This window comes from Carettochelys insculpta, chromosome 1, assembly GCF_033958435.1.
Source record: "Carettochelys insculpta isolate YL-2023 chromosome 1, ASM3395843v1, whole genome shotgun sequence".
In the NCBI taxonomy this organism is placed as follows: Eukaryota; Metazoa; Chordata; order Testudines; family Carettochelyidae; genus Carettochelys; species Carettochelys insculpta.
In genome coordinates, this window is record NC_134137.1 from 173828953 (window position 1) to 173952839 (window position 123887).

Consider the following 123887-nt stretch of genomic DNA (forward strand, 5'->3'; position numbering starts at 1 on the left):
ACAGATGGGCGCCTCCGTCCCCCTCAGAAGAGAGTCTCCAACCACCACTACTCTACGTTTCCTTCTTGCAGGGGTGGCAGTAGACTTCCCAGCCTTGGGGGTACGAGGCTTCTCCTCTTCTGTACGGGGTAATTCTTGGGCTCCTGTATCGAGTACAGCATTACGGTTTTCCAGTACCACGGTGGGAGGGTTCTGAGCAGGGGTGGAACACAGCCTGCTGCGAGAAGTAACCAGCTGCCAGTGTCCACCCTGGTCCACCTCCTCCAGTGGTTTATCAGCCGTCCTGTGCACTGGGACAGTTACCTCCGCAGTCTCACCTGAATACTATCCAGGAACTGCTCATGGACTCGGATACTCCTCAACCTGGCCACCTCCTCCTGTAGCTCCCCCACCTGCCGCCTGAGAGATTCCACCAGCAGGCACCTTTCACACTGAATATTCCCTTCAGCCTGGGTGTCAGTAAGTGGGAAGGGCAAGCCACAGTCCTTGCAGAACCACACCAGGATCTGGGTAGAAACATCCATGGTCAGGCAGTCTGTCTGGCTACAGGCACAAGTGGAGGAGACAGCAGTAGTGCTGGCACAGGTGTTGCGGGTCTTCCTAACCATTATAGTCCTCTCTGTCACACTCCCTCTGTCAAACTCCCTCTTTAAACTCCCCTGTCTGCAGCTCCCTGTCCGCTTCTCTTGCAATTCTTCAAATACAAAGCCCAATTAAATGCCCCTTCCTTGTATCCTTAAGGAGAGGTTAATATAGTGTGTCTAAGCAGACATGATAAATGGACCACCAATGGATCAACCAAGCCCTGAGTCATTCCAGCTGAGCATCTAGTGCATTCCTCGTTCATTCACAAAGCAACACAGACACCAGTTACAATGTTTAAAGCTGTCCTATCAAAATGGGTTGTTCCTGGGCAGGTCAGACAACACACGACATTCTTGCTTTTATGCTGCCCCTTCACCTGTTTGTTCTGCCGCTTAAGATGCTTGTACTCCCTTGGAAACGTCTGTATAGATGTACAATATCTATTTACACACGTATCAGACATAAGGGCTGTGTCTATACTACAAAATAACTTTGAAGTTGCATTCTTCGAAATTATACTTCAAAGTAAGCAACTTCAAAGTAGAGTGTCCACACACAAAATGCACCCTCCCTTAGTTCAAAGTAGACTTCCTGCTACTTTAAAGTTAAGCGTCTACACAAAAGTTTCCCCTACTTTGAAGTAAGGGGCCAGGAAATGATGCAGGCATGGGGTCGCATGGCTGACAAGCCCTTCCGTGCTTATAGCCAGCCAACCCCTTAAAGGGCCCTTCCCAACACCCCCATCCTGCATGTGCTCAAGGCTGCCAGGCTGTGGGCAGCAACAGAGAACGTGCTGGGGAGAACAGCTGGAGACCATGCCTACTCACACCCTGCTGGCCATGCTGGTCGCCCGCATCTTCTAGTGACGCGGCCAGGTTGCCCACATAGGACCCAGCCTGCAGGCCCTGGACACAGCATTGCTGCCGCTCCCCCATGCCCCCAGTGGGCTTTCACCACCAGCACCGAGTGGTGGGGCTGGCTGGGGCTGGAGGACTGGGATGATGAGCAGTGGCTGGGGAACTTCAGAATGACCCGCCAGACATTCGAAGACCTCTGCCACTGGCTCACCCCAGTCCCCCAGCACTGGGACACACAGATGCAGCCAGCGCTCTCGGTGTGGAAGAGGATTGCCTTAGCCCTGTGGAAGCTGGCCACACCCAACAGCCTCCAGTCTGTTGGACACCAATTCGGTGTCAGCAAGGCCACCGTTGGAGCAGTGATGACTGAGGTAAGTCTGGCCCCCACCATGAACTCACTCTGGGAAGAGGACTACTGGGCAGGGGGCACCTAGTGGGCAGGCGGGCTTCCTGTTCTGGCATTCATGCACGTGTTTTCCTTCCCCCCTGCAGGTTGCCCAAGCCATCAATACTGTGCTCCTGCCATGAGTCATGACCCTGGGGGACCTGGACACTGCCCTCACCGGCTTTGCAGATCTGGGCTTCTCCAATTGTTCTGGAGCTCTGGATGGGACATATGTGGCAATCCAAGCTCTGGACCATAGTAGGGGTGCCTACATTAACAGTACCACTTGGTGTTACTCCAAGCCTTGGGAGGCTGAAAGGGAGGTTTCGCAGCCTCCTCACCAGGCTGGTTGTCAGCCTCCCAAACAGCCCCATGGTCATCGCCACCTGCTGTGCCCTCCACAGCCTTGTGGAAGGCCAGTGGGAACCCTTCATCCAGGGCTGGGCCGTGGACCTGGGAGCTGGGTATGAGCAGCCACCTGTCCACGAGGCACAGAGGGATGGGCTCAGGGTCCAGGAGGCCTTGTGCAAAGCCTTCACCCAGGGCCTGCCCTGACCCTCCCAGCCACACTCTGCAATACCAGTCCACCCCCCCCAACACCCCCACATCTCATGCTTCCGCGGCACCACTCTCCCACCAAGCACCCGGGACACGGGGTTAGGGTGGGAAAATCACATTATAGTATTGGGGGAATAAACTTGTTTTGCAAAACCAAACAGAACAACATGTGAAACTATTTAAAGTGCACGGGGAGAATCTTCCACAGGAGGGAGGCGGGGGGAGGGCTAGGTGAGGCAACTGAACTGGGAGGTGGGCTAGGTGGGGGAAGGCTCAGTCGCCCAGGGGTGTGGGGGGTTTGGAGCTGCGTTGGTCGTGGCTGGCCTACCGCCCCGGGTCCAGGTCCTCCTGCGGAACTGCAATGGGGCTGGAACCACAAGGAGGTAGGGCTGGCGGGTGGTGCCGCAGGCTTGGCCTCTTCAGGGTGGATGTGGGGGGATACTGGGGCCAGGCCAGGTATGTCCACCTTAGCCAGCAGACACTGAGACAGCTCCAGGTGGATGGATGGTGACAGGTCTGCTGGGAGGCAGGTGGCTGCAGTGGGGGCGCGGCTGCAGGCCAGGCTGGCGAGGGAGCAGGCAGTTAGGCGAGGCAGGTGTCCCAAGCCTGGGCCACGGCATCCAGGCTGCTGGCCAGATGCACCCACACGTCCCACTCCATTGCCAGCCAATCCGAGAGCACCCTGATCATCTGCTGTATGACTGCCCAGTTGGTGGCCACCTCCTTATCCCTCCAGGGCTACGTCTACACTAGCCCCAAACTTCGAAATGGCCACGCAAATGGCCATTTCGAAGTTTACTAATGAAGCGCTGAAATGTATATTCAGCGCTTCATTAGCATGCGGGCGGCTGCGGCACTTCGAAATTGACGTGCCTCGCCGCCGCGCGGCTCATCCCGACGGGGCTCCTTTTCGAAAGGACCCCACCTACTTTGAAGTCCCCTTATTCCCATGAGCTGATGGGAATAAGGGGACTTCAAAGTAGGTGGGGTCCTTTCAAAAAGGAGCCCCATTGGGACGAGCTGCGCGGCAGCGAGGCGCGTCAATTTCGAAGTGCCGCGGCCGCCCACATGCTAATGAAGCGCTGAATATGCATTTCAGTGCTTCTTTAGTAAACTTCAAAATGGCCATTTGTGTGGCCATTTCGAAGTTTGGGGCTAGTGTATACACAGCCCAGGAGTCTGCGGGAGGCCCTGCCATGGCCATGGGGGCGATGCAGGCTGGGGCAATGGGGCAGCATCCCAGCCCCCTGTGTCTGCGGCCTGCGGCGCCTTCCTGACGATGGGCCTGTGGACACAGAAGGGGACGGGGATGGCCTGTAAGTGCTGGATCTGAACCCTGTGGGGGCAAGGGCCTGTGCTCCGCTAGCCCCCACCCCGCTCCCCTGCCGCCTGATGTCCCATGAGCCCCATGGGATCCCAGGTGCCCAGAGGTTCCCACCTTTTGGGGGTCACCGTGTGTTCCCACCCCTGCCTCCATCCCCAGGTGTGTGGGCTGAGGGGCTGTTCCAGGTGGGTCCTGTCCCTGTCCCTGGCGACATCCCACTCATCCCATTTTCACTGGCTGAGACATCCTGGGGCTTGGGCAAGGCTCGGCTGGGGGAGGCTCGGATTGGTGTCCCAGAGGGGAGGGCGATGACAAGGGTCCCATCACTGAAGCCCTTGTCATTGCCCTTGGTCGGCCGATCCCCGTGCAGGGGACTTGTGGTGCAGAGGGGCCTGCCTCATCCATGCTGGCCGCAGGGGGGGAGCGGCAGTGTCCACTATGTACTCTGGGGTGGCCACCTCCCTCAGCCCCAGGAACCTGTGCAGCTCTTGGTGGTGGGGGGCAATGGACAGGCCGTGCCCCCAGCCAGCTGGCAGCATCGCAGGCCTTGATGTAGGTCTGGCAGAGTTCCCTAACTTACCCACATGCTCCTGCCAGTGCAGTTGGGGTGGTCTCAGGCGATGAGGCCACTGGCCAGACAGTCAAAGGCTTCTGTGTTACTCTGCTGGGCACCGGTTTGGCAAAGGACCTCCTCCTGCCCCTGCAGAGCAAGGAGGTCCTTCAGCTCATCCTCAGTCCACAAGGGTCCCCTCCTGGCATGGCCCTTGCCTGGGTGCTGTGACCCCTCAGACTCCTCACCTGGGACTCCCGGGGGCGGGGGGGGGCACGGAGGTCCTGATGTGCTGCCATGGTGGCAGGAGGTGCATTGGCATGCTGGTGCTTCAAGCAGGGTCAGTCCGATTGTGCTGCCCCTGCTTGTGGCACGGTCTCAGTTTCCTGCCTGGGGTTGCCAGAGAGCTGCTTTCTTTAAGGCGGCTGGCAGGGACTATAGAGCTCTGCCTGGGTTGGCCAGAGTGTCTACATCCTCTGGGGGGTGGGGGGGCTGCCTCCTTGGAAGACTCCTTACTTCGAAGTAAGGAGAGCAGAGTGTCTATGCACACTTAACTTTGAAGTTAAATGTTGAAGTAAGCCGCTACTCCTTTCCTGGGAACGGAGTAGTATCTTCAAAGTTAGTCTCCCTTACTTCAAAGTTAACTTCAAAGTAAGGAAAAGTGTGTGTAGACACTCTGCAGGCTACTTTGAAGTAGCAGCTTGCTTCAAAGTTAACTCCAAAGTACGTTTGTAGTGTAGACACAGCCAAGGGTACTTTATGCCACCAACTACTACAACATAGATTTTCCAGGTAAACTGTAATGCCAAGCCCAGACTCCTTGCTAGCACCAGTTTTTATGCTTAAAATTCTCTCAGGTACAGTTATTAGAATACATCAACCCATTTCCAAATTTTCTGTTGGATAATTACTAGCATAAACCTGGTGATTTTCAAAATTTCTCTTCTTAAAGTAATGTGATCACACTTATAATGGATCACAATGTCACCTGTATGTTGTCACAATGTCAAGGGTATGTTGTCCCATAAAGTTGCAAAGAAAAGCAGGGTAAACAAGAACTGAGTTTCTAAAAGTAGGAAAAAAAACCCCAAGTTTCTTGAAGCCCCAAAGGACAATGCCGCATTTTCCATGTCACTTTGAACATGTGTCAGTTTGCTTTGCAATCTCCTTGGGGTTGGAAAGGAAACAAGATTATGGAAATATGCATGAAGCCATCAAGAGCAGCCACCCCATACCAAATTCTCAGGCTGCCTGCACACAGATATCCACAGTGTGGGGAAAGGGCACAGGACACAGAACTAGGATGCCAGAGGAACTAGAAAAGATGACGGAGAGACATTTTGGCTGCAGCTGTAGACTGACGGTATCTGTTTTTTAAAAGGTAAAATTTAAGGCCCAAATCCTCTAACTGAATCCACATTGGCAACCATCTGTGTGTATCCATATGGTCCCTATGAGGGCTGGATGACAGAAATCCCCTTGGGGTTGTTTGCCAGCATACTGATCAAACCACTGATGCTCATCTTCCTGCCCTCTGGGGCTGCCCACCTCCCCGTCCTACTGGATCAGAAGTGCTAGTGTCCACCAGCCAAGGCAGAGGTGGGGTAACCAGCCTCCCTATAGAGAAAAACAGACCCTGAACCAGTTCAGCTACAGGAGAACTCAACTATAAGGGCTCTGCACCCAGGAAACCAACCCCCCAAATTAACCCATCTCCCTTTGTGTAAAAGCTTAACACAGAAAAAGCTCATCTGGTCAGTACCCTTTATGAATGAGAGATATGCACCGTGGTTGCTCCCCCAGGGAACAGCTATTTACACTGGGTTTGGTAATAAAAAAACATGTTTTTTATTCAGTATAAAAAGTAGGATTTAAGTGATTGCATGTGAAAACACACAGATCAAAATTAGCTACTAAGTTAAACAGAAGACACCAGTTAGTTTTAATCCACTATGAAATTTTTACATGCAAATTGTTACCCTAAACAGCTGTTATCTCAGGTAACAAGTATCAGAGGGGTAGCCGTGTTAGTCTGTATCTTCAAAAACAACAAGAAGTCCTGTGGCAACTTATAGACTAACAGAAGTTTTGGAGCATAAGCTTTCATGGGCAAAAACCCGCTTCACCAGATGTTTTCCATTCCTTAAATTGGCTTTCCCCCAGGATAGGAACCCTTTGTTTAGTCTCACCACCCCCATGGAAAAATAGTAGATTCAAGGTGGAGTTCTGTACTGGTGCAGGGAGCGGGGAGCATAGTTTAGGCTTACAGGAGAAACAAGATCATTCACAGGTTGTTGATTTGAGTACTGACTCACTAACTTCCTAAAGCAGGGGTGGGCAATCATTTTTGATGGGAGGCCACTCCAAGAAGTTGGTAAGTGGTCAAGGGTGGCCCTCTTCCATGCTATCAGCGGAGGAGGTGTGGGGTCTGGGTGGGAGTTTGGGTGAAGGAAGGGGTTGTGGCTGTGGAGCAGGAAATTGGGGTCTGTGGGAGAGCATGAGCGCAGGAGAGGATTGTGATCTAGAGGAGAGGTGCAGGAGCAACTGCAGGGATTTGGGTTGCGACCTGGGGCAGGGGATTGTGGTGGAGGGTCTGGGAGGGTTATGGGTGTAGGATCGAGGGTTAGGGTTGTGACCTGGGGCAGTGGTACAAGATGGGGGGCTGAGAGATGGGGGAGAGGCTGTGCAGGCTCTGACTGGGAGGCACTTACCGAGGCGGCTCCTGGTCAGCAGCCCAGCAGGTTCCTTGAGCCAGGCTTCCTGCCTTCCATGCCCTGCCCACCTCTCACAGTGGCCACCTGTGGGAGCCATGTACAGCTCTGAGCACTCTGAACCTGGGGGACATGGGGGGGCAGGGCTGCACTTTGTGCACTGCAAGCTCTGTAAAACGGCAGCTCCTATTGTGTTGGGGGTGGGAGCAGCACACAAAACCTTCCTCTTTCCCCCCACCCCTTGACAGTGCCCAGAGAGGCACATGACCCCACATGTGGGCTGGATGCAGGCTGCATTCCGTATTTTGTCCACCCTGTCCTACAGTATCACGAATGGCCCTCATCAGCACATTTAAAGCTAAAACCAGAGTCACAGTTCATATTTCTAACTTCATATCCAAGAAGATACGTGCCTAAAAATAAGATACAAACATTCAGCAGATTGTAATTTTAAAATTGATACGTTTGCATACAGCACCTGTTATGCATATTGATAAGCTAATTTTCATAAAGCATGGGGGTGGAGACAGCCTCTGTTTGGGCTTTCTGTGCATGCGAGAATTATACTGGAACTAAGATTTCAGGACACACACTTTTCACTTTCAGGCATGTTTTATACTATTGTGGGAAAAATATTCCTCTGTAAATAAACAGGTGCTATGAGACATAATTTTGTGGTCCATCTTGCATTTTTTATGCATCCAAAACATCCAGCCACTTCAAGGAAAGTGGGAAATGTCCTTTTTCATTCTTTTGTTTGACAGTGCATGATCGTTTCTATATGCTGTAACACAAACAGAAAACAGACTTTTCAACATGGAGGTCACTGGGTATAAGGGTTTGCTATTTTTGAAAATGACTTCAGAGCAAGAATATGTTCAGACTTAAAAAAAAAAACCCATACACCTCAAACAACAAAAAGCAAAGCACTTAAATGTCTAATTAGTAATACCATGCAAAGTGTATTCTTGATAATTTAACTTATTTTTGGAAGGCCATTTAAAGCATAGTTTTCAAGACCAATAAAACCGTAATTATATAGGACAATTGTTCTGACTTAAAAGGGGTTTCAAAGTTGCCAGCTGATCTGTTGGCAAGAAGTCCTGTAGCACCTCAGAACAGGGGTGAGCAAAGTGGTGGGTGGGCCCCTTTGCGGGGGTGTGAAATTTCATAAGTGGGGGGCACAACATGATCAGCTGCTGGTCTCAGGCTCTTTCATCTCATTAAAAATGTTGAAATCTGTAACTGGCTTTATGTCTGTGTAGTCACATTTATATACCGATTAATAAAGTTTTTGCACACTACAGACATTTTCTTTTCTTAAGAACAAAACAGAAATTTCAGCCAGTGTGGGTTACATTAGACAGTGGGTTACATTAACAGAGAGAAAGCCGTGCTAGTCTATATACTATCAAAACAAAAAGCAGTAAAGTAGCACTTTAAAGACTAACAAAATAATTTGTTAGGTGAGGTTTCATGGGACAGACCCACTTCTTCAGACCATAGCCAGACCAGAACAGACTCAATATGTAAGGTATAGAGAACCAAAAACAGTAATCAAGGTTGACAAATCAGAAAAAAAATTATCAAGGTGAGCAAATCAGAAAGCAGAGGGGCAGTGGGGAGTCAAGAATTAGATTAAGCCAAGTATGCAAAAGAGCCCCTATAATGACCCAGAAAATTCACATCCCAGTTCAAACCACGTGTTAATGTGTCGAATTTGAATATGAAAGAAAGTTCAGCAGCCTCTCCTTCCAAAGTAGTGTGAAAATTCTTCTTCAGTAAGACGCAAAGTCTTACGTCATTAACAGAATGGCCCACTCCATTAAATTGTCGGCTGACCGGTTTGTGGATCAGGAGTTTTTATGTCTGTTTTGTGCCCGTTAATTCTTCATCTAAAAGAGTTTGAAGTCTGTCCAATATACAAAGCATCTGGGCATTGTTGGCACATGATGGCATATATGATGTTAGTTGAAGAACATGAGAATGTGCCTGTGATTCTGTGACTAACCTGGTTAGGTCTAGTGATGGTATCCCCAGAATAGATATTTGGAGAGAGCTGGCAGCGGGCTTTGTTGCAAGGAAAAGTCCCAGGACTGATGTTCCTGTGGTATAGACTGGGGCTGTTGGTGAGAATCCTCAAATTACAACTACTACTTAAGGAACTCCCTGCTGCTACTCGGTACCTTATTCACTCAGAAACACCATCTGAGCCCCATCTTAGATTATTCTATTTACTTCCCAAAATCCACAAACCTGGGAACACCAGACGACCTATCATTTCGGGTATTGGCACCCTTACCATCAGACTATCCAGTTATGTGGACTCTCTCCTCAAACCCTATGCCACCAACACTCCCAGCTATCTCCGAGATACCATTGAGTTCCTGAGGAAATTACAAAACATCGGAAAGGTTCCTGACAACACCGTCCTTGCCACCATGGATGTAGAGGCTCTGTACACTAATATTCCACATGAAGACAGCTTACAAGTGATCAGGAATACCATCCCTGATGTCACCACAACCAATCTGGTGTCTGACCTCTGTAACTTTGTTCACACCCACAATTATTTCTGATTTGGGGACAATTTATTCCTCCAAATTAGTGGAACTGCTATGGGCACCTGCATGGCCCCACAATATGCAAATATATTTCTGGCTGACCTGGAACAACAATTCCTCAGCTCTCGTCCCCTATTACCCCTCCTCTACTTAAGATACATTGATGACATCTTTATGATTTGGACCCACGGTATAGAGACTCTAGAATAATTCCACAGAGACTTTAACAATCTGCACCCCACCATCAACTTATGCCGCGATTACTCCACGCAAGAGATACATTTCCTGGACACTACAGTACAAATCAAGGATGGCCTGACCGGTACCACACTCTACCGGAAACCCACTGATCACTATACTTACCTACACACTTCTAGCTTCCATCCTGCACACATAACTAGATCCATTGTTTACAGTCAAGCCCTTAGGTACAATCGCATTTGCTCTGATCCTACTGACAGAGACCAAAAATTACGAGATCTTTACCAAATAGTCACAAACCTGAATTACCCACCAGGAGAAATAAAAAAAACCAAACAAATCAACAGGGCCAGACCAATACCCAGAGACCAGCTGCTCCAAGATAGGTATCTATTCTGGGATACCATCACTGGACCTAACCGGGTTAGTCACAGAATCACGGGCACAGTCTCATGTTCCTCAACTAACATCATATATGCCATCATGTGCCAACAATGCCCAGAATTTTCACACTACTTTGGAAAGAAAGGCTGCTGAACTTTCTTTTATATTCAAATTCGATACATTAACACGTGGTTTGAACTGGGATGAGAATTTTCTGGGTCAGTATAGGGGCTCTTTTGCATACTTGGCTTAATCTAATTCTTGACTCCTCCCCCCGCCCCTCTACTCTCTCATTTGCTCACCTTGATAATTTTTTTTCTGATTTGTCCTCCTTGATTACTGTTTTTGGTTCTCTGTAACTTACATATTGAGTCTGTTCTGGTCTGGCTATGGTCCGAAGAAGTGGGTCTGTCCCACGAAAGCTCATCACCTAATACATTATTGTGTTAGTCTTTAAAGTGCTACTGGACTGCTTTTTTGTTTTGATTAGACAGTGTGTGGGGGAGTGCCTGTTAAATGCAGGGAGGAAATGTGGGGCCCCAAGTAAAAAGTTTGCTCACCCCTAGCTTAGAGACTAATGGATTTACTAGGGCATAAGCCTTCCTGGGTGCAGGCCATGAAGTCCTAGGAGGGCGGGGAAGGCAGCCTGAAGCCGTGGAGCGGCAGGGGTAGTGCCCTGGCCAGATGCTAACACAAACGGCAGAAGGAGGAACACAGAGGCGCTAGGGACATCCCCGTTTCCTGCAGCAGGCACATTGCTGCAGATGAGGCGGCAGACAGCTACAAAAAGCACAGCCTCGCCCCCTGCCCCCTCAGGTGCGAGCACATTAACCCTCTGTCCCTTCCGAACGGCGCCGCGAGCCCAGCGCAAGCCAAGGGGCGGGGTAAGCCAGGGCGCTGCTCTTTCCCGGGGGGCCGCGCCGGGGCCGGAAGAGACACGTGGGTTCTGGGGGGCAGAGGAGGACCAAGGCAAAGGGCTCCTCCTCTCAGGCGTCTAGAGCCCGCGGCCCCCGCTGGAGCCGATCCCAGCAGCTGCCCTACCTGCCCCTTGCCTGTAGCCCGGGCTCCCGCCCAGCTGCACCCAGCCGCCAGCCGGGATGTCGCTCCCCGGGGCGGGGCAGAGCGGGGCTGGGCCTCGGGCTCACGGACAAACCCCAGCCCGGGCCGGGCCGGGGGCGGCAGGCGGGAGATCGGCTTTCCCAGCCCGGGGAGAGCCGCCCGCAGCCCAGCCACGTTGCAGCTCCCTCCCGGCCGCCCGCCAGGGCAGGGACTCCGCCCCGAGCTGCCGGCGGCTCTTCTGCCCCGCCCCGCAGCCGCCCCGCTGCCTTTCCCGCCGGGCAGGGGGCGCAGTGCGGGACGGCGGCGGAGGCGGTGGCTGTGCTCGGACCCGGCCGGGGCTCGCCTGGGCTTCCCCTAGCGGCGGCGGCGGGTGAGTGGCGCGCGCTGCCGGGGTGGGCGTGCGCCGGGCGCAGGGACCTCGGGCTGCCCTGGGCAGGGGCTCGGCGGCGGGTTCCCACCGTGCAGGTGGCGGCGGCTTCTGCCAGCGCAGAGGTCCCAGCCCGGGCGCTCCCACCGGCCCTTTGGTAGCAATGGGAGCGGGCTGGTCCCTGGCGGTCACTGGGGCTGTGATCGTGGGACTCGGGAGGCCGGGGACCGTTTTCAGGGGGGTGCCGAGACCCACTGAACCGAGCTGTAAATCCTGCGTGTAATGGGAATCCTTTCAAGCCGCCCCCCGCCCCCTTAATTGCAACACCTCTGGTGGGACTTGCTTTGGGGGTGGGGAGATCAGCAGGGGATTTGCTTCGTTGGCAGCTGGCTTTGGCTGAGAAATGAGCCCTTCCCTGCAGGGGTGTTGGATAAACATTCAGCACCTCTGTCTCTCCCGGGAGACTGCAGAACCAAACAGGTTGCCTGTCCAAAGGGATCCGATGATGTCCCTTCTAGTTCCCCTGTATGACAGCTGGTGCTTCATAAATAACCCATCCTCATGCCAGGCAGGTGCCTCACAAAGAGGTGTAATTGGACGAGGAAGGGATGGCCTTTGTGCCTGGGATCATCTCCGTGCAAGGGGAACCACAAGTGCTGCCTGCCTTTTCGTAGTTGTTTGTTATTTGGCAGCTTTGGGCTCAACTTGATGTTCTCTGGGAAGAAAGATCAGATGTGAAGTAGGAGTTGGAGGTAAGAATTCCTGAGCTTTTCAACATGCGTGCTGCCTGGTGTCGGGTGATTTGGGTATGTTCTGGGCCTCGGTTTCCCCATCAGTAAAATGGGGAGAATAATGGATATTTTCCTAATGGGTGTTGTGAGGCTTTACTTATGTTTGCAAAATGTGTTTTGAAGTTCTTGGGTGGAAAGCATTATGTAGTACAAAGCAGTAACTTACACACACTGATTGCAGTGTTTAGTAACTATAGTAGTGTTGTTGATAGATATAGATTGCAAAGGCAGAATACGCTTCCTTATATAGGATGAACCTCTCTCTAGTCTGGCCCTTTCTTATCTGGCAACGTCCATAATCCGGCATGGTTTTAGTTAGCTGGATGACCACTTATCATGTGTATGATCAGGTTTCCTGTGGTCCCATAACGTTTGTTTACAGCCACCAGTCCTGGCTCTCAGTGTTCTGTGCTGTTATTCAGCCGTCATTTACCCCTAAATGTCTAAGAGCCAAATAAGCAGTGGAAGGGTTGGTAACTCTGCTAAACAATGTTGACCTCCCGTTGTCTGGTGAATTCTCTCATTTGGCACTGGTCGGGTCCCAAGGGTGCTGGACTAGAGAGGTTCAACCTGTATTGTTATCAGCAAAAGTTTTGATATTAAATTGTACAAATAGTCTTTACTCAGTTAAGAAAAGTAATTCCTGGGGTTTCAGTGAGGCCGCTAGCAAGTATGATATATGAAAGGATTGAGAGATTAGGGTTTATATTACTCAGCCACCCACCACCGTATGCCCTTGCTCACCACACACATCTCTTGGATTACAACAACTGTCAATGGGCACAACAGAAAACCCTGCATAAATGTAGTTGTCTATTTGCTGTACCACAGTAGGTTTGCAGAATGGGAAAGGGTGAGTGAATACTGTGGATGGAATAATGCAGGCTGAACCTCCCTAATCTATCACTCTCTCGTCCCACAAACTCCGTGATCCGGCATGATTTTAGTTAGCCAGATGACCATTTGTTGTGTGCGTGTGGTCAAGTTTCCTGCGGTCCCATAAAGTTAATTTACAACCACAAGTCCTGACTCAGTGTTCTGTGCTGTTATTTAGCTGTAATTTATCCCTAAATGTCTTTTCTGTGCCCAGTAAGCAGGAGAAATGTCGGTAATGCCGCTAGACAACATTAACCTCCAGTTGTCCAGCATATTCTCTCATCTGGCACTGATCAGGTCCCAAGGGTTCAACCTGTAGTTTGGTATCCCTGGAAGAAAGGCCATGAGTGCTCTTACAAACACTAAATTAAACCTTCTAATACTTCCCTTAGGTAACCATTATCCAGATTTCACAGTTTTGGGGGAGGGGAACCAAGTCACTCAGAGAGTGAGCAATTTGTCCAAGGGTACACTATTGTGAATGGCTGGCTGAGCTGAGAATAGCTCATTTAGAATTCTTTACGAGCCCTGTAGTCTTATAATTCTGTAGCCATATCGCCAGTTTTTATGTGCATTCCTACAAAACACATTCAATTTCTCTGTACAAATGTCATGCCTTTTGAACTAAATTTGTACCAAATATTTCTTCCCACCCCGAACCTATTCTCCCTCCCCCAAATAAAGATCAATTTAAAAAGATTCTAGGAGTGAAATTTTGACCTCTTTAAAATCAATAGAAATATTCTCATTGACCTTAGTAGGACCCTCCTTCACCCCAGGGCTTTTCAGTAGTAGACCAAAGAGGGACAAATATATTTTGACTTAATTCCTTTCCTTTAAATTCCTAGGTTTTAATCTCTGAGGGCTAATCAAGGGTTCTGAAAGAACTCAAATGTGAAATTGCGGAGTTATTAACAGTGGTTTGTAACCTATCCTTTAAATCCACTTTGGTACCAAATGACTGGAAGACGGCCAATGTAACACCAATATTTAAAAAAGGCTCTAGAGGAGATCCTGGCAATTATAGACCGATAAGTTTAACATCAGTACCAGGTAAATTAGTAGAAACACTAGTAAAGAGTAAAATTGCAAGGCACATAGAAGAGCACGAATTGTTGGGCAAAAGTCAGCATGGTTTCTGCAGAGGGAAGTCGTGTCTGTCTAATCTATTAGAATTCTTTGAAGGGGTTAATAAACATGCGGACAAGGGGCACCCAGTGGACATAATATACCTAGATTTCCAGAAAGCCTTTGACACGGTCCCACACCAAAGGCTTTTATGTAAATTAGGTGGTCATGGGATAGGAGGAAAGGTCCTTTCATGGATCGGAAATTGGTTAAAAGACAGAAAACAAAGGGTTGGAATAAATGGTAAATTTTCACAATGGAGGGGGGTAACTAGTGGTGTTCCCCAGGGCTCAGTCCTGGGACCGATCCTGTTCAACTTGTTCATCAATGATCTAGAAAATGAGGTAAGCAGTGAGGTGGCAAAGTTTGCAGATGACACCAAGTTGTTCAGGACAGTCAAAAGCAAAAGGGATTGTGAAGAACTACAAGGAGATCTCAGCAAACTGAGTGATTGGGCAGCAAAATGGCAAATGAAATTTAATGTGGGTAAGTGTAAGGTAATGCATGTTGGAAAAAATAACCCAAATTACACGTACTACATGATGGGGTCAAATTTAGCTACGACAGATCAGGAAAGGGATCTTGGAGTTATAGTGGATAGTTCTCTGAAGACATCCACGCAGTGTGCAGCGGCAGTTAGTAAGGCAAATAGGATGTTAGGAATTATTAAAAAAGGGATCGATAATAAGACAAAAGATATCATACTTCCCCTATATAAAACTATGGTACGCCCACATCTCGAGTACTGCGTGCAGATGTGGTCTCCTCACCTCAAAAAAGATATATTGGCATTAGAAAAGGTTCAGAAAAGGGCGACTAAGATGATTAGGGGCTTGGAAAGGGTCCCATATGGGGAGAGGCTAGAGAGACTGGGACTTTTCAGTTTGGAAAAGAGGCGATTGAGGGGCGATATGATAGAGGTATATAAAATCATGAATGGTGTGGAGAAAGTGAATATAGAAAAATTATTTACCTTTTCCCATAATACAAGAACTAGGGGACACCAAATGAAATTGATGGGTAGTAGGTTCAAAACTAATAAAAGGAAATTTTTCTTCACACAGCGCACAGTCAACCTGTGGAACTCCTTGCCCGAGGAGGCTGTGAAGGCCAGGACTCTATTAGGGTTTAAAAAAGAGCTTGATAAATTTTTGCAGGTCAGGTCCATAAATGGCTATTAGCCAGGGATAAAGTATGGTGCCCTAGCCTTCATAACAAGGGCAGGAGATGGATGGCAGGAGATAAATCACTTGTCTTCTGTTCTCCTTCTCTGGGGCACCTGGCATTGGCCACCGTCGGCAGATGGGATGCTGGGCTTGATGGACCTTTGGTCTGACCCAGTATGGCCATTCTTATGTTCTTATGTTCTTATCAATATTTACAAGAAGATCGACACGGGGAAGATTGATTTTGCTGCTCTTTTTAAGACGCAGCAAAATCGACTGCTCTGGGCTTGGCTTTCGACCCCTGTACTCCATGTTATCGCATGGAATAAGACGGTTCGTCATGAGACTTCCGACCCCAGACTACACTAGGGAATAAAGTGAATTCTGATACGCAGTTAGCATTAGAATTGACAGTCCACAGTCTTTAAAGACCTATTTGCATAGCTAGAATTGATGTACCTGAAACCGACTTTCTTCCCTAGTGTAGCTCTACCCTTATTTATTAAGTGCTAACAATGTCACTGGCTCTGCAGAAGGCATAAAATAACAATCCCTCCTTCGCAAGTTTATATTCTAAAAGACCTAGAAGAAACACAGAACACTGGGAAATTTAGAAGGGTATATATCTTTGAGTTTGATTTTAATGATTTCTTAACTTCTGATGAAATTCTCTCTCCCATTCTATAGAAGTAGATTAGTGAAGATAAGGAATTTGCTATAACCATTGCTGTTGTACAAATACATGTGGGACATATTCACAGGGAAAATATGTAAATTCAACTTAGGTTGGGATGAAACAAATAAAAGCTGAGAAATGCAAATTAGAGCTTGACTACTGTAAACACAGCCTGAGAAATATAATCTTCATTTTAATGCTTTCATTTTTCCTGTGTCCCAGTACAATTTTAAAAAACTATTAATATAGGTCAATTACAGTACAGTAGTGCTACCAGGAAAGCCCCCGCCTACTTTTAAAGAGCTGTTTAGAGTATTGACCAAGGTAACTTTTTTTTGAGAAGTCCATAGTCTTTCAAGTCCCTGTCCTTCAAGCTGCTGTTCGTGGATAAACTCATAGTCCCATGCACCATTCTAAGAAAGTCAGTGGGTGACCTATGTGTGCAGGGATCTGTACATGCAGAGCAAGTTGCAGAATCAAGGTAATAAATTGGATACCTGTTGTGGCATAAATAATTACTTCTATTGGGATTTAGCCTATTTTCTCTGCTCTAAAAATATGCATTGTAAATGACAATCAGTGACCACCTATTTATTGAATGTATTCACATTTTTTTGACTGCCTCTCATGCTCGTCATTTCTGGATTACTTGTGTGGAATATTTTGTTTCATGGTATTACTTTTGTTCCCTACCAGAATGAGCACACAAATAAATACCTCTGGAGTGAACAGGTGATGTGGGTGTGGTGGTTTGCTATTTCGCTTAAATTGGACTTTGCTATTACCACACGGCTCTCTAGTTCCTCCACCTGACGCTCAGCTGGAGGGGGCACTGGCGGTATGTGACCTTAGGAACACTGCTGTTCTGTGGACTGGTAATGTACACATACAATATAGGAAGAACCATTTATGGTTTTCTTTAAAACTTCTTTTAAATACTACGATGCAGAGGAGTTTAGCAGTTTAATGATGTCCCAGAAGATACTCTGGAACAATCAAGGAACACAGGAGCCTTGGTGTTGATTTAGCAACAGGTGAGTCTTCTATCCAGCTGCTAAAGCTGGATAGTAACAGAGAGAAAGCCGTGGTAGTCTATATACTATCAAAACAAAAAGCAGTAAAGTAGCACTTTAAAGACTAACAAAATAATTTATTAGGTGAGCTTTCGTGGGAAAGACCCACTTCTTCAGACCATAGCCATACCAGAACAGACTCAATCCCTGTGTCTACACAAGCCCCTTCCTTTCGAAAGGGGCATGTTAATGAGCGGATTCGAAAGATGCTAATGAGGCACTGCAATGAATACGCAGTGCCTCATTAGCATAATGGCGGCCGCGACGATTCGAAAGTGTGGCTTTTTGAATCGCACGCCGCCCGTGGAGACGGGACCTTCTGAAAGGACCCTCCCCCAGTTTTCGGAAACCCTTCTTCTGATCACCAGATAGGAAGAAGGGCTTTCAAAAACCGGGGGCGGGGGTCCTTGCGGAAGATCCTGTCTCCACGGACGGCACGCAATTTGAAAAGCCTCACTTTTGAATAACTGTGGCTGCCATTGTGCTAATGAGGCGCTGCATATTCATTGCAGTGCCTCATTAGCATCTTTCGAACCCGCTCATTAACATGCCCCTTTCGAAAGGAAGGAGCTCATGTAAACCCAGCCAATATTTAAGGCATAGTTTTCCCATCTTGCAAAAGTTGTTGAGATTACGAAAATCTTTGCTCTGAATCCAGACCAAGAGTTAACCTGACATTTTTTTTTTGGAACTTGAAAAATCCCCTTCCTCCCACATTGGTTTGTTGTCTATCAAATATTTCATTTTTACTTTTTTTTTCTTCTTTTTTTTTTTTTAAGTTTCAAAATGGAAGATTGGAATTCATTTTGAAACTGCCAGAGTGAACTGGTTCATCACCTTCCAGACCTTTGTGCAGTGGAACTATTTGTTGAAGTCAACTCTTTTCCTGCAAAGGTTTTTTGATTTTAACAAACCAGTACTTTCCAAGATGAAAAGTTTTATCAAAAATTCCCAGCTCTCCTTGTCACCTGAAGGATCTTCTTCACCGTATCTTGTTCATTGTGATTGAGGCTGAGTGCTCCAGTATATGCACATTGAGTGGAGTTCACTCTGGTGTGGAGGACCAGCTTAAGGTGTCTGTGTTAACAAAGGCCTATTTTTTGAGGGCTCAATGAGACACAGAGCTCCAGTTTTCCCTTTTGCAGCCTTCCACTCAGGATGAGGTAATATCTTGTATTGGATCAACTTCTGGTGGTGAGAGGGAGAAGTGGAATCCCACAGAGTTCTTGAGGCCTGCCATTCAAATTCAGAGTGTCACGGTTAAATAAATACAAGATGGAATAGATTGTTCAGCATAAGTGGTTGACGCATATTTCATGGGATCATTGAGATAAAGTGGCCCATTAGCACCTGGCCAGCCACAGGGAGGAAATGGGCTGGGAAATTAGTGGGTTACGGATTAACAAGGAGTTTTGTGGCACCTTATAGAGTAACAGATATTTTGGAGCATAAGCTTTCATGGGAAAAGACCTGCTTCATCAGATGCAAAATATCTAACAAAATATCTGTTAGTTTATAAGGTGCCACGAGACTTCTTGTTCTCGAAGCTACAGACTAACACGGCTACCTCTCTGATAGTGGGTTACGGATTGTTGTAATAACTCCTCCCAGACTCTTATTTGAAAGCATTGTGCAGGTTTCCTTTGAGGATGAGGACATTAGGTCAGATACAGAGGGATCGCTTTGTGAAAAGTATTCATTCACAGGTGATGGGGTGTTTTTGTGATGCATCATCGAGTGGGAACAAAGTGTTTTGTTTTGTTTTTTTTTCATCCACGCACATGGTGCTGGATGAGGTGTTGCCATAGGAATGTGTAGGCAGCTATGGATCTTGAATGACCTGGTGTGAGGGGAGTTAATTGTTGTAGCAGTAGAGACATGCCTGTGGACTTTTGCATTTGTCATTGTGGCTGGGTCTGATGTGGCTTTAAATTGGTGTGTGTGTGTGTGAGAGAGAGAGAGAGAGGAGTTTGCTTCTGAGGAGGGTAGAGAGGTTGGGAGGGTTGTTTGAAGACCTGAAGGGCGGGTTCAGGGAAGATTTGTTTGAGAATGTTTTCAGCCAGCGAACCAGCAGTGTTTCGTAATATTTCCCTGATAAAAATCAAAGATGTCAATATTTTGACAAACATACAGTCAGGAGCTCAAGTGAGCATGGAGGAACCAAATTAGTACCCTTTCTTTCAAAAGTAACTGGAATATTTCAACAATTTTTATGCCACTTGTGGGTAAATCATGACATTTATTCATTTGACTAAAGTGAAACGATACAGTAGACTCTGGAGTTACATGGGGTTTGCATTCCTCACAACCCTGCGTAACTAAAATTTTGCGCAAGTCAGGGGAGATGGGAAGCAGGCATCTCCCTGCTGCTGGTGGGACCTGGGAAACTGATCACACATGGCTGGTCAGTTACCTGAGTCCTGCCGGTACAGGGGTGCCAGGAACCAAGCGGGAGCTTCATCTGGGGCTGCCACTGCAGGCTGGTCTGGGAGCAAACCATGGAGTGGCGGGAGACCCTCAACTCCTGCAGCCGCAGTATCCCACCCTGCCCCCCAGCCAGGGATCCTGCAGCTGCCGGCTCTGCTCCATGCCCAGCCAGCTTCCAAACATGTGCCCCCTCCCTCCCACCCCCGCAGCTGGGGCTGGGGCTGCGCTGGTGGAGCTTTGCTCCACTAGCAGCAGCCCTTTTACAGGGTGGGGGCAGATCTCCCTGTGAAGGGGGAAGAGAGCTGCCGGAGCACTTGGATCCCCCAGCTTAGCCCCAACAGCTGCCCTGGGGGGGTGGGGCAGAGGATCCCCTTGAAAGAGGCATCTCCTCCCCTGCACTGCAGTGACAGCGGTGGCTGGGGCTGCACAGGGAGAGCCAAATACTCCGGCAGCTCTCGTCCCCCTTCACAGGGGGATCCCCTGCCCCAGGTGCCCAAATACAAGTTATGCGCGTATCGAATGGATGTATCTGGGGGGATTACTGTGTTGCTTGTTAAGTGGGGCTACAGCCCTTGCTCCATACACCTTTGCTCAGGCAGTAGGGACTGAAGGATTGGGCATTGTGTGAAAAGACCATGTGAAGAGACAATTCCTTTCCTATGCTGCTAAAATTCTTCAGTGATCTTGTTTACACGCATCTGATGAAGCGGGTCTTTTCCCGCGAAACGTTATGCTCCAAAGTGGGCTTGTCTGCACGACCACCTTCCTTCCAAGGAACGATGGTAATTAGGGTGTTGGGAGTTTACTAATGAAGTGCTGCTGTGCGTAGACAGCACTTCATTAAGCAAATTCCACCCCCCCCACCGCGGCAACTTCAAAGTTTTAAACTTCAAAGTACCGGCACGCGTCTAACTGCGGCTCACCCGGGGCAACTTCGAAGTCCCTTTACTCCCCAAAATTTAAAACAGCAGCACTTCGTTAGTAAACTCCCAACACCCTAATTACCATCCTTCCTTCAAAGAAAGGTGGTAGTGTAGACAAGCCCCGTATCTGTAAGTCTATAAGGTGCCACAGGACTTCTTGTTCTTGTTTATGTAGACACTCTTGAAAAGTTGGAGGAAACGGCATTTGAATGAGGGTACCTGACAAAAAGCTGGGAGGATTTGCGGTACCCATAACAAAAGGGCTGTGTGGCAGAGTACAGTATATCGTTTTGCAAAGGAATCGTACTACTGCTTTCTGTGTAAATTTGGGCCATCTCTTAATCTCTCTGTGCCTCTGTTTTCCATCTATGAAATGGGAATCATGTTTTTCGCTCATTAAAATTTAACTTTTCTGGGGCGGGGAAGAAGGCCCAGCTGTCTTTTAAGTATGTAGCCCACAATGGGCTCGGGATCTCAGCTTGGTCTGCTGGAACTACTGTACAACAAATAATAATGTGGAGGTTTTAATATACTGCAATGGAACTTGCTAGCTAAAGCCATATCTATGCTACTAGGTGTGTTCGCAAAACTTGTATATCTCAGGAGAATGAATGTTTCCCCCACCCCCAGCAATAGAAATTATGTTGGCATAAGGGGTAGTGTGGATTGTTCTTTGTCAGCGTGAGAGTGTATCTGACAAAGCTATCACAGCTCAGTGGCGGTCCTGCTGATTTCAGGGGGCAAAGGGGTAACTGCCTGAAATCACTGCTGGACTACAGCACAGTCCACCGAAGGTGGCTTTTAGAGCTGCCTGGGGAAGTGGAGTGGGGGGGCCACATGGCACACTCCAGGCAGCAACAGGAGGTGGGGGTCATGGTCCAGGAAGTGCTGAGGTCTGACAGCCCTCAGGTCCACCCCTTCTGTCCAAGGTCCTGCCCCTTTTGAGAGGGTGGCGACACCCACCCCCTAGTTTAGTGACCCAGCATGACTGTTGGCTCCCCTGATCGTTGTGGATGGTTTAATTATGCGTACATGAGAGCTCTCGCACAGTGGCAGAGAGTGGCTGCACAAGAGCAATGGAACAGCTGTGCTGTTGGAAGCTCTGTCATGTAGACGTGTCCCAAGTAACCATTCTTTGGTAACTTGGGAGTTTTTCTAGCTGTGATACAATGCTGTCTCTTCCTTGTGTATTTTGTTTAGGCATGACTATAGTTCAGGACCATGTTTTTGCATCATTTACAGTTTAGCTTATTTACTTTTATTTTATTTTATACTTTCTTCCTTGACTTTTATCCTTCCTTATCAAGGTGTTTGCTCTTACGTAGTTAGAACTATAAATAAGTACTCTGGATTACTGCTGATTCATGTGTCTGAAACTGGGCAAACCACCAATAAGATTAAAGTTTCAGGAACACAGATTGCTAAAAATATATAGTGGGTACAATGGTGGAGGACATTTACACTGTTGCCATGGAGCTGAAGACGTCTAGATTGAGGTGAGTGTTTTTTGCTTAAGTCAGGCCTCAGAAAGTTGTAGCCACTACATGGGTGTCTTGTATTGCTGTGAAAACTAAACCTGTCTTTCCTTCTATGTATACACGCTCACTGGTGTGAAAAAGCCACCCCCCAGAGTAACGTAAGATACATTGATATAAGCACTGGTGCGAACCATGCTAAGTCCATGGGAGAGCTTCCGATACAGACATCGCTGTTGCCACTCACGGGGTCTGGTGTACGTTGGCTTTAAGCAACTCTGTTACAGAGCTTATGGCTGCAATACTGTAAGCTCTTGAGTGTAGCCATAGACAATTACAAAGCCTAAGGGAGCTAGTGTAATTGATAATAGCAGATTTCATTTTCAAATCTCTGTACAACTATTAAGTAATACAGAAGGGTGTATGTGGCATGTAAGGGTTACAGCCATTTTTCAGATGGGGAAACAGAGACAGAAAGAAATTAAGTTATTGTCGAGATTTGAGAAAGTCATTGGCTGAGCTGAGACTAAAAGTCAGGAATTTGTGACCCTCAATTCCTCCTTCTTTAGAGCAGTAACAGAGAGAAAGCTGTGCTAGTCTATGTACTATCAAAACAAAAAAGCAGTTCAGTAGCACTTTAAAGACTAAGAAAATAATTTATTAGGTGAGCTTTCATGGGACAGACTGAAGTGGGTCTGTCCCACGAAAGCTCACCTAATAAATTATTTTCTTAGTCTTTAAAGTGCTACTGTACTGCTTTTTTCTGTTTAGAGAAGTGATACTCAGACTGTGGCTCATGAGTCACAAGTGGCTCTTTTAATGTGTCTCCTGTGGTTTTTGTTTTTTTTTATTTTTTGCAGCATGTTCTGTTAACCATTGTATGATTGGTTAATAATTAAATCAAGATACTTTCACTATGTTATTAATCATTATAGTTGACATAATACTTTCTCATTGCTGTGTGGATAACATGTATGCTAAATATTGCCCTTGTTCTGATCTTTAAAGGTGTATATATATTTCTAGTGTAAATGAAACAATGAATTAACACTACTATGGCTCTTTTGAGCAGTGCTGCTCACTGATTTGGCTTCTGAACTTCTGAGGTCCGAGTATCCCTGCAAGACTGTGTACTTGTTTTAGTAAGAGTGAATGCACCTAACTCAGGGTTTAGCAAACTTTTTACATTGGTTCCCACTTCTCAGTCCTGCAGTTAACACCCCCTCTTCCCAACCTGTTCAATGTAGTCCAAACCAATGGAAATTTCACGTATGTTCGTATGAGAAAAAAACCCTTTTGGCACGTGTAAGAAAATATGTAGAATGCAAAAACTTTATCAATTAGCATGTAAATGTGGATACACAGACATAAAACCAATAACGCATTTCACCATTTTTGATAAGACGGATGAGCCCGAGACCTAGCAGCCGACGGTGCTGCACCCCCCTTATACGCACCCCTGTCCTAACTGAGGGGGCTTTTGAGGACATACATGCTGCAAAAAAGATCTCTTACAACATACAACAAGCTCTCAAAAACAACAGCGAGTTTAAACATTTCAAGTAATTATTCAAATATAAAAAATCTACTAAATTTAGAACAAACTAGCAGTGAGCAATGACAGGTCTTTGTTAAAAGCTACAAGAAGACCTGTGACACCTTATAGACTAACAGATATTTTGGAGCATAAGCTTTCGTGGGCAAAGACCTGCTTCATCAGATGCATCTTTGCCCACGAAAGCTTATGCTCCAAAATATCTGTCAGTCTGTAAGGTGCCACAGGTGGTCTTATTGCTTTGGAAGGGACAGGCTAACTTTGCTACCCTCTGATACAGGTCTTTTGTTCTACTTTTAGTTAAAGCTACTGATGATATATGTTTCAACCATGATTGATGAGAACAAACAAACAGGGATTTGATGTCCTCTTTTCTCAACTCTTTGCTTGGCTCAATTTTCATACTGGGGAGACTGGGAAGAAGGAGCTGCTTTTGCTTATTGTGGCCTTTCTTTTTCTTTGAGGTGCAAAACTCACAACTGAATTAAGACTAGTAGCTACAGGTTCCCCATCACATGGCTAGCAATCTTTTGGAGGAATTTTCCCCAATTTCTTAAGAAATTTAGTGGGTAGTCAGTTTAAAACTAACAAAAGGGGAAAAAAAAGGCTGTCAAGTAGCGCTTTAAAGACTAACAAAATGATTTATTAGATGATGAGCTTTTGTGGGACAGACCCACTTCTTCAGACCGTAGCCATACCAGAACAAACTCAATATTTAAGGCACAGAGAACCAGAAATAGTAATCAAAGTTGACAAATCAGAAAAAAATTATAAAGGTGAGCAAATCAGAGAGTGGAGGGGCAGAGGGCGGGGCGGGGGAGTCAAGAACTAGATTAAGCCACGTATGCAGAAGAGCCCCTATAATGATCCAGAAAATTCACATCCCGGTTCAAACCACGTGTCAATGTACTGAATTTGACTATAAAAGAGTGTTCAGCAGCCTGTCTTTCAAGACTGTTGTGAAAATTCTTCTTCAGTAAGACGTAAACTTTTAAGTCATTAACAGAATGGCCCACTCCATTAAAATGCTGGATAACAGGTTTGTGGATCAGGAACGTTTTCATGTCTGTTTTGTGCCCATTAACTCTTTGTCTAAGAGAGTTTGAAGTCTGTCCAATATACAAGCATCTGGGCATTGGTGGCACATGATGTCATGTAAGATGTTAGTTGAGGAACATGAGAATGTGCCCGTGATTCTGTGACTAACCTGGTTAGGTCCAGTGATGGTATCTCCAGAATACACCTCCAGATTAGAGGTATGGAACTGCAATGGGCACCTGCATGGCCCCACAATATGCTAATATATTTCTGGCTGACCTGAAGCAATGATTCCTCAGCTCTTGTCCCCTATTACTTCTCCTCTACTTAAAATACATCAATGACATCTGTATGATTTGGAGCCATGGTATAGAGGCTCTGGAAGAATTCCACAGAGACTTTAACAAGCTGCACCCCACCATCAACTTATGACTCGATTACTCCAAGCAAGAGATACATTTCCTGGACACTACAGTAAAAATCAAGCATGGCCTGATCAGTACCACACTCTACCGGAAACCCACTGATCGCTAAACTTACCTACACGCTTCTAGTTTCCATCCTGCACACATAACTAGATCCATTGTTTACAGTCAAGCCCTTAGGTACAATCACATTTGCTCTGATCCAACTGACAGAGACCAAAAACTACAAGATCTTTACCAAATATTCATAAACCTGAATTAACCACCAGGAGAAATAAAAAAACAAATCAACAGGGGCAGACAAATATCCAGAGACCAGCTACTCCAAGATAGGCCCAAAAAAGCCAAGAACAGAACACCACTGGTCATTACCTACAGCCTCCAACTCAAACTACTGCAACGCATTATTAAAGACCTACAACCTATCCTTAATCAGGATGCCACACTCCAGAAGTCTCTTGGTGACAGGCCTGTTCTCTCCTACAGACAACCTTCCAACCTTATGAGGATTCTCACCCACAATCACTGTCTAAACCACAGGAACACCAGTCCTGGAACTTTTCCTTGTAACAAAGGCTGCTGCCAGCTTTGTGCACATATCTATTCTGGGGATACCATCACTGGACCTAACCAGGTTATTCACAGAATCATGGGTACATTCTCATGTTCCTCAACTAACATCTTACATGCCATCATGTGCCAACAATGCCCAGAAGCTTTATATATTGGACATACTTCAAACTTTCTTAGACGCAGAGTTAATGGGCACAAAACAGACATTAAAACACTCCTGAGCCACAAACCGGTCGGCCAGCATTTTAATGGAGTGGGCCATTTTGTTAATGACTTAAAAGTTTGCATCTTACTGAAGAGGAATTTTCACAACAGTCTTGAAAGAGAAGCTGCTGAACACTCTTTTTATAGTCAAATTCAACACAGCACATGGTTTGAACTGGGATGTGAATTTTCTGGGTTTATTATAGGGGCTCTTTTGCATACTTGGCTTAATCTAATTCTTGACCCCCACCACTGCCCCTGTACTCTGATTTGCTCACCTTGATAATTTTTTTCTGATTTGTCAACCTTTGCTTACTGTTTTTGGTTCTCTGTGCCTTAAATTTTGAGTCTGTTCTGGTATGGCTATGGTCTGAAGAAGTGGGTCTGTCGCGCAAAAGCTCACCTAATAAATTATTTTGTTAGTCTTTAAAGTGCTATTGGACTGCTTCTTTGTTTTGACAGTATATAGGCTAGCACGGCTTTCTCTCTGTTACTATTTAACAAAAGGAAGCTTTTCTTCACACAGCGCACAGTAGGCCTGTGCAACTCTGTGTCAGAGGATGTTGTGAAGACCAGGACTTTAACAGGATTTTAAGAAGAGCTAGATACATTCATGGAGGTTAGGTCCATCAATGGCTATTAGCCAGGATGGGTAGCAAAGGTGTCCGCAGCCTTGTTCTTGTTCTTGTTCTTCTGTTCATTTCCTACTTGTTCTTCTGTTCATTTCCTCTGGCACTCACCACTTTCGGAAGACAGGATACTGTGCTGGATGGACCTTTGTTCTAACCCATTATGGCTGTTATTACGTAAGAAATTATTATTAATTATTATTATTATTCCTACTCTGTGTCAAACATTAGAACCATTAAAACACCATATTAATAACTTTAGTAACTGTATAATAAAAAGGAAAATACAATAAGACTTGAGCTTCCCTTTCCCCAAAGCTGTAACTGGTTGGATATTGCCAGTGTCCATGCTGCTTGTTCAGAGCTATAAATACACCTTTGTTATTGCACAGTGGTTTGCCAAGTACCTGGGGCAGCAGGTTACAGCAATGACTAAAGGGGTGCTGGTGAGTTTCGTGGTTCAGGTTTAACAACAGTTTAGGGATAAGTCGAATACCCAATTTGTTTTGGAAATTTATCTACTGTAAAATGAACTTTGTGGCATCCTCTGCCTGGCAATCCTATGACACATGCAATTGTGCTTGTTATGTGACATTCTTTTACTCTGAAGGAAGTGCCTGGGGGGAGAAACTGTGGGAAACGGAGGCAAGAAAAGGGTGCAAAAAAAACCCCAAAACAAACAAACAAACAAAAAAAAACCCTCCAGGCTTTCAAAATTCTTTCTGGTGACTTCTTCTGCATTGATGATTCAAACATCTTTCATATATTGAGCTACAGTTTTCATTTTGGAGGGTTGTAAGGCCAGATGAGTAAAAAGTTCTGAATTTTGTGTCATGATTAAGTCTCTGCACAGCCAAGCAAATACCCCATAACAACTTTGGGCTTGTCTGCTCTAGCAAGTTACTGCCCTATAACTTTCTTGCTCAGGGGTGCAAGCCCTACCTCTGCCACCCCTTTCTCCTCCTCCTCCACCCGTCTTCAGCAAGTTCTCCCAGCACTCTTAGCTACTCCCCTTGTGGAGGGTTGTTTGCTTCTCTCACAGCGCTCCTTCAGTGACCACACTGCTGTGTTAAAATGCCGCCACAGCCCAACTTCGAATTTTAACATGCAGAGAAACTTTTTATAGGCTACGTCTTCAGGAGAAGCCTCTGTCGACGGGGGTGCCTGTCGGGAGGGATTTCCTGGCAAATCTTCGGTCGACAGATTGTGTCTACACGTAAATGCAGATCGAAAGAGCAATCCGCTCTATCGACAGAGAGCAGCCAGACTGCCCGATACCCTCTTGAAAGAACACCTGACCGGAAGCTTTACAAACAGGGCTGCCCAGTGAACCAGAAGCCTTGTCTGTCGACAAAAGGGACCTGGAGCATCTACATGGCCATTTTGCCAACAGAATATGGCTGAGAGAGGCGTTATACCTGAACGGGGAGAGGTATAACGCTGCTGGCAGATGTGCTGGGTTTTGTCGACAACCTGTCAACAAAGCGCACTTCGTGTGTAGACACTCCTCATTTTCTCCTGACAAAAGCCCAGTTTTGCCACAAAAAGCCTCTTGTGTGGATGTAGCCAAGAGAACGTTTTAGTATCTCCCTGCTAAACAGATACTTACTGTTTTGAAGAGCAAGGATCAGCTATGAGCCCTTTATTTCCTTTTTAATAAGCTATCTTTGGTATAAGCGCTGAAAATAAACAAAACCTGTACATTTGCATAAGGCTTTTAGAAAGTTTCTGGTTTAGTCAGAGCAATTTATATTTTTGTGTACCTTTTGTGATTCATGTTTTGAAATATTCTGTTACTGGTTTTCTTTACAATATGCACTGGCAGGCCTGAGAGCTGACAAAACAAATGTTTGATGCTGAAAAAACAACAGATTTTCTCCTTTGCTGTTCCTGAACTGGCCATGTATTCACCATATCATAATGAGCTTTGCTCAATAGCTCTAGTTAAAAATTTAATTGGCAGAAAATTATAAATGTGCCCAGAATAGAGGTAAAACCCTCTTTGGACTGCCCACCCTAAGGAAAGTCCAGTCTTTTACCTTGGATGTCTGATTTTGAAGATAAGACCTGTTTCCTTCAGGAAGTGTTGCTGGTGATCTCCCAAAAGGTTTCCTTCTTCCCTGTAACCAAGTTATTAGCTAATGCTATAGCCTTTTAAGGCCTGAACTCCAGGACACTGTTCGTGATCATGGGTGTAGGGCAGAAGAGTTCTGAGAAGGCACCTGTGAAGATACCCACTCCAACTTCCATAATATCAGTGGAAGTTTTCCTGTAACCTTTAACAATTATTGGGTTAGGCCCCAAGTGCATTACAGTTCTTCAGAAGGGTTCACTGGGTAGCTTAAAACTTCATAATTCCTTCAGCAAGCGAGTTGCCGTATGATAAGCAAACCTGGTGAGTTACATGGAAGATGAATTGGCATTTTTATCTACAGCCATTGGATGGGGGTGGGGAAAGGAAGCTCCCACTTATCTTATGAAGAAGGATACCATGAAAAGTTACTTCCCAGGTGAATACTGAGACATTTATCTCAGTTGTCAACATACAGAGATATAAAGGTTAAACTTTTCTTAAAATTCAGTCATCTTAAAATCTCCTCATCTGAAAGTATTTGGAGCATTTCTTTCACACTGTTAGAAGAAGATTGTATTTTGAGCATTAACAATACACGCTGGGAAGAACATGAGTTTTACAGGGTCTTGAAATCAGGTGTAGCTTTAATTACTAGAAAATGAATAGTCTCTCCATAATAGTAGCTAGCATGTTACTATCCTCAGGACATTGGTTTTCCATGAGGCAGCTTGGTATTTTTAATAGACATTAACTCGTTCACAATCTAACCTTCTTTAAAATCTATGAAAATAAGTGTGATTTTTTTTTTTTACATACTTTTGTATAAATGATGATAAATAGATGTTGTGTCGTTAGGACCTATATTCTGTGACTTGTTAACATGGAACAATTGTCAGCCAGTGAAGGGATGACACGTTAATAAAAGCTGTATTGGTGATTCTGGTGCAAAAGCCAGTGACTGATGAGGTAGTATCTCTTCATCACTTTCTGAAAACACGGGAGAGGGGAAATAGTTGGTGAAATAATGATGGATGATGTAGATATGAGAAACTTATAAACTTCTTAGCAGTATCGTATCTTACGGAAAGTAAAAATGCGTATGGTTCCTTCTTTGTAATGGCACCATGAAAGCATATGGCCTAATAAATGTTTAGGTCTGTAAGGTGCCCCAGGACTGCTTGTTTCTCAAGTTGCAGACTAACATGGCTACCCTTCTGAGCCATAAAAATGTGGATTGATGTAATTACAGCACTTGGGGTGTTAGAAATCCGCAATTCCAAGCACTGTGCAGACCTAAACCATGCTGCAGGTACTACTAGGATAACAGAAGTATGTTTCCATTGGCCTAGCAGTCATTGCTCAGGGAGTTCCTATAGCAATGAAAAATAAAAACAAAACAAAACATCTTTGGTTGCTGTAGTCTGTGTTGGTATTGTGGGTTACACAGGCCTAGCCATTGCTGCACTGCTGTAGTGTTTAGAATGCTTAAGCCCTAGTCTGTACAGCAGACCTGTAACTTACATGGAGGTTCTGCTCTTGGCAACCCTGTGTAAGTTGAATTTTCAGGTAACTCAGGGAGTTACCCTTGAGCAGTGGGGAGCCAGGTGGCAGCCTGGCTCCCAGCTCCCCTCAGCTGGCAGGACCTGGGAAACTGAGCAGCCATGTGCTGGTCAGTTTCCCAGGTCCTGCCAGCGGATGGGGGTAGGAGCCAGGAGCCAGATGTCAGGCTGTTCCCTGGTTCCCAGCTACTTGCCACTCCTTGGGGTGGGAAACTGCTCCTGTCAGTGGTGGCAGCCAAGTTTCCCCACTCCTGTCAGGGATGGCAGCCTGACTCTCAGCTGTTGCCACTGACAGGAGCTGCTGCTGCTCCTGACAGTTTTCCCCACTCCTGTCAGGGAAAACAGTCACGTTAACATGAGACACACACAACTCGGTTGCGTGTATCTCAGGGGTTTACTGTGCCTAAAACTTAGTTCATCGTAACTTTGTTGCATGGGGCATGAGAAATTGACAACCCTGAGAGAATAGTTAGGCCAACCTAAACTCCAGTTTAAATGCCATTGGATCAATGGAAGGATTTTTTCCTTCCAGGAGGATGGAATTTTTCAGTCACCTCTCAGGAGGTGGTGGTGCTGGATTATATACTGCAGTGGAAACCCATCTTCTGTTTGGATAGCAATTGTCCATACTACGGTACTATAGCAGCACAGCTGCAGCTTGATAGCTGGGCTGTAGTACCTTTTTGTAGTGTAGATATAACCTAAGTCTTTTATTTAAGAGGCTGACGAGGCAGTAGGTCTTTCGAGGTTGGGTTGATTTACTGTTCTGTTTCCGTGTCTCTCTTTTCAGAGACTAGAAAAAGCCCTTCTGCGAAGTGTTACTTAACCTCTGAGGCAGGGCAGAACTCAACGAGTAACAATGGATAAGACATAAAACAGAGGTTCTGACAACTCGTGTTCACCGTATTCATTGCCTTTCCTGTGAGTAAAAGTAAATGGAGTTTACCCCAATGTTCTCCCCAGATGAGATGAGTAGCATTCTGCTGAACTAAATTTCTCCTGTAGCTTTGACTGGTTCTGCCCCACAACCTCTCCGCCTCCCCCAGCCTTCCTATTCTAAATTATTGTGGAGTGTTGGTATGTTCTGTTCGTCACTTTTGCAGTCCACTAAAAAGGTGGCTGCAATTTAGTCCCATTTTCCTCATTACCAATCTTCTGTACTGTGGTCCATGTGCGCTCCTATCCTTTTCCTGCCCACTCAGGAGTAGCCTGGAGCTCTGCACTGCAGTTTTGATAGCCCCAGGATCCTAACACACACCCCTGGCAGGTATTTGATTGCAGCGTACCCTCAGGCAAAAAATTGCAGCTTTCTTCCATAAAGATAAAAACTGAGTGGATTAGCATTCTTCTGGTGAGAGCCAGCACAACACCCAGTTGACCTTGAGCTATGGGGCACTTTGGCAACTGGCTGTTTTTCTTGCAGCACAGTAGTTAAGACGGTGTGTTAAACTTCTTAAAGCACATTTATTTGCATTTACCTTGAATGTAAAGATGAACTTTGAGCTTATACTTGAACAGGAACATTCCTTTCTGCCTCTCCTTCGGTGCTCGCAACAGGCATTGATTTTGAATGTTTGGCTGCATAACAGACAGCAGTTACTTGGATTTTCTTTTCTGCATGCACGTGGTGGTCCAACTGAATTGTCTTTGAAAACCTGATTTTTTTTTTCCATTTTATTCTTAGTCCGTCCTAGAATCAGTGCTTAAATTTATGGTGAAGGGGAGAAGGATGATGGATTTTTTTAGTTCTAGCGCTTGTTAGTTAACAGTCACTGTCCACCCTCCTCATCAATATAGGTACATGTTTGAGAGCTGGAGCCTAACTGGCAAACTCCGGTATTAAATCTGCAATGTTGATAGTTTATTTCATGTTCTTATGTCTAATTAATGTTAGAAAGCTAAGAAACTAATTTTCTTTAATTGAGGCAGCATCTTTCTAGATAGAAGTGGATAATTTAAATGTCAATCACAACTAAGAATATCACTGTGCTTTTTGGGTTGCATCTTAACAAGAGATGGTTGAAAATCATCAGGAAATTCAGAGACTTTGGAAGTCCCAGAGTGGGATAGTTTTTCTTTTCTTCCTCAGTTTTTCTATTTTTCCCTTTCTTTTCAACTATTGCAATATTCTGAAATATTTAGTTTTAACCTTTATTGTGTTAACAGTATAAAAACATTGTTTTACATAATATACATGTTTCAGTACTTTCCTCTTGTGAAGTTTGAAATCTGATTTCTTGCAGAATGTTTTGATTTATGTAGAAATTGCATTTTCTTACTGAAATCTGCTGTCATAAGTTTTTCAGCCAGATCTAATTGTAATGCTACGAATGTTTATGGTTTTGCTTATTTACAGGTTATTCCAAGTTTTCCCAAACACTTGAGCTGTCTCAGCACTTTTGACAAAGCAAAGATGGATATAAACTCAGTAAGTCATTAAATACTCAACTTTGTTCTCTATAGGTAGCAGCTCATTGAATGATTAATTAATTAATAATCAGGTTCATTAAATGTGAACGCAGGTATACGTCTGTATTTTTAAAAAATGTTTTGTGACTTTAGTTTCCTAATTCATTAAATGGGAAGAATGCTTACCTGCCTCATAGGGAGTTGGATGAAGGAACTCATGTTTCAAGTGGCTGATATCACGGTGATGGATGTAGTTTATGAATCTAGTGCTCTGCCATTCTCCTAGGGTACTATGAGAATACAAAACTGCCCATTGTATAATTACACTAGAATCTTTTAAATGTGCATTAATCTTGAGTTACTAGTTGTTGATTAACCCTCTGCAGCCTTAATCCCCTCACCCTCCCATAGCCCCAACCTGGCGCCAGCCTTAACCCCCTCCCCACCCCGGTCACTCCTACAGCCAGCCTTTAGCTCCCTGTTGCCCCAACCTGCTGCCAGCCTTTAACCGCACCCCCATGGCCCTAAACTGCCCCCAGCCTTTAACACCTCCAACTAGTCTCCGACTTAGTACTTTCTAATCACAATGTGCTACTAAATCATTTTTCTTTAAAATGTTACCGCTTTCTTTCAGTTTCTGTATCTATCCCAGTTATACCTTTTCATTTCAATTTTTCTATGGCAAAAAATGTTGACATTGATTTGATTGTAAAATCCTTTGAATTCTGAAATATTTAAGAGCTGAAATTGGTACAAAAGAAAATAGAAAAAGAAAAGAATGTTTTTGAAAAATAAGCATGAGAATATCACCTAAGTTAGAAATGAAATTGTCATCTTGATTTTTTTTTTTTTTTTGTTAAATATTTGGAGCGATACATGCTGCTGCTCCTTCACCGGCTGCCATTTTCCCTTCCACGCGACTGCGTGGCTTCCCCAACCCTCCTGCTCCCCCTACAGTGCAGCAGGGGTAGCTCTCTGACATAGTGCTCTGCATGACAAGATGTATCTTGTTGATTGTGTTGGGTAATTTTTTATTATAATTCAGAATGTAGCATTATTTATTATGTGGTGTGTTTGGTAAAAGTAATGAAGGCTTTGCAGAGTGAAGTAGTGAGATCTGACAATTACCATTAAAGGAGCTTTGTCAACTGGAAAAACAAATGTATCCGTGAAAAATTTGAACCTAACTCAGTAACTACCCCCTAAATTATTACGGCTGAAATAAGTTATCAGAAAAAAAATGTGCTATTTTTCCAGTTTATTTTATTTTCATTGTTTTTCAGTAAAGGAAAAGCTAACCACAGAAGACACTCATAAATACAAGGAAGCGCAAACAAACAGACCAAATCAAACCAAACACCTTTCTGAAGGAATATAAAGTTCAAAATATAGTTAGAGGGTGATGTGATCTATTGGAAGTTAGTTGTCTTTTTTAAAATTATTCCCTATGTAGAATGTGTCCCCAGGGGTATGTCTACACTACAGAGGTGTTCCCAAATAGCTTATTACGGAGTTGTTATCCCAAAATAAACTATTCCAGAATAATGTGTCCACAATACAAGGAAGCCCCAGAATAAACAAAACTTAGTTTGAACTATTGTGTCTGCACACAACAGAGCCTATTTCAGATTAGCTTCTGTGGCTTTAATCTGAAATAGCTAATTTCCATGGCCAAAAATTTTCGAGAAGAAGGGGCGTCTGGAAGAAGGACTTCCTTCCGGAAGCTCCCCTGGGGCCGTACTTCTAAACAGTCTTCTGGCGTCCAAATCACGTGATCGTATGCTAATGAGGCACGGGGAATTTGCATCTGTGCCTTGTTAGCATATTTCGGGCCGTGTATTACCATGCCACTTTCGGAGAAAGTGGCCTGTGTAGAAATGGCCCATAGCAAAGTTACTGCGGAATAAGCTATTCTGGAATAGTTTATTTTGACGCAGCCCCTACTCCCTGTTTACACAGCCCCTATTCCAAAATACCTATTTTGGAATAAGCACTATTCCTCATAGAATGAGGTTTGCTAATTTTGAAATAGCAGATGGCTTATTTCAAATTTATTTAAAATAGCGGTTGAGTAGACTCTCGCAAAGTTATTTTGGAACAGCAGCCTTTATTCTGAAATGACTTTGCTGTGTAGACACACTGTAAATCTCTCCTTCTGCTTCCTAGCAGGGTTTGTCTATTTTTTGTGTGCGTGAGTGTAGTGAATTTCTGAAATAGTGGTATGAGTCTTAATGGGGTTTTACTGTATTTACATTTTAAGAAAATATTGTATTTGTTCTAACTTTGCAATAATATTTTTTTTTCATCTTTACCTCAATTTTGCTACTTAGGGGCAACCACCATACTATGAAAATCATGGCTATCAGCCAGAAAACTTCTATGTTACCAGACAGCCTGTGGATACTAACATGTATCCACAATATCCTCATCCATATTATCCTCCATCAGTACCACATTATGTCACGAGAGTTCCTACTCATCAGACAGCTCCCCCAGTAGTACAACCAAAGCCGCCCTCAGCGAAAGTGTGCACACCAAGTAAGATTTTTCTGGATTTCTTTTTATGTAGACTAATTATATTCATTTAACAGATGAGATTTGGTTTTGGGAAATGACATTGAGATGGAGGGGCTCTGAACATCTGAATTGCAGAGTCATGCCTGCTTAGTGTAGAAACTGAAAGCTGTCCATTGAAATTTACTTGCTGGGAGATAGGGTTGAAATCTAGTCCAATAAAATAATTTGTTTGAAAACCTGACACTTCTTCTTTTTCTTCCTTTTTCATTACAGAAATTAAGAAAATTCTATGCATCGTTTTATCTGTTGCAATACTACTCACTGTTGCCATAATTGCAGCTGTGCTTATCTGGTATTTTGGTAAGGGTGTTTTTGTTGTTTGTGATGCTAGAAATTGTCTGTTCAAAGCTAAAATGTCTTGAGACTTCCCATTTCCAAACCTAAGTGCGTCATCTTCTAGTGGTTGGCAAGTTAGAACAGGATACCCTTTTTAGTAGTGCATCTTACTTTAATAGCTAAAGGCTTCATTATTTGTCATAATCCATGACCTCAGCTGGTTCCCTGGAAATGGTTCCCAGTGCCTGCTGTTCCTGATGGAGGGATCGCTAGGCAACTCCATGCACTGTTCCCACCCCTCCCTGAGTTCTGATAGCAGGGGTCAGGGAACAGGCGTCATGCAGAGCTGCGAGACACCTCTCTACCCCTACCAGGAGGAACAGGCAAGGGGAGTTGCCCAACATGAACACCTTCTAGATCAGGCACCCTGAGCATGAACAATCTGTAGAGTAGGGGGTGCTGAGAGCCAGTGAACCAAACTGTAAACCCTGTATATAATGGGAAACACTTCAAGCCAGGGGGTGCTGCAGCACCTCCCATGCCCCTAATTCAAGAACCTATGACCCTGTGCCCCAATCTCTGCCCTGAGCACTCTCCTGCACCCAAACTCCCTCCCAGGAGTGTACTGTATAAAAACACAGTAAACTCTTCCATACCTGTCAGTCTATCATCCAAAACTCTCAAATAACTGGCATTTTAGTCATAAGTAAATTTGAGTTCCATTTGCCATAAGTATAGTCTAGTGAAAGTAAATACAAATAAATACAGTACATACAGTATAAGTGTACAGTGTACAGTACTACCGGTGTTGGTAAATAAAGCACTCTGCAGACATATTTGTTTGTTTCTTAATATCTAACCTTGTCTGTCTTCAGTGTTATGCATTGCTAGGTATACTTCTCTATTATCCAGAATATTTGAATATCCGGCAACTTCCCAGTCCCGGGGCTGCCGGGTATGAAAGCATTTACTGTAATGTGTGCAACATAACAATGGGTCATTACAGGAAAATTGTTATGTCAGAAATGTGCTGTATAGACCTGTGTTGTAGAAAGGTTTACATTCTTCCACTGTACAAGCTCTCTTGCCCATATTTCTTTTATACACCGTTTTCCTCAAATTGTGTCAGCAAAAGCTCTTTCAACATAATGCAGGCGTGACTGGTGGTGGGGTCATGCAGGCCAATGGTCAAGTGACCGTCCCCCAAGCCTGGGGAAGGGCCGGGACAGCCGCTCCATTCCTTGTCCTGCCCCTGCTCTGTCCTGGATCCATGCCCACCCCATTTCTCCCCCCATCCCTCTCCCCTGAGCAGTGCAGCCAGAAGAGCACACTCGCCAGTTGAGGGGAGCAGTGCAATCTGGCCCCAGCTTGCTTTGCTGCCCCAGCTGCATCTCTCCGCTTCTCATCAGTGAGTATGGAGGTCGTCCCACCCCTTCCCTCCCCTCCCAAGCAGCATGGCCAGAGAGCAAAGTGAGTTGAGACTGCATTGCTCGGCTTCCTCTCGCCCTGCTGGTGTTGGATGCCAGCTTTGGGCACCAGACCGTCTCTGCGCTCCGCCCAGGGATTCTGGAACCACCAGCTGAGTGCTGGGCCGTGTGTGCTGCCCATGGTATTTGGGGGTACATGGGTCCCCTTTTGCCAGTGATGATTCACCCCAAATATATGCCTTATTTAAGTGGATATTCTCCCAGAAAACTCAGCAGAAATCAAAACCGTTGGCAGCTGACTCTTATCTTAGGGTGTGTGGCCATTTAAAAGGATCCTTATCTTTCTTCTGCTCCAATCTTCTCATAGTGATCAGTAGCTGTCCTGGCTCATCAATAGAGTGCGGGTCTTCAGGAACATGTGTGTCACCATCTGAGTGGTGTGACGGAGTGGCTCATTGTCCCAATAGTGAAGATGAAAACCGATGTGGTAAGCATTTCAAGTGTGCAGAGGAAAAATGGTTCTTGGAAGCTTCTTGGTGACCTTCTGCGATGGGGCTCGGGGGTCCCCAAGCACTGCACCCCGTCCGCAGGCAAAAGTGACTCTCACGCAGCAGAACAGCGGGTTTATTAGCTGACAGGGCACAGCATCGTACAGAGGTGTCAGTACAGTCGGCAGAGACAGCCAGTCCAATCCATGTTGGGGAGAGGAGGCCCCGAGGGGCCCCTGGCGCTGGGGTCTTGCCCCCTCCTTTGTCTCTCTCTCTCCCAGCCCAGACTTACTGCGTTCCAACTCCCAGTTCCAATTCAAACCCCTCTGGCTCCACCTCCCCCTTTGTCTGCAGTCCAGAGGTATCACCCGGTCGCTTAGGTTACCCTCAGCAAGAGCCCCACACTCTCTGTGAGCCACTCATGTACACACTCGTATCCCCCCCCACTACATCACATCTCTCCCCCCTTCCAGACTGAACTGAGCAGGGTCGCTCAGCTGGTGACCTGGGGAAATATGGGGCCCTCCCCATGTGACACGGCATCGGCTGTGCTCTCGGCTGTACCCTCGGTACACATCGGCTGCTCCCCTTGATGTGTACCAACAACATGTCATCATCCTTCTGGAGGAGGCTCCACATCAGGAGCTTGGCATCAGCCGCTTTCATGTAATGCAGCCAGGCAAGTCCTTTTAGTTCCCTCAGATTGGTTGGTCTTCCTGCTTCAGCCTCCAGTCCATCAACCATGTGCTCAAGTCAGTCCAGCAGAGCCCGTACAACTGCTGCAGCACCAGCAGATCAAACCGTTCTTCTCTGGTCTGGGCCCTGCCCCACCAGTCCATACAGCTGCTCCAGGAAATGTTTGGAATTAAGTCACTGTCCAGTTAATGAAGGTACAAATGCTTTCCGCCCTTGGCATTTAGCCATACTACCAAAATGGTTGTGTGCCTCAGTTTCCCCTTCCATACCACACAATAGGTTTGGAATGTTCCTTCTCATGAGAGAGGTTGCAAGACTAGTTACAGAAACAACAGTGACATTTCAGAATTACAAACTCCTTCAACATACGATTCATGCTTATACGTCCACGTCAACACATCACATGGTTCTTTCCAAACATTCAGCACATGGTACAATTCTACAGCTTTTGGCAGCAGCATTCATTGGTTACAGCAGTCAGCATGAGTAACAAGACAAACCCACTGCAATTACACATTTGCATTGCTCTTTGTTATACCACAACCTTTGTGCAACATCCTTGAAAATCTGGCATTTTGGGGCTAAATGGCTGAGGCCTTTCGTTGCACCATCAAGTTCTAATCTTCTCTCTTGTCCTGTGGGGTGGAAATCTGATCTCTCTGGGTGTGCCCTCCCTTCTAACAAGAGCTGGGCCATTGTTGATCTTCAGGATGACTTCCCCCACCCAACCAGTCTGGAAATTTGCATACCAAACTGCTTTCTGAAAAGTAACAGAGAGGGAGCTGTGCTAGTCTATACACTATCAAAACAAAAAGCAGTCAAGTAGCACTTTAAAGACAAGCAAAACAGTTTATTAGGTGATGAGCTTTCATGGGACAGACCCACTTCTTCAGACCATAGCCAGACCAGAATATTGAGTCTGTTCTGGTCTGGCTATGGTCTGAAGAAGTGGGTCTGTCCTACAAAAGCTCACCTAATAAACTATTTTGCTAGTCTTTAAAGTGGTACTTGACTGCTTTTTGTTTTGCTTTATGAAAGTTGCTTTGTTGAGTCCCCAATGCAAGATCCACATGAAGAAATCCCTTTTTATCCCTTACTGGCCCACCAGACCCACAGCTCCTTTGTCCTTCCACCTCCAACTTCTGCCTCCCCATGGAATCAGAAGTCGAATCCATTATGAGAATATAAGTGTTTCCAGCATCTGGAGATAGGGAATTGCTGGCCCTCTCCTGCATGCTCCAGAGATTGACTGTGCAGCTGTTTCACTTGGTTATCACAGGGCTGCTCACATTCCCTGATAGTTTTCACTTGGACCAACTTCCAGTTCCTGAGGAACCTTTACACTGCCTGCTTTGAACCCTTCCAGAGCACAGCCAGTGGTTTCACACTCAGGTAGGTCCTGGCCATAGGGAGCTGAAACAAACTTCCCACAGGCAAAGGGCTGGATCTGGCTCTTACAGACAAGCACCTTTCCTGTTCACTCTCCTTTACCTCAATCCCATTTTCCGCAGTCCCCACAGACTGCTCAGGAAAAGTTTCAGGGAAATTCTCTTCCTCAAGAGCTCCCCCAAACAATAACTCACCCTTCTCTGGCTCCACAGGAGCACTGCTCCCTGCCAGTCCCCCCAGCTGGGTCTCACCTACACGCAGGATCACTTCTGGCCCATCTACACCCTGGGTCTCACCTACACCCAGGATCACTTCTGGCCCATCAGGCAGATTCCCACATAATCCCCCTCCAGGTAGACAGCTAGTACCACCAGATGAAAGGTTAGGATCACTTTCCTCCCTTCTGCACATCAGCTTCTTTATTTGCATCAGGCAGCACAACTCCATTGCCAGTCTGCTCTTTTTGTGTCCTGGCTCGAAGATGACTCTGGTCAGACAGAGTCCTCTCACCCCCTCCCAGTAACAACTCAGCATTAGGCAAAGAACAAGTACCAGAATTGTCTGGTCTCTGGGATTCCCTGATGATACTAGCTGTATCAGACCGAGTTAAAGCATCATTCTCCCTGAGAGACACAGAGGTAGGCCCACTTCCCATCTGGGCTTCAGCTGCACTCAGATCCAACTCTGGCATCTTGATCCCATCTCGAGCCCCTACAGGCTCAGACAAAGGACTCACTTCCCTAGAAATAGAGACACCCTTGCACCAAGGACCAGCATCCTTATCAGGGATGCCACTGCCCATCCCAGAGACATTTCCTCTCTTCCAGCCCCCATGGCTGGATTCAGAGTCACACCTGGAATGTTCTTTCGTAGTTCCCTCTCCAGCCACCCCAGGCTGGGGGAGTCTTCCTCAGACAATGGACACTAGTTTCCTTGTTGGCACCTTTTTCAAATGCAGGCTCTGCTCTCTTTCCCTGGACATGCTGCTGCTGTTCAACACAGACAGACAATTGGGGACACTCTCTCCTTTGTCCCAGCCCCCCTGGCTGGTCTCAGACACACGCCCAGAAAGTGAGGCAGCTTCTCACAGACAACTTGCCATTCCCAGTGGACAAGCTGCTTTCTTGCGCAGACGCACAGGCACCCTTCCTCAGCCCAGGCCTGGAAAACTCTTCGCAGGCCTGTCTTGGCCACTAGTAGATGATGGATTGGAATCACTCCTTCCCTCCTTGAAGTGTGGCAGGCCGTTAGGTTCGGAGCTCCATGCAGTCCAGGGTTCCCTGCCCCGATCTGGGCTCACCCCTCCAGGAGTTTCCTTAATTCTCAACTCTGCCACTGCACATTCATGCTGCCTTGTCGAGCTCCTTTAATCTCAGTTCAGTTTCCAGGTGCTGCTGCTTCCTCGTGGAGTTGCTGAGTGTGGTTGCCGACTCACAGGCCAATGCCTGCTGCACCCCACAATTCCTGGAAGAATCCCTTCAGTGTGCCAGGTCACACGTTCCCCGGGGTTAGGCTGTAGGTGCCTCCATCCTCTGGGGCTGACTCCAACAGACTCCCAGAAGAGCCCCTTCTTCAGTACAACACCCGCTTTCAAGGACCACGACCACACTCTCTTGGGAAGAGTTCCTTCAGTGTGTCAGCCTCCTTGGGGGTCACTCGTTCCCGGGGGGCCCTCGGCAGCTCCACCTTCTGGGAGTGATTCCAACGGACTCCCAGGAGTAACCCTCCTTGGGTGTGACACCTCCTCTCGAGGACCACGACCGCAGTTACTCGGGTTCAGCCACAAGCCCCTCCGCCTTGGGGAACTGTGCCTCGCTGTCCGTCAGCACACCTGGATCTCGCTGGTCCCCCTTCTTCCTCCTGGGCCCCAGTTGCTTACTTCTGGATTCTCCATCCTTGGGGTGCAGTACATTCCACTCCTGACAGCAGTGTGATGGGGTTCAGGGGTCCCCAGCTCTGCACCCTGTCCTCAGGCAGGAGTGACTCTCACTCAGCAGAACAGTGGGTTTATTAACCAACAGGGCACAGCGTTGTACAGAAGAGTCAGTACAGCCGGCAGAGACAGCCAGTCCAATCCATGTTGGGGAGAGGAGGCCCCGAGGGGCCTCTGGAGCCAGGGCCTTGCCCCCTCCTTGTGTCTCTCTCTCTCTCAGCCCAGACCAACTGCTTTCCAACCCCCAGTTCCAACTCAAACCCGTCTGGCTCCTCCTCCTTTGTCTGCAGTCCAGAGGTGTCACCTGGTTGCCTAGGTTACCCTCAGCAGGAGCGCCACACCCTCTGTGAGCCACACACATACACACACCTATCTGCCACTACACCACACCTTCCTTAACCCTTGTTTACATTAGAAAGCAGAAGCAACATGAAGTCCTCTGGCACCTTCCAGACTAACAGATATTTTGGAGCATAAGACTTCATGGGCAAAGACCCACTTCATCAGATGCAAAGTAGTGGAGATTCCAGAGGTCTAATATACAGATGCATGAAAAGGAGGGAGTCCCAATCAAGAGGAAGGCCATAGTTGATGAGGTCAGTTCAGTCAGGGTGGAGGTGGCCCTCTTCCAGCAGCTCATATGGAGGTGACAATAGTACCTTGGTTTAAGATGATTTAAATGCAAACTCCTCTATAGACCCTTTTTTATTTTTAGAGTGGCTTAAAGTAAGTTAAATTCATGGCTAATAGTGGCATTGAACTAACATGACTCACACTTAAACCAAATCAAAATGTTCTGTATAGCATTGTTCAGTAGGTCAGTTTAAAATTACATCTTAAACTGGTGCAACTTTCTCATATAGGCAAGGCTCTAGAAATGTTTGCATTGTCAATTGTGCAGCTGCTTGCTTCCAACAATCTCTGCAGTGGGTAGGGGATGTACTACCTCTTTGAGTTAAGTGACATGGCTTGGCTCTTTTCTTCTTAAGCTTCCTTTTCCACCAGCTTTTTCACGTTTTGACCTCTCCCTTGCATGTTTCCCTGGTGAAATAATTATACCTGTCTCATGTGAATTTCTGCTCGTCTCACAAAAGCCAAAAAAAAAAAAAAATCTGGAAGCTTTCTACCATCCCCCAGAAAGCTTCACCTTCCAAACAATGCTTTACATAATTTTCAGTGTAGGCCTCTGTCTAACTGACTTAGTGATTTCAGCTGGAGAAATCAGGAAAGGGAGACTTTCATGATGAACTGACTGTAGTTACCAGAGAATATTTGTTGTGAATATTGTTTAATGTGCAAACTCAAAAGCCACATCCACCTTGTTTTTTATATCTGTGTTCTGTAATAGGTGACGTCTGGAAAATAGTTTTGAAAAGGACATAATGTTCAATTTGATCCTATCATTATAGCTGGGCGGGAAACAGTTTTCCTGCCCCATAAAAAAATTTGAGATTTCAAAGAAAGACCTTTGAACCTCTTGAGAGAAACAGCTAGCTATCCAGCCCAGAATAGTCCACCTGGGAGGTAGAAGAAAGTTCAAGTCCCTGCTGCAATTTAGGCAGAACTGGGATTTAAACAGGGGTGCCTCACAGTTTGTTAGTGACTTACGGTCAGTCTCTTTCTGACCAGAGAGTCCATCCTAGACCATTGAAACCGAACCTTTACTGGCGAAGTTTCCATTTTAACTAATCGGAATTTTCTGACCCCTTTCCCTCTACCTCCTCCGCAAAAAAAATCCTAACTAATGCATTACCTATTCACATGTTTTGGAACTCTGATCTTCTGACGTATTCTGGATAGTATCAACAGTTAAGTCTGCATCCTTTTAAAGGATGATTTTTCCTGTTTGGTTGCATTACTGGGTCTCTTTTCAGTAATGTAGCTTATTCCAACCATTGTCTTGTGCTTAAACTTTTCATGTTGAACTCTTTTTTTTTTTTTTTCTGTCTTCCCTTTGTACCATACTAGCTCTTCCAATCAGAAATGTATCAGGGACTGAAGGTATATGGTAAGCTGTTCCATGGAAAAAATCCTTGCTTAATGATCCTTTATGCTAGTACAGGACATAAATTTCTTGCCCTTTCTTCAGCTTATCTGTTGTTGCCATTCACTCAGGCTGAGGGTGGAGCATGGGAAAGAGTTGTGCTAATTTTAAAGTGATCATATAATAAAAAATGAACTCTAATATGTAAATACAATTTAAGGTAATAACTCATTCAAATGGGTTTAAATAAAGGAATTAAAATGACACACAAAAATCCAGTAAATGAGAACTTCCTGAAGCATGTCAGAATATAACATCAACTGGATTTTTTTTCTTTAAAATCAAAGTAATCTCAGGTGTGTCACGTATTTTTAGAGCCACTGACAATTTTTGTCAGTTCACAATTTTATTTTTATTCATATTTCATAAAAAATGAATATACAGGGGAAACTCAGAAACTAGTTATCCTCAAAGTGGTGTGAAATGAAGAAGTGACACCATGTCCTTCTGTCTTGTAGATGTAGCTGTTTCAGAGATTACTTGTAGGAGTAGTAGGTGCAAAATACTTTTTAAGAATATGAAAATTGGAGGCTTTGAATGGGATGGTCAACAGTGCTGTCTCCCTTGGTTGCAGTTAGACTCTATGGACCAAACTTTATCTTGGAGGTGTATTCATCAGTCAGTAAATCCTGGTATCCAGTGTGCCATGATGACTGGAATGATTCCTATGGAAAAACAGCTTGCAAAGACATGGGATATAACATGTAAGTATAATACTCTCATCACAAAAGGCTAACAGTCAACACAGCTGTTCCATGACATTTTTCAAAGAATGGAAGCCTGCAGCAAGGGGACAGTTTCTGCTTTTTCTGTTGCTAATCTAATTTTCTTGACTAGAAAACAGTCCCAGTTAAAGTAAAAATCCTGAGGTGTTGCTGAATCAAAGTGAGGACTTGTCAAAAACACGAGGCGCATACGCCATACATGATAGGTGTTGGATGTGTTTGTGCAGCAATAGACACATGCGCGCACACTACTTGCTTATAGGGCTGGTGGTGGACCTCACTTGGCCCCAGGCCCGCAGAAGGGGCGGGGCTAGGGGCAGCCAGCCCTCAATAACACCCACTCCACATCAGGCTGCACCTCCCCAGCTGACCTTGGCACCATTTGGACTGTGCCATCTCGGGCTCTTATGGTGATTTAAAGGGTCCAGAGTCTTGTGCCCTTGTAAATGGCCAGGCCATAGGGCAAATGCCCCCTTTGCCACCTCCCCTGTCAGCAGTCTTGCTTGCTTAAGATCCTTGTATCCTGAGAGTGCTGTGTGAACATAAAATCTTATAGAAACTTACTCTTTTTGACCAATATGACATAGATAGCCCTGACCTCTGGAGGACACTGAAGATTTATTGTGCTCTTTCACAAGAGTTGACATTTAACCACAGTTTCTGGACAAATTCCAATCACAGTAACTTATTGTTATCTACCTGAAATCCTCCACAGCTGTAATTATTGTTGCTGCTGGAAGTGAGGGTTGGGGGAAGGGGGAAAAGATTCCCAAATGCTGACGGGGTGGTGTGACTGCATTTCTGTCCATGAGGTGGTTGGAATGATGGATTAGAGAAGTTAGAAGTTGGAGATCTTCACCATGAAAAAGTTAAAGGAAAGCAAGATCCTGTTTGACAGTAAAAATGGACACTGAGAATACTTAGAAACTGAAATGTACTTCTGCCATGGTACAGCACCTTTGAGGTTCTAATGATGTAATATTCCATAATGGTGTTCATGTCATAAGCTTTACATTGGTGGATGTATCAGAGAGGTAGCCGTGTTAGTCTGTATATTCAAAAACAGCAAGAAGTCCTGTGGCACCTTATAGACTAACAGATATTTTGGAGCATAAGCTTTTGTGAGCAAAGACCCTCATGCATCTGTCGAAGCGGGTCTTTGCCCATGAAAGCTGATGCTCCAAAATATCTGTTAGTCCATAAGGTGCCACAGGACTTCTTGTTGTTATTCGTGGATGGGTTTGCATTATTAAAAGGGTACTTCATGCTAGGATTTGAAATATCTGTGTCTTACTAACATTTTGTTTTGTACAGAAATACTTATTACTATAGTCAAAGAGTAGCAAGTGAGAGAGGTTCTACAAGCTTTATGAAGCTGAATACAAGTGCTGGGAACATAGACCTATACAAAAAGCTGTACAAAAGGTATTTGTATTTCATAAGCATTTTTATATTGGTTTACTTTTAACTGTTGAAAACAAAGCAGCTTCCTTCATCACTATAATTCTAACACCTCTCATGGGAATTATTAGAGCTGACAAAATTTTTGGCATAAGTCTTCTGTTGGCAAGGAAATATTTCACTAATTCATGTAGACTATTGCCAAACTGTTTTATGTGGAGGGGAAAAATGAAAGCAAAACATGCCAATAAAATCAAAGCATTTGTAAGGTGGGTTTTTTTTTGAGGGGGTCAGTGTTTTGAAATGACTTTGTTCCATTTTTTTTCCTTTTTAAAAAAATGAAATTAAATAAGTGTTTTTAAAAACTATCAACCTTTAAGTGTAACCATTTGTTTCAGGTCAAACACAACATTTAATTGGACACCAAACACTTTTGACTTTTTTCAGATGTGTCAGTGAACCCCCAAAATCCATTATTCATTATTTAACATGAGGGAAGAGAAGTTTCTGTTGCTGATCACTACAGCGCCTATGTTATGCATTGTATTAAAGCCACAATTTCTCAATGATTCCTGGCACTGTGTCTTTAAAGCTTACTTTTGAGCTTCCACTTAGTAAAGTTTAGTTTTTTGAGGATACCCGATTTTTTCCTTCTTGTGGTCAGTCCTATTCTTTGCACACCATCTGAAAGACTGTTCTAGGAAAACTTCTCTCAGTTATTTTATGAAGTTTTGTATTCATACAGCCATAAACTATTACATGATCCACAGGATTATTTTGGTCTCATTTTTTAGAGTGGTATGACTATGCATATAGCAGAGGTAAAAGGACACTAAAATGGCAGACCCCAAGTATTTTACTAAACATACGTGTGCTCTCATTTCAGTTCCCTGGTAAGTGGGCAGCTGCCCTTAGATATTTCTCCAGTTCCCACCCCTTTTTATTTTTTTAAAAGTTGCTATAGGAGGGACTGAGGGCCGCTCTCCATTCCTAGAGTACTAGGGACTAATGTATTTACACCTCTCTTTCTCTGCCCTTCATCTCTCTACATTGGCTATGTTAGAGCACTGTGAAGTGGGCAGTGTAACCGCTCTCTTATGAGGGTGGGATGATGAGGGGGATGAGTTCTGGTGGCAATAAAAACAAAATCAGCCCCCCAAAAGAGGAATGGTATGTTTATTGCCAAGAAATCCATACAGCTGCTTTTCAGTGCTAAAACTTTTATAGCTCAGGGGTGTGGCTTTAGGGCTGAAAGTAGCAGTGCAGACACAGCTGATGTGCATCTCAGTTCTACGTTGCTGCTTCTCACTCATACTCCCACTGTGAAGAGAGGAGACAGAAGTGAAGGGCTAGGTGAGCAGTGGCAGAGCAGTCTCAGAAGGAGCAAGATCATGATGATTCCCAAGACAGAAGGAGACGGATGTAGCTGGGTGGAGGGCACAGTGTATTGCTGTGGCTGGAGCATCGGCTCTGCCTGCCTTTTGCAAAGCAGAGTTGTTATATGCACTAGTAAACACTCTGTTCTGATTTATTTCAGTGCCTCTTGTCTATCGGGAACAGTGGTAGCTCTGCGTTGCATAAGTAAGTATTTTCTGTGTCTTTAGAAGAGTGTACCTTTTAAATTGGCCTGTGCTTCCAGTGATTGTTTAGAAACTAGCTGTGCAAGGATTCTGTGTGCTGAAGCCCATCTTACCCTGATGGGACAGGTGTTGTAGCTGGAGTTTAAGTGCAGAATCTGGGGAAGTTAAGAGACTGGGGGAGAGTTAGAGGAGACAAGCAGGATGGTGGCTCCCAAATTTTCTCGAAGTGTATTATTGCTGCTTTTATCAGATCCTGTTAATAATCTGCTCAAGAGTAAATGTATATAGAAATTGCCCTATAAAAATCAGCCATTTAATGCAGACTCCTCTTTGACAGTGGGCAATATCAAATGTTTTAGAAGAAAGTTTCAGAAACCCATAGTAAGGGGCAATTGAGAGGCATAACATGCCCATTGTGTAATTTTTTTTTTTTTAAATGAATCCCTGATAGTGAGACATTTGTCCCTTCTAGCTTCTTCCACCCCTCTCTGGATGTTCTCATTATCCATAGCAATTTTAATTTCTATGGTTCAGAGGAGGGAAAGCTTTCTCCTCAGTTCTGCTTATGCTCATGTGTAGTTCCCCTCGAATCTTATGGTAAGGTGCCTCGTTCTAAATAGATAAGGGGCATTTTATTATATAGTTTTGCAAGGACAGTGTGCCCTCCTGACAAGCTTCTAGGGGAGAGATCCTTGCATCTGTAGTGATGGCACTTCACATACCTGTTATGTCTGTTGCGTATTATATTACGGTGCAGCTGCTGCAATAGAGAGAGCTGAACATGATGACCCAGAAGATCCTTTCTGGTCCTATGATCTTTTATGTAGCCCTACAATTGTACATAAAACCCAGAATGATCGAATATGATGCCTGGCCTTTCAGCTTGTATCTGAGTGTGGGATCTCTTTTTTTTTTTTTTTCCTCTTTGTGTCGTGGGCTAGTAGAGGAACACAAGTGTGTGTGCCAGTGTGGCACAAATTCACACAGCTCTTCTTTCTGCCTACCCTAGTCATCACCCTTCTATCAGTCACTTAGAATAATCATCCATCTGCCGCCTCTAGACACCTTCTCTAAGTTTGTTGGAAGGAAAAATGGAATGAAATATTAAGCTAGTCATTTTGTTGGAGAGGTAACCTGGCAACTGCTCTCCATCTCTTCATTAGTAAGATAAGAGTATGCAGTTTGGAGTCCAGGTACCTTGAGTGGAGTGGGAGGAGAAGGAAAAGTCTAGCAACAGCTCATGTTGACTTACATCCTATGAAAAATGCTGGGGCAAGAGGGTCAGTAATCCCGTATACAGGGAGGGTTGCTTACTAGGAGTTTGCTTTTCTTCCACTTGAAATGCTAATGGTTAAAAGGAGCCACCTGTTCATTTCCCATCCAGAGGCCAGCACCTACTTGCAATAGTTCACACTGCAAGAGCAGTGTAAGTGAGCATCACACCTTTTTGGTATGGAATTTTGAAGTAATTTTGGACATCTTGGCAGACAAATGGCAAAGCTACTAAATAACACACTAGGGCCGTGGCTATACTAGCCCCCACCTTTTGGAAGCGGTATGCTATTGAGCCACTTCGGCATATGCTAATGAAGCGCTGTCATGAGTACGCAGCTCCTCATTAGCATAAATGGCAGTTGCACGTTTTGGAAGTGCTGCTTTCTAAACACACGCCACCCATGTAGACAGGGCCCTTTCAAAAGGACTTGTGGACTTCCAAAGCCCCTTCTTCCCATTTGGTTTTGGGAAGAAGGGGCTTTCGAAGTCTGGGGGTGGTCCTTTCAACAGGCCCCCGTCTACACAAGCGGCGTGCATTTCGAAAGCAGCACTTTCGAAACACGCAACTGCCATTTATGCTAATGAGGAGCTGCATACTCATGGTAGCACTTCATTAGCATATGCCCAAGTGGCTCATTAGCATACCGCTTCTGAAAGGCGGGGGCTAGTGTAGCCACGGCCCAAGAGTAGAGAAGCTATACATGCGCCTTCTATGTTGATACTAGTGTGATTCTGCATTTCCCTGCAGTGCATGGACCAAGTAAAGCAGGTTACGAGTTTGACACTGCTGTGACTCATTTCTTCAGGTATCAACAGCTTATGTGAATGGCCCTTAACCCTTCCAGACTACTGTATCCCTTTTAGGAGTCTGATTTATACTTGCTTAAAAAATCAGACATAAAAATACAGAAGCCTTACAACACACTGTTACAGAAAAGTTGGTTATGTTCTCATTGTTACTACAGAAATAAATCAGTTGGAATATAAATATTGTCCTTGGCTGCGTCTACACGTGCACGCTACTTCGAAGTAGCGGCAGTAACTTCGAAATAGCGCCCGTCACGTCTACACGTGTTGGGCGCTATTTCGAAGTTGAAATCGACGTTAGGCGGCGAGACGTCGAAGTCGCTAACCCCATGAGCGGATGGGAATAGCGCCCTACTTCGACGTTCAACATCGAAGTAGGGACGTGTAGACGATCCGCGTCCCGCAACATCGAAATAGCGGGGTCCTCCATGGCGGCCATCAGCTGGGGGGTTGAGAGATACTCTCTCTCCAGCCCTTGCGGGGCTCTGTGGTCACCGTGGGCAGCAGCCCTTAGCCCAGGGCTTCTGGCTGCTTCTGCGGCAGCTGGGGGTCCGTGCTGCATATACAGGGTCTGCAACTAGTTGTTGGCTCTGTGTATCTTGCACTGTTTAATGAAAGTGTGTCTGGGAGGGGCCCTTTAAGGGAGCGACTTGCTGTTGAGTCCGCCCCGTGACCCTGTCTGCAGCTGTGCCTGGCTCCCTTATTTCGATGTGTGCTACTTTGCCGTGTAGACGTTCCCTCGCTGTGCCTATTTCGATGTTGGGCTGAGCAACGTCGAAGTTGAACATCGACGTTGCCAGCCCTGGAGGACGTGTAGACTTTATTCATCGAAATAGCCTATTTCGATGTCGCAACATCGAAATAAGCTATTTCGAAGTTGGGTGCACGTGTAGACGTAGCCCTTGTGTAAATGCCGATAGGTAGACTTGAATGTGGAACCTCTGGAACTTAGTGCAAGTGCCTCTATAGCTTGAGCTAAAGCCCAGCTGGCTGTGAGCTTAGGCTGCAGAGAGCACTTATTCTTGCTCTGTGAAGTGGTCTATGTACCAGTACATGGGAGAGTGAACCACACCTAGGTCTGTGGGTTACACTTACACTTCAGTTTACAGTCTCTAACGCAGAATAAACAAGTCAGTGTCTGTATGAAATTTGTAGCTTGGATTGACTTTACTTGTGCTTTTTCTGTGGCCTCTTGTGAAACTAGGCAAGCACCTAGATGAGCTGATGGGCCCCCTCGGAGATCTCTCTGTGCCCCTGGTTGAGATCCACTGGCTTGTGCTTTCAGAGCCAAAGGTCCTAGAGTCAGTCTCTACAACGACCCGTCCAGATGGACGTGACACACCTTTGTTGATAAACTTCATTTAAAATCTTCAACTTTCAAGGTTCCCGTTCTCCAGATTGTTAATTGGTGCCGGCTGTTTGAATGGGGAGATCCCCATGTTACTTTGAATGATCATTGTCTCGAGACTTGCAGCCAATAACCATTGAACACAACCTCTTCCCCCGTGCATATTTTTCAGAGTGTGGCATTTCCAGTAAAAATGCGAATCTTCAAGGCAGAATTGTGGGGGGAAGTGCTTCAGCGCTGAAGGAATGGCCATGGCAGGTCAGCCTTCATGTCCAAGGCTCCCATGTATGTGGAGGCTCCATTATTACCCCTGAATGGATAGTGACAGCAGCTCACTGCGTAGAAGGGTAAGTCCCAGGTTACTGCATTCTGTCCATTGCTTCCCCAGAGTGAGGGAATCCGAGTATTGTACAACAGATGTGGCTGGGTGTAGAGTTTTGGGATGGTGGACGTCTTGACTCTCAGTTGTAGGGGAAGTTTAAATCTAAGAATACTCCTTCTTGATTTCAAATGGAATTGATCAATGATTTTTCTTGGGCTTGCACATCTTGCACTGATCACATGTGCATGTGGGGGTGGGAAGAGATGATCTGGTCGTATGGTCTGTGGGATCCTAACTGCTTACTGTTTTAAACCCTGTTGAAGGAAAATCACTTTGTAAGAGGGTAACTGGAAGTTTGCTGTTTGATTTCAAAGGGAAGCATCTGTTCCATTCATCTCATGGGTGGGTCTGCCCCCCCCCCTTTTTGTTAATTGGGCACCTTTATACGACGGGGTGGGCGATAACTTTTGGAGGGGGGCCACTCCAGGAATTTTGGGGAGTTGTCATAGGTTTGATATTTCTACTGTATTAATGTAAGGGATTATGGAGTTTGGGAAGGAATTTGGGTGCAGGGCGGTGGGGGTGCTGGGTGCAGGGCGGATGGGGTGCCGGGTGCAGGTGCTGGCTAGGGGGTGCTGATCACAGGTGGCTCCCAGGCAGTAGAGCTCAGCTCCCAGAAGTGCCTGGCTGCTGCTGGCATGTCTGAAAGCCCTGTGGGAGACGGAAGCAGCTGGCTTCCATATGCTGCCTCCACCCTCAAGCACTGCCCCTGCATCTCCTATTGGCTGGTGCCCACCCACGGGAGCCAGGCACGATGTGTGGGGCCCACCAGGGCGTAAGTGCCCCCAAATACTGTGGTTGGGAGGGGCTGGCCGGCAGCTGGCAGGGGGGACTAGTGGGCCAGAGCGACAAAGTGAACAGCAGGGGTCCGTGCCACCCAGCTCCACCCCACACTCGCCAGCAGTGGCATAGAAAGTGCAACGAGGTGGCTCCAGCTTGTTGTGCTCCTACAGCTGCGCCGCTCCCAGGGAGGGTGGCACCCAGTGGGAAGGGGAGCGAAGCTGCCAGGAAGCAAAGCCAATGTGGCTGCCTCGCTGCACTTCTCCTCCTGCCTCTGGTGAGTGCAGGCCAGCAGGGGGATGCAGACCCCTGCTGCTGGTGCCAGCCCCAAGGCCCCACTATTCCCCCAGGCTGCCTCAGCTGGGAGAATAGGTGGGGCCGAACAGGGGCCTGGGGCGGCGGGAGATTGTCCTGGCCCTTTCCAGGGCAGGGTGAAGGGCACAGGGCCTAATGCTCGCTGGTCCCCTCCCTCACCAGTCACCTCTGATGAGAGCTGTGGGCACAGTGCTGGGGGTGGGGCAGCCTGACAGAGGCAGGCAGAGGTACGCCAGCATCTGCTGGCTGCTTCTGGAAGCCGTGGCGGGCAGCCTGCCCCTGCACCCCACTGTGCTATGGGACCTTTAGCTGCCCGGAGATCACAAGGGGGCAGCCAAAGAGTCTCATGCTGCTTGAGAGTCGCAACTGCTGGGAGTCATGGCAGGTGGGACAGAAATGTTAGCTGGGCTGAATCCCGCCCACCCCTGCTGTTTGGTATAGGGATGCAGATACCCTTAAGGATACACGGGAAATTATACTCCAGTAAGCAGACAGCTAATTTCAGTTAAAACTGTACCAAAAAAGTGATTTAAATCTGCTTTTCATGACATGGTATTGAAAACCCCTGTATCTTGGCAATGGAAAATGCAGGTAGTTTTTAAGCTGTATTTGCCAGGGTCAGCACTGCAGTTCGTCTCCGAGGAGTAAGGCTCAGCACTGCAATGTCTAAGTGTAGGTGCTGTGCCCTTAGTGGAACCCTCAGCACCCCAGTTTGCTCTGCAGTGCATGGGGAGTATGGTGCAACTCAGGATGAGACCCACTCAGAGGCGGCAAGCTGAGCAGGGAGCTGCCTGAGCTAGCCAATAGGGGATGGTAAGGATGGGGTGAGTGCTAAGTCCTGCTTCTGTGGGGGGGACTTCAGTGCCTAACTTTGGGTCTGAGGAGAACCTCTATCTCCCCATGGGATTTGCAGCTGAGAAGTTTTCCTTGGAGTTCAGACTGATCTGGTGTCGCAGCCTCACTGAGACGGTGCTTGTTCATACGCAGGAGCCCAATGATTAGAACACTCACCCAGAACGTCAGAGACAGGGTTCAGGGCCTCTTTCTGCTGAATATGGAGAAATTATATGAATGCAAGTCTCCTGCCTCCCAGAGTGCCCTAACCACTGTGCTCTTCTGGCTGGCTTTTGGGTGGAGCCCAACCGAGAAAGCCTGCTCAGATGTGGTCTTGGCGCGCATCAGCTGGTTCAGTCTCTGAAATGAGGTAGCTGGGGAATTCCTACCATACACACCCCACTGGGTCTCAGGTGTGAGTTAGGTGCTGAGCTGCTTGGTAGCCTCAGGACTGAGGTGACAGTGCTGAAGCACCTACAGTTTTCAGTGAGACCCCAGAAGGAGTTTTGGGGCTCTGACATAGGAATGGCCGTACGAGGTCAGACCAGTGGTGGATCTAGCGCAGCATCCCGTTTCCCAGCAATGACCAATGTCAGATGTTTTGGAGGGAGTGAGCAGAGCGGGTCCCAGTGGAACCACGCTTGTGCCCTTTCAACATGACTGTTGTCAAAGTTTGACTCAGACTCACAATTTATCAGACCACTCTGTTTTATTAGCAAAGCCGCTCTGCTAATACATTTAGAAGTGAGCCCCCCGAGTGGGGCTTGCGTCTCTTAATTTATACAGTTTTTTGGAGAACAAGTTACAGAGAAGTTACAGACAAAAGAAGAAAAAGATTTTAGTCACCACCCTTCGAGATCCCTGAGACCAGTTACATATCTTCAATTACCTGCCACCCTTAACAATCTCCTTTAACAGCTTCCAGTTAACTTAACTAATTGCCCTTCACACCTTCCATTCTGATGCCTGCTTCTTAGATGTGCTGGCTCCATCTTAATTGCTTCTCCATTCAAAAGCTAACTGTCCCTACGTGTGCTCCCTCAGATACTTTGTAACATGTTCTGGCATGCCCTCTCATATACAATGTATCCAGCATGTCCCCTTATACAACGTTATACTTATACAATGTTATACTTCCACAATCCCCCCTTTTGGTCAAGGCTACGCCCATGACCAACGACTTACTGGATTTTATACATTAATTGTTTTTTTTATTACTTTCACTGGTGACATTTAACAACATTAGATTAGCACTCTGGTTTGATCCCAGGTTGAGAGGAAGTTTATTTTTTCATACCCGGTTTGCCATTCTTTAACCTTGTTTGAATAGTTTCATACACCATGGGACACGCTGTATTGGAGACAGCTGCTCCTCCCTAGATTTAGCCCTGTCCCATTACACACCCAGCACTAGTGGCCCTTTTCTTTCACCACACTTATAAGTTTAGGAACATATGTTTTTTCCAGCCCCCAAGTGTTATTTTCCTTCCATGTCCTTTTAAGTGGATAGGGTTCTTCAGCAAGCTCTGAGGAATTTAAAGGGATTGCCATGGTGGGGATACTAGCTTGTGAGTGAGCTGGGATGTGGCTGCAGACCCAGCAACTAGAAATATTTAGGATCTGGGCTATTTGCACCTGTTGTTGGATGAAAGAATTGTCACTGTTACTCTGGATTTTCCAGACCCTTAGGACACAGTAGTTGAGGATTAAGCTTCTCAAAGGACACATGTTTGAAGCAGGACCCTTTCTGGTTCTGACAACCCCTTTCGAGGGAACCGCAGTCATGGTTTTACGTCCACCAGGCAGCAGGCGCTAGGCTCGCTACTGCTTCTTGTTTGTTGGGTCCTGTGTCTGCTTACCCTCTGCTTCTGGCAACCCTTACGAGAGCGCAGATTGTAAGGTATTGCAGGCTGTTCCTCTTTGTCTTCTGGGGTTGAAGCTGGTTCTGCGTGGTTTTGCAGAGGTGCTTGGTCCCCTGGAGGTGGCGCTGGCTTACACTGTGAGGCATGGATCCATGCAGCGATGCCGGATAATTTCACTGCTGTCTGGGTGGTGAGCAGTACCTGGTATGGACCCTTCCACCGGGGTTTCAAGGTGTGCTTCCGAAGGTGGTGCCGCAGGTAGACCCAATCACCAGGCTCAAGAGTGTGACAGGCAGCAGAGGTGGGTTTTGTCGGCCAAGCTGCTCGCACCTGCGAATGGAAGGAGCTCACAGCTTGCATTAACCCTTTGCAGTACTGGAGGAGCGTGCTGTGAGTTAGGTTTAGGTCTGGGGCTGGGGTAATAGTAGCCATTGTTCGCATAGGGCGTCCCATGATGATTTCAAATGGACTCAATTTGTGTCTCTGGGATGGGGATGACCGAATTTCCATAAGGGCCAGTGGTAAAGCAGCTGGCCAGTTTAACCCTGTGGAACTACAGATTTTTGCCAGCTTATTTTTAAGCACACCATTTTGCCTTTCAACTGCCCCTGCACTCTGTGGATGGTAAGGGCAGTGCAACAGGTGGGTGACATGTAATACCTGGTTTAGATGTTGAACAATTTTTCCAGTAAAATGTGTTCCCCAGTCACTAGACAAAGTGGCAGGAATTCCCTTGGTAGGGATAATGTGGTTTAACAGACATTTTGCAACAGACAATGAATCAGCTTTGCGACAGGGAAAGGCTTCAATCCAACCCGAAAATAGACATATTATAACTAAAATGAATTCATATTTCTGACACTTTGGCATTTGTACAAAATCAAGTTGCCAGTGTAGGAAAGGTGCTTGAGGCAAACCCCGGAACCCTTGTGTTACTTTTACAGATTTGCCTACATTGTGGCTTTGACAAGTAACACAAGTGGCACAGTGGCGGGTTGCAAAGGAGCTGAAATGGGGAGCCCACCACCCCGCCTTACTCATAGCAGAGACCAACCCCTCCTTGCCGACATGCGAAACACCATGTAGCAGGGCGGCTAGAGACGGGTAGAGTGAGAGGGGGGGCTACAAAGGTACCGGTGGGCGATCGCCAAAGGGAATCAGAATGCAAAGAGCAACCCAAAGCAGTCCAGGAGTCTCTCTTTGTTTTTGGGGCAGAATCCTGGAGCTGAGCGAGATGAGACAGGGATGGTGGCGTTACAGAGACAGAGAGGGGACCAAGAAACGCTTCTGGTGAAGGTTTTATAGTGGCGGCATGTTTTGCAGCAGCATCAGCAAGTGCATTACCTTTTGCCACCTCGGTGTCTGCCACTGAGTGGCCAGTACACTTAACAATTGCCAAGGCAGACGGTAGTAAAACTGCATACAGGAGGGCGGCAATGTAGGGGCCATTTTTGATAGGGGTATTAGCAGAGGTAAGAAAACCTCGAGCCTGCCAGAGGGTGCCAAAGTCGTGCACAACCCCAAAGGCATACCGAGAATCAGTAAAAATAGTGGCAGAGAGCCCCTTGGCTAGAAAGCAGGCACAGGTTAGAGCAATCAGTTCAGCCACCTGGGCAGAGGTCACAGAGGGTAAGGGCGCAGCTTCTATGGTTTCAGAGAGAGAGACCACAGCGTACCCTGCAAGAAGGTGGCCTTGGTCATTTCTATAACAGGACCCATTAGTGAATAATACCAAGTCAGAGTTAGGGAGAGGTACATCTGAAAGGTCGGGGCGCGGGACAGTGATAGCAGAGACAGTTGCAAGGCAGTCATGGGGTTCACCATCACTAGGTAAAGGAAGGAGGGTAGCAGGGTTTAACCGGGAGCAGCGCTTAATAGTGATATGTGAGGCTGAAAGCAGCAAAAGTTCATACCTAGTGAGGCGAGCAGAGGAGAGGTGAGCAGTGTTGCGTTGCAGAAGGAGAGTTTCCACAGAATGGGGAACCATGAGAGTGAGAGGAGAGCGGAGGACAAGGGACTTAGACATCTCGACCAGGCGCGCTGCAGCAGCTACAGCGCGTAGGCAAGGGGGTAAACCCTGGGCTACAGGGTCCAAGGTTGCAGAGAAATAAGCCACTGGGCGATTTCTGTCACCGTGCTCCTGAGTAAGAACCCCGAGGGCACAAGCAGATTGTTCGTGACAGAAAAGGGTAAAAGGCTTGTCATAGTTAGGTAACCCTAAGGCAGGGGCAGAGGCTAAATTCTGCTTCAGGGAGATGAAAGCAGCATTTGCTTCAAGTGGCCATGGCATGGGGTTAGGTACAGAGGATCGAGTGAGTTCTTGGAGTGGTTTAGCCAGAGAAGCATATTGGGGAATCCATTGCCTACAGAACCCTGTCATGCCTAAGAATTTTTTGACCTGGCGTGGAGAGCAAGGCTGGGGAAAGCTAAGGATGGCTTGTACCCGGGCTGGAGAGAGTGTACGGGAGCCCTGGGAGAGAAGGAAGCCTAGGTATGTGACAGAGGTTTGGCAGAGCTGCAATTTTGTGCGAGAAGCCTTATGACCCTTGTTCGCTAAAGCTGTGAGAAGTGTTAGTGAATCAGTTTCTGAGGCAGACAGAGAGGGGGAGCACAGGAGTAAGTTGTCCACATATTGGATCAGTGTGGATTCTGATGGGAAAACCAGATCAGCGAGATCCCTGGCTAGGGCTTGAGAAAAATAGGATGGACTCTCTGTATACCCCTGGGGAAGGGTAGTCCATGTATATTGCTGACCCTTGTAGGAGAAGGCAAAGAGATACTGGGATTCAGAGTGAACTGGGACAGAGAAGAAAGCGGAGCACAAATCTACAACAGTAAAGTGGGTTGCATTTGGAGGAATAGACGCTAGTATTGTAGCAGGGTTAGGAACCACTGGAAAAGAAGGTATGACAATACGGTTAATAGCTCGAAGGTCTTGAACAAATCGCCACGATTTGCCATCAGCCTTTTGAACTGGGAGGATAGGGGTGTTACAGGGGCTGGAACAAGGGACAATAATTCCTTGTTCTTTTAATGCAGATATAACTGGAGCAATCCCAGCCTCTGCCTCAGGATTCAAAGGATACTGAGACAGGCGAGGCAGAGGTTTGGAATTGTCTACAGTAATCCGAACTGGGTCAGTATTTAATCGGCCCACTTCAGATGGGTGAGATGGCCATAGGGAGGAAGGAACCTGAGAGATTAGGTGCTCTAGGGACGGAGTTAAGGGACAGCAAGGGACCGGAGTGGAGAGGGAAGTTTCAGACAGCAGGGAGGCTACAGAATCACATAAGGAAGACTGAGGGATTTGCAGATAGACACCATCTGGGGAGCAGTAAATAGAACAGCCAAGTTTGCATAGCAAGTCCCGTTCCAGAAGGTTTGCAGGGGTGGAATCAGAGAGGAGGAATGCATGCTCCTCAGAGAGGGGACCGACCTGAACAGACAAAGGTTTTGAGAGGGGAAAAGAGGTAGGGATCCCTGTAATGCCAACAGCAGACACAGATTTTCCAGATCGGGGAACCACAGGCAAGTCAGTGGTGTGGATTGTAGAAAGAGAAGCTCCAGTATCAACAAGGAAAGGGAGAGAGAGATCATTTACAGTCAGGACACATTCTCCAGTAGGGGACAGAGGTAATAAGAGAGCTAAAACTTTCTGAGGTTCCCCAGCATCCCGTCATTGTTGGGGTGAAAAATAGGGTTGGGGATCAGCTGGAGGAACCAGCGGGGGGTTCACTTGATTTCCCATACAATTATTAGGTCGTCTTGGACACTCTTTTTTTTCCAGTGTCCAGGCTGTTTACAGTAGTTACAAACCCCAGTTAATCCAGCCCCCCGCCCCCTTCCGCAACCCCGTCCCTGTCCCCGGTGTGGTCTGCTTAGTCCTGAATAATGCTGTATCTGCAGAGCCATTAACTTTTGGGAGGACTGTTCCTCCTTTCCTTTTAAAGTGCAGTGGCAATGCTCTGCTACTGCCAGCAATTTGTCCATGGTTTCAGTCTCCCATCCCACACTTATTCGTTTTAACATGCTGCCTGTGGCAGGGAGAAGACCATCAACAAATGCATGTGCCAAGGCCCCCTGCCCATTTACATCGGGCTCTTGTATTCCTGAATGTTGTAGGAAAATATTAGTTAGCCGGGACCTATAGTCGCCTGGGATTTCTTCTTGCCCTTGCTTACAGCAACGTATTGCTGTCCAGTTTGTTTTAGGAGACCACACTTTGGGAATGGCTTGATGCAGGCGCTTCCAAAAAGCCATACACCGGTCTCTGTACACCGAATCTGGGCCAGTACTTTTTATGGTTGAGTGGCGTGCCTCAGCTGGCCAGTCTGCGGCAGCCAACCATTTATTATAATAACTGGCAGGAGCTAACAATTTACACAGTTGGAGGAGATCTGTCTCAGAGGGTTCATAGGTTTCACAGATTAACAGAAACTCCTTAGCAAATTTGACAGAGTTTTCCTGTGGTTTGGGAAAACCTTTAACTATAGATAAAAGTTTCGTACGAGTTCAGGGCTTATAATCCCATATGGACTCACTTTTTCCCATCTTAAGGACTTGTAAGGGTGCCACAACAGTTTGATCGGAGTCTCTCATTAACCTCCCATCAGGTTCTCTTTTCCAAGAAGAGATGTCAAGAGAATCTTTGCAGTCTGCTTTGGATTTCTTCTTCATAATATTTTGCAGAGCTGCGAGGCCAATGAGAGTATTTTCTTTACTTTCATTATCTGTAGTCACTGAAGATTTTTCTTTTTTTGATTTCTTATTTGCGCAGGAGTATGGTGGGGGTCGAGTTTGATCTGGATCATTGCACAGGACTGGGCAAAGGGGAGCGCTCGGACTAGTGGTGGGAGAGACTGCATCCAATTGAACTTTTAGTTTTTTGCTAGAATTTTTTAAGAGAGGTGAGTTTTGACTCAGTCCATCTACGATTTGCCTCTTCCCACCACTGCATGAAGCAGTCTACTTCTCCTCTCTCCAATTTGGTTTTTGGGAGGACGAGTTTGCTTTTTAAAGCATCCACTCAATCCTTGTCCCAAGAACCTAACAGTGGCCACTGTAATTTGGGGTTCTCTAGAGCTAATTTGGACCATTTTTCAAGAAACCTACAAGAGTCCGGACCCCTCCTAAAATACATAAAATAAGCCGGAGTTCCCTTAGGGAACTGTTCTACCTTAGACTTCTGATTACCCATCCAGGAGGACTTCACACAGCACTCACACAAGAAGGAAATTCGGGCTTGGCAGAGCGGTACCCGGTGCAACACACAGGAAGGAGCCCACAGGCTACTGCCTCAACTGCCCTTGCTTTCACACCAGGGGTTATACCCAAGGCGTGGTGCGGCTGCAGCTGTGCAGATTCCACTTATTCAGACCGTGGGGACGGGGACCCCTTGGTCAGCCAGTCTCCGGACAGAGATGGCTCCCAGATTCACACACACACCACAGGGAAGACGGATAGACACAAAGACAAGACAGTCCTCAAACCGGTTAAAGCACAAAAATAATAATTACCTGAGACGTCTGATTCCAGAAGCTGGATCCAAAGACCCCTACCCGAACAGAGTGGGAACCAACAAGTTCAATGGCGTAGACTGCGCTGCTGCTGTGTACCTTTCTGTCTTGTGGAGGATCGCTTGGACTAAGCGTCCAGGCGCCGGCTGCCACGATCGTCCTGCAAGGCAGTCAGGGATCACACAGCCTCAGCGAAGCCGCTTGCCATCTCGGCGGAACCTCCAAATTGTCAAAGTTTGACTCAGACTCACATTTTATCAGACCACTCTGTTTTATTAGCAAAGCCGCTCTGCTAATACATTTAGAAGTGAGCCCCCCGAGTGGGGCTTGTGTCTCTTAATTTATACAGTTTTTTGGAGAACAAGTTACAGAGAAGTTACAGACAAAAGAAGAAAAAGATTTTAGTCACCACCCTTCGAGATCCCTGAGACCAGTTACATATCTTCAATTACCTGCCACCCTTAACAATCTCCTTTAACAGCTTCCAGTTAACTTAACTAATTGCCCTTCACACCTTCCATTCTGATGCCTGCTTCTTAGATGTGCTGGCTCCATCTTAATTGCTTCTCCATTCAAAAGCTAACTGTCCCTACGTGTGCTCCCTCAGATACTTTGTAACATGTTCTGGCATGCCCTCTCATATACAATGTATCCAGCATGTCCCCTTATACAACCTTATACTTATACAATGTTATACTTCCACACTGTGAACCGTTGATAATAACAGTGAGTGTCACAAGTTTGCTTGTGCTTTGAGTGAAGAAGTAATTCATTGTTTATTTTTAAACTTGTTTTCTATTGAATTGAATTAGATATCACCTAGGAAGTAATACTTCCTTATTCACTTTCTCTCAGGGGTGAAAATAACTTAAATTTCTTACAAGTCTTGTCGTATCTCAACCTCACCTCCCATGGTAGGCAGGTGGTTTGGTTACGACAATACTTGCAAGATATTTGAATGTGGTGTGCCATGCTGGAGGCGAAGGGCAGGCTGTTGCAGTGTGGAAGGACTCAGAGCAGAGTGGAGGGGAAGTTCTGGGGCTGAGGATGCAGGGGTCCAGGCAGGTGGACTCAGGGCAGAAAGGTGTGGTGGGCAGGAGTCATGGCAAGAGTTAGGTGCATAGGGATCTGAAGATAGGGGAGTGGAGTGTGGGGAGGGCTCAGGCCAAGAAGTGTGGAGGGGCTTATGGCTGGGAGATTGGCTACTTTGATGCTCAGCTGCTGGATCTTCTGGGTTGGAACCTGGGTGAGGAACCTGGTTGAGGTATCACCTCTTCACCTTCAACTATCCAGTACTTGGACAAAGGCCCCTGGGTGGGGGTGGGGGTGGGGACCGGGTAGGGGATGTTTGTAATTTTTTTTCTTCTTCCAAATTCTCCTCTGTTGATATCTGTCTGGGTTTGTCTTTTAGATTTGTCACCTAAAAAGAATGGCCCAGGTGTTCATTTAGCTTCTCTACTGTGGCCTTGTCTTCTTTGAGCGCTCTTTTTACGTCTCAGTTTACCAACGGCCTCATTGATTATTTAGCTGCCTTTCTGAGTCTGATGTACTTCAATTGTATTGTTAGTTTTTGTATCTTTAGAGAATTGCTCTGCCAATTCTCTTCTGGCCTGCCTAAATGTATTTGATTTGTCAAAGGTTGTTCCCGTCTGTTTTCCTCAGTAAGATGTGACTTTCAGTTTTTAAAGGATGTCTTTTGTCTCTTTTATGCTGTTAAATAGCCATAATGATCTTTTTGGGTCCTTTCACTTTTTTTTAATTTTTATTTACAGTGTGCATATAGTTTGAGCTTTTATTCTGATGGTGATTTTTTTAAAACTTTCCATGCAGCTTGTGGGTGTTTCTCTCTTGGACCTGTTACTGTTAATTTTGCATGTAATTAGTCTCCTCATTTTTATGTATATTCTGTTTTAGAACTTAAATACTAATGTGGTGGGTTTCTTTAGAAGTTTCCTTCTACAAGGGTGTTACCTTAAGAAACACAAAGTAATTACTTCCCAAGCTGTTTAGTTATAGTCACCTCTTGAACCAGATCCTGTGCTCCATGTAGGACTAAATCAGGAACAGCCTCTCCTCTTGTGTTTCCAGGGCTAGCTGCTCTAAAAAACGATCGTTTAAGGTGTCAAGAAACTTTCTCTTTATCCTGCCTGTAGCAGTGGCAGTAACTCTAGGCCCCTTTACATTACTGGGCCCTGGTGCATTTGGCCCAGTCATCTCTGCCCTCCACCCATTGGTAGGTCTCCACTGTCATGTGATGATATTTGTGAATGGGGCTCTTGTAGGTTCTTTCTCTTCAGATCCTGTTTGCACTTATCAGCATCTACCCTCTCCTCTTTGCTAGCATATAGGGTATCTATCCCCTTTAATACATCTCTCCAGCGGGCTGTATCTGTCTAAAGGCTGTGCTTCTTTGCACCTGCCAGCTTCCCCTAGCGTTTAGATTAAGAGCTCCTCTACCAATTTAATTTCACATGCCAGCTGTCTGGTTCCATATTGGTGTAAGTGGAGCCCAGCCCTTCTTTAGAGATTCCGCCTTTCCCAAAAGTTTCCTCACTTCCTACCAAACTGAAATTCCTCTTCTGAACACCAGTGTCTCATCCATGCACTGGGACCCTGCAGTTCTGCCTCACAGTGCTGCATGGGGAACTAGATGCATTTTGGAGAATGCTACCACAGAGGTCTTGGACTTTAATTTCTTTCCTAGCAGCCTAAATTTTCCCTCCAGCACCTCTCACCTGTCCTTCTCTATGTCACCACTGCCACTGTGTGTTCCCCAGCACTACACAGAAGTCTGTGTAGGTGCCTTGAGAGAGCCACAAGCGTTACTCCTGGCAGACAATTTGAACTTCCTGCAGTTCTCTTGGTCTTTGCAAACCCAACAATTTGTATATCAAATAATCAAATAACCGGTTACTTTCACCTGTCTCTTCCTGATAACTGGGGTTCCTTCCCACCACAGCTGCATTTTGATAGTGAGGCCTGCTTGTGAGTCCCCTCAGTGTAACCCGCTGCTTTTATTGTCAGTCACTGAAATTGCACCAAGACTTCAAACGTGGGACTTTTTCTTATATTGGGGCACAGCTGTAAGAAGCAGGGGTTGTGTGGGGTGATGCAGTACCAGTGGGTTTTGCACCTGCTTCTCCAGGCTTGGCCCCACTGCCAGCTCACTAGTGGGTCCGCCAGCTCCCAGCTTCTGGGCTACCCCTATAGAGTCCCAATTGGCCTCTGGGATCCCGACAGCCCTGCTGGCTTTGCCACCTGCTGTGCCTTCTGGCACTATGGTCCACTGGTCCTGGAGGCGCTGTTGCCACTCGGGGTCCTGCTGCTAGCTGTCTGCTCCTGGCTTCAACCTGGGGCTCCTCAGCCATTTCCAGCTGTGGCCTTAGCCTGGGGTGCTGAGGGGTGTGAACCTGTGTGAGAAGGAGATGCTGCTCAGCACTCCCACCCTAAAAATCATTCCAGCCCCCGTGGTGGTGAGCAAAACTCTATGAGATTTGGAATCATTTAGTTGTTGCACGAGAAAGTAGATGGGGGTTGGGGTTAATACAGATGCCAATAGTCTTATTTCACTCTTTAGACAGCTTTCTTCTCCATACTACTGGAGTGTGTATGCTGGGATCCTGACGCAATCAGAAACGGGCTATAGCTCTGCATATAAAGTGACGAAAATAATTTCCCACCCAAGTTATAATTCAGATTCTAAAGACTACGACGTTGCCCTGATGAAGTTACAAACGTCGCTGCGTCTTACTGGTAGGTGTTCTGTTGTTGTGTGCAGAAATTCAGCTGCAGAAATTACCTCACTCACTTTTTTTTTTTTTTTTTTTTTAAATTGTGGCAGCCATCAAAGGGGAGGGGCTTACTCTACAGTCATTTAGAAAATGAAGAAAAAAGGACAAAGCATGGAAAGATATTTTAATAACACATAGCCAGCGAGCCACGGCTGGATACTAAGCTACTATAAAATAGAAACTGTAATAAAGCGTAAATTGGTGTCCATTTAAAAATTATCAGCTGTCTGAGGTCTGCAGGGGTGACAGGGCTGTAATGTCAGCACCACCTTCTTCAAAGTACACTTCGGTGAGCTGCCAACTCTGCTGGAATCCAGGATTCTTAATGAATGAGAAATGAAATCTTTGCTGTGTGTGGATGACCTGCCCATCCTATTAACTACCCATAGTGGCCTTCTAGAATGCCCATATGTACAAGGGATGTACTGCAGCATAGGGGACTTAGACATCCACTGGGACAAATGGGATCTTTTTATGAAAAGAAAAGGTGCACAGGGAAATACTCTAAACCCAGTGTGTGGACCACCTCATCCATTCATCAGTGATTTTCAGATCAGTTATAACTTGTAGTGTCCTGTCCATCAAAACAGCAGACAGTTCTTCCACTATAAAACACTTGAAAATGAAATTCAGTAAAATCAAGCAAACATAATCCATTCCTATGTACATAACCCCCAGGCCTGGTTACTAAACTTTTGAACTTTACCCTAAATTGAATGGGCACAAAGGATCAAGCCCTAAACCAATTTCCAGAAAGAAGCAAAACCATTTCAGATCCCTGCAAGGGTGTGAAAAACTGTGGTCGTCTCTTTTTGAAATGAAAGGCAGTGGCCAAACTAGAGGTGAAATCTGGAAGACAAAGCACAGTGAAAACTCAGAGATGTCTGTGTAACCCCATGGCATTCTACTGCAGTGCCCAAACTGGAATGCATTCATGCGACTTTTCAAATTACTTGAAAGTCCTAAGTCCTAATAAGATGCAATGAAGGAAAACAGTGCCTAGCACTTGGAAAAAGTGACAGAAAAGGCATAAAGAAAACTCCCCCTTGCTGCTGGTGATAGGCAAATGTGCCTGTTCCCTCAGGACAACATGAGAAGAGCCCTGTGCAGGTACAAAATTTGTATCCACATACGCATCTGCAGAAATGAGCCTCAGATATCCACACGCGCATCCGTGGATGCGGCTACCTGTGGATATAAAGCAGATATCCAAATTTGCAGGTTGCTAAGTGTGAGTCCTACACGCTAGCATGCAAACAAAGGTTTGCTTGCTGTTTGTATGCATGCAGCACACGACAGAAGCGCATGCTAATTTCAATAGGACTTTGCATGGGAAGTAGGCAGTGCTCAGGTGAGTTAAGCATTCTTGACCTCTGTTTGCCCTCAGTCTGTGTCCAGGCAGGGCAGCATCTCCTCTTCATTTCTTGCACTTTCTACCCTCCTCCCAGAACACAAACCCTGTCAAAATAGGCGGCACTAACTAGGCCCACCAACAGCAATTCCAGGCCCCAGGCAGAACAGTTACTGGGCCCTTTTGCACACACAATCTGTGCCTGGATGGACACGCTGCCTGATAAATGCAGTGCCAGTGCTGGGTGGTGCCCAGTGAGCTGCTGGCTGTGCTGCTGGGTATGGTATTTTGGTACGCCCAGGACTTCCATGTGCCCAGCCATTAAGGTTGTCAGCTGCCTTATCTTGCAAACCCAAACACCCCTGCCCTGCCCTGCCCTGCCCGGCCCTTTTTCCTGAGGCCGTGCCCCTGTTCCACCCCTTCTCTGAGGCCTGGACCTTACTCCTTCCATTCCCCCCTCCCTCGGCTGCTCACTCTCTCTCATCAGGCTGGGGCAGGGGGCTCAAATGTGGGAGGGGGTTCAGGGTGCATGCTCGGGAGGGAGTTTGGGTGTGGGCTCTGGGCTGGGGCGGGTGTGAGGGCATGGCACTTACCTTGGGCAGCTTCCAAAAGTGATCAGCACACTTCTCTGGCAGCAGCTCCTAGGCTGGGCAACAGGGGTTCTGCTGCATGCTGGTGTTGACAAGCGCCCCCCCGCCCCCTTCTGCAGCTGGCCAATGAGAGCTGTGGAGTTGGTGCGTTGGCAGCATGCACAGCAGCGCTGCCCACTGGGGCTGCTTTGATGGTGCTGGTCGCTTCTGGGAGCGGCAGGGTGTGAGGGCAGGTGGGAATGGGAGGAGGAGAAAGAGGGGACTTGCACTCAAGTGTGGGGGTGCAGAGCTACCCCCCCCCCCCCAGGGGCCCATGGTGGCTGTTTGGCCCCACTGGGCCAGAAGCCTGCCTTTGCCCTACTGTGCTGCTAGCAGTTAGCGGCCCTGGGCCCTTTTAAATCGCCAGACCCCTGGCTAATTGCCCCCCTCGCCTCCCTGCCAGCAGGCCTGAGAGCACCGTGTTAATTCAATAATCATTACTTGAGGGGTGGAGAAGGAACTTGCCTCACTTTGAATCCCTTGAGGCTGAAACTTCAGGTGGAGGCTGAGAAACATGTGGAAACCTACACCCAGCCATTACCACTTGTGGATAACAAGGTCTTCAGTGATCCCAGGCTGGCAGCCTTTGGGACCACAATATTTGCTTAGGAAGTGAAAAGGTCAAGGGAGGAGCCTTTACATTTCAAAGAGCTAGTGTGCATTTGTAGCCCCTAAGTGTTCAATGTCCTCTGGGTCCCCTCCTATGTGGGAGACCCTCTAATTAAATTTATTTATGTTCTCTCACTTAGGCTGGCTGATCACCCCTCTTTTCTTACTTCACAGATGCAGTAGGACCAGTTTGTTTGCCTAACCCTGGATTGTTTTTCCAGCCTGAGCAAGAGTGCTGGATTTCTGGATGGGGAGCAGAATACCAAGGGGGTGAGGTTTCTGGTTCTGACATGCTGGGATGGCTGCCAACTTGCTGTCACTCGCTCTTTCTTGTCTTTTGGGGCAAAAGGTCTTGTATTCTCATGAGATACATAACCTGTGTCTCCCCACACTTATCTGCTAAGTAACCCCACAAAGTACGGGGCAGAAGTGTTAGTGCAGGAAGAAGAAGAGAATTAGGATAATATTGTCAGTCTAGCAGTGGGCGTGTCTTCTGTGTCTCTCCTATCAGGAGCTAGGACTGCTGAACTGACCATGTACCGTACTCATCTGGCAGGGTGTAGTGGGCTACATTCTGCGGTAGTGTTCCTGCTAACTTTTCCCATCCATGTGCAGAATAAATTTTGTTATGTGCCCTGAGGTTTGTGCGATGTGCACCACCAATAGATACACCTGCTGCTGGCTGTGAGAGCTGTGGGGGTTCTGCTAATGAGTTGGGCAGCATTTTAAATGTTCTGCAGCAGTTCCTCATGAGGTGGGGGTGGGGATTTTTGTCTGGGAGGGGGCAAGGGCGGAATTCCTCTAAAGGGAGCAGCCTCTGGCTCCTGCTGCTCTCCTGGGGTCAAGAGGACAGGGTTGTAGTTGTATGTGTAAAGCTGCAGTGAGTGAGTGAGTGGGGAAAAAGAAAGATTTCTCAGGCCACGGGGGAACGTGAGGCCTGAGCAGGGGAAGTGCCAAGTGCCTCATCCTGTATGGTCCAGGGTGCCCTCACTCCTAGTCAACTTGCAGAAGGTTGCAGGGTGGTGGTCATTACCTTGTAGGTTCATTCTCACCTACAGCGCTATGGGGAGCTGCGCAATTTGTGTCTCTGCTAGTCATTTTTATGCTCTGCCACTTGAATGCACTTGTTCAGGATAATGTACCATCATCTCCAAAGGATATGTTTTAACTCAAATATCAGTGTTCATACCAAGGCGCTGCTGGCTTGTTTTTGATCTTGTGCTCCACTGAAAACAAGTTTTGCTGCTAGGATTTATAATGTCCACAGGTGACAACTGGAGACATGTTCTAACTTCATTTTTGCGTATATGTGTGTGTGTGTTTCAATTGTAGGTAAATCTTCCGAAGTCTTGAATGCTGTAATGGTGCCTTTAATAGAACGTTCTACATGTAATTCTGTCAATGTCTATAATGGCTTAGTTTTGCCTACTATGGTATGTGCTGGGTACCTGAAAGGAGGAAAGGATTCCTGCCAGGTAATAATCTGTATTTATTGATGCTCTTAATGACTTTATTTTTAAAATTATTTTAACACTTCCTAGTGACTGCTCCGGGCCTCTCTAAATAAGGGATCGGCAATAATTTTTGATGGGAGGCCACTCCCAGAATTTGGTAAGTGGTCAAGGGACGCCCTCTTCCATGATATCAATGGTGGAGGTCGGGTGCAGAAGGGAACTTAAGGTAACAGGTTGGGGTTGGGACGGAGTTTGAGTGAAGGAGGTGGTTGTGACCTGGGGGAAGCGACGGGGGTGCAAGGGTTTGGGTTGTGACCTGGAGCGGGGGGTTGGGGTGCAGAGTCCAGGAAGGAGGTACATGTGCACAAGGGGCAGAGGGTCTGGGTACAGGGGGGGAGTGGGGCAAGACTGGAGACAAAGCTTTGAGGGGGAAAGGGAGGTCTGCAGTGCCAGAGGCAGGCTCCGGCTGGAAGACTTACTCGGGTGGCTGCCAGCCATCAGCACTCAGAGGCAGGCTGTCTGCAGCCCTGGACTGCTCCATACTGCTTCCAGCTTCATGTGGCGCTCTGCTCCAGGTGCCTGAGGGACACGGGAGGCTTCATGTGCTGCCCCCACCCTACAGCAAAAATTTCTCAGCTCCTGTTGTCTGGAAACCAAAAACCAGCCAATGGAGTTGAGAGATTTTGCAAGGGGACGGGACCAGCACAGAAGGCCTCCGGCATCTGGAACAGATTGCTACATGGAACAGGAATCTGCTTAAAGCAGCGAGTGGCTGCCCTGTGCCACCCAGCAGCTTTGCAGGACAGAGCCAGTCCACAGGCTGTATCTTACCCACCCCTGCTGTAAATAGACCAATAACTGTCTTTGGAGCATAGTAGTCAGGCTTCCCGTATTCATCATGCTGAGAGCTTCTAGAGGTAGATGTGCTAGGTGGATTTTCCCCTCCCAGTTCCTCGGTCTTTGATGCCAGTGTCCACTTGCTGTTGCCATATTTGTGGAAAAGTGCTAGCCCCTCATTTTCAGCTGCAAACCTGTAACAATTTCATGGAGCACTGAAAAAGAGTGGCTTTTCCCAAACTCATCAACAGTTTTCTCTTGCTTTTGAGGAAAGGGAAAACCAGTCGTTTGTCACCCTTAATATGTGTCCAACAATGTATGGATTCTGGCATTTTTGGGTGGATGAGATAACCTTTGTGGTACTGTAACTGAGGTACTGTAACCTGTTTCAGATCAGTTTGGTTTTTTAAACTGTGGGCTCTGCCCTATTGGGAATGGGCGCCAGCAGGATTATCAGGGAGGCAAGGATGTGACGGATTAAGAATTGTCTGGTCTCTTCAAAAACTGACAGATAAAATAAGAATTTCTGCCAGCAGCTGAGGCTCCTACTTCAACTTGTGCTGCCAGGCTGGAGTGAGGAGGGGAAAGAGAGGTGTACTGGGAGGGCACGGCCTCTCCTTGTGCTGGAGGGGTGGGGTGGGCACTGCAGAGGTCAGTGAGCTGCAAAGGCTGATGTGCACATGCCCCATTGGGAGGCAGTTTCTCTTTGCCAGCATAGGCTCTGGCACATTTCTCATTAATGAACCAGTGAAATAAAACCTAGATGGTGCTACTGTAACATGGATGCATAACCACAGTCTGGGAGTGGTTATCCAACCAGTTATCAACAGTTCACAGTCATGCTGGAAGCACATAACCAGGTGGGCTTTGCAGGGATCAGTTTTGGGACTGGTTCTTTTCAATGTCTTCATCAACCATTCAGATATTGGCATAGAGAGTACGCCTGTGAAGTTTGCAGATGATACCAAACTGGCAGGGGTTACAGCTGCTTTGGAGGATAGAGTCTGAATTCAGAATGATCTGGACAAGCTGGAGAAATGGTCCTAGGTAAACAGGATACGATTCAACAAGGACAAATGCAAAGAACTTCATGTAGGGAGGAACAATCAGTTTAACACATACAAAATGGGAAGGGACTCCCTAAGATGGAATGCTGCAGAAAGAGATCTAGGTGTCATAGTGGACCACAAGCTAAGCATGAGTCAACAGTGTGATGCTGTCATGAAAAAAGCAAATGTCATTCTGGGAGGTATTAACAGCACTGTTGCGAGCAAGACATGAGAAGTAATTTTTCTGCTCCTATCTTGCACTGATTAGGCCTCATCTGGAGCGTTGTGTCTGGTTTTGGGTACCACTTCCATAGAAGAGGAACAAAAATGATTAAAAGTCTAGACAACATGACCTATGAGGGAAGATTGAAAGAACTGGGTTTGTTTAACCTGGAAAAGGGAAGACTAAGATGGGGACATAATAAGAGTTTTCAAGTACCTAAAAGGAGATACAAGAAGGAGGGAGAAGCATAGGACGAGACAGGACAAGAAGCAATGAGCTTAAGTTGCAGCAAGGGATGTTTAGGTTGGACATTAGGAAAAACTTCCTGTCATGATAGTTAACCACTGGAAGAAATTGCCTAGGGAGATTGTGGAATCTTCATCATTGGAGATTTTTAAGAGCGGGTTAGACAGATGCCTGTCGGGTGGTTTAGATCGTGCTTGGTCCTGCCCTGAGTGCAGGGGACTGGACTAGATGACCTCTAACGCCTCCTTCCAGTTCTGTGTGTGTATGTGTGCTGAGGATCATGCCAGCCTCAAAGGAACCTGTGGCCAGCTAGTGAGTATGGCAAGTTCCAGAGGCAGGGAGGTGAGTGCACAACATGATAGGCTCTGTCCTGCTGGGGCTGCTTGCTTAAAATCTGTCCTGGACAGGGGAGTTTGTGAAGCAGTGGGGAGGGATCCTGGACCCTACGTGTTTTTGTTTCTTATAGAGAGGAGGGCATGCCAGGGACATGAATTTCCACAGGGTGGTGGAGCAAAATAAGTTTAGGAATCTCCTTTATAAATGCAGCATGAAAGCAATACTTAGGGCTTCTTTTTGTTCCCTTTGAGACTTGACTGCTATTGGTCAGCTCTTTCTAATGGGCAAGGTCACTAATAGCATGCCTGTGGGCTTGTGTTTTTACCTAGGGTGACAGTGGAGGTCCATTAGTAACAGAGAACAACTCAGTGTGGTGGTTAGTTGGTGACACAAGCTGGGGAACTGGCTGTGCCAGTCGCAGAAGACCTGGAGTTTATGGAAATATGACTGTGTTCACTGACTGGATTTACAGGAATATGCAGGTAAAATGTATATGCATGTTCTTTCTTCAACATTTTTTTACAGACTTACACAGTTACAGACTTAATGCTAAAAGGAACCATCAGGATCATCTAGTGTGGCTTGCACATTGCAGGCCACAGAGCCTCACCCAGCCATGGCTGTAATAAACCCCTAACCTCTGACAGTGTTACTGACTTCCTCATCGAAGGACTTTGAGTGAAACAGAATCCCTATTTGTCATTCCAAATCCCCATTACTTATCTGATGAAAAGAACCGTCACATTAGTGACCTCGAGAGCCATTCATTGGCTTTATCAGATCTATCTCCAGACCTGAAGAAGTGGGTCTGTCCCACGAAAGCTCATCACCTAATAAATTATTCTGTTAGTCTTTAAAGTGGTACGTGACTGCTTTTTTTAAAAGATCACATAATTGAGAAAACACTTTAACTGGGTCAGACGATACTCACTGCTTTCTTCTTCTTTTTTTTTTTAAACAGGCAAATAGATGAGCATGGTATCTGCCATTCTTGCTGAATCATGTCCAAGAACAACCCTAAATGGAGCTGTGGCTTTCCTGGGTGCCTTATTATGAACTTTTTAAAAATTTCTAGGTTCTTAATTTGTTTTAAACTTTCAAATCACCTGAAGTTTTGGACACTCAGTTCTGTGCTGGCTGCAGTGACTGATCTATTTAATGAAGCAGAAGACTCTCAATAAGCACCTTGCTCATTATGGTGCCAAGTGGCACAAAGTTGCTGTAAACTGATAACTGACATGTTCTTTTTGCAACTTCCAAATATGAAGGGTTTTTTATAATCACAATTATAACTGAAATTATCACTGTTCCAATTACAAGCAGAGTTTTTTGACACTTGCCTTTTTGGCCTAATTTAATTTTAAATGAACTTGTGGTGTGACTATGAATCTTTGAGGTCCTAGCCGAGGACTTAAAGAGGAGAACACTGGTGAATATCAGTCTTGGCATTATAGATGAAGAGATGCTGTTTTTGCACTGGGGGCAGGGAGATGTCCTGGCATACATTCAGGTAGTTAAAAATCCTCAGGATCTTTACAGGTGCAGTAACAGCCAGGCTGATCTCTTTGGATTTATCCCCAACACCAACAGGATCAGAGCTGAGCTCCCTAATTGAAAAGGTGCCATTGTTCTTCACCGTTACCCTTCCTGGGCCCCACATCTAGCATGCAGGAGAAACATGGTAACTGCTATTCTACAGCTAGACTGCACAAATAGGCTGCTGAGAGCAGCTCTTCTAGCGTGTAGCAGGACACTGTGTACTTGTAGCATGTTCAGTTTTACCCGGTGGGTGCTGCTGTCTGACTCTGAAAACTCTCCCTTCTGAAATGCAAAGAACATTGCTGTGTGGCTGCTCTCCATATACTGGTTCTCTCTGATCAAAGAGTGAGCACGGGAGGCTGGGAAAGTACGGAAATCAGAGGTGCAAGAAAACGAGCCATTTCCTCCTGTCCACATGAATACCTCAGCTTTAGAGTGCTGTAATTTGGCTTTTAATTCCAACGAATGTTCTCTGAATGTGCCCATCCTCTATTATCAGAAGGCCAATCAATTAAGCTTTTCATAAGACAAAACACAAAGCTAATAACCATTCACATAAGCCTTAATGAAAGGAAAAATAAAATGCTGTAGTTCTGGATATGTACAGAATGAGACCGGTACGGATCTGACAAATTGACCACAGCTAATAATACCAAGTGTGTCTCCTTCTCCTGTTGTACATGCTCTCCAATTCTAATGCAGTGAAATAACCAAAGTCTGTGTTGCAGAAATTTTCACTTTGGTTTTGGAGCCACAATCTTGTGTGTCAGCACACCGCTTAATATTTTAAAAATGGCTGTAAAGGCTAGAATGTCGGGGGAGAAGGGGAAGGCCATAATGTGTCATTTTCTATTGGAATGACAGATCTCTTCAGGGAAATTACTTTTTTTTTTCAAAGAGCAAGCAGTTTTGCCTTGTGATGTGTGTGTGTGTGTGTGTGTGTGTGTATATTGAGGAAACAAATGCCGTTGCCTTGCACGCAAGTGGTACAACCAATAAATCTTTTACAAATCATTTCTCTTTTGAAGTAATTTATTACAGCATTTCTACCTCCCTCAATCGTTTTGTTTGACTGAAGGCCTACAAAGCACCTGGAAAGCCTAAGAGATGAAGGATGCTCTCCTGATTTAAGCACATAAAGGGGCATCTCCCATCTCGTGAAGACCAAGACTATAGCAGAATTTAAAAAAGAACTAGATAAATGCATGGTGGATAGGTCCATCAATGGCTGTTAGGCAGGAGGGGCCTGGACGGTGTCCCTAGCCTCTGTTTGCAAGAGGCTGGAAATGGGTGACAGAGAATTGATCACTTGATGATTACCTGTTCTGTTCATTCCCTCTGGGGCACCTGGCACTGGCCACTGTCGGAAGACAGGATACTGGGTTGATGGGCCTGTGGTCTGACCCAGTACGGCTGTTCTTATGTTCTTATCTAAGTAGCTGTTGTGGTTTTGTTTTGTTTTTTTTTTTTTCCTTCCTCCAACTTTTCAGCAAGCTTCCTGGTAGTCCTTTAAACAGATTACTTGGCTGGATTTTCAGAAGTGCTGAGTACCCACCACTGCCAAATAACTTCAGGAGGAAGGACAATTTTAGTGATACTTGATCAGTAGGGGGACCTGATGTCTCCGTTTTAAAGTGATGGTCCCATATTTAAGCTGTCCTGAAGATGTCAGTTTTGTCAATTGTCCCTCCCTTCCCATCAGTACTGGCAGGTCCTGCTGCTGGCTGGATCCTTGCTCACCAGCTGTCCAGCCAGCAGTAGTGCGTGTGGGGGGGCAGGGGCGGGGGGGTCCAGCGGATGATGATTCTGGTGAGTGTGTGCGGCAGGTGGGGCCAGCGGGTCTCAGTGCAGTCCTGGCTGTGGGCCAGCCCCCTTCACTGTCTGTCCCATTTCCAGCCAGCTGCTTGCTGCTGGTGTGGGCTAGCAACGGGCTAGCAATGGACTCTCCTCATTCTGCTGTGCCCTTCAGCCCCACGGCTCCTCCATACCCCCTTTAGCGAGGTGCAACGTGCTTCCAGCACTGCTCCTTTTTTTTCCTTCTGTCTCCCCTTCCTTCCCCGCCTCTGGCTGGGCTGCCATCCCAAGAAAGATCAAGACCATACAGCCCAGGCCACTGGCCAGGAGCCAAGCCCTGCATACGCCCAAGCCCTGCACAGCACTGGCACGGGACAGCTTCTTCACCCCTCAGCTGAGCTCTGGAGTGGCAGGGAAGCCATTGCCAGCCTGCAGGCTCGATGGCAGCCCTCAGGCACCTCTCCAAATGCTGCTCCCAACCTAGGGTGTACAGGGCTGCTCTGTCCCCAGGCACTCTCACCTGCCGAGACAGCTCCCTGGCCAGGTTTGTGGAAGACTGAGCAGACAGGTTCTCTGAGTCTTGGTGCACAAGGCATCTTTAGGGCTTAACCCCTTCCCACCTATGCTTTAGCCAGGGAACAGGAAGTGGCTGGGTAATGTTTGGGGCCAGCAGCAGCTTGCAGATGTTAGCTGTCTTTCAAGCAGGGGCTCCCTGGTGCTGCAGGGAGGGGTCTCCAGCCCAGCCCAAGCTGCTCCCAGGGCTCCAGTCTGCCCCATGCAGGGCTCCAGACCCCAACTGGACTCCCCAGGCTACAGGAGAGCTCCACTTCTGGCCCTCCTCAGGCTCTGACCCCAGCACCTCTGGGGCTCAACTTCAGCCTCTGCTAGGCTGTTGCTTCAGCCCTAACCCTGAGCTGCTGGTGCTCTGGCCCTGGCCCCTTGCTGCTGTGGGCTGCCCCTCTCCTTGCAGATGGTATGCTGCCTTCCACTCCCAGGGTTTTTGGTCCAGGAGCATCTGTGGTCCTGGCAGACCAGAGAGTGCCAGTTTTCAAAGGTGCAACTTGCACTGCATAGTTCTAATTGACTGCCATTGAACTCATGAGTAATTTTAGCAGGTGTTCTATATTCAGCATGGGGGACTATGGTCACCATATTGGTTAGTGGATTTATGGGTGCTGAGGAAGCACAGCTGAGAAGGCAGAAAGGCCTGAGAAGAAGTATCACTTTTACTACAGCGATGGACAGAAGGCTGATTTGAGTCAGTACCAGACCTATCTTTATTTGCAACAGGCACATACTACCTTGAGCTAAAGAGACGTATTCCCCAAATTCATTAGTGATTGCATATGACAGATAACTTCAGTTTAACAAAGAAAAGATGTCTTTAAAAAAAAACACCTTGGAAGTGATACTTCTAACAACTACGAAAGACTTCTAAAGACTGGCTGAATAGCAGCAGACAGGTGTGTATCTTTTTGTGAACAGCAACTAGATTTCTAGAGCAGGTCCAAGAAAGCTTTCACCCACATCGTTGCAGCCACTTCGAAAGCTAGCACAGGCAAGCCCCTCATCTCATCCAGGTTGGCTAGCAAACACAGGTCAACGTGAACTCTAGACGCACACTTCCCCGCCACCCATCCTTTGGATGGGCCATTGACCTGTCTGATGGTTTCTAGCTCAGTCACTTCTCTGAAACATACTCAGTGTCACAACACCCTCGTTAAAATGCACATTCAAAACCAACTTTGTCTCAACTACTTGCTGAGCCACCTTAAGAAGAGTCCCTTTGTTAGTACTTGGGCCAGGATGTCAGCTGTCACATCTGGAGCTAACAATTTTGTGTCCTCACACTATATTTGCAAAGTGACATTTACATTTGTTTGTTTTAAAACTATACCATAATTTCAAAATGTTAAGTAGACTTTATTTCTATGGCTGAACTGAAGCCATTATGGATTGCCTTAGTTTACAACGGTTCAGTAGTCTAGCAACCTGTGTGGACTAGAGCTCTGGCACTTGGGAGCCCTGCTGAGTGGCAGAAGTGGGAAGCCCAGCTGGGGTTAGGTGTTGACCTGCGGTGGTCCAGCAGACCCCCTCCTTTCGGACCAGGTAGGTTAGAAGACAAAACAAGGAGGGGGTGGGAAAGTACACATTTAAATTAAACTTCGTACAGTTTCACTGCAATGATTTAATTTGCCTGCCTACTGTAGGGATTGAAGGCTAGGTCTATACTACCACAGAAGATCAACACACTCAGGGGCAATCTTCCAGGGTTTTATTTTGCCCACACATGAAATGGTGCTTCTTAGGGTCAAAGTTGACCCTGGAACTCCCCACAAGGGGCGAGGATTAAGGAGGGTCAACAGGAGAAATTCTCCCATCAACCTTCTTCTGTTTAGACAGCTATAGCAGTCAACTGCTGATAGGCAATTTTAGCTACGCCAAATTGTGTAGCTAAAAATCAACTTACCGGTGGTCGACTATGTCTAGTGTAGCCATAGCCTAAAAGAGCCCCTGTCCTTACTTATTAAAATGAATATATTCAAAAGGCTTCCCTGTAAAAGTGATTACAGGGAAGCATAGGAAAGTCATAATGCTATACAAAAAACTAAAACAGGACTTTACAAATAAAATGGTTCAAAGATGCATGTAACAAATAACATAATTGCTTGATCACCCACTTACGGAAGTGAATTTTGCCTCAGTTTAAGGCTGGTGTAGGCCAATGCACAATTTATACCATGCTGTGACACAGATCTTTTCCGTACCAAGAACTGACATTTGAAATCAGACTATTTAAAGCCCAGAGGCTACATCACAGAAAATTTTATCAAGCGCTGGCGAGCTTGTGTCAGACGATCAATTCTTCCCCTCAGAAAATGCCTCCGATCAGCAGCATCTTTCCGTTCCTGAAGAAAGACACTCAATTTTTCTTTTTCTTGTAAAAGCTGCAGCATTGAATTCTGTAATTTATCTCCAAACTCCTGAAGTATGTAACACTGGATGATCAGAGGAATTTGAGTGGAGAGACGTTTACCTGCACTCTGAAAACAAGAGGTTACAAAACATTACTATCAGAGAAGATAAGGGAAAGCCACCTTACCAAAGTTTGTAGAGAATTACAAAAGTGTGTCAGTGAGTGTCTTCCTGAAGTAATCCTGAAATGCTTCAGGCAGTCATGAGATGCATTTTCTTTTTTTCATTCCTTGCAAAAACATGAATGAAACAGCTTTTAATTTGAACCCCAGGTTATTGTCCAGGAGCATAAACAAAGCAGATCAGTCACTTGTAACTGCTTGCATTACTGAAGTCATGCTGACATTTGCCAGCAGAAGGCTATCCAGTATATAACACAGGCTGTGGCCACATTGGGCCAAAAGTTTGAAATAGACATGCAATTGGCCATTTCAAATATTACTAATGAGGCACTGAATTGAATATCCAACACCTCATTAGCATTGGGATGCTTCCTCAGCGGCGGGGAATAAGGGGATTTTGAAAAGTGTGGGGGTCCTTTTGAAAAGGACCCCCCATGTAGCCATGCCGAGCTGCGAGTGTTCGAATGTGGTGCTTTCGAAGCACCATGGCTGGAAGCGTCCTAATGCTAATGAGGCACTGGGTAGTCAATTCAGCGCCTCATTAGTAATATTTGAAATGGCCAATTGCATGGCCATTTCGAAGTTTTGGTTCAGTGCGGCCACAGCCTTAGGCTGCATCTACACTTGCATTCCTCTTTCAAAAAAGGCATGCAAATTAGGGAAGCTGCAAATGCAAATGAGGCGGAGATTTACATATCTGGGACCTCATTCGCATATTCTTATTTCAAAAGAGCTTTCGGAAGAAGAAAAGCAGTGTAGACACAGCTCTTTCAAAAATAAACCTCATCTTTGAAAGAGCCCTTCTTCCCATTTAAAAAAAAAGGGAGATGGATTCTTTCGAAGATGGAGGATTCTTTCGAAAGAGTGGCGTCTACATTGCTTCTTTTGAAATAATATGCAAATGAGGTACCATATATGTAAATTGCACCTCATTTTCATTTTTTGGTTTCCCTCATTTGCATGCCTCTTTCAAAAGAGGAATGCAAGTGTCGCCACAGCCCTACTGTTGGTAAAGTACCAGCTCAAATGCCTTCCCCAGAAGCCATAGCATGTGGCTGGCCTGCATCTACAGACTGCTGGGGGGAATAATGGAATGGATCATAAATAAGTAGGAGAACATCTACTAAGTCTACATTTACACTGCATTCTACTTTCAGAAACGGAATGCAAAGGAGCAAAAGCAAAAATACCAGTGAGGCATGGATTTACATATCTTGTGCCTTGTTTGCATATTCTCATGTGATCTTGCTTCTAGGAGAGGCTTTTGTGGAAGCAAAAGCAGCAGTGTAGATGGGGGTTTCTTCAGAAACAAGCCCCAGTTTCAAAAGACCCCCGTCTTCCAATTTTGTTTCCAGAAGAAGGATTCTTTTGAAAACGGGGTTTGTTTTTGAAGGAACCCCATCTACACAGCTTCTGGGGAAAAAAAACAAACAAACAAAACCTCTTCCAGAAGCAAGCTCATATGAGACCATGCAAATGAGGGGTGACGTATGTAAATCCGTGCCTCATTTGCATTTTTGATCTCACTTGTTTGCATTCTGCTTCCGAAAGCGGAATGCAGTATAGACAGAGCCACACAGATTTCAATTCTTAGGATTCCACTTTGAATCCCTTTAACATGATCAGCCCATCTGGAACATGAGTCAAATGGGCCCAGCCGAAAGGCAGCTCCCAGGATCCTGAACTTATTTTGGCACATCTATTAGCTCTGTGGCATACAAGGCTGCCTTAGTGCTTTACACTTGCTTTATATAGGTGTGGGGAACCTTTTTGGGCCAGGGGCCACTGACCCACAGAACAGGAAGTTGGGGAGGGCCACATTCAAACGAGAAGCAAAATTAAAACCCCTCACAGATTTGGTTCCCAAATGAGGCTAGTCAACTATGCCCCTGCTCAATTGCTGTGGTCAAAAATGGGGGGGGGTTCAGTGCATGGGAATGGGGTGCTGGGGAGTGGGTGTGGGGTCTGGATGGGGGGGGGGTGCAGTGTGCCCTATGGTACAGCTCGAGGAGTGGTGAAGGCACATGTTGCACCACATGCAACATGGGAATGCAGCTGTTGGCACTGCTCCCCCCACCCAGCCTCACCCACTGGGTGTGATTCAGCCAATGGGAGTGACGGGGGCGATGCCTCCACAGAGTGCATCCCTGTAGTGCACAGATGCACCCCTGCCTGGCAGAACCCACAGGTTGGATCAAGCCTGCACGACTCAGGGCCCCCCCCCAGAACAGCAGTGCAAGGTGGTCAGCACTGGCGCTCCAGTCCTTGTATCCCTCATGTGGCTGCACCCAGGGGAAAGGTGGGAGAAGGCAAGTAGAGCCCTGAGCATCATGGCCTGGATACAGGCAAGCCAGAGGTGGATCCAGCCTGTGGGCTTAGGTTCTCCACCCTTGCCCTAAAGGAGGTCATCTCTGGGAGTTGCTCACTTAAGTTAGACTCATGAATGGTGAAAACAGAGAGGGAACTAGCTCAGGAACGTGCAATTTAATCTAACAAATCAGAATATGGGTGAGGCAGCAATTCATAATCCAAACAGTTATTCGACCTGACTGACTAGCAGAAGGAACTTAAATCAAGCTCCCTTGTGAGAAACAAGCTCTTCCCCAACATTGCGCCCCTCTGACGATGAAACCCAGGGAGAGTTTTCCACTTATGAAAATGGGATTTAAGCACTTACGGCCCATTGACTGTCTAGATGCAGAACGGCATCGGAGCTCTTGAAAGCATTGCCAAGTTATCGTTGCCAATTTTCTGCTTGGCTAAAATGGAACACCTTTCCTCTGCCTTCCCCCCCTCCTCCTGAGCCCTGACCTCATTCTCTCCAGGCCTCTCCCTCAACTCATTTTCACCAGGGTGGCCTAGGGGTCTGAGAGGGGCTGAGGGCTCCAGCTGTGGATGCAGGCTTTGGGGTGGGGGGCTGGGGATAAGTGGTTTGGTACGCAGGAGGATGCTCTGTGCTGGAATTGAGGGGTTTGAAGGATGGGGGGAGAAGAAATCAGGGCTGAGGTGCAGGCTCCAGGCAGCGGTTACCTCAGGCAGCTCCCAGAAGGAGATGCAATGAGGTGTGCGTGCATTACAGGCTGCCCCTTCTGGACAGCGCCCCACATCTCCCACTGACCAGGCTTCTGGTTCCTGGCCAATGGAAGCTGCACAGCTGGTGCTTGGGGCAGAGGCGGTGCTTAGAGTCCCGGCTGCCCCATGCTGAGGTACTGCCGGGGGAGGGGGAAGAGAGAGATATAAAACCATGCCATTGCTTCCAGGAGGTTCTGGGAGCCCAGGCAGACAGGGAGCCTGCATTAGTCCCACTGTGCCATCAACTGGACTTTTAACACCAGCGCTGACCAGAGTTGCTAGGGTCCATTTTTGCCCAGGCATTCTGGTAGAACACCAGACTTCTGGCAAGCCTTTGCTGAGCATCTAATGGTTCTTTGACGCAGAGTCACAGCTCTGATGTTGTTTAATAAACTATTGCAACGTGGAGCGCTTGAGAGGCTTTAAAAGAAAGTTCCCTTTTGCCTTTTCACGCCCCCCATCTCCCTGCCACCTCATAACAGGTGCTGCTAAAACGACCTCTTTTCACAAACAGAAGCTAGACGTAGTTTTCATTTTGTTCTCTTGGGAGAACAGAAGCTGGCTTGCTCAGTAGCAGCCTCCAGTGTTATAAAGCAGCGTTTCCCAAAGTGGAGTACATGTACCACCAGCGGTATGCAAAAGGATTTCAGGAGGTTCGCAGCAGAAAATAAATTACTAAACATCAGGAGATAAGCACCAGGACAGTGCTGGGAGTAGGGGTACACCAATAAAGCCGAAGTCCCAAAAGGGGTCTGAAAATGTTTTTAAGTTTGGGGAACACTGTTATAGAGGCATTATTCGTATCTATCACACTTGCATCCATTTCTTACCACTACACTTCAATTTTGCCAGTGTTGCATTGCTGCACACCATGCTAAGGCTCACCTAAAAATCAGGGCCTTAATCTGGGTTGATAGATGTAGGGCTAAATTCAGAGGTAGCATTAACTGTGTCATTAAGTTGATGTAACTTGAGCACTGAAGCAGCCTTATGGCAGGAAAAGCAATCAAAAGGCAAAGCAGGACGAAGCAGACCTCAGCAACCACACCTTAATGGTTAGTCAGTTCACGGTTACTATACATAAATTTCACATCATTTCAGACTTTGCCCTAGACATTTTGCATTGGCTGTTTAAAATTCCACTTAATGCAATACTATCCACTATGCCCCTATGCTGAGGTACTGCAGCGGGAGGGGAGGAAATCCATAAACTCACGCTGAAGTATGCCGCCAGGTGATAACCCATTTCATTAATGGCAGAGTGGTTCTGTGTTGCAACAGTTCCAAAATTGAAAGTGAGCGCGACCGGCTGCAGGTTGTTGCCTGACTCCTTTGGTGTTTCTTCCCGGATAACTTTTAAGTCTTGGCTGTAAACATTGTCCTGGCAATATACGAGCTGCTCCATTTTAAACTGGGCTCTGATCATTGTTTCAGCTTCCTGTGCTTGTTGGTCTCTAATGTCTTCAATTCTGTCCTGTAAAGGGATAGGGAGAGTGACAGAAAGCTATGAAAGTCTAGTACGCATTAAGGTGATACAGGTGAGTTTAGGACCAGGTCCATGCGATGGGTAACATGGGGTCATAAGGTTGCCACGAGCACACAGTAAAGTGATAGCGTATGTCTCTACTATGCAGAAGATCAACCTGGTCAGGGTCAATCACCTAGGGTTTGATTTTGCACATCTGGTAGAGACGCACAAAAATCAAGCCGTCAGGGGTAGGCCATCGACCCCTGTACTCCTAAATATCACAAGGAGTAAGGGAGATAGACGGGAGCGTTTCTCCTGTCAACCTCCATCTGTGAAGACGGCCAGGTAAGTGGATTGCCAATACGTTGATTCTAGCTATGTAATTGCACATCTACAGTTGACTTACTTCCCTAGTCACGACCTGCCCTTAGATTCCAGTTCAGTGACAGCTGGTGCAAGGGGGTAGGGGAGTCCATGTTGTCCTGTGCTCCCATTATGCTTGTGGATGGTAACAGCCAACAGGCTGCAGCTTGAGCTCCCCAAGTGCTACCAGGGGAGTGTTTGTGTTGCTAACTAAGTGAAACACGCCTCCCCGCCCCAGCCCCGTGAGATGAGCCTGCAGGGCAGGGGAACACTGACGAGATCGTGCAGTACATTCTGCTGCAGCATGGCGTGATTGGCAATGCTGCATTCAGCTTCTGCTCCTTCCCTCCACCCCCATATCAGCATGCTGATTAGTTCTGCCTTCTGCAGGCCCTGACCTGAACTCCATTCCCTGCTGTTATGTTCTCCAAAATCCATATAACTGTCCATGCCTCTCTAATGAGACAGCTATAGCAAAGATGCCTACCGCATGGATTTCGAGGGGGCGCTGACCATGTGCCCCGGCCCCACCCCCCCCTCGCAGAAGAGCCACACCACTTGTTGGTGGATGCAGGGGCAGTCACCCCCACACCTGGAGAGGTGCTGAAAGTGAGTGCAGGATGCCCACCCTCCCCCGATGCTCAGGGTGCACATGTACCCTTGTGCACCCCATTCCCCCCTTGCCTATAGCAACCGCTCCTCCCTGGCCTTCCAGATATGTTACCCTTCCAATCCACCCAAAGGCCTAGTGGGAAAATCACCCATCTCTCCTCGGTGTCACAATTACATTCACACCCTCTCAAAATCCTTTCATGGGAGCCACACTACCTCCTGAGCCAAATTCAGCCTTGTTCTCAGCTCCAAGGGACTTCCACATCATATCTCCCCCAACCTGATCATTTCCCTTTACTCCCCCCACCTCACACTGTTGTCTGCTGTTATCTTAATACAGGCATTGCAAAGACTTACCCATGCTTGGTATTAACTCCCATTTAACTCTGGGATTACTTAAATCTCAGCAGGAATGAAATCTGAGATTGTAATCTCTTTGGGGCTGGGACTTGATCTTTGTCGTGTACAGTGCTATGCACAGATACAGGGTGAAAATAGTGACAAAGTGTTACTCCATGATGAAATAAACCTTCATTTCTCTTGTATATAAAAATTTCTATTTTGGTTTGTTGTCTTTGGCTGCATCTACGCTACCCCTCCCTTTCGGAAGGGGCATATAAATACAGTGGGTAGAAAATGCTAATAATGTGCTGATATGAATATTCAGCACCTCATTTGCATACTTGCAGCCTCTCGCCATGCCTGTTTTCAAAATGCAAACTAGCCTTGTAGACTGGCTTCATTCGAAAGGAAGTGCCACTTTTGAAACTGCCCTTCTTCCTAATTTTTTCCAGGAAGAAGGATGCTTTCAAAAGCAGTGCTTCCTCTCTAAAGGAACCCCATCTACACGGCTAAGTTTGCATTTTGAAAGTAGCACTTCAAAGTAGCACTGCATTTCGGCAGGGTGAGAGACTGTAATTATGCAAACGAGGCACCGAATATTCAAATTAGCACCTCCTTTGCATTTTTGAACAGCCGTATTTACGTGCTCCTTCTGAAGTGGAGGGGCAGTGTAGACACCGCCTTTATAAATGTCGTGACTAAGGTATGGCTGCAGATTACATAAAGGCACAATGAAATAAATCACTGATCTAGAGAGGAGTAAAACGTAGTTCCATATACACACAATATATTATGCCATTTAGTACTGTTTGCCTTATATCAGGTTCCATAAAAGTATGAGGTGGGAAGGGACTTCAAGTGGTTAAGTAGCCCAGTCCCTGGCACTCGAGACAGGGCTTAGTAATAATCAGACCGTTCCTAACAAGTTTTTGTCTAATGTGTTCTAAAAACCCCAGATGGAGATCCCACAGCCACCCTGAGCAATTTGTTTCAGAGCTTAACTAACAGGACAGTTAGGTAGTTTCCTAACATGCTGCCTAAACCCGCTGTGCTGCAGTTTAAGCCCATGCTTCTTGTCCTATCCTTGATGATGGAGAACACAGTTTTTCATCTTTGCCATTGTAACCACCTTTTATGTACTTGAAACCTTACATGGCATCCTGCCCATCCCCCTCCAGCCCAGTCTTCTCTTCTGCAAACTAAAACACAGTTTTATCAATCTTCTCCCTGTGTTTTCCAGACTTTTAATAATTTTGTTGCTCTTCTCTGGTATTGTGTCTCACCTTAGCAGCTCTGTTAAGATTGTGAAAATCATCAAAATGATCTTTGGCAATCTCCGTAAAAGATTTTCGGACAATGTCTGGAGGGAAGACAAGAGACAGCAAATAAAGTTAGCACTTTAAATGTGATTCATACTGGTCATTCCCTATATCTCTCCAAAGGACAGTGCCAGGGAGCTAGGCTTAGCTCGTCAATATTTAATCCACCATGTCCTAGCTGATCATTTTTCATTTTCCTATTGTGATCCGTTTCTAGCTTGCAGAAATACCGTTCATTCAGGAATTTGTATGGTCACAGTCTAAAGGCCAGGCATTGAGGTGTGAGGTCTGTCTCATGGCTTGAACTTGCTTTGATGCATTTGTTTTCCACAGAATGAAGTAGCCAAGATACTGCTGGTTATGTCAGCCAAAACGTAGACAAACATTTCTGAAGCTTAGGATAAGCTTAATAACTGAAAAACTCACCGACCACTTTCTTCAGTACATCAATAGCTGGTTCTTCTAGTGTTGCGATTTGCTGTCTTACAATGGTCTCAAATGCCTTGTAACTGACAAACCCTGGGAGCTCTCTTCCACGATACTGTTTTTCAAATCTCCATACTTCATGTTGTATTGTTTTTCTAACTGTAACATTAAAACAGCACTATTTAAATACACCACAGCCATAATTTTTTTAATAAATTCATTGGATTTAAAACAGTTCTGTTCTTTGTTCTCAGAACCCTTGACTGGAAGAACTAATAGTATGCTGATCACGTAAGCAAGTTGATTATGTAGCACTGAATCAAAATATGCAGCTACTTCCAAGAATGAGCTGTTTGCAAACCCTTATACACCTTCCTTCTACAATGGAGAAGGAACATCTTCCAATCAACTTTAAAATAGGGTGCCCAAAAATCTGCACAATTTAGTGAAAGTCTTGATTGCTCCATTTACAGGCTATTTTTAATATTCATTCCAAATCTGATAGTCTGCAACTAGAACAGCTCGATGAATTTACCTTGTAACAACACCAGTTACATAAACAAAACCTGCCTTACACACTGTCTTTAATAGGTAGGTCTCATACTTTCTTAAGGAAGGCAGAAGTATCTTGTTCTCCATTTTACATTCAATGCAAGTGCACCTCCCATTCACACAAGCACTTCAGCTGATTCTCAGTAGGAAATAAATAGCATAAAGAAACTAGTTTTTACTTGTTTTGTCCTCTTATGTTTTTTTCTGCTTTTTCACCTGCTATCGCTTCTTTCCCCCTGTAGCCAACCAGGCTCGGGTTCCCCAGAGAGGAGGCTGCACCCAGAAGGCGAGTGCTATATTTGGTTTATTGAAAGCGTGTGACACCCGCGAAGGGAGCCCCGGAGACGCCGCAGTCACCCATGGGGGAAAACCCGACGCGTCGGAGCTTCGCTCGGGGAGAGGCTCTGTAACAGGCCTCCTCACACTAGCTGATAAAGCTGAGCTCATTAACATAAGATTGCCTAAAATTGCCTATGCATTTCTTATCACTATCTCTTGTGGCCTACTGCCAGTGTAGCCTTGAAATCTTGGCAAGTGCGGCTTGTTCTGCAGCTCTTCCCGTGGCAGTTAGTTTTGCAGCTTTCACCTTGCACAGAGTGGTCTGTTTAGATTCTCCTGAGGATTCACAGAGGGGTCGATCTGCTCTCATGAGACCGTTACAAACCCTTCTCGCACCCTACACCCCCTTTTGCCGACTTTTTTCACTTACAGAATAACTTATAGATTGACTGGTTCTGGATATGGAGTGGGACATGATGGATTAGACAACAATATACCAGTGCCTACACGTAGTTGACCCTCAGTGAGGTGTACCCCACCTCCATTTTTCCAACTATTCCTTTAGAATTTCTTTCAGTAATGTCTATATAGACACACAGACAACTGAAAACGCATAGGGCTGCTCGAGAGAAAGGTGGTGCTATGCATTCCCAAAGAGGAAGAATTAATGGGTATTTGAGAGGTTTCAGGACATTGGGAGCTGATCTAAAAGTTCAATTTCTGTAAGGCATTCTCCTCTTTTTAGGTCTGGAGTCAGTAAGCAGCTAGACAGTTATCTGAGAAACATGGGGGCGGGAGCATCTTTATGGACAAACTGATACCTCTAGGCTTTAAATCATAGACTTTCAAAATTCTTTAACTTAAGTAATTCAAACAATCAAGGGGTATATTATCAGCTGGTGAGATCGTCCTGGTATTATTGACCTCATTGATGTCAATGGAGATCAGAGTTCACACCAGCAGGGGATCTCCCACCTGCTCTCTAAGCATTAACTATTCAAAACCTGTGTAGATAAGGTCTTGACACTTGAAATTGTTAATTTCAATAACATGACCTACTAGCAGCTGTATTACTTTAGCCAAATTAAGCGAAGTTGAGTATTTCACAGCGTTCCACAGGCAATCCATTGTACTCACCAGTCAGTGCGCTGTCATCCAGTATTTTCCCCCATTTTTGAAATTCAGTGCGGATTTGTGTGAACAGCTTAACTTGATTATCAAACAACTTTTCTTCTCCAACCACTGAACTCATGATGTCTTGATTAAAAAGTTTGATTTTCTGGAATGAGATTTAAAAGAAGTAGGTGCCTAAAATGAGACTCCTAAATCCAGATTCAGGTACCAGTAAGTGAGCTGATTTTTGTGGCCATGGGGAGGGAGTGCCCAGAATTTTGGAAAAAAAAATCAGACCGTTTATTCAGGCAACTAATTGCGGCTTGGGGCGCCTAATATTAAACGCCTACTTTAAAAAATGGAACAGGTTTGCAAAAGTACTGCTCCTGATGACTCAACAACTTCAGACTCCAAGGCTATGTGTAAGGACGGCGGATGTACAAGCTTCTCCACCAGCATGCTTTATGTGCCTCAGTTCTGTGCTGCAGAGGTAATTCATTCTCAGTGCTCATTTAATCCTTGGTTTCTTTGCTGAGAGTGTGCTAGTAATCAGCATGATTGCAAGGTTTGTTTCCATACTGTGGACAAGCAGCAACAACAGTTGCCCTAGGCCCAGGGGGTAAGATAGGTGGGGTGGCACACGCCTCATCCCCCACCCCACCCCCATTCTCTCAGAGCTGCAAGCAGAGCGGCAGCACAGTGCTCTGTGGCATTTCAAAGAGGCCTGGAGCTCCGGCTGCCGCTGCTGCTTTGGCAGCAGTGGCTGGAACTCTGGACCTCTCTGAAATGCCAAGTCTCAGGGCAACTACCCCTTTTGCCCCTTCCCCATCAGCAGGCCTGCTGTGGACACTGCTCCAGCAAGAACTGCTGAGGCCACCAACTCATTTCATACAGAGCAGGAATCACAACAAATGATCAGTAACCAGACCAATAGTGGCCTGGTGACAAAGGATAGATAATGTGCGGCATCTTTTACTCAGGCTAGCTATTGTTAGTTTCACTTTTCCCCTCAAGAGATGGGGTTCTTCTGGGGCAGAGGGACAGGTGGATATAAAAAGTAAAGCCTTTGAGTAAAGGTACTACTCTCAGCTTCCCCTGTCCTGTGTAATCCTGAAACTCACATTATGTGGGCGTAGCCAAAGATTTTGGCTCTCTCAGGAGCTGATCACCTGTATTATTTCGCCTGAATATTGTGTGAGCTGGTTTCCTTGTTCATTTTGTATTGCTGCCTACTTGAACTCAAAGGGTTCAGTCAGACTAGAGTTGGGTATTGGCCTACACAGAAAACAAAACTAGAATTATTAGATCAGCCTGTTTCAGGTACACACTCTCATAGCATCCAAGAGAGTTGCCTGGCTGTTACCAGGAGAGGCTACTTCCAGGTGCCAGGGAAATTAACTGGTTTTTGTTTTCCCAAAGCTGGGACCACATACAGAAAAGCAGTCAGACCTGCCTGAGCTGGGGACTGAGGTTAAACGTGGGTGAGGGAATATGCATGCAAGCCTGCTTTTTACGTTTTCCTCTAAGGCCCATGCATCTTTTGGGAAAAATACTTCATGTTGTTTGGAAAAAGCTATTTCTGTCTCCCTGCAGACATATGCTTACACAGGATTCCAGAGGAGAGCTCAGAAAGTCTGAAGCCCAGCTAGACCTGCTAGGTAGTAGTTGGCAGATAGAGAGCTGTAGCCTGGAGATCCCATCATAGAGGGTTCCCAACAGCACCCCAACCCAAAGAAGTGGAGGCACAAGCCTGCATCATGATAGGGGTGCCCTTGGGGGGGAGGGTTGTTGGTGGAAACAGCCTACCCAGTTGTGTGGGAGCAAGGCTTCACAACGGCAAGTCTGAGCTGTAAAGGGCAGAAGGGATTATCATAATTATCCAATCTGATCTTGTGCACATGACAGGCCACCGAATCTAAGCCATCCGCACCAATAATAGACTCACTCATCACTTCAGGCTGGGGTTCATAAGAAGAGAGAAGAAACAGATGGATGAACTTCAAACTGGCCACCATAAGCCAAGTGAACCCATGATTTAAATCCAGGCATGCACCTAGGCTTGTGTTGTAAGCCGTGAAAGCCCTACAAAGTTGACAGCAGAAATGAATCTGTTCTCTTTGAAATTACTGGACGTTTAGTAATTTATGCAGCTCCCTTGGGTGAGCCACACAACCACATATACATTTATACTTACGTCTATTAGGAAAAACAGCTTCTCGCCGTCTGCTTTTGGTGTGCCTTTGCCAAATTTGCGTAACTCTTCCGTTGCTTTTTGGAGCTCTGTGTTTATTTGCTCTTCTAAAGCGGGCAAAGATTTCTAGGGGAGAAAAAACACCACTTGAATAGGTTGGATAATTCCATTCTTAGAAAGAAACACAGCATTTCAGGGTTTGACATGGAGAGAATCAAATCTTGTACGGCCCTTAAAAGTCTAGGTATGTTCTATGGTCTAGAGATCAACACTGCCTGAAGTGAGGGGAAAAAAAAGTCTTGTTCTTTGGTGGTTTGCTTATATAAAAAGAGCAGTGTCTCTCTTGCTGGTCTAGTACAGCATCCTATTTTGAGAATCAGTGGATCTCAGCAACCTTTCACTCTTATTAAAGAGTTTGTATATAGCATACGTATCTAAACACATATATTTGAAGCTTGCAAAAGTTGACAATTACGTTGGTTAGCTCTAATTAGCAGTAGTTACCCAAGGTTTCAAAGGAAAGCAAGTATTAGATTCCTTACTTTAAAAAAAGTCAAGAAGAACAAGCCATGGAGTAATTGATTTGACTGAGACAGCCGCAAAGCTGAGACCAAAATATGGATCAGCTGACTATTCCTGGGTAAAATTTTTCAAATTTCTTTTTCCAGTGAATATAGTTAAGAGAAGTAGTTTTAGTCAACCCAAAACTATTTGAATTTGACCTAAGAGTTGCAACTAGGGAAAGAGCTGGTCTCTTCTAATTTTCTTGTAACCCTAAATGAAATCTCATTACTTCACCTGCTGTTTACAAGGCATTATATATGCATACCTTTGCATTTTCATGCAAATGATCCCTAAAGAACACATTCTCCGAACCCTTCAGCAGTATTGAGCTCCTGCTGGCACATTCCTTACATCCTGACTAATCCCAAACATTTTAGTATCAGAGAGCATTTCCCTTGATTATGCCCTAGAGTTGGTAGCGGAACAGAAAAAAACAGCCAAACAAAAACTATTATCTGCTCAGCTTTACACCTGGCTGCAAAGCCAAGGCTCAGAATAGAGGACCACATGCTTCTAGACTGGTCTCAGGCAGGGTCATCAAAGGCTGTTCATAGAAATAATGTTTGTAGACCCAGTCCTCCAAAACTGCAGAATTGGGTCCTATGGATGCAAACAACTTTGTGTAAAGCATTTGTTAGCTCACGTTAATGTGTTCCACAAGTTCAGTTGTAAGTTTCTCTGCCAAAACAGGGATAGTAGCCTTGTTTTCCTCCAGCAGAACGCTGAAACAGAGAAAGGAATATGAATGTCAACAACTCGCCTTTGACGAACAAGAAAGCAGTGTCTTCTCTAGTTCTGCAACACAAAGCGGGTAAATTCACTTTCTCTGATAAGGCAGGAATGCTGCTGAAGGTGCAGCCATAGCCTCAATACATCCTGACAAATCTGCTTTGGTGAAAGATTATATCTGAAATTACGAGCTGTTTGTGGAACAGACTAATCAGAAAAATGTTTGAACCATAACTTCAGAAAGAGATCACCCACATTTATTTCTGTATTATAAGAATGTATGTATTGACATGTATGTTACGGATACCGACTCAAAACCTCTTTCAGGTTTAAAATTTTTCTTTATGCCTGAAATGCTGTAGAGCTATTGTCTGGAGGACTGCTTTCGCCTGACATAGACCATATCTTTCTTGTGAGTTTCACCATATTTTCTAGCAGCTAGAACTATACCCAGTAATGCCTGAGCCAGCAACGTACTTTAAAGCATGTACATAACTTGGACTTCATTGGGACTATTTCAGAGTTTAGTGGTCACTAAGATTTTACCTGGACCAGGACTTAAATCAAACTTGAATTTGAAAGGAAGTTTGGTTTGAGACCATATTTAATATGTAAACTCTCTCTTGCATTTTGGAATATAATACAACACAAAACAATGCCAAAACAAAACAAAACCCCACCCCAACTCAGAGTGTGAGGATAATTCTTATTGTAGGGCCTAATCCAAATCCAATAGGAGTCAGGCAGAATCTTTCCATTGACCTCAATGGATTTTGGATTAGGCCCTTCAACTGTCTGAAAATTACCTAAAATGTTCATGGTGCTCAAAGAATGCTCTTTCCTTCTTGATTGCATCGGCCAGGGTCAGGTTGTCGTGAATGTCTTGCTGCCCACGACATTTAACAATCATATAACCCTTCCTTAGGTGGATGACAAGGTTTCGTACAATATCAACCACCGACTCCTCAGTTCCTTTGTCCACCAAATCTGGTTTTGTCAGGATCCCTGTGAAGTAGTGTGATGAGAAGATTAGATAAGCACAGATATTAATGAGGGGAAAGATCTGCTCAGGTGTCTAGTCGCCCAGTGCAGGACTGGTCTTTACAACATATGTTGAAGTGGCCCTGTAAGGTTCCCCCACTACCACCCATCACCAACCCTCCTCTCCTTACCCACATTTTCCAGGAACACCTCAGACACAAACAGCAGGACTTTCACAATAGTAACTTTTAGCCTGTTCAGTTGCCACGATATTTATCATATAGTATCAATGGCAGAAAGGCCCCAAATAGAGTTCTCTCTTATGTCAGTTTTCTTGTATTGGTGTGCAAAATCCATGTTATTTCATATGGCTTGTTTTTATCTCCTAGTGGGTAACTCTTTGCACGATTGGGGATGGGGGGCAAGAATCTTAGAACTGCCTGACCTGCATGACCAAGCACTCTGTAGGTTTAAAAGTAGTTCTTACCTAGAGTTCTCTGTCCATCAGGGTCAACCTCTTGAGCCATTTTCAATGCCTCTGTGGTTGCAATATCCACATTACTTGGCACCACTACCAAGTTTATGGTCTCTTGCTTAGCAATAAATTTTTTAATTAATTTTTTGATCTGTAATAAGATACGGAAAGAAAAGCAGTAAAATTTGATGCAGCAAATGACATTGGATGCCAGGCTCTTCAGCGTCCGATTAGATAGGATGGACACAATCGTTGGACAAAACTGAACACGCAATGTTCAGCAGTGGTGCGATATAGCCTGATTATCTAAATGTGTAATGCAGCCCAGATATACTACTATTATGTCAGCCTTGGGAAAGGGTCATAAAATCTTACTCGTTCAGGTGTACAAGTTGATGATGAATATACTAATGTTATTTTTCCTGCATTAGAGACAACAAGTTGGAGTGTGACATCAAGATCAGATAAAAAGTAGAACTAGATATATCCATCTCAAAAGTGTACTTATCTAAAGAAAATAAACCAGCAGTCATGTAGCACTTTAAGGACTAACCAAATGATTTACTAGTTGATGAGCTTCATGGGACAGACCCACTTCTTCAGATCAAACTGGGAAACTGATCTGAAGAAGTGGGTCTGTCCCACAAAATCTCATCACCTAATAAATCATTTGGTTAGTCCTTAAAGTGCTACATGACTGCTGGTTTGTTCTCTTAGAATACAGACTAACACGGCCACCTCTCTGTTACTATCAAAAGAAAGCCTTTCAATGATTCATAAAATATATGTACCTAATAGACATGAAATTTGACAGGATTCATACATAGAAAAACCACAAATGACCAGATTTTCTCATGTTTTGTGTTGTATTACTGAAAGCTCATATAGCTCTACTTATACTGAATTCATGCAATTACCATCCTGCCTGAGTTTCCATAAACCTTCCCTTTTCTGCTATCTTACCCTTCACTACCGTTTTCTGTCATGTAGAAGTAAGATGATGTATCTGTTATTTTGCCTCTGGACGTGGGCCATTCAGGCGATTGACAAATGCTGCTGGTATCACACCGTTTTATTGTGGATAAAATAAATAGAGCTGTACATATTACTATTGTAATTGCATCCTTAAAAAGTGATTGTTTTTCATCATGCTGACTGGATAAGGGATCCCACTTGTATTATCTTTGACACTGTTGAAACATATGGCCCAAATCCTTCTCCTTCAGTTCACCTTTGTTGTCATTTTTCAAGTCTCTGTAGCTCTCATTAACACTGATGTGTACTATTCTACCCATAGTTACTACATATCACCATCCACTCCCAGCTCCGGCTAACAGTGGCCTTGCTCTTGCAGAATTCCTATTTGAAATATAAAATCTTTACTGCTTTTTCTAAAATAAAGATGGATTAGCATTGAACTTCTTTAAGCATTCCCCCCCACCCCCACACACACTCATAAAGTGTTCTGCTGGGTTTAGCCAAAAAGAAAAAAGATCAAATATACTCAGTTTACACTGCTGTAGATTCAAAACAACTCTGCTGAACTTAGAATTTGGCTTTCTATGTGGAAGTCCGGAGGGACAGTTAAATAGTAGAACCAGTTTATCTTTTCCTTACTATATACCATTATCCTCAGCTGTAGAAGAATACAGTAAATCAGTATTTTAGTTTTGAGTCACCCTTTTGCTGAATTTCATCTGTAGTGCTGACCAGCATGTGTTCCAGTTTGAGTGCAATACTCTTCTGCACTTCCATCAGTAACTGCCCTGTCACTTGTCTGCATCTTTAATTCTTGTTTGACACATTAATGATAGAATACGACTGTCTAGAATCCTCAGCAAACCCTCCTGTTACGATAATTTGTGCATTAGATCTCTGCTAATGAAACTTAACTGTTTCCTAGCTCAGAACAAGTCACTTTACCTGTTCTCCAATGTCTTGTGGCTGATTCCCTACAGCCACCCTCGCAATCCCTGGAAGATCGATCAGCGTCAGATCTGGAACATTCGGGGAGCTAATTTCTAGGGAAATTAATTCCTGGCTAATGCCCACTCCTTCCCCAGCTATTGCATTCTGGGCTAGAAAGGAGGAAAGGGAAAGACAAGCAAAACAAGCTTTAGAAACTCACTCGAATTTCACATTAGAACATATCAGAACTGGAAAGCTCCCTGGACACCTGGATTATTTAAAAAAGGTATTTTGGGACCCGATCCTGCCAAAGCAAAGTCCCATAGAAATTGGGGGAGCATGACTGTCATGTAGAAAGGCTTCAGAAGCATGCACCTTTCCCCTCCCGCCTGCACAGCCAAAGCCGAGCTGGCATCGGCGGGTGTTCCTTGTCTGCTCCATACCAGGCGGGTCTTGGCCTGCTGTCCTTGAAGGCGGTGGAGGGACCTCGGAAGGGAGTGCCTGGGTGAGAGCACTGGGGGGAGCCCACAGGTCCCCCCACTTTTCTCTCGCCACCTGCACACCACCCAACCCTCGTCCTCTCCGCCTGGGATGTCCTGCCCAGCCAGGGCGGCCCGCCTTGGTGCACAACAAGCCCTTTGTATGTGATGGTTACAGGTGGAAAATAAGGAGCAGGGGCAGCACAGCGCAATTTCACAGCACCCGTTCACTAGTTTCCAGCCAACAGCAGCGGAGAGCTTTGGCTGCTGTGGTGTGAGAGTGCTGGCAGGCTGGGAAGCCTGCCTGAAATCTGCTAGCTGTGAGCTGCTTAGGTAAGCACCTCTTCACCAGAGCCTGCCTGTGGCACCCCTCCTCCTGCACCCCAAATTAATCCCAGCCCCTGCATCTCCAGGACAGAAGCCTCTTCTGCACCCACACCTCCTCCCAGGCCCTGGGCCCCAATGCCCTGTCCCAGGTCACAACCCACTCTTTCACCCAAACTCCCTATCAGACTCTGCACATTCTTGCACTCAGTCCCCTAACCTGAGCTCTCTTCTGCACTCAACCTCAGTCCCAGACCCCGCTTCCCCTTCATAGAAGAGTGCAGCCCTTGACCACTCCAAAAGCTATTGCCCACCCCTGGAACAGAGGATGGAAAAGGAGGATCTGCTAAATTAAACCACAATGCAATTAACAGCATGTACCTTTTCTTATTTCTTTTCCCACTTTTGAAGGATCATGGAGTTCTTCATTTACAGTCAGGTAACTAATTGTCCCTTTCCATTCCTGCTGAGGAGCCAGTTTTTTCAGTCTGAGCGCTAAGGGACATCTGGTGACAATACCTACAGTTGCCCATAGAGAGAATTCTGTTAACGACCACCCTTGTTATAGTACTTTGAACAGGGACAGAGAACACACCGCAGAACGGAGCTTTTCCTACTGTCAGCTTTTCAATGGGTTCACAGGGCTCACCCACTATGGAATATCTGAGAGTCAGGAAAGCACGCTGAGCTTTGGCAGAGTGGTGAAGAAAACTATCCTCCTGTTTGAATGCAGCACGGTGCAGTGGCCATGCGTTAAAAGCTGTGTGTGGAAAGACTTTGAGCTTGTTTGAGAGCTATTTCAAACAGTTACAGTGGGGATTGGAAACCAAGAATCTCTCTCTGGAGAGAGAGGAAATGTTTAAGGGGTACATACATTAGATGCTTTTTACCTTGAACAGCCGTTTTCAGTATCACATGCCTACTATAGGAGGTACACTGATCTTGTTCTATAGTAGGGGAGTGATTTTGTACTGTATTGCATGGGAATGTTTTCAAAATCTATAGCGGTATTAGTTCTATAGGGTTTTAAGAGCAATTTCTATAGAACTCGGTTTAATTCTATAGCCAGAAAGGAGCATTATGACCATCTAGTCTGATTTTCCTCATAAAGGAGGCCAAAGAATTGCACCCTGTGGTTCCTGCATAAGGGTAATGTCTTCCTGTCGTACCAGCTCATATCTTTTAGAAAAAAAAGTCCAGTCCTGACTTTCTTAGAACCCCATTGGTTTCATGTCTATTAATCTCTGGGGCATCTTCCCTTAAGGAAGAGTGCCTGAAATTCATAGATTAAAACAAAGGATGTGATTTCCACTCTAGCCTGCCTCACACCCAGGAGCTGGGAAGGTGAAGCAAAGATGTGGCAAGACTGTTCTGGGATTACTGTGGTTTAGCTGCCTTGACCCTGGCAGTTCCAGTGAAGTGGCTCAGAACACTAATACCTTTTGCCAAGCTTTAACATGGGGTGTTTGGTAAATATTTGGAACACAATGTGTCTCCTGTGTAGACATACGCTTTAGTGTGATGTTAGATGGTCTTTTGCATGCCCACACTGCTGCCTGGGTTGTGAAAGCTGCAGGTGGGTGTTCTCTCGTGGCAGCACACGGCTCAGATTCTACTTCTGTGATGCCAGTTTTTAGAAAAGAGGCTCCTGAGGTGGCCCCAGCAATTACAGGAAGAGTCCCGTCTGAGGTGTGTGGAGGGCAAGAGAGCAGTGTGTGGCTGGGTGGTGGTGGTGGTGGAGGGTGTTTAAGCCTAGGAGAGTGGTTTGGGGCTATTTTGTGTTTGGTCCCTTGGAACATATAAAAATTGCTGTGTGGCCCCCCAATGTAACAAGGTTGGACACCCCGGTCTAGATGATTGGTTAGGGAATCGAGAGAAATCTTGGAGTCCTTGTGTATAGTCTCTGAAAAAAAAAATTCCACTCCGTGTGCAGTGCTGCCAAAAAAGCTAACGGAAGGTTGGGAATCATTAAGAAAGGGGTAGAAAAGACAGAAAATATACTGCCTGTATATAAATCCATGCTATATGGCATGTAGATCGCGTCTCCCATCTCAAAAGATATATATTGCAATTTGACAAGGTTCAGAAAACAACAAAAATTATTATGAGTACGGAATGACTGCTGTAAGAGGAGGGATTAATAAGGTTGTCCCTTTTGCTACTTGAGAAGTCCCAGAGGAGAGGATAACAGGGCTATAAAATCATGACTGGTATGGAGAAAATAGACAAAGAAGAGTTATTTACCCCTCACAACTCAAGAGCTAGGGGGAGGGTCACCAAATGAAATGAATAGGCAGCCGGTTTAAAACCCAAACAAAAGGAAGTATTTCTTCACACCCAGTCAGCCTGTGGTGCTCTTTGCCAGAGGATGTTGTGAAGGCCAGGACTTCTAGCAGAGTTCAAAAAAGAGTTAGATAATTCATGGAGGATATGCCTGTCAGTGGCTATTAGGCAGAATGGGCAGGTGCGGTGCTCCTAGCCGTTGTTTGCTGGAAGCTGGGGACGGGTCTTTTGATAACTGCCTGTTCTGTTCATTCCTCTGGGGCTCCTGGTACTGGCCACTTCCAGAGGACAGGTTCCTTGGCTAGACTGACCCTTAGTCTGACCCAATAGGGCCATTCTTATGTTCTCTGGAATACAGGTTGCCATTATCTGGCTAGGGAGCACTCTGAAGTAGATTCCCTTTCACTCCCCACTCCCCTGTGCCTTGACCCACTGCCCATGGCAGATAGGAAAGGCAAGCCCCAGCCCAGCCCCTTCCACCCCCAACGTCCCCTCCCTTCCACAGCCTTTCCTTCTCCCCTCCCCAAGACATACCTGACTCCAGCCCCCCTTACCAGCTGTGGAGCTGGACTGCTGTGCCACAGCCACAGCCCTCTCTGGCCACAGTGGCTCCAGCCCTCTTTGGATATCTGGAGAGCATAGGCAATTCCCCACTGCCCATGACCCCTTCTACGAATGCTGCGGAAGGAGTTGTGAACCAATACATGCTGCCTAGAGTGCTAAAGCTGGGGACACGCCAATCCATGGCAAAGACATACAGAGGAAGAGTGACAGATTTAAAACACTGACCAACACATGGGGTTTCATGCATATTTTAAATATTAAAAACAGTGTATGGAGAATGAAATTAAAAGCTGCATTATGGCATACAAGAGGGTGTGGAAGATATTGAAATAAAGATTGGAACTCCCTAGTCTGGCACCCTCAGGACCTGAACAGTCCCGAACGAGAGAGTTTGCCACATCAGGGGATGTCAGTTCTCGTCACTCTGCAGCTTGCCTATGGGCTCTCCCAGGAGGCCTCCAGGCTTGACCCTTCAGAACCTCCCTTGCCCCCTGGATGTTGCTGTACCAAGGATTCCCAGACCAGAGAGATGCAGCATGAACTAGATGTTATCAGATGATAGTTGGATGTGCTTGAGACATTATTTCCCATCAAATATGAGCCACCACGAAAATGGAGGTGTACTGATTCTTAGAGGATTTCAGTCACACTGAGTGTGGCAACCCCCCCTGAAAATAGTTGACCAAGCCTAATTATGAAGACTGCTTTATATCCTTCAGTGATTGGAATTGGGTATTAGTTATGAAGAGATCAAGCAAATGCATTTATTGGACTAAAAATGTTTCCTGATCTGTATAGAAATGATGCATAATAATAAAGCAAAAATTAGCGACACTGTAGCAAAAATTATAAAAAAAAACTCAAGTATTTATTGAGAAACAGATTCTCAACTGGAAAAAAGTTTGCAGGGTTTTTTAAATGTAAAGAGTGAAGATGGACATCCTTCTGAATCACAGATAGTCCCTCTTACTGAAAGCACCTCTAGATGTTGTCCACCTGACTGGAAAAAAGTGACTTATGATCATATCTCTGGGTACTAACTTGACCTGGTCAAAAATATTCTGACCATTTCTATCAATGTTCTGAATCAGAAGATGCTGAAAATCAATTCAACACATTGCCCCGAAGCATTTTAACACAAATTTAACTTAAACTATTGACTTAGATTTTTTTCCATTTCATGTAAAAATTGAAACAAAGTTATAACAGAATATAAAGTCAATGTCAAAATGTTTCAATTTCTATTGACCCAAAATAATGTTCCCAAAAGTTGTTTCCACAATAAAGTCTGAAATATATTTGTCTGAATACGGAATGAAAGCAAATTACAAAATACTGGAATTCTTCTCAAAAGGGATATTCCAGTTGCTGCACAGTTTCCATCATAATGTATTTTCCCTATCCTATTATACAGAAGATGCTGTTTCCCTTTGTGTTGTGTCAGGGAAGGATCTAAACTTAACTTTCCATGTCCCTAAACTAACGTGAATTACAGAATACCAGACAAAAGCACACCACTGGGACTCAGTGAAGTGTCAGATTTCTGACATGAAGGCAAATTCTTACCACTGCCTCTAGGAAGAGCGACTCCAGACAGGGCTTCTAGAACCGAGCTTTTTCCAGAACTCTGGTCTCCAATCACCGCAATGGCTGGCAAGGCCAGGTCCTTTTCCACTCCGAGCGCTCTCAGGGAGTCAATAAGATCAATACAAGGACGGATCTTCTCCTCATAGTGGTTGTACAAGGTGTTGTCGGCGCTCTGCTAAAATAGCCTCAGATTTAATTTGAGCTCTTGCTTCATGGAAACAGGAAAAGTTAACAATTTCTGTGCCATAAATTGTGTACATCAGCAAACTACACTTCATATCTAGGAACCTACAAATTCACCCTACATTCTGGTCAATTTCACATCTAGAAGTCTTTCAACTTGGTCAATGTCATGATTTCAGACGTTTACACCATGGTTCGTGGTGTTCCAACTGCATGGGTCCCGACCAAAAAGTGGGAGTGGGACGTTGCGGTGTGGGTGGGTGGGGCTGGAGCACCCTGGGGCCTGGTGATTCAAAGGACTCCTAGCCACAGCTGCTGCTACAGGTTGAACCTCTCTAATGCAGAACTCTCTTGTCTGGCAACATCCATAATCTGGCTGATATTAGTTAGCTGGATGACCACTGATTGTGGTCCTGGCCAAGTTTCCCACCGTCCCATAAAATTTGTTTCCCACCACCAGCCCTGGCTCACTGTGCTCTGTGCTGTTACTTTGCTGTATTTTAGCCCTAAATGTCTTCTAATAACCCAGTAAGCAGTGTAAGCGTTGGGAATGTGCTAGACAATAATGACCTCTTGTGGTCTGGCAAATTCTCTCGTCTGGCACCAGTCAGGTCCTGAGGGTGCCTGATTAGAGGGGTTCAAGCTGAAGTGCAATTGTAGCAGCAGCTGGAGTCCCAAGCCCTTAAAATCCCTGCTGAAGTGCCGTATTCCATGCAGATCTGAGGGACAGGGGAGGGTGCTGTGTTCTGGGCAGTGCTTAGGGCTGGCTGCCCTGCCCCTTCTGGGACTGTGTAGCCACCCCCTCCCACACCTGGCTCAGGGATCTGGGAGGCTAGGGTGGGGTGGAATTTGCAAAGGAGCTGTGGGGAAGGGATCCCAAGAATGCCACCTTCACTCCAGGTCAGGGCTAGAGTAGGTTCCTGGAGGTGGAAGTGGCCATTTATGGGCCCCTAAGGAAAATGGATACTCCAGACCTGAAAAAACACCAGAGGCTGTAGCCCCTGCTACCCAGTCACCCTGAATTCTGGTAGGAGTCCCGAGCCACAACTGGAGTGGAAGCAGGAGCGGCAGAGAAGGGCACAAACCCAGAATCTGGGTTGTCCCAGTAGCAGCTGCCAGGAGAAGAGATTCCCACCTGGAGCTACTGGCCGCGTCTACACGTGCCGGCTACTTCGAAGTAGAGGCGCCAACTTCGAAATAGCGCCCGTCACGGCTACACGTGTTGGGTGCTATTTCGAAGTTGACATCGACGTAAGGCGGCGAGACGTCGAAGTCGCTAACCCCATCAGGAGATGGGAATAGCGCCCTACTTCGACGTTCAACGTCAAAGTAGGGAACGTGTAGTCGTTGCACGTCCCGCAACATCGAAATAGCAGGGTCCGCCATGGCGGCCATCAGCTGAGGGGTTGAGAGACGCTCTCTCCAGCCCCTGAGCTCGATGGTCGCCGCATGCAGCGGCCCCTTGAAGCTCCCCGCCCCCTCCCTTCCTGTGCAGGAAGCTGAGAGAGCGTGCAGGTGGCAGCCCAGCCACATGGCCAGCCTGCACGTCTCTGAGCAGCCACATCAACCCCCCAGCACTGTGATGGCCACCCGCCAGCCCCCTAAGCGCCCCCAGGGCACCCCCCCCAAGGGGAAGCCAGGGCTCCCAGACCGGCAGCCAGGCTGGGAAGCAGCAGCGGGGCCCCTCTTGGATGGAGGCTGAGCTTCAGGACCTGCTGGGGCTCTGGAGTGAGGAGGAGGTGCTCCAGGTAATGGGAAGCAAGAGGCAGAACGCGGATGTGTTCGCTCGGCTGGCCGAGGGCCTGGCTGCCTGGGGTCACCCTGCCCGCACTCCGGATCATGTCCGCAGTAAAGTGAAGGAGCTGTGGCAGGATTACGCCCGGTCCCGGGATGCGGCCGGCCGATCTGGGGCCGCCCCCGTCACTTGCCCCTTTTACAGGGAGCTCAGGGACATCCTGGGCCCCCGGCACACCTCCTCCCCTCTGACCACTCTTGATACCTTGGCCGACAAGCCCCAGCAGGCCCCGGAGGTAAGCCCTGCACCCCGGGGGCCCCCCCAGGAGCCCACCCCGGGACGCTGGAGGAGGAGGAGGAGGAGGAGGGGGAGTCCTCCTCCAGCGACGGGGGGGCTGCACATCATCCTGCCATCAGGGAGCTCCAGCAGGGTGTCTGCCCACCGGGTGTCCCCCGACCGTGGGAGTGGACCATCAGTTATGTACCCCCCCGGTGCGCACCCCTGGGGTTGAGGGGCGGGGGCAACAGACATGACCAGGGCCCTCCACATGCCCAGATGACCATGGCCCCAAGGACAGCAGTGGCATTTCCCTCACAGGAGTGCATCAGCCCCTGCCCCCCCAGCAGGACAGCGCCATGCCCCATCCCTGCGAATGGGGGGAGCGGAACCTAGGGTCCCCCGGGGGAAGAGGGTGGGACACCCATCATCATCAGCAGCAGCATCTGACGGGGACGGGGAACCAGCAGCAGAGGGGTGGGGGGACAAGGGCCACGGCTCGGGGCCCACACTAACGGCCGTCTCCACTCTTCTTCCCCCCGTGTTCCGCAGCTGCACCATTGTAAGGACCGGAGAGCGCCGGCGAGGTGTCAGTGGTCCCGGAGAGCCCACCGGGGCCATCACTCCAGGCCAGCCCCTTGGCAGAGCACCGACCAGGCCCACGGCGGGGACGACGGCAGAGCCAGCCCCACTCCTGGATGGCGACAGACCCCCAGCTGCTGGCAATCCACTGTCGGCAGCTGGAGGTCACCGAGCAGCGCCTGCGGGTGGAGGAGCGGCGCCTTCAACTTCAGGAGCGGGCACTGGCCTGGCGCCAGGAGGCATGGGAGGCCTTTATGCGGACATTCGAGTGTATTGCGGACTACTTGGCCCCCCCATGCCACGCCGGCCGCCGCTCTGCCCACCCTGCCTGCTCCACCCGCCGCTCCACCCGCTGCTCCACCGGCTGCTCCATCTGCCGTCACACCACCACCCGCCACCGAGAGCCCTTCCACCGAGGGGGACCTGGGGCCAGCTGTCACCCGCCGGCCTTATCTCCTGGTCCACCCGGCCCCCAGCCAGCCCCAGCCAGGGCTGAGGCTGAGGCATGGGTCGCGGCCGCCCACCCCCAGCGCTGGACATTAGGAGGTATGGGGCCCAGGACGTGCCCCCCCCCCCCTTTGTATATATCCCCTTCAGTTTTATCTTCTTTTGTAAATAGTTTCTATTAGACTCCTGTTGTTATGATGTTGTTGTGCTGATACCTGCCCCCCCATGTACATAGTTCTCCCCTTCCTTGTCTTCCCCCTTTTTTCTTTCATCTTATCTGACTTATAATATATATGTATGTAATATTTATTTGGCCTGTAAATAGTTAGTTAGGATAATAACATATATCTGGTTTGACGAACAAATGTCTGCTTTTATTTACAAGAAAAGTTGGGGGGGGGTGCTCTTGGGTGCTCTGTGATGTGGGAGTAGGGGCAGGGAGTGTTGTGGAGGATGGGGGGGTGCAGTGGGGCACTTGTCAGCATTCACCCCGCGGCCTCATCGAAATGGGCCTGCAGGGCCTCCCAGACCCGGGTCCCTTCGGGGACCACCTGGCGACTGGGGGCAGCGGGTGGCTGCACATCGGCCCTGCCAGCCTCCACAGCCCAGCCCTGAAAGAAGGCCTCCCCCTTGCTCTCGACGAGGTTGTGGAGGGCGCTGCATGCGCCCACAATCTGGGGGATGTTGGTGGGGCCCGCATCAAGGTGGGTGAGGAGACACCTCCAGCGCCCTTTGAGGCACCCAAATGTGCTCTCCACCACCTGGCGCGCGTGGTTCAGGCGCATGTTGAAGTGCTCCTGGCTGGCTGACAGGTGGCCCGTGTAAGGGTGCATGAGCCAGGGCCAGAGGGGGTACACCGCATCTGCGATGACGCAGAGGGGCATGGTGGTGTCCGCCACAGGGATCTCCCGCTGGGGGATGTAGGTCCCCGCCTCCAGCCGGCGGCACAGGCCCGAGTTCCGGAATACCCAGGCGTCGTGGGTGCTGCCAGGCCAGCCCACATAAATGTCCAGGAAACGGCCCCGGCTGTCCACCAAGGCCTGGAGGACCACAGAATGGTAGCCCTTCCTGTTTAGGAAGCGTCCTCCACTGTGCTCTGGGGCACGGATGGGGATGTGGGTCCCATCCAGAGCCCCAAAGCAATTGGGGAAGCCCAGGGTGGCAAAGCCCGCGATGGCGGCATCCAGGTCCCCAAGCCTCACGAGCCTGTGGAGGAGCATGGCGTTGATGGCGCGGACGACCTGCAGGGGAAGCACATGGGAGAGCACCAATGAGGGGTGTGCAGGGTGTGTGTTGCCCTCCCCTGCCAGGGCCCCCATCCTCTCCCCTCCCCTCCCCTGCAAGGGCTGCCTCCCCCTCCCCCTGTGGGTCCTCTTACCTCCATGAGGACAGCCCCAACGGTGGCCTTGCCGACGCCAAACTGCTGCCCCACGGATCGGTAGCTGTCTGGAGTGGCCAGCTTCCAGACAGCGATGCCGACCCATTTCTCCACGCTGAGGGCACGCCGCATGAAGGTGTCCTGTGCCTCAGTGAGGGGTGAGCCGCTGGCACAGCTCCATAAATGTCTGCCGGCTCATGCGAAAGTTCTGGAGCCAGCGGTCGTCGTCCCACTCTCCGAGCACCAGCTGCTCCCACCAGTCGGTGCTGGTGGGGTAGCTCCACAGCCAGCGGCGTGTGAGGCGGTGGGGGGCCGGGTGCTGCAGGGTTGGGGGTTGTGTCCTCCTCCCCTGTGGGCAGCTCCTCCTCTGTGGCAAGGAGGTGCTCAGCTGCCTCCTGCATGGCATCGAGCAGGGCGAGCACTGCTTCTACGGGGCGGCTGCGTGGACCTCTGGCTGCTGCTGCTGCTGCTGGGGGTCCATATTGCTTCGCCGAGGTGTGCGTGCCTATGGCTCTGCAGACCGCGTGCTGTGCAGGCTGCGTGTGTCTGGGAGGGGCCCTTTAAGGGAGCGGCTAGCTGTTTCCCCGGAAGCGCTAGTCCACCCTGTGACCCTGTCTGCAGCTGTTCCTGGCATCCTTATTTCGATGTGTGCCGCTTTGGCGTGTAGACGTTCCCTCACAGCGCCTATTTCGATGTGGTGCTGCCCAACGTCGACGTTGAACGTCGACGGCACCAGCCCTGGAGGACGTGTAGACGTTATTCATCAAAATAAGCTATTTCGATGTAGCGTTCACGTGTAGACGTAGCCACTGAGGAAGAAAGCTGCAATCTCTGCTCCTGGAGCCACAGAGGAGCTGTGGCGATGGGGGAGGAGGGAACCCAGAGCCCAGCTTGTGCTCCTTGTGGCTGCAGGTGGGACAAGCCCCGTCACTGGCTGGAAAGGCTATGGGGAGGAAGCCCCAGACTCCATGCCCAAGCACCAGGGAAGGAGTGGGAGCCCTGCACTGGAGAAACCAGAGAGCTGAAGTGAGGGTATACCACCCTCATTTCTGCACTGCCTCACAGACTATGTCTAGACTGCAGGCTTCTGTCAACAAATCTTCTGTGGACAGAAGTTTTGTCAACAGAGCGTGCACCCAGACTGCAGATCTGTTGGAAGAGATCTGCCGGTCGGGGGCGTTCTGTCAACATCCCTGTACACCTCGTTCCACGAGGAAGAAGTGATGTCTCAACAGGGGGATTTTCTGACATTTGGCCCCCTGTGGATGAAATGTCAGAAAAGCCTCTGCCGACTGAACTGTCAGCAAAAAAATACACAAATTGCAGTGTGCAATTTGTGTATCTTTTGCTGACAGTTCATCGCAGCCTAGGCATAGCCTCAGAGTGGGTCTGATCTCCCCATCAAGATCAGCCATGTAGAGGAAGGATTGCTCCTGTCCCTCCACAGCCTGGCCAGACTAGCAGCTGGGAGCCCAAGCTCCTAGCAACATGGAAAGATCTGATTTCACAGGGCAGGGCTGATTTCATGGTCCCTCATGGCCTGTTCATGTCACTAGCTGTTTGCTGTGAACACCAACCCTTCTGTAGTATTCTTGACACAGTAAAAATGTTTCTGCAAGCGCTATATAACTTAGCTAATTTGCACCAATGGCAGAAGTATACATTGTAAAATTACTGAATTTTATATAAAGACACAATAAGAAAAGCAAACACATAATCAAATATACTTTGTTGAGTTATTTTGCTGACTGCAGTTTCTTATAATGCATCATAATGTTCTAGCACCTGTATTGCAATATATATAGTTAAATAATGAGGATCTTAAATTTTGATACATTCTCTATTAAACTGTTGCTGTGTGCTCTGGTAAAAGACAGTTGATGTGTGAATCAGAGCATGCAAAAAGAAGTGAGTTTCTGCTATAATTTTTTATGGGAGATAGATTAATATCTTGGATTTTTATGTTGATTCTTGCCCTACCTCCCCTAGGGAAGATTATTTTGTCCAGGGAAGAATGAATACATCCATTTTTTTTGAAGTTACATGTCACTTGTTTCACATACCATCGTCTGCATAACACTCAAGGACTCCTTACATTAAATAAAGCTAGCTCTTATTATTTACAGTGCTGTTCAAACTACACCATGGTGTCCCTAACCACTACAGGCTGACTTCCTGAAGCCTCCTTCAAATTCTTCCCTCTGCTGTCCCTCCAGGTCTCAACCAGATTGCTCCATTTATGATATCTGTCACTTTGAGATGACTAGTATTTTATGATTTAACAGGTTAGGTAGCTTCCTGTCTTAATCTAAATACTACATCCGTGTAGAGAGAGAAAAAGCTAAATGCCCGTATTTCACACTGAAAAGAGAACACTTTCAGTAAATATATATCAAAAACACAAATACCAACTAGCTGTCTTTGGAGATAAGGCAATTATTACTGGGGGAAATATTTTTGATCCCCTGGATCATAACAGCAATGCTTATCACCTAATCATCTTACTATATAACTGTGTTATTAACTTTAATATAAACTTTTTCAAATGCTAGTTCTGGTTCTCAGTGTTACTATACAAGTATGAGAAAATATTAAATAAGATTTTTATCAGTTTCTATTAATGCCCCCCGTAAAAGAGAAAAAAGCCAAATCCCATGAAATTGATTTTCCTTAAGATAACCATTCTAGGGCATAGCTGGAACTGGGCTGTGACCCTTCTCTGTCTTCTGCTATTTTCAAAGCCTGTAGGTGAAATACAGGTGCAAATCTTAGTAACTACATGACTGAGCATCTGGTCCAAGATTTATGTGTGTGCTCAGCAAAACAAGCAGTCCCATAGCACCTGAAAGACTAACTATTTGATTGATTAGGTAATGAGCTTTCATGGGTGAGACCCACAGAATAAATAAATGAAAGTTCACTACCTTATAAATAAAATGGTTAGTCTTTCAGGGGCTACAGGACCGCTTGCTTTGTTTTGAAAGGATACAGACTAACATGGCTACCCCTCTGAGACTATTTACATGTGCTTTGGTTTACAAAGTACTATAGGAGCGAAAGGGATTTACACGCATGCATTCAGTTAAACATGTGCATAAGTCTTGGCTCCAATCACACACTGAGACAGAATTGTTTTGATTTGTGCTTGCAATTTGTGTGTAAAGAAGGGAGGCTGGATTGCTGAAAATTCAGCCCTCAATGACAGCAGCTGAGCATTAAAATCTCAGAAGTGGTATTGATTTTCACTCAAGTACCATGCATCTGACTTACCTTATTCTGCTGATCTTCAAAAATACTGATTCCCTCTTGCTGTTTCATCTTTTCTTGGTATTTCTCAGACTCTGCCCACCGGGCTGCTGCCATCTGTTCCTGAATTGTATCTTTCCTCTCTGGAGGTATGCTCTGCAGCCAAGGGCGAGGCCCTTCAGTAGCTCCTTTTGATTCTGTCGGTTGCAGAACTGTAGAGGATTCTTTAGATGGGGTTGGGTGTGGTTTTGCAAAGATCTGGTTAGACTGTGCTGGCCTAAATACAAAAGCTGTATTTGACTGTAGGAGAGAACCTGCCAGGGATTGTCCTTCAGGGAATGCTTGTGGGTCTTTGCCCATCAAGAAAGGTCCAGGTCCTGACTGCGCCTGCATCACACGCTGTGACCCTCTACGCAGTATCTTCCTGTGTCTTTGCTTGCTGGAGGAAGATGTCCAACAGCCTTGGGATTTGCTCATTAACTGTCACCACAAAGAAAAAAGTCTGGTCCAGCAACTCTTCTGTACTGCTCCTGAAATGAGAGAGGGTCTTGAGCCAACTCAGCTCTGCGATGTACAAAATCAGAACAATATTGTTATTAGTTGAGCCAGATCTCTGCTGAACCTAGATGGTTTAATTCTTTTCAAACGAATGGAGCTGTGTAAGTTTGTACCAGTGGAGATTCTGACCTTTTCATTCCTGGGGGAGGGAATTCTCTTCCAAAAATTAAAAGTTCTGCACATTGTATTTGTCAAACCAGCACTACATAATCACACCAGTTTAATAATTTTTGTAATTTCTTTCAAAATACCTGTTACAGACGTCCCTTCTGACAATAGAGACAACACAAAAGATTCCTCAAGAAGTAGGGAGTTAAAGAGACACCTGCACCCCCATGGATCCTCACTGCAGGATCAAAGTATAAGTTACCCTTAAGCTGGTAGGACAGATGGGGTGAAAGGAAGAGAGGGTATTAGATGAGAGACTGAATTAGCTTAGTGGGGTCTGTCCCTGTCTCTTCTCCAAGGAGCACCCTCACCTCTCCCTGAGGCCAAACGGATCCCAAAACTTGTAGCTGCTTTGACCCCAGCTTTTGGCTCCTCCTTCCTCAGGATTCTTGCCCCAGAGACTGTTCTACCTCACTGCAGGAGCTTCTTCCACACTCTGCCCTCTCAGAGCACATCCCTGTGGCCTAGCCTTTCCCTTGTGTAGCCAACCAGGCTCAGGTTCCCCAGAAACGAGGCTGCACCCAGAAGGCGAGCGCTATATTTGGTTTATTGAAAGCGCATGACACCCGCGACGGGAGCCCCGGAGACGCCGCAGTCACCAGTGGGGGAAAACCCGACACATCGGAGCTTCGCTCGGGGAGAGGCTCTGTAACAGGCCTCCTAACACTAGCTGATAAAGCTGAACTCATTAACATAAGATTGCCTAAAACTGCCTATGCATTTCTTATCACTATCTCTTGTGGCCTACTGCCAGCGTAGCCTTGAAGTCTTGGCAAGCGCGCCTTGTTCTGCAATAGTTCCCATGGCAGTTAGTTTGCAGCTTTCACCTTGCACAGACTGGTCTGTTTAGATTCTCCTGAGGATTCACAGAGGGGTCAGACCGGACTCTCGACCGTTACAATGTCTTCTCGCACCCTACACCTTGGGACTGACTCCCTTTCTCCTCCCACTGGCTTCCCCAGGCTGCATCCTCCCAGAGGATTACTCCTCTTCTCACACGTACCTTGCTGTCCTGTGCTCCCTCACTCCTCTGACTGATCCTTTCCCTGCCTGCCCCACTCCCAGAGGCCCTAGTGCTGTGGAGGAAACCAACCATGGGAGAACCCCAGCTGCTGGAGGAGGGGACCTGCCTGTGTGTCACAGAAGGTAAGAGCTGACTGGGACTGGAGATGTCCTGTGAACAGACTGCCAGTGTGACACTCAAGCAGGGAGAGCTGAGGCAGTTGCCCCTCCATTGTCCCTAAATGGTGTCCCTGGCCAGGGCTTTCTGGGGTTTCCCCATAGCTGCTCAGGGCAGTCCCCTGCCTCTGCAGAGTGCACATAGCAGCAGGGACAAGGGTGAGAGCTGGTCGTACCTCCCAATGGGAAGCACAAGTCACTGGCTCCTTTGGGGGAGGGATCACCCTGCCACCCTCCTTTCTTCTGAGACACCGACTCGGTGGGCAAGCTTCACCCAACTCTAATAAAGCACAAGGGCTGGGCCAGCACCAGGAACACCTCTGGGCCCTGTCCCTCTGCCTCAGAACCTTTGGCTCTAAACCCATGGGCAGAGACTGGGGGAGGGCTAGGGGTCTTGTCCCCCACCAAACCATATTCTGGTCCTCGTGTGGGCAGCAGGAGATTCGTGCTGGCTGCAAAACGCCCTGTGTGTGTGAAGCACCTGAAGCCCCAACACACAAGCTCCAGTGCTCCTGCCTCGCCTGCCCACCTGTGCAAGCCAGCAGGGCACAGAGCCTGCCGGAGGCCCAGGGCTGCAGCTATGGCTAAGTCTACACAAGCCAAGTTCTTGTATCCTGGGCCATGAGTCCTTGGGGCTGGGGACTCTATCCTCCAGCAGCACTTCTGCCGCTGCTAGCACCCCCTTGCCTCCCTGGGGCACGCCCATGAGAAGGCTGCTGCTCCAGGAAGCCCAGCAGGGGCAGAGACTCCCCAGTCCTGGCAGTGAGGCAAGAGGTGAGGCCTCAGGGCCTAGAAGAGAGACGTCACCCTAGCTACCAGGACATCATCCCTGGGTGGGGTACACAGAGAGCATCACCCCCAAATATTTTGTAGGCAGGGAGTACTAGGGAGTCCAGATATCACACAGCATCCTTGGGTTAGGTGGCTCATGGAGGCCACCCCTTAAGATGAGAGGGCAGGTACCGGTGGAGGTGTCATTCTCCAATAAGGAGCACCATGGGAGGTTTCACTCACCCCAAAGGGGAACAAGGACTGCTGAGGATATCACTCACAGATGGGGGAAGGGGGGAGCGAGAGATTCTCCCCCTGCCACAGGAAGGGAAGGGGAGCAGGGGTTGGGGGTCCAGGAGGGGATCATCTTGCTTTGCATCCCCCTACTCTGCACCGCCTCCCAGTTGCCTGGCAGGGGGTATCCCCCCCCCCATGCAGCGGGCAGGTGGAGCAGTCCGAGTTGGGGGGTGGGGGTGGAATTTGCACTTTGTGTCTTGCCCCTTACCTAGTGATCAAAGTGGAGTTTGTCTATGCAGGATGGTCCTCAGGGAGGGGTGTGTGCTTGTGGTGGGGGCTATTGAGCCCTCCCGAGAGGGTGGGAGGCAGCATTTTAGGGAAATCCCAGCAGGCAGTACATGGCAGGGCACTCGCTCAGCCCTCCCTCGGTTAGGAGGTGCGGGACCGTGTGCGTGTGCGTGTGTGTGTGTCGGGGGAGGATATGTCTGTAAGTCCCTCCCTCAAGCAGGTGGTACAAGATCCAGGGGTGGACCCCTTACTGAGGGCTCCCTGGGGGAGGGTACTGGACCCTGGGGGTTTCCCTAAGGAGTGCAGGGTTCTGTCAGGCTGTCCTGAGAGCAGGGGCCTGGCATCCTGCAGGTTCCCTGTGGACAGATGCAGGGAGAGTGTCCTCGGACAGTGTGTGTTGGTACCACTGGTCCTTTCCTGGGGTAGGGGGTCCCGAAGGGTGTGTGTAGGCGGGGGGGGGATACGTTGATCCCTCCCTTGAAGGAGGAGGCGCAGGGCCTGCTTATCAGTTCCTTCCCTGGGTGGACAGGATCTGTGGGGGTCTCCTTTGGGGTGTGGATGAGTTTGTAGGACTGCAGCCTTTGGGGGGTTTTCTATGGTGTTGTGAGAAGCATAATCTCTGGGAGTGAGGTGTGACCTGTCAATCTGTCCTTGGGGCAGGAGGGTCCTTTGGTCTCTTCCAGGGTCGGGGTGCAGGCTCTAGGGAAGTCCATATAGCGTGCAGGGAGGGGACCCCTTCCCTCCTTGGAGCAGGGAGTATGAGTGGGTTCCCTTATGCAAGTACAGGATGTTTGTCAATTAGTAAATCCAGAAGTTAAACCTATACCCACTATTAGTGGTGAGAAAGTCCCCTTAGTCCCTCTCCCCCGAAATACAGACCACAAACTATGCCTCTGTCAAAACCACTCCCTTTTGTTGTACAGCAGGCAGCCTCTCAGGAAATGAAAGTCAGACCAGACAGTACTTACAGCACCCAAAGCTATTAGAGACAGACATCCTGGATAATCTTATCATTTAAAAAAAAAAAAAAAAGCATCACCATTTAGCAATTTAAGGCTTTGGCTCCCAAGCACATCTTCATAAAGAGATATGAGACTTTGTATCCTAGGACCTTATGATAGAAATAATGATACTTTTATGGGAAAAAGCTTATGTTCATTAACTCATTTATTTCTCTCATTTCAGATTTCCTTGCAGTTTCTGCCACCCTACACACATTTAGCTACAAAAAGAAATGAATTACAGACACACAAACTTTTAAATCGTTACTGAAAAGAGGAGAAGGAAAAAGGCTTACCTGTGCAGTGCTCAGTCCAAGGAAACTAACACAGATTATCTTTGTGCTTTGCTTTGTCACTAGCTCCACCCACAGTACATGACAGCACATAAGAGAAATGAAACTAGCTCCCAAAGCAACCTATTGGGAACACTATTGTGAATGGATTTCACACTGCAATAGAAACAGAAAACAGCAGTCATGTAGCACTTTCAAAACTAACAAAATAAAATATTAGGTGATGAGCTTTCATGGGACAGACCCACTGCTTCAGATCATAGCCTTACCAGAACAGACTCAACATATAAAGCACAGAGATCAAAAAATGGTTATCAAGGTTGGCAAATCTGAAGAGCAGAGGGGTGGCGAGGCGGGAAGCTGAGTTAGATAAAACATCAAAGTATGTAAAAGAGTCCTCATAATGGGTCAGGTAATTGCCGTCCCTGTTCAAACTACGTCTAAAAGTGTCAGGTTTGAATATGAATGTTAGTTCTAAGTATTCCCTCTGTAGAGGGTTGTTAAAGTCCCTTTTCAGTAGAACAAAAACTCTCAAGTCTTTAACAGAATGGCCCACTCCATAAAAGTGCTGGCTGACAGGTTTGTGTATTTGGAGTTTTTTGATATCTGCTCTATGTCCATTCATTCTTTGTTGAAGAGTGTTTGCTGTCTTTCCTATATACGTACTGTGTGTGCATTGTTGGCACATGATGGCATATATGATGTTAGATGAGGAACAGAAACACCGCAGTAGGTTTTCTTTGATACTTTTGTCACTACCTGCATCCACATTCTCTGACAGCAACCAGGGGAAATGAAACTAACTTGCAAGAGCATCCTCAGCATCACTGTAAATTAGTTTCAGAATAGGTTGCGTCATATCCCTCCCACAGCTTAAAATCTACAGAGCTTTCAAGGACAAGTGAGTCATGTGTCGAGCATCTGTGTTGTATTAACTCTAACCGTATTTGAACACATCATATGAATGCTGCTTACATTTATAGAAGGTTGCAGTTACTGATTTTTTCATGCAAAATAACAGGGTCTAGTGCAGGGGGTTCTCAGTCTCACTCCCCTCTCCCCAGATAATGACTCAAGTCCCCACAAAAATCAAGATTAGATTTTTGACTGATTTAAAATTGTGGTTTTTATGTACTTTTGAGATTTGAGCCTTTAGAGTTCACACATACATTTGTCTCTTTAACCATAAGAGACTGGAAACCAATTTTCAAAGGATTTTCTGAGGTTCCTGACTCCAGGGGCGCATCTACACTAGCCGGCTACTTCGAAGTAGCTGGCACAACATCGAAACAGATGTTAGGCGGCGAGACATTGAAACTGCTATTCCCATCTAAAGATGGGAACAGCGCCCTACTTCAACGTTCGACGTCGAAGTAGGGCACGTGTAGACAATCCGTGTCCCGCTCCTTCAAAATAGCGGGGTCCTCCATGGTGGCCATCAGCTGAGGGGTCGAGAGATGCTCTCTCCAGCCCCTGTGGGGCTCTATGGTCACCACGTGCAGCAGCCCTTAGCCCAGGGCTGCTGCTGCTGCTGCTGCAGCTGCGGTCCATGCTGCGTGCACAGGGTCTGCAACCAGTTGTTGGCTCTGTGGATCTCGTGCTGTGCAGGGTGAGTGTGTCTGGGAGGGGCCCTTTAAGGGAGTGGCTTGAGGCTTTGCTGGCCCCTTATTTTGACGGGGAGCACTTGTGTGTGTGGACACTCCACATTTCCTTCCGGGGTGGCTCCTTTCGGTGTTCTCCGTCGCTACTTCGATGTTGAACGTTGATGGCACCAGCCCTGGAGGACATGTAGATGATACGCATTGAAGTAGCCTATTTCGATGTTCTTAGGGCATAATAGGCTACTTCAACAATGTGTGCTAGTGTAGACGTAGCCCAGGAGTTGGGCTTCTGAGAAAGACTACAAATATCACAGAGGGTCATAATAAAAGCATGAGAGGTGGCATCACTGCTGCAGCAAGGCTATGGCACGAACAACCCACAAAAAAAAGACACCATCCCCCAATGTCAATTTCTGACCCAGTTAAAACACACACACACACACACACCCCTTAGTGCCCACACTGCACATTCAAAAATCATTTTCCTCAACAATCCTACTCAGTCTCCCCAAACACAAACTTGAGCTTACTTCTCACAATCCTCTGCCACTTCAGCCCCTTGATTCCTTCCTCCTGGTACTTCACGGTCTAGAGCTGTTGTCTTCTCGCCGTGCAGTGTTCCTAGCTCAAGGTTCCATTGCTACTTCCCCTTACTCCCACCCAGAGCCCTGGGCCACCTCTCTGCTTTGCACACTCTTACCAGGCTCCCCACCCAAAGTCTTTTTTTCTTCTTCAGGTTAATCTCCCACTGAGGGTCCCCAGCACCAGAGGTCCCAGTTCATTCCCTCTCTTAGATGCAAAAGTATCATTATTAGGGCTGGGTGAGTGTCACAGGGTTGGCATGCCCACCCCTCGCCAGAGGCACACCATGTGCTCCAAGGTCTTGCAGATGGTGCCCAGCCCTGTATTACTCACTAGTCTGGGTCCTTGGGCACACTCTCAGCTACCCAGGCAAGCAGGCAACCAGACTCAAGAACAACACCCTCCTCTTGCAGGGCAGTGCATGCTAGCAGCCAAGCGTCACTAACAATGCCCTCCTTACATAGGCAGGCTGCCTAGTGGCCAGAGTCAGTGACACAGGTTCACCACCTTGAGAGGCTGTGGCCAGGGGAGGGAAGGAGAACCCAGACCCACCCTGTCCACCAGATTGCAACCCAAGGCCATCTCTACCAATACACACGAGCGCAGCAGGTGTACCAGCAAAACAAACCCAGCTGTTTCAGTAAAGCTACCAGTCTCCACAAAACTCCCCTGGGTTACTTCCTACACAGCCCTCTTAGCACTGGGCTCACTGTGTCTACCCTGTCAGCAGTTTCCCAGCTGGGGCATCTTCTTGTAGCCAGACAAAGTCTCCCCCTTACAAGCCAGCTTGCTCGTTGCCCCCTCCCCCCACTGAGGAGCACACAGGGCACGGAAACGGCTGCTGACAGCACAGTCTTTGATGCCCTCATTGAGGCCCAGATATGCTAACTTATCGTGACCCTGAGAAGCAGAAAGTACAGCTAGAAGGCTAACAGGCCAGACTGTCAACATGGGGGCGGGGGACCCTCAAGAAATCACCCCAGCTGGCATTGATCAATATGATGCACACACACAATCACCCAGAAGGGGACGTGCCCGCACAAAAGAATGTCCTGTACTCCTAAATTGCTTATCTCTTGTCTTACAAGTGCAAACTAAGTAGAAATGCCCTTGTAACAAACTGGTGTCACAAAGACAGACCAGTATGATCTGGCACCATAGATAAGAAAGAGAATACATAACCCAAAAGGGGTATAAAAGATGGGTCCAGCAGAACTCTAACTTTGAGTGCATCTCCACCAACTACCTGCTGGTCGGGTCAGGTGATTGCCTCCCGAGGTCCACAGCTGGGGACGCCCAACCTCGTATTCGTCTTTCCACGGAATTGAGTGACCGATCCGGCTTGGCTACGCTGGTATCGAGAGACGCAGAGAGGGTAAGATACACCCATGCTAGGTCTCTGACTTTTTTTTGTGCACAGCTAAAGAATTAGAGCTCTGTAACTAGTATCAAGATATCATTGTGTTAGATGGTAACAGATATCTTTGTATTGGATTGTAACGTAACTTGTTAACACCTGTACTTTGCTAGCATATAAGAAGTAAACAATAGCCTTTTGTAACCCTACGCTTATAACTGTAGCTTAATAAACTTGTAACTAGTTAAGCTCTGAGCCTAACCATTTTGTTAACCCTTTTGTTACTGGAACACAGCCGGCACAACAAAAAGAACTTTAACCGTTTGGTTACTACAGCCTGGCCGTGGGTGAGAGTGCTAGGAGCTGCCTGCTCTAACAGTAAAAAACTGGGTTGCTTAGGACCCAGGGGAGTACCTCACCGCACATTACCTGGCCACCGGCTAACACTTCTTCCCTCTGGCTCATATCAACATCCTGGTGTAACAGCAAGTCCCTTTCAGGAGCTTCTACAAACCTTCCTTTTCCATCAGCAGTCAGACCAGACTGAGCTGCTCTAACAGGACTTCTTTGTACCTGGCCTCCAGAGGGAGCATGCGCAACAGGGCTGAGGGGTTGGGGCCTCCTCATCTAGGCAGACAGGGTTCACTCCTGCAGTCCCAGTGCTAGGTTGGTTGCTTTCTTTCTCCTTCCCATGGCAATTTCTTTATATTGAAAGATTTTCCTCAGTCTGAATCAGGAGCCTGGGATTGCCTTCATGGAGCTCTCTTTCGTGGCATTGGAGAATCAGTGCATGTCCTGGTTCACAGCTGAGCCATGGGGCAAGTGATGGCTCTGGCCTACTGGATGGGGGCTTGGTCAGAAAGAGATCTGTGTTTCTGGGCTCCTGCCCAAGAGCTAGACTGACAAATAGTCCATAGCTCAGGCCTTCTGCAACCAGTACTCGACATTACTTGAGTAAAAGTGCAGCTGCTGTCACGTCTGGGTACTTGAGTACTATCTAGATGTAACTCGTGTGTGTACTTTTTCTCAAGCAGTTTTCCCAAGGGACACTGGTGACTTGTGCTTAAGCACATTCCCTACTCCCCGCCCCCGCCCCAAGCAGTTGTACTTTTACTCGAAAGTTGTCTCTCCCTCCACCACTTTGGCTGAGTTGGGAGGCCCTGGAACAGTCAAGATAAAACACTGCTGGAACAGGCATTGTAGGGGGCCAGATGAGTACCTTATTCTTGGAAATGTATCTGGGAGTGCAGCACATCACACTTAAGCAATGGCTGCAGCTGCCTCCCTATACCAGGAGCTCTAGAATAAATACCCTATAGTCCATCTTCACCAGCACTTCCCACTTCTCTGTCCTTCCTCTCTCCAGGTGTGCAGGAACTAGACCATGAAAGTTTGAACTTCTTTTAACTTTGGATCTCACCCCTTCCTCCTAGGACATTTTATGGCCGTACCATGATGGCGGGGAGGGCACCTCTGGTGAGTGCTCACGTCTAATCATGCTGCACGTGGGTTAAGAAAATTGGGCATGATCTGTGGTGGGCGCTGTATTTATACAACCCAGGTCCTCCAGAACAACTTGTTAATATGTCTGGGGATGGAGTGCCGATCCTCTCTGCACATCTCTTCGTGTGCCAGTGTGGACGTGCAACCTCAACTTTATGAAATCGGGTGCTACAAAGTTGACCTTAACAAATTTGACCTAATTTCCTAGTCTAGACATACTCTTGAGGTATGAAGGGGATTAGTTGGCCAGGGCTGGTGGGAGCCTGGGGTAGGTATTTAGAGCGGGAGCTGAGAAGGATGGCAGATCTTGGAAGTGACTCTACAAGGGACCGTAGGAAAAGCTTCAGTTGGGAAAGAGTTTACAACAAATGAAGAAGTGTGCACTTCATTTTACACCCTAAGGAGGAGGGACAGGCCAGGAAGGTAGCCTATAATTTCCGTCTGAGAAGTAACATGTTCATAACTATCAATAAGACACTTCAGCATTGATCATAAAAGAAAGAGCTGTAATTTGCATGAATGGGCTGCTTCCTTTGAAAATTGTTCTATAAACACTTGAGACCCTCGATTAAGGGATTTTGTAGTCTTGAAAGATACAGCATTAATAGGAACAAAGTAGGAATATCATGTTTTAAAAGTTTGGACAAACTGAAAGTCAAGGGGTGTTGCTGTATCTTTAACATGGCTATATATTTTATATAAATACATGTTTATAAATAACAATTTAGTGAAGTTAACATTTAAAAAGAAAAAAAAATAGAAAATGTACATCACTATAGAATAGCTGAGCTAACTTTGGTGGCGCATCTTCAACTTCAGTAACTTTGTAATGATAACCAAATGCTTGATTATTTCAGCCTAAACATCGACTAATTAATTAATTAATTACCTTGAGCTGGTATTTGAATGGGGTAAAGGAACTTGAGGGTTTTTAGCATCACCAAATGGAGTCTGTAGCTATTTGGTTCTCAGTTTATGCTGAGAGTTATTCATCTCAACAATGGTCTCCTATGTAAGGTACTGACTATAATAACACCAAAGCCTGTTCCTCAGGGCCCAGTTCAGGAAAGCTTTTAAGCAATGGGTATGTTCATCTTAATCTATGCTTAAGCAGCTTTGAAATCCCCACATACAAATAAATTGTGTCTAGATTCTGCCATTTTCCAGCTCAATGTAGCTAGCTCCTAAGGCCAGATTGAGCAAAACACATTCTAAGCTTACTCAAAATTCAAAACCACCACAACTGATTCTGCTAACATTTTTCTAAAGGGTAAATGTTGCACTTGGCACTCAGTTCTTCTCCAATGAAGGCACAAGTCCCTTCCCTGCAGGCTTGGGAGGCAGAGTTCTCAAGTTCTAAAGTGTTACTCCTGTGGAAATTCAGCACCAACAATTTTAAAAATTCTGTGCACAATATTTTAAAACTCTGCATAATGTATATGGTATATGTTGTTTGTCAGAAATGAGACAATACCTGTATAATTATTCCAGTTTCAATTATTTTGGTAATTTAATGAAAAATGCACAGCAACAAGTAGGCTTGTAACAGTACAGAAAACAAAAAAGGGTCAGGAAATGTTTTTTGACAAATAGATTCCTTGCTAGGCAAATTTATATAGAACTCTGTCTCTGTCTACACTACAAAAACAACTTCGAAGTTAAACTTGGAAGTAGGGCACTACTCCATTCCCAGGAGGAAGGAGGAGTACTCCCAGGAATGGAGTAAGGACTTGAAAGTTAGGCTCCCTATCTTCCAAGTCGTGGAAAATGTGCTTAGACTCTCTGCTGGCTACTTCAAGGTAGTGCCTAACTTCGAAGTTAACTTCAAAATTAGTTCCTAGTGCAGACACACCCTTTAAGTAGTAACTAATTTAAACTACAAGACAGAAAAATATCTTCTGTACCAGAGTTTCCCAAACTTTTCAGCATCACACCCCTCTTTTGATGCTTGGGAAGCCCTCAGGCCCCCCACCTCTTCTTTACCATCATTCATCCCCTTCTAACAAAAAATTCAACCCATAGTTTAAAACAAACAAAAAATTGATAAAAATGTTATTTAAAAATAAAAATAAGCACAAATAGTTTTTCTTGACACAAAAATTTAATTAAAATGTCATTTAATATCAGGAACAGCAAAAACTAAATGAATTTAATGTGACGGATGATGAGCCCTGGCCAGTCATCCTAGCCATGGGCCCACTGTCAAAGCCCTGCGAGTCTCTAGCCTGAGCCCTGTGAACCACAGGCCCAAGCCCCGTCAGCCACAGGCCTGCCACCCGAGCCTCATCAGCCACAGGTCACCCTCCCGAGCCACAGGCCCGCTGCACGAGCCCCACCAGCTGCCTGAGCTGCTGTCCGAGCCTTGGGCCACCCCCGAAGCTGCGCCCGAGCCCTGCCAGCTGCAGGCCCACTGCCTGAGCCCCGCCACCTGCAGGGCCCGCAACCCACTGCCAGGGACGGACACCCGAGTCAGAACCTCTGCCCTCCTCGCAAGCCACCCGCCAGCTGGATCCATGGTCCAGCTGCCAAAGCCAGGCACCCCCAGCCCCCTCCCCCCAGCCAGACACCCCCAGCCCCCCCAGCCTCTTCTCCTCTGCTCCTTCCCTTCCCCTTCCCCCAACCCACACTCACGCACTTGCGTTTCCAGGAGGGTGCTCCACGTGGCTATTCGCAGCCGCCTCCTTCTTGTAGTAGCTGCAGGGTCACCCAGGTAAAATGGCAGGGGCTGCTCACAGCACCCCTGCGTACCGAAGGAAGAAGGACTCAATTGGTAGTTAAACTATTGAGTCCATGGTTGAGAGTCTTGGTGCCCCTCCAGTTTAAGAACCCATGTTCTATGCTGCTCTGAATGGCCGTTTCTACACAGGCCACTTCCTTTGGAAGTGGCATGCTAATACACAGAGTGAAAGATGCTAATGAGGTGCAGATGCAAATTCCCCATGCCTCATTAGCATAACATCACGTGATTTGGCGTCCGGAAGACTGTTCTTCTGGACTCCAAAACGCCATGTAGAAGCACGGCCCAGGGGGCTTCTGGAAGGAAGCGCTTCCTCCAGAGGCTTCTTCCCAAAAATTTTTGGGAAGAAGGGGCCTCCGCAAGAAGCACGTCCTTCCAGAAGCACCCCTGGGGGCCGTGCTTCTACACGGCGTTTTGGAGTCCAGAAGAACAGTCTTCCAGACTCCAGTCACATGACGTTATGCTAATGGGGCACGGGGAATTTGCATTTGCACCTCATTAGCATATTTTGGTCCATGTATTAGCATGCCACTTCCGAAGGAAGTGGCCTGTGTAGAAACGGCCAATCAGTACCATGGCTTGTGGGGGAGTCAGGAGGAGCTGAGAGAGAGGGAAGTAAATTGACGGGAAGGAGCCTGGGAGTGAAATTGATGGGTTTTCTGGTATGGGGGGGAGAAATATGAATTTTTTTTTTCTGGGGGTGAGGGTGGAGGAAGGGATTGTTAGGAAGTTGGGGAGTCTTCCCCCCAAGCAGACCCTGGCTGACCCTTAGCCTCTCTCATTCAGCCAGGCACATGTGCCCCATAAGTCCCTATACAATCTTTCCCCTACATTCCCACTCAACCGCCCCCTCATGCTTTGGCCCCACATGGTCCTGAACCACATTTCCATGTAGGCCCTTTTCCAATCTCTCCCCTCTACTACCCCTTTGAATTTCTGTTGGTGACCCCCTTGCAGCCTCACATACCCTCCTCTGTTATCTCACCCCAAATGTCCTATGCTTCCTAGCCTGGCTCTGTGGGCAGGGTTCTGTCAGGAATGTGGCCAGCTCCTACTGTTGGTCAGGCAGCTGCTCTCTGTTCTAATGTCACCTTAGCTACGTCTACATGGGGCTGCTACATCGAAATAGCTTATTTCGATGTAGCAAAATTGAAATAAGCTATTTCAATGAATAGCGTCTACACGTCCTCCCGGGCTGGTGCCGTCGACATTCAGTGTCGACGTTGGGCAGCACTACATCGAAGTAGGCACTGCAGGGGAGCGTCTACACGCGAAAGCGGCCCAAATCGAAACAAGGGTGCCAGGAACAGCTGCAGACAGGGTCACAGGGCGGACTAGCGCTTCCGGGACAACAGCTAGCCGCTCCCTTAAAAGGCCCCTCCCAGACACACTCAGCCTGCACAGCACGCGGTCTGCAGAGCCACAGTCACGCGCACCCTGTCGACGCAGTATGGACCCCCAGCAGAAGCAGCAGCAGCAGCAGCAGCAGCAGCAGCCAGAGGTCCACACACCCGCCCCTGCAGGAGCAGTGTTTGCCCTGCTCAGTGCTATGCAGGAGGCAGCTGATCATCTTTTATTCGTGGAAGAGGAGCTGCCCCCAGTGGAGGAGGAAGCAGCCCCAGACCCTGCTGCCCTCCGACCCCCCGCCACACACGCCGCTGGCTGTGGAGCTACCCGACGAGCACAGACTGGTGGGAGCGGTTGGTGCTCGGCAAGTGGGACAATGACCGCTGGCTCCAGAATTTCTGCATGAGCTGGCAGACATTCCTGGAGCTCTGCCAGTGGCTGACACCTGCCTTACAGCACCAGGACATCTCCATGCGACGTGCCCTCACGGTCAAGAAACGGGTCGGCATCGCTGTCTGGAAGCTGGCCACTCCAGACAGCTAGCGATCTGTAGGGCAGCAGTTTGGCGTGGGCAAGGCCACCGTCGGGGCTGTCCTCATGGAGGTAAGAGGACCTGGTGGGGGGAGCCCTGGGGTGGAGCGCCAGACACACCCTGCACACCCCTCACTGGTGCTCTCTCATGTCCTTCCCCTGCAGGTTGTCCGTGCAATCAATGCCCTGCTGCTCCACAGGCTCATGCGGCTTGGGGACCTGGATGCTGCCATCGCGGGGTTTGCCAGCCTGGGCTTCCCAAATTGCTATGGGGCTCTGGATGGGTCCCACATCCCCATCTGTGCCCCGGAGCACAGCAGAGGATGCTTCCTGAATAGGAAGGGCTACCATTCCATGGTCCTCCAGGCTTTGGTGGACAGCTGGGGCCGCTTCCTGGACATTTATGTTGGCTGGCCTGGCAGCACCCACGATGCCCGGGTGTTCAGAAATTCGGGCCTGTGCCGCTGGCTGGAGGCGGGGACCTACATCCCCCAGTGGGAGATCCCTGTTGGGGACACCACCATGCCCCTCTGTGTCGTCGCAGACGCGGCGTACCCCTTCCGGCCCTGGCTCATGCACCCTTACACGGGCCATCTCTCAGCTAGCCAGGAGCGGTTCAACATGCAGTTGAACCATGCGTGCCAGGTGGTCGAGTGCACATTCGGCCACCTCAAAGGGTGCTGGAGGTGTCTCCTCACCCACCTGGATGCAGGCCCCACCAACATCCCCCAGCTTGTGGGCGCGTGCAGCGCACTCCACAACTTGGTGGAGAGCAAGGGAGAGGCATTCTTCCAGGGCTGGGCTGTGGAGGCTGGCAGGGCCGACATGCAGCCACCCGCTGCCCCCAGTTGCCAGGTGGACCCCGAGGGAATCTGGGTCCGGAAGGCCCTGCGGGCCCATTTTGACCAGGCTGCGGGGTGAACGCTGGCAGGCCACCCACTGCACCCCCCCATCCTCCACAACACTCCCTGCCCCTACGCCCACACCACAGAGCACACAAGAGCACACCCCCCTGCACTTTTCTTGCAAATAAATGGACCTGTTGTTTGAAACCAAACAGTGAAATCTCTTATTAATACTATATATATATATAAAAAAAGAGGGGGGAACTATTTACATGGCGGGGGCAGGTACCAGAACAGAACAGGGGTCCAACACAAACTATATACAAATAATGGGGGATATGTACAAAGGGGGAGGGGGGGTCCATGTCCTCGTCCCCGCACCCCTACTGTCCGGCGCCCGGGGTTGGAGGGCGCGACCCTCGCCTCAGCCAGAGCCCTGGCCGAGGCTGGGTGGGGGCCAGGCGAACTGGCAGATACGGCCGGCGGGTGTCTGCAGGCCCCAGGTCCCCCTTGGCAACAGGCCCCAGGGTGGCGGACGGTGGAGGGACGGCGGTCGGAGCGGTGGGCAGAGCGGTGGGCGGCACGGCATGGGGAGGCCAGGTGTTCCGCGATGCGCTCAAAGGTGCGCATGAAGGCCCCCCAAGCCTCCTAGCACGAGGCCAGCGCTCACTCTTGTAGCTCCAGCCTCTGCTCCTCCACTCGCAGGCATCGCTCCGACACCTCCAGCTGATGCCGGAGGGTCGCGAGCAGCTGCGGGTCTGTGGCCATCCTCTGGTGGTGGCTCCTCCATTGGCCTCGTCCTGGGGCTGGTCGTTGCTCTGCCGAGGGGCTGGCCTGCTGGGATGGCCCTGGTGGGCTCTCCAGGACCACTGACACCTTGCCAGCACCCTCCGGGAGCTCCGATGGTGCAGCTGTGGAACACAGGGGGGAAGAAGAATGGAGACAGCTGTTAGTGTGGGCCCTGACCCGTGGCCCTTGTCCCCCCACCCCTCTGCTGCTGGTTCCCCATCCCCGTCCCCGGGAGATGCTGCTGCTGCTGATGGGTGTCCCCCCCCCACCCCGGGGGACCCTAGGTTCTGCTCCCCCCATCTCCAGGGATGGGGCATGGCGCTGTCCTGCTGGGGGGCAGGGGGTGATACACTCTTCTGAGGGACATGCCACTGCTGTCCTTGGGGCCATGGTCATCTGGGCATGCGGAGGGCCCTGGTCATGTCTGTTGTCCCTGCCCCTTAACCCCTGGGGGTGTGCACCGGGGGGGCGGGTACATACCTGACGGTCCACTCCCATGGTCAGGGGACACCCAGTGGGCGGACACCCTGCTGGAGCTCGGGGACGGGAGGGCGATCCAGAGCCCCCTGTCGCTGGAGGAGTCCCCCTCCTCCTCCTCCTCCAGCATCCCAGGGGTGGGCTCCTGCGGGGGCCCCTGGGGTGCAGGGCTTGCCTCCGGGGTGGACTCCATCTCCGGGGCCTGCTGGGGCTCATTGGCCGAGGTGTCAAGAGTGGCCGGGGGGAGGAGGTGTACCGGGGGCCCAGGATGGCCCTGGGCTCCCTGTAAAAGAGGCAAGTGGCGGGGGCGGCCCCAGATCGGCTGGCTGCATCCCGGGTCTGGGCGTAACCCTGCCGCAGCTCCTTCACCTGACGTGGTCAGGAGTGCGGGCAGGGTGACCCCAGGCAGCCAGGCCCTTGGCCAGCTGAGCGAACGCATCCGCGTTCCACCTCTTGCTCCCCATTACCTGTAGCACCTCCCCCTCACCCCAGAGCCCTAGCAGGTCCCGGATCTCGGCCTCCGTCCAGGAGGGGTCCCGCTGCCTCTTCCCAGACTGGCTGGCAGGCTGAGTGCCCTGGCTCCCCTTGTGGGGGGATGCCCTGGGGGCGCTTGGGGGGCTGCCTGGTGGCCATCAGTGCAGGATGGTGGGTTGGAGCTGCTGCAAGGTGTGCAGGCTCGCCATGTGGCAATGCTGCTGCCTGCACGTGCTCTCAGCTTCCTGCACAGGAATGCAGGGTGCGGGGAGCTTTAAGGGGCTGCTGCACGCAGTGACCATAGAGCTCAGGGGCTGGAGAGAGTGTCTCTTAACCCCTCAGCTGATGGCCGCCATGGCGGACCCCGCTATTTCAATGTTGTGGGACGCGCATCATCTACATGTGCCCTACTTCGACGTTCAATGTCAAAGTAGGGCGCTATTCTCATCTCCTGATGGGGATAGCAACTTTGACGTCTTGCCGCCTTACGTCGATTTCAACTTCGAAATAGTGC

The 123887-nt window shown here is 47.4% G+C and overlaps 2 protein-coding genes across 4 annotated transcripts; one reads left to right on the forward strand and one right to left on the reverse strand.

The window, feature by feature from the left end:
- The first annotated feature begins 11394 nt into the window (after positions 1–11394).
- On the forward strand, positions 11395–73279 carry TMPRSS2 (transmembrane serine protease 2). Of its 3 annotated transcripts, none has more exons than XM_074995852.1 (15): positions 11395–11548; positions 30928–31058; positions 32494–32565; positions 34877–35084; positions 35337–35423; positions 37194–37313; positions 43951–44080; positions 45416–45526; positions 47040–47083; positions 50685–50859; positions 63779–63954; positions 66756–66851; positions 67914–68056; positions 71056–71208; positions 71688–73279. In XM_074995852.1, the coding sequence occupies exons 3-15, from the start codon at positions 32551–32553 to the stop codon at positions 71697–71699; spliced, it is 1470 nt and encodes a 489-aa protein (XP_074851953.1). In that variant the 5' UTR covers positions 11395–11548; positions 30928–31058; positions 32494–32550; the 3' UTR covers positions 71700–73279. The 3 variants fall into 3 exon arrangements, with proteins under 3 accessions (XP_074851953.1, XP_074851969.1, XP_074851961.1); XM_074995860.1 differs by lacking the exon at positions 11395–11548 and adding an exon at positions 11819–12297; XM_074995868.1 differs by lacking the exon at positions 30928–31058 and having other exon boundaries at positions 11479–11548.
- A 2048-nt stretch (positions 73280–75327) lies between these two features.
- Positions 75328–107116, reverse strand: LOC142013897 (interferon-induced GTP-binding protein Mx1-like). Its single transcript, XM_074995882.1, has 13 exons — positions 106660–107116; positions 98768–98960; positions 94736–94873; positions 93567–93721; positions 91656–91794; positions 90994–91192; positions 90102–90180; positions 88898–89020; positions 86728–86869; positions 84760–84918; positions 84298–84374; positions 81446–81703; positions 75328–77103 (listed from the first exon to the last, which is right to left on the reverse strand). The coding sequence occupies exons 1-13, from the start codon at positions 107110–107112 to the stop codon at positions 76870–76872; spliced, it is 2349 nt and encodes a 782-aa protein (XP_074851983.1). The 5' UTR covers positions 107113–107116; the 3' UTR covers positions 75328–76869.
- Between the last annotated feature and the right edge of the window lie 16771 nt (positions 107117–123887).

Excerpts from the sequence above, each read along its gene's own strand:
- TMPRSS2 (XM_074995852.1), top strand. Across the intron at positions 37,314-43,950 it reads TGAAGATGAAAACCGATGTG|TTAGACTCTATGGACCAAAC; the intron begins GTAAGCATTTCA and ends CCTTGGTTGCAG. Across the intron at positions 68,057-71,055 it reads GAGGAAAGGATTCCTGCCAG|GGTGACAGTGGAGGTCCATT; the intron begins GTAATAATCTGT and ends GTTTTTACCTAG.
- LOC142013897 (XM_074995882.1), bottom strand. The coding sequence starts at position 107,112 with ATGAGCAAATCCCAAGGCTGTTGGACATCTTCCTCCAGCAAGCAAAGA. Across the intron at positions 91,795-93,566 it reads CACAAGACATTGGAGAACAG|ATCAAAAAATTAATTAAAAA; the intron begins GTAAAGTGACTT and ends ATCTTATTACAG. Across the intron at positions 81,704-84,297 it reads ATCTTAACAGAGCTGCTAAG|GACAGAATTGAAGACATTAG; the intron begins GTGAGACACAAT and ends ATCCCTTTACAG.